The sequence below is a fragment of the Suricata suricatta genome, chromosome 17, assembly GCF_006229205.1.
Source record: "Suricata suricatta isolate VVHF042 chromosome 17, meerkat_22Aug2017_6uvM2_HiC, whole genome shotgun sequence".
In the NCBI taxonomy this organism is placed as follows: Eukaryota; Metazoa; Chordata; class Mammalia; order Carnivora; family Herpestidae; genus Suricata; species Suricata suricatta.
In genome coordinates this window covers 36,875,604-37,000,487 of record NC_043716.1, presented here as the reverse complement: position 1 = coordinate 37,000,487, position 124,884 = coordinate 36,875,604, and the positions used below count along the sequence as shown (strand labels likewise).

The 124,884-nt window shown below is 42.1% G+C and overlaps 4 protein-coding genes across 8 annotated transcripts in view; 2 read left to right on the top strand and 2 right to left on the bottom strand.

The window, feature by feature from the left end:
• The first annotated feature begins 3,535 nt into the window (after positions 1–3,535).
• Positions 3,536–92,270, top strand: IKZF3 (IKAROS family zinc finger 3). Of its 3 annotated transcripts, XM_029927546.1 has the most exons (8): positions 3,536–3,736; positions 27,085–27,138; positions 29,333–29,434; positions 64,722–64,982; positions 66,146–66,313; positions 68,820–68,936; positions 78,335–78,451; positions 89,502–92,270. In XM_029927546.1, exons 1-8 carry the CDS (start codon positions 3,730–3,732, stop codon positions 90,203–90,205), a joined length of 1,530 nt encoding a protein of 509 aa, XP_029783406.1. In that variant the 5' UTR covers positions 3,536–3,729; the 3' UTR covers positions 90,206–92,270. The 3 variants fall into 3 exon arrangements, with proteins under 3 accessions (XP_029783406.1, XP_029783407.1, XP_029783409.1); XM_029927547.1 differs by lacking the exons at positions 3,536–3,736; positions 27,085–27,138; positions 29,333–29,434 and adding an exon at positions 64,214–64,361; XM_029927549.1 differs by lacking the exons at positions 3,536–3,736; positions 27,085–27,138; positions 29,333–29,434; ... (1 more) ...; positions 66,146–66,313; positions 68,820–68,936 and adding an exon at positions 77,886–78,220.
• Positions 92,271–105,297: 13,027 nt separating this feature from the next.
• On the bottom strand, positions 105,298–113,724 carry GRB7 (growth factor receptor bound protein 7). Of its 2 annotated transcripts, none has more exons than XM_029927264.1 (15): positions 113,542–113,724; positions 109,422–109,578; positions 109,156–109,309; positions 108,814–108,970; positions 108,564–108,685; positions 108,394–108,471; positions 107,941–108,078; positions 107,495–107,605; positions 107,206–107,304; positions 106,884–106,964; positions 106,667–106,783; positions 106,426–106,480; positions 106,212–106,299; positions 106,015–106,108; positions 105,298–105,837 (listed from the first exon to the last, which is right to left on the bottom strand). In XM_029927264.1, the coding sequence occupies exons 2-15, from the start codon at positions 109,571–109,573 to the stop codon at positions 105,691–105,693; spliced, it is 1,593 nt and encodes a 530-aa protein (XP_029783124.1). In that variant the 5' UTR covers positions 109,574–109,578; positions 113,542–113,724; the 3' UTR covers positions 105,298–105,690. The 2 variants fall into 2 exon arrangements, with proteins under 2 accessions (XP_029783124.1, XP_029783123.1); XM_029927263.1 differs by lacking the exon at positions 113,542–113,724 and adding an exon at positions 113,279–113,368.
• Positions 113,725–118,847: 5,123 nt separating this feature from the next.
• On the top strand, positions 118,848–120,437 carry MIEN1 (migration and invasion enhancer 1). The gene is made up of 4 exons (XM_029927265.1): positions 118,848–119,185; positions 119,283–119,380; positions 119,812–119,888; positions 119,978–120,437. The coding sequence occupies exons 1-4, from the start codon at positions 119,097–119,099 to the stop codon at positions 120,059–120,061; spliced, it is 348 nt and encodes a 115-aa protein (XP_029783125.1). The 5' UTR covers positions 118,848–119,096; the 3' UTR covers positions 120,062–120,437.
• ERBB2 (erb-b2 receptor tyrosine kinase 2) overlaps positions 119,773–124,884 on the bottom strand; it is a 32,653-nt gene continuing 27,541 nt past the window's right edge. For both annotated transcript variants that reach the window (XM_029927262.1, XM_029927261.1), the window contains exons 20-27: positions 124,580–124,765; positions 124,299–124,454; positions 124,110–124,185; positions 123,653–123,799; positions 122,922–123,019; positions 122,537–122,725; positions 122,000–122,252; positions 119,773–121,866 (exon numbers count right to left, since the gene is read on the bottom strand). In XM_029927262.1, coding sequence (XP_029783122.1) covers positions 121,496–121,866; positions 122,000–122,252; positions 122,537–122,725; positions 122,922–123,019; positions 123,653–123,799; positions 124,110–124,185; positions 124,299–124,454; positions 124,580–124,765 — 1,476 coding nt within the window. In that variant the 3' untranslated portion in view covers positions 119,773–121,495. The remainder of the gene's footprint in view (positions 121,867–121,999; positions 122,253–122,536; positions 122,726–122,921; positions 123,020–123,652; positions 123,800–124,109; positions 124,186–124,298; positions 124,455–124,579; positions 124,766–124,884) is intronic.

The following is a 124,884-nucleotide window of genomic DNA, read 5'->3' as shown; positions in this document are numbered from 1 at the left end:
CCCCCCCCAGCACCGGAGGCGAGCGCCCCGCCCTCTCGCGTGCACGCGGCCGCCCTCGTGCGAGCGCCTCGAGCCTCACGCTTGGCGCTTGGCTTCATTTTTCCCGCGCTCTCCGTGACTTAATTCTGTGAACAGCTCCTGAAAAAATGAAAGAGTAAAGTTAAAGAAGTCAAGGTTGAGCGTTTCAGTGACTTACTTTTCTGGAGGCTGAAGAGATAGAGATACACAAGAGGAACGCTGTGGGTCCCCACTGGGACGCTGGGGTAAGGCGAGTGAGAGATGCCGTTACATTAGGACCCGAGGGATAGAGGCGTGGGAGAATGTCCACCCCCCAGGAAGCAAAGAGCTTGTGGAAATTTCCTGTGCCTTGCTTCTCCTGAGTTCTGCCTACAGTTGTGTGCACAATCTTCCAAACTCTTCCACCCAATTTTTACCTAATTGCATTTCCTACCCCCAAAACGAAGAACCCGAGGAACCACTAGGGCATCAACAAGGCGGCTCCAGCCCTTCCCACTCGAGAGGAACATTTAACCTTTATTTTCCACATCCCAGTATCAGAGGGTGTTGGGAGACCCCCATGCAAATTGATCTAGGGTTGTGAAGTAACTTTGCTTTCGAAAACGGGCCCATCTGAAAGGGCAAGATCCCCAACTCTGTTTTCCCTGTGGGGATGGATGACAGATGAGTCAAGATCACAGGGCTCCGAAAGAGACCATGGCGGTGTCTTTCATGGTTCCTTCTTGGCTACCAGTTTGGTGGCCTGTTTGTTGTCTATTTCTTAGCAGCGGGACACCCTCGAGGGTGGATTTGAGTAAGCTGGTGGGTAAAGAGACCAAGGTTCAGACAGGGTGCAGAATGATTATTTGGGGTGAGATCAAGAGTTTTCAGTTTTATTTCCTTTGAGCCAAGTCAGTACTTGGACTATCTCAGATAGTCCAGGAGCAACCTTTGTCAGTGATTTCGTTTTGAGTCACTGTTAATTATACTACATAGCTGAAGCCATGAAATGTGACTCAGTGAGTCAGATCCACCCATGTCAGTTACTGTGTCTAGATTCATGGTTTAATCTCCACTGTTCCCTTCTTAAGGTGGTAATAGTGGAGACAAATTTAAGCATTATGTTTAATTCCCTAGTAGTTTGACTTTCCAGTGTTAGTCAAAGTACCCTTGCTAGCTTCCCAGTGATTATAAGTAATCAGTCCTTATAAATCCTGTGTGATAAACCTTGAATACTGTGAGAAGAGACTAAACCAAGTGAGTTGTAGTTGTTTGTTGAAAGTACTTGTCCATTCTTCTAAAATAAGCTTTTAATTTTAGAACAGTTTTAGATTTATGGAAGAATTGGGAGGATAGCAGAATTCTCAGGTGCTCCCACCTCGTTTTCCTCCTATCGACATCTTACATTAGTATAGTACATTTCTTACAGTTAATGAACCAATGTTGATGCATTACTATTAAATAAAGCTTATACTTTATTTAGTTTCCTTAGTTTTTACTTAATGTCCTTTTTGTCTGCTCCAGAATCCCATACTACATTAAGTCATCATGTGTCCTTAGGTTCTTCTGGGCTGTGACAGTTTCTAAGACATTTCTTGCTTTTAATGAGACAATTTTGATGACATTGATCTGAACTTAACTGGTTACGTACTTTGCAGAATGTATGCCCCTCTACTGGAATTTGTCCAATGTTTCTCATTATTATTCTAAGGTTATAGATTTGGGGGTGGAAGACATAGAGATAAACTACCATTCCCATCATGTCATATCAAGGATACATACTACCAACATGTTTTTATCACTCTTGACGTTTTCTTGCTCACCTGGCTAAAGTAGTGTTTTGTCTTGTTTCTCTACTCAAAAGTTACTCTTTTTCCTCTCTTTCTTACTGTACTCTTTGGAAGGAAGTCACTACATGAAGCCCACACTTAAGGAGTGGGGATTTATGCTTCACCTTCTTGAGTATAGAGTAGCTAGGTAAATTATTTCATCCATCTACTTTTTATCTATTCCCTTAAGTACCATTCTCTGGATTCTGAAATACTCCGTTTTGAACTAACTATTGACAGAGTAGTAACATGTTCCACTGCTAAGTGTAATAAAAGTTTTTACATCCTTTTAATAACCAAATAACTATTCATCCTTAAACCATCCCTGTGAAATTTTACAGTTCCTCTTCTGCTACTTTTGATGTGCTATTTTTGCTTTTAGAAACTAACAAACAACAAATTTCCCCTTTCAATACTATAATTAGACTTGGTGTTTAGAGTCTTTCTCCAAAATTGACACTGTCCTCTAGAACTCCAAACCATACAAGCTACAGAGAAACCACCCTGGTGTCATGATGTTAAAAACAAAGCCAATGCAAGTTATTTACTCATTGAAGAAAAATTGCCCACCTCACATATGTGTGTGTGTATGTAGATACACATGCCTATATGTGTGTGTGTATGCCTCCTAGACCAAGGCGTATTTAAAATAAACTAAAATTCATAAAATTACAATATGTACATTTTCACTTGTAAATCTTCTGATATGGTCTGCTGATGCACAAACTCCCAAACTTAAGTCTGAAATATACACTAACAATATAATTTTCTAGCAAGGGTGGAAGTGGCCTTTTTGAGAATTATTCACACGTTGTCCAATTCAAAGCAATAGATATCTGTATAAGGATTAACCAAAACAATGTCCCATAGACTTCAATGTGAAAAAAAGTTCTGCTTTTGAAATATTGTTATATGGTCACTTCCCCTTTCCTTTTCCTATAGTCAAATTTGTGCTTTACCTCTATAAAGCAGGAGGGATGTTGGGGAAAGATGTTGACCGGTACATTTCTGTGCAGTAACATCTTTGAGTTAATTTTACTATCTTATCACTGCCTCCCCCTTTAGCTCTATTTTCTTGACTTACTTTTATGATACAATATATGTATGTGTGTGTGTGTGTATATATATATATATATATATATTTTTTTTTTTTTTTTTAAGCTGTCTTAGAGCCTCGTTGGAAGGAGGCAGAGTAATAGAAAATAAACACACATAGAGTGCATAGTATTTTGGGAGTGGTGGCAACATTTCTCAGACAGGAAGACAAAAGTGAGAGAATTTTTGCTTCGCGAAATGAAAAAGTAGAGTTGATACAAGTGCCCAAATCCTTTTGAACTTAGAATTTTGTGAAAACTTGGACCAAGAATTATCACGTAAAGAGAAAAGCTGAAGAAGAAAAACAAAATACTTCGAAGTGTGTTCTTTTTGATAGTATTCATGGCCATCATCCCCGAATCTAGACCAAAAGTTCCCGATTCTGTTAAACTTAACTCAAGCCTTTTGAACTTAAACTCAATCCAGAGCCCCTCTCTCCCTGTGTATTACGCTCCCATCCATTATCCTTCTTAGACACTTTGGGACAATTTATTGATGCGCCATTTCCATCCTATCTGGGTTCTCGGGTTTGACATTCAAAAAGGGGCTGGAGGTGCGGAACCTCGGGCGCTCGGCGGTGAACGCGCTTTAAAGCCGCCGCCAGCCAGCGCCGCTGTAACCCCGTGCACCGGCCGGTCGCCGGCTCCTGCCCCTTTCAATCTGCGCCGACGCGGCGGCGCGATCCCGGGGACTCCCCGCGCCGGGAATCTCCCGCCAGCTGCGCGCTGTGTCCCGGCGACGGCAGGAGCACGTGGAGCGGCCGGGTAGCCAGAGCGGCAGCTCCAGTCCAGCCCAGCCCGGCGGCGAGATGGAAGGTGAGCCTCCAGCCAGCTTCTTTTCTAAGGGGTCTTTGAAAAGCTCGACCGGTGCATGCAGCAGAGAGAGTACCTTCTGAATCTCGGCTTTGCTTCTATTTGTTTCTTTTGTCAAAAGTAAATATGAGGCATTTCAGAGGGCAAAGCGTGTCCGTTCTTATACATCTCTCATATTAACCCCCCACCCCCCCACCTAACTCTGGAAAGTGATAACTTCTCCGCAATTTTATGTCTTAGGGGTTGTCAGACATGAGGGCTCAACTCGAAGTCTGCAGAGGAAGAGTACTTATAGGGCGTCCCTGAAATGGCAGCAAACTTGGGTTGGAATAATTAATCCTTCTGGATGTTTTCTTTCTTCCATGGTCTCAGTGTCCATTGGATTCAGGCTAATCTGAGTGACTTATTTAGAATGAAAAGTGACAGTTTTCTTCTTCTAAGAGTAAATGCTGTCATATGGGAAAGGTAAATTTTAAACGGTTGGCACTTGTGGTTCCCTTGGAACTCGATCTTCTAATGATCCTTTATTCAAAGCAAAAATCAGGCTCAATTAAAAAGTTTCATTTGAATTAATATTGAAAGTCGTGGAACTATTCTCGTTTCTCAAAAATTTTCCAGTATATACTTCCTTGGGATAACTAAAATTTTACTTCTGTAAACTTTTCAATAAGGGTTTGTAAAACCCTGAAAATGGAAGATGCATTTCAATTTGGGGAAGGTGCTAATATTTGGAAAACTAGAATTTGTGAGAAATGTATTCATTCACTTAATAAATGAGATACTGACACCTAATTTAAATGTTAATTTGATAAATATTATGAATAACAGATTTTTTCACAATAATGAATCTTGATCTTTGGCAACTCTAGATCTAGGAAATAAGAAGTTATTTAAATTTAACTAAATACTTTGGGATACAAGATACATGTGGTAGAACTTTTTTTTCTCCCAGATATAATTGAGTACAATATTGTGGTCCTGAATTCTCAGTTTGTACCTGATTATGCTTACAATTTTTCTAACTTCTGTGGCCCATATAAATTTTTCTTCTTTAAGTAGAATGCCAAACAATAAGTCAATGAACAGTATGTGTTTAGTATGGATATGCCCATTTTAAGTAGCCATTATGAATAATGCTTGAAGCATTTTCTCTTACGAAAAACTATGCTTTTAAAATTTTAAATTATTAGGGTTTTAAAATAACTCTTAAAATTGCCACCATGAATATTTTAAAAAATGGTCTATGAAGTATAATTGTTAACATGTAAAGGCTTTGTTGGAAAAGAACAGGAATCTTAATCTCATGGCTTTATTATAAATGAATTGCTTAATTTATTTTTGTGAAGTTATAAATCAATAATTTACACTATTTTTTCTTATTCCAAATCATTTCACTTCTCCAGATTAATATACAGAATAGTATACATCCATGGAAACTGTTTCCCTGTAAATGTTAATACTCTTGAATTCATTTATTTAACGTGAAATAAGTACATTATTAAATACATAGCATAATTTGGGATAGTAATGCCCTGATCAAAGACTCTTAGATAAGCCTGAATAAAGGCTCTCTGAATAAGAAAGGAATGAAAACTTGTAAAAAATTTTGATTTTGAATGCACAAACTATGAATGGAAAGAGATGGAATACAGAATATAGACAGTGATCAACTGTAAGTTTCTATGTCTAGATTAAATTCCTAGGTCCATAGAGATAGATGGCATATAGTATGCTTAATGCAAAAACTGAAAAGAAAAGAAAAGATTAATGATGTGAATTTGGCTGTTCTAATATCAGTTCCTTGAGGTAGAGTATTTGATGCAGTAAAATATCTAGTTCATTATAGCCACCCAAGATTGACTAATCTGGCCCATGTGTTTGATATTTAAAATATTTTTATATTATCTTGACATTTTGGTCTCAATATAAAGAGATTTGACTTGGAATGTATACCTCTCATTTCTTGGCAGTATAAGAAAGTAGAATACTTTATGGAATACCTTTATTTTCTGCCCAATTTGGTGGCCAAATTAACACGCTAGAGTTGATTGTGAAATGTGAAGCCGTTTGAAGTCATTCCTTCAACATACAAAATCTTTTAAAATTCATTCATCAATAGATGTTTACTGAGACTTTCTATTATGAAGATGTCAGATGAAATAAGCTTTGAAGTTGAAATTTTGTCATGTAAAAATGAAAAGTTAATGCATATAATAAATCAGAAGCTATAACTTCTTTCTTTTCTCACAATCTGTGATCCTAATATTTTCTATCCAAAGACTCTTGATGTTGCTAAGTTTTGTTATTTGTGTTGTAATAACAGTATCTTCTTCTTTCTGTTATGGTTGAGAAATGAGGTGGTTCACAGAAATGAATTTCATAGGTATTGGCATGTTTCTCATTTGATATAAAACCTTTCTCTTTTAACAATATTGGATAGAGAGCTTTCTAAGTGTATTTATTACACCGCTCCCTGTCTTATAAACAAAGTACACAAGAGATTATTTTTTCTTGGTACCCCTGCGTCACTATTCTGACCATCAGATAACGTTCTATAGTATTTTTTATGGGGGGTTTGAATTGTGTAGAGCTGAATGCCCCTACCCTAAATATTCCAGGGTTATTGAGCAAATTTTGTCTCCTTCTTGATGTCAGCTTCTGCTTCTTATCACATGGCATTTGTGGAAGCCATTTTTCATTTCTAAGTCCCTTTCTATGCTTTAGATGGTTGAGTTTTACAGAGATATAGCCTCCAAATGGTGGAGTTTACTAGCTCACCATTATGAACATATGAAGGATGAAATGGTAAAGGTCAAAGGAACAAAAGTGACAGTAAGGTCACAGGATCCTGACAGAATATAATTTTAGAAAATTTCTGTTTGTGCTTCCTATGATCCAATATGCTATTTCACACTTCTACTAAGACTTTCAGCCCATTCTTTACTTGGTTATGCCTGCTGATCCTTGGCTTCACAGGTGCCCTCCTTCTAATGACTCTCTTTGATGCCTTCTGGTGGTCTCCTTACTGGTCCCTCACCTTCCTTCACCTAGGCTAAGGGCCTTTCCTTTCTGCCCACAATTCTGCCAATTGTATTTATGGATTTAAATGTTTCTAACCTCACAGGTCTTTAAGCTTATAGAGGGCAGAAAGTATGTTTTATTTTTGTGTGCTCAGTGTCAGAAATGGTTTCTGGTTCATAAAAGATCCTCAGAGTTTGTTGCATTCAATTAAGAAAACAGTGCTGAAAAGTAATTTTTGTTAGGTTTATATGACGCCTTTTATTTAATTAATTTCTATGAGTAGAAGATTGGTGCTAGCTGTTCTTTGATAGAACTCAGAAAAACTTTTAAAGTATTTAATTAAATGGTATAATAGAAAAAGCAAAGGGGCACCTGGGTGGCTCAGATGGTTACGTGTCCAACTTCAGCTCAGGTAATGATCTTGCAGTTTGTGAGTTCAAACCCAGCATCAGACTCTGTGCTGACAGCTTAGAGCCTGGAAACGGTTTCAGATTCTGTATCTCTCTCTCTTTCTTCCCTGCTCGTGTTCTGTCTTTCTCTGTCTCAAGAATAAATAAACGTTAGACAAATTAAAAAAAAAAAAGAAAAAGCAGAGAAAACAAAAATGGTGTTGTTTATCTTTTGGCTAAACTACCCCTAAAGCCAAGTCTTATCTATTAACTATACATCAGCAGATTTCAGGATTACATCTAAGTCTATTAAAATATGGATCAAATATGAGCAAAAATTTGCTTTCTCAATCAGTAAGACAGAGATGATACCGTAAAATTAGCATACAACCTTCCAGTAATACCTTTTTAATACATTATTATAAACTTGTCAATATATTAACTCACTTATTTAGGACTAAAATGTTAGTCATAGATCTTTTACCAGACATCCAATGTTAATTGGCTTCTGACTCAAGCTGTGGTTCTCTAGACCATATATGAGAAGAAATGAGTGATTAATACAGAAACTTGCCTGTAGTAGGTGCTCAGTAAGTGATGTTTTCATGCTAAGGGTTCATTAATTATTGTGAAAAGAGATCCTAAACATCACAAGGATATAGAGTGCATTCTGCTATCTAGCTCTTTAAAAATATAACTCTTCACTAGCTGGTATATTTATAATAATTGAAAACCATAAGGATAACTCTAAGACCTTTTGAATCACAAAAAAAGGCTGAAATAATGAAACAATAATTGTATTTCTATTATATGTGGATTATTTTAAATGTAAACTATGTATAACTTTAGTTATTATTACTACATAATCTATCAAAATACTTTAATTGCCAGTGATTATGGATGAGATGATTTTTCGGCCTTAATTGAAATCTGCTTTCTGCATCCAAAATTAAAGTTCTTAGAGTCCAAAGTGTTGTAGAGTAAATCAAAGTAATGTGGAATTGATACCAGATTATATTGGATATGTATTTCATCTAAGAGACATAAAAATGTGTTTAATAAAGGATATAAAACAGAATAAAATGTATTTATGTAACAATACTCTTCACTCGTCAAAAATTCAAAATCCACTTACCTCCTGAGTTTTTGTACCAATAGAATTGGCAGCATATTACAAATTGTATTAGTTAATGTATGTTCTTAGAGATGAAATTTTTGGTATATCAGATTATTTGTGGATTTATAGAAGAAACTTTTTTTAAAATAAGAGAAATTGAAAACATTTCAGTAGCATCACTAATGAAACAATACAAAGCTACATTTTTTACTTATAACTCCTAATTATCTAAAGATTACTTAACTAGATTTCTTACTTATTTTGGTTGTTAACATATCTGTAGCCCTTCCTAGACTGTCAGGTTCCAAGGCATCGGCATCTTTTTATCATCAGCCCATTCCTCAGCACATAGTACAACTGTCGTCACATTTATTGAATAAATTAATGAATGAGTTGCCTATGTGTTTGGTCATTTGATTATTTATTTGTTCAGCTTTTAAAGCAAAGAGAGTAAGGAAAATAGCGACATTGAAACTAGTTAACTATGCTTGTTAATTTGTCAGACGTGCTGTAAAAGATTTGGTAGAAGAGTCTGGAATATTGGCTAACTCTAACAATATGAATAGCACCATCTTTTTGTAATACAATATTGACTCTACTCTGGGCAAATAATATAGTGCTCTCTAACTTTTGGATTTGTTTAAGATTTTTGCAGCATTATTTATATCAGTGAAGCACTGCACTTTCCACAATAAACCATTTCTTAACAACATATGTTTTGATTCTTAAAGTTGACAATAATATATTTTACTTAATTTGAGTTCTTTAACACAGCACTATCAGTTTGCTTGCAAAGTGGTATCTATTTGAGAGACTACTAACTTATCAGAATATTTGGCACATCAGAAGAATTTCTTGTAATAGTAGTCATGTAGGCTGTGGATATGAAGGAAATATCATGCTCACAAACCTACAAACACTTTTTATAGATGTGGAATTACATCATAGTTAATATATAATAATAGCTCCAGTATGAAAATTGGAAGTAATTTTTATAATAGTTAACAACTAATCATTTTTGCTATTATCTATCTTTTATCTCTGTAATTAGGAAATCACTTTCTAATACTCATTAATAGTTGATTTTATGCTTGCATACAGTACCACGTATGTGCGTCAGAGGCTAACTTGATTTAAATTTTACTTGACATTCATGAGGATTATTTACCAAATTTTAATGTGTTGAAGATTATCAATGTATAAATTTATACTCTGACCTCAAAATAAAACTTTTTTTTACCAACTCTTTGAAACTCTTTGAAATATTAACATTTTATAAGTGTGACGAGTAAGATTATGGTTCTGCACTCTTGTTTTCCTTTCCTGTGCATATTTGCTCATATAAAATTATTTACATAAGAACATCATTAACTCTTCTATTCCCTGTGTTTAACTAAGAGCCTAAAAAGGCTCAGGTTAAGGTGCTTGGGATATGCTTTTGTTACAGTGTAGTAACCAACTGCTCAATAACAAGAACGTGTCGTGTGATACATCATGATTATATATTATAAAATTTTAAAATACTTATTGTAAGGTTGGGGGTACTTCTTGTCTTATTTTTATGTTCAGAGTTAAAGAATATGAAGAATTATTAGATAATTTGAGTGATTCAACTTTAAGACAAAGATAGTTTAAAAACTATTCTGAAATACAGGTGCCTGGATGGCTCAGTCACTTAATCATCTGACCCTTGATCTCAACTCTAGTCTTGATCTCAGGGTCATGAATTCAAGCCCTTTGCTGGGCTCTGTGTTGGGTGAGAAGCCTACTGAACAAACCAACAAACAAACTGTCCAGAAATAGGAAGGTGAAACACTTGGAAGTAGTAACAGTTTTCATATATATGCGTCTCCATTTTTTTCATATTTGCAAATAAGACAAAATATAGAATAATGTATATGTTGATGCTGATATAAAGCTGTAAGTTTTATCCATATCTATAGATTTTTAGTTTTGTTTATTAAAACATTCTATTCTCATTGTTTGACCTTTTAGTAATTATTACATATTTGAATTTATTGTAGTGTATTCTACTAAGATACTCCTTTATGTGTTTTATGTGTGGTAATCTCTGTATAATTTCATTTGAAAAATGAAGTGCCTCTTCAAAAATATAGTTTAAAAACTACTGGGATAGAAAACAGATGCTTTTTAACTAAGTAGTCTCAGGAAGCCAGTGTATCTAAGATTCAGCAAGTTCTGTATTATTGTGATTGTTAGAAATTAAACTCCCTTTCCCTTTGGCTTTACAGCTTCCTTTATTAAGGCTAAGTTTCCTAACCTCGTTTTGGTACTGTAGATGTTATATCGTACCATTCAAACCTTGAAAAACAACTGGCCCATTGGCCTGCATGAAATATTTGTCTAAAGCATTGTGTGTCAATGGATTCAAGGGGACCAAGTGAGAGAAATTATTCATAACTGGGATAAACCAGTGATTTGCTACCTCTCTTGGTTTGAAAATAATTTCAGCAGGACTAAAGACTTTATGGGCCATCTTAACCAGCACCCTTCTGCTTGCCACTATAAAAAAATTCAGTGGGTAAACGAATTAGGATGAGTCATTATTTTAACATTTTTTATGCATTATAGAAATAAGATTGTGAGCTTGTTTGGTAAACAATTCAATATAAGATAGACACTTGGTATTTGTGAATGTAATCTGCTATTTAGACTCTTTGCGAGTGATCCTGAAGGAATACAATATGTGGAAACTTGTAAATGTTATGGCTTTTGTAAAGGTTTAAATAGGATAATGTATATAAAAGTCTGCCTCAAATTTAAATTAGTAGGACTGAAAGACTAGAGTACACAAGTATATAGTTTCTATGTTATCCTAGCCAATAGCCTCAATGCACAAAAGAAATTTGGAGATTCTCAAAGGACTCCACAGTTTTCCATCGCAGACATCAATGACCTAATGTAGTCCCATTTGCCCCAAACCTAAGCAAACCTGGAGAATTTTTACAGGTAATCTAATTTAAGGATGGAGACATACTCTGTATAAAGGGACAAATAATGATTTTAAAAGTTGATATTAAGAATTAATGTAATGCTTTTAATCTTGTAGCTAGTACTCTATAAAATGATTATATGATGACTCCTTGAGATAGTCCATGGTCATGCTCACAGTTAAGTAAGAATTTGGATGGGACCCAAAAACAGGACAAAATTTGTTTTTATCAACAGAATACCCTTGTGTACAAAAATCTTATGTAGGACAGATGCAAGTGTGATATTCCATTTAAGAGGGGGAGAGGCAAGAGACTACTGCTAGGCCTACCTAGTTGCTGGCTCTTTCCTTCTCCTGAGACAGATGGGCACCTGTGGCAGCCCTCTGGAACCCTGGAGTTCCATAGAACACACTTTGAAAACTATCCATTCATGGGTCACCTGGGTGGCCCGGTGAGTTAAGCATCGGCTTTGGCTCAGGTCATGATCTCACGGTTCGTGGGTTCGACCCCCGTGTCAGGCTCTGTGCTGACAGCTAGCTCAGAGCCTGAAGCCTGCTTCAGATTCTGTGTCTTCCTCTCTCTCTCACCCTCGCTGCTTGCACTGCCTCTCTCTGTCTCTCAAAAATAAATAAAAGACATAAAATAATTTTTTTAAAAAAACCTATCCATTCCGACTGTTACATGATTGTTTTCCCTCCCCCTGCTGGTAACCCCGTATGCATCTAGACTTACATTCTTCAATCCATTTTGAGGATTGCTGCCAGAATGGTCCTCCTAAAATATCAAGTCACTCCCCTACTGAAAAACCATTTTAAGGATTTATTAGTAAGGCATTTAAGATAATCCACAATGTAACTTCAATATACGTTGCCAGAGATAACCTTGGTCCTCTAATGTTATTCCGGACTGCTTAGTATTCCCTGAACATGCATTACTTTTCCTAACTCCCCATTTTTATAATGCTATTCAAACCCAAAAAGTCCAAAAATTAACTCATTGTCTGTCTCTCCAACCCAAATCAACTTCTCCTGATTTCCCAACACCGTTAATAGCACCACAATCCCATTGAAATCCTCATTCATCCATTATGTTCCATCACAAATGTCGTTCCTTTTAGGAAGCCATCCTTCATTCCAGGTTGGAATTTATCCCTTTTTCTGAAACTTAGTAATGTTTTATGTCTAATGACTGCCAGAACCTAACTCCGTTTAATGTATAAACATGAAGTATTTTTGCCTGGTTTTAATACAGCTTAAATCGTCTAGCAGTGCAACTACTGTATAAATGAAGAGAAGATGATTCTTTGTTATGTTGAGAGCCAAGACTCTTTTGCCATTATTGATGCAACCTGTATCCTTCTGCATTTTGAGCTCTTACATTCATGGTGACTCGACAAATATATCTGACTACCATATTATTAGGTTTTCTGGAATGATTGTGCTGGTATATTTACATACTGAAAGGCAAATTATTTTGTTATTATATTTTAACCTTTATATGACAGATGGGGCTTTATTTAAAAACACTTACATGCATCGATAGGTTATATTTAGTTCATGATGATAAAAGAGGCATTATAAAATACCTTTTCTAAAAGGGAACACTTCTTTCAGAATCATTGACTGTGTGTGTCAGGGTGGTCTGACCTGGGGGTCTTGCACCAAGATCCTTCAAAGCCTTTTTAAAAAATGTTTGGGTCCCCGTGAAGCCCTACTATACTTAGGTTTACCAGGAGATTTGGGTAGGGATGGGGTTGGTGGACTTCATCTTTTATAAAATCAGGAGTGATGATAAAAGAAATAAAGCTTTGAAAACTTTGAGGCCTGCACCTGCTCATGGTCATTATTAACCAGCTTTGCTTGGAGTACACATCAGATGGAACGTCAGTCTGTCTGTAAATCTCAGTAAGTTAGTCCTGTGCTCTGTTAGATGGAAACATGAAGCATCGCTGTACATTTGTAGACGTGTTGTTTCCTTTGTGGCACGAGTAGATGTAACTGTGAGGTGCAAAAAATGAAAAAATAAATAAATAAATAAAAGGAAGACACTTGGCCTTGATAGATAATAGAACCTGTCTAAGTTTACTGTACTACAACAGAACAGCCACAACCTAAATAAGATACGTTTATGAAGATCATTTTGCATAGTACTAGACACAAAGTTGAGGTCTAGCAAATGTTTAGTTCATAAATCATTTACGCAGATCCTTTAGACCCTTGCTAATCTAATTCTAATCTGTGGACCAGTGTCAGCAACATCTGGCAATTGTTACAAATGCAGAATCTTAGGCCAAACCTGCTCAATTAAAATCTGCATTTTTAACAAGGTTTATAAGGAATTCTTGTGCACATGGAAATGTTATAAGCCTTGCTCACAGTTTGTAAAGTATCAGTGTAGCTTATCATCACTCTTATAGCAAATGTTTGATTAGTAGTGGATCATCTTTATATATGTACTTATAATATATATTTTATTTAAATGCTGATTTTATTTTTTATTTTTTAAAACTTTTTTTACTGTTTATTTTATTTTTGGGAGAGAGAGAGTGAGCAAGTGGAGGAGGGTCGAGAGAGGAAGACAGAAGATCTGAAGTGGGCTCTGTGCTGACAGCCTCGAGCCTGATGTGGCCACAAACTCATGAGCCATGAAGATCATGACATGAGCTGAAGTCAGATGCTTAACCAACTGAGCCACCCTGGCACCCCTTAAATGCTGATTTTAAAAGATAGTTGAACAATGAAAGCTTTATAACATTTATATTTTACTTATACATTTGTAACACAATCTAATTCAAAAATCAGAAACCTTCATTCTTTATTTAAAAAATATTTATTGAGGAGTGCCTGGTTGGCTCAGTCGGTTAAGCATCTGACTTCGGCTTAGGTCATGATCTCATGGTTTGTGGGTTTGAGCCCCACGCCAGGCTCTGTGCTGACAACTCGGAACCTGGAGCCTGGTTCAGATTTTGTGTCTCCCTTGCTCTCTGCCCCTCTCTGGCTTTCTTTCTCTTTCTCTTTTTTTTTTCTCTCTTTCTCAAAAAAATACATAAACATTAAAATTTTTTAAAATTTATTGAATGCCTATTATGTGCCACATATGCAAAATATTGGCAGTACAGTGGTAAACAAAACAGGCAATGCTTTTGCTGCAACTGGATTTACAGTCAGGTAAGGAAGACAGCTCTTCCCTCTCAATAAGTAAGTAACAAATGAAATAATTAAAGTACTAAGTTCTGTGAAGGAAGTAAAAAGAGTGCTAGTATGGAAATTAATGGTGAAGGACAGAGTTGATAAACCTCTCCTCTTTTTTGGTTAAAGGTAGAGATTTGGTCATCTTCACACATAGATAATATTTAATGCCATGAGAATGAATGGGATCACCTAAAGAGAGAATGTATTGTAAGAAGGGGGCTCAGAATTGGGCCCTGAGAAACATCTAATTTAAGTGGTCCAGTAGAGGAGGGAGAGCCAGCAAAAGAGAAAGAGCAGCCAGCAAGACAGGAGGAAAACCAGCAGAGTGTGGTGTAACGGAATTCAAGAGACGGGAGTGTTTCATGAAGGAGTAGGTGGTCAGCTACGTTGAATGTTGCGGAAAAATCAAGTGAAATGAGGACAAGAAGTGTGAGTTGGTTTTGGCAACATAAAACTTGCTAAGTGACCTTAACAAAAAGTGGTTTTTGTGGAGTGGTGGGGATGGATACAAAATTGAAGTGGTTAAAGGAGGGATGGGTACAGAGGAAGTAGAAACATTGATACAGACCATTTCCCCCAGAAGTTTAGCTAGGAGGTGAAGCAGAGAAATAAGTGGGCATATTGCTGGAGAGAAAGGTGCATCAAGAGATTTTGTTTGGTTTTGTTTTCCAAAGACTAATGATACTTAAACTATCTGAAGCTTAAGTGTATATATACACCTCAAGCACCAAAATTGAAACAGATCTTGAAATCTCAATTCTCAAGGAAGTTTGATTGGAGTATTAGCTATCACTGAGAATATCTTTATATATACATGACATATAATATGTAAATACATTTCCTCACCGTGAGAATTTTTGAGATATATGCTGCCCTTTTAGTGGTTGGTATAGATATAATCTGTACTCTGTAGAAGAATCATGAGAAACCCTTGAAATTCACTTTTTTTCAAAAGTGGGAAGATAGTACTATAATTGCATCGCTAAGGTTTGCAAGTTTAGATATTTGAAAATGTTTGAGTGTTCAATATATTTTTTTAATTAAGGGGTAAAAAGAATAAAAATTAAGGAATAATTTATGCAGTGAAATGCACATGTCTTATGTTATATCACTTGATTAATTTTTACCTATATACACACCTTCCTGATCAAGATATGGAACATTTGCATCACCCTAAACGTTCCCTTGCTCTCGCTTATAATTGGTACCTCCACTTTGCCCAATTAAAACACTATTCATACTTCTATCATCATAGTTCAGTTTTCCTGTTCTTGATTTCCATGTAAATGGAATCATACAGTATGTGCTTTTTTGGTGTCTGGCTTTTTTTGCTCAAGATACTTTTTGAAATCCACTCACATTGTCATATTTATTAGTCATTTATTTTCTTTTCTTATTAAAAGGTATGAATATACCACAACTTGTTCATTCTACTCTTTTTTTTTTAATGTTTTGTTTACTTATTTTTGAGAGACAGAGAGAGACAGCGTGAGCAGGGAAGGGTCAGAGAGGAGAGGGAGACACAATCCAAAGCAGGCTCTAGGCTCTGAGCTAGCTGTCAGCGCAGAGCCTGATGCAGGGCTCAAACCCACGAACTGTGAGATCATGACCTGAGCCGAAGTCAGCCGCCCAACCGACTGAGCCATCCAGGCGCCCCCATGCTCATTCTACTCTTAATGGACATTTGATTCTTTCTAGTGCTTGTCTATACTATGAACATTCATATGCATGTCTTTTGGTGGACATAAACACTTATTTCTCTTGGATATAAATCTAAGGCTAGCATTTCTGGGTCATAGATTAGGTGTATATTTAGCTTTGATACATACTGACAAATAATTTCTAAAGTGGTTGGACCAGTTTACCATCCCACTAGCAATATTGGAGAGTTCTAGTTGTTTCACATCTTTCCAACACTTGTTATTATCAGTTGATATTTTTAATTTAGCCATTCTGGTGGGTGTGTAGTGGTATTTCATTGCGTTTTAATTTGCATTTTTCTGATGAAAAATGATGTTGAATACCTTTTCGTATGTTTATTGGCTGTTTGAATATCCTCCTTCCTGAAGTTTTGTTAAGTCTTCAGTATTTTTTTTAAGTTGGGTTGTTTGTATTTTTTCTTATCGATTTTGTAGACATTTAAAAAATATTTTAGGGGCACCTGGGTGGCTCAGTCAGTTAGGCATCCAGCTCTTGATTTCAGCTTAAGTCATCATCTCATGGTTTGTGAGATCAAGCAAGCCCTGCGTCAGGCTCTATGCTGATAGCGCGGAGCCAGCTTGGGATTCTCTGTCTCCCTCTCTTTCTCCCCACCTTCCCTCTCAAAAATAAGTAAATAAAAATTAAAAAAATATTTTAGACAGGGCACCTGGGTGGGTTGGTTAAACATTCGACTGGCTCACGTCATGATCTTACTGCTTGTGAGTTTGAGCCCTGCATTGGGCTCCATGCTGACAGCTCAGAGCCCGCAGCCTGCTTCAGATTCTGTGTCTCCGTCTCTCTCTGACCCTCCCCTGCTTGTACTCTGTCTCTCTCTCTCAAAAATAAATAAACATTAAAAAATTTAATAGAAAACAAAATAGAAAAATATTTTAGAAACATGTACTTTGTCAGATGTGGATTGCAAATTTTTTCTCCCAGTTTGTAACTTGCTTATTTTCTTAATCTATTTGATCAATAGATTTCTTAACTTTAATTAAGACTCATATAATTTAAATTTTTGGTGGGGGGATTGAGTGCCTCTTACATCCTGTTTAGAAATTGTTGTCTACTCTAAGGCCATAAAAATATTCTCCTACATTTTTCTCTAGAAATTTGACTGTTTTAGCTTTCACATCTTGATTGATTGCCCACTTCAAATGAATGATTCTGGTTTTTCAATTTTTTATTTAAATTCTACTTAGTTGGTGTATAGTGTAATATTGGTTTCAGGAGTAGAATTTAGTGATTCATCACTTACATATAACACCCAGTGCTCATCATAACAAATGCCTTCCTTAATATTTATCGCCCATCTAGTCCATCCCCCATCTACCTCCCTTCTATCACTCTATCAACCCTTAGTTTGTTCTCTGTCATTAAGAGTCTCTTATGGTTTGCTTCTCTCTCTCTCTCTCTCTCTCTCTCTTTTTCCTTTCCCACATGTTCATCTGTTTTGTTGATTCTGTTTTTGACCTCAATTATTTTATAACGGAAACTAGACATTTTGCAATTAAAATGAAAATTGTACTTGGAGAATGTTGGATTCAATCACTTTAACACAAACATTAAATTTTTTTAATGTTTACTTATTTTGAGGAGAAAAAGAGAGAGAGAGACACACACAGAGCTTGATCAGGTAAGGGGCAGAGAGGGATGGAGACACAGAATCTGAAGCAGGCTGCAGGTTCTGAGCCGTCAGCGCAGAAACTGACATGGGGCTTGAACCCACAAGCTGTGAGATCATGACTTGAGCTGAAGTCAAACACTAAACTGATTGAGCCACCTACGTGCCCCTAAAACATTTTTTTTAAAGTGGCAATGGCATGAAATGTCCATTCTTCCTTTTCTCTATATATGTTCATTTGGTGGCATGTGATATCTGTGGCAAAATTAATATGTATTTGTATTTATTTTTCTACAACTTTAGAGTAATTGACCTTTCAAGGAAAATAACACCAGATATTGAATTTGTTGCTTTAGACCTATAACCAACAGTCTATAATTTCCTCATTAGACATTTTTAATCTGGGGGGGGAAGGATCTTTTATTTAAAAAGAATAAGGTAGGAAAAACTGGAATGGTGATGTGTGCTGTATTTGATCTGGTGTTCTTAAAAAAGTAATCTTGATATTTCTTGTCCTTTACCTTAGTCCAAGGTAGAAGGAAAGGAAGTATTTCATGACTAGAGGGATTACCCTCATTTTATATCTTCCTTTCCCCTCAATCATAGTCAACTGAGGTGTTTGAAATTATTGGGTCTGAAATCTTTTCTAGTTTTGGCCTTCTAAAACCTGTAATCTATATAGGAAATCACTTTAAAACATTATTTAAATTTTTTGAAGCAAAGGTAAAATTCAAGACATGAATCCTGCTTCTCTTCTTAATGTGTCACTGACATTGTATCCTTCAACAATTGCGTGACTTTACATTTTTTTGTCTTTCTTTGTGTCTTGAATTTTGTCTGGGAGAATAATAAATGCCATTGCACCTATTTGTCTTCCAGAAATGCTATGAGATAATAAGAAATCTTCATTTGCACTACTGGGCTAAGTGGTTGATGTCACATTTTTAAAGAACTACAAGCAAACAAAACCAGGTTCAGAAGAAAGCTCTCACCATGATTATGAATTGAGTGTTAGCATCTGAGTGATAACTTATCCTGTATGTTTCCAGAGAGCTGAACTTGGACCTGAAATGTACATTTCAGGAAATTTGAGTTCAGCTATATTTAAGGAGGAACTTTTTTAACCATTAAAGCTTTTCTGGAATGGCAAGAAATAACATTCTATATTATTGGAAGTGTGTAAGCAGAGGCTGTGCAACCCAAATGGGGAGATATAGGAGGAAATTCAGGTAGCCGGTGGCTGAAGAAGGAGAGGTAGGGTAGCTAAGATAGCCACTCCAATTCTTATGTTCTAATTTCATTAGGTTATAGGGATAACTTTTCATTAAACAGAGCTATTATTGGGGATCCTGGATGGCTCAGTCAGTTAGGCCTCCAACTCCTGATTTAAGCTAAGGTCATGATCTCACATGATCATGTTCTCTCTTTCTCTCTCTTCTTCTCAAAAATAAATAAATAAACTAAAAAAGCTATTCTTGTGGTGGTAAGATTCCAGGAATGATTATACCTGGTAGTATTAAGAGAACTGGAGAAAGACCTTTCAGAAATAGTAGCTCACACTTCTGTTGCCACATTTATAGTACTAAGTGTTAATGTTGCTATTGTAGAACACATTTTTGCAGTCAATGACTCAATTTCCCAAGCTTATAGTAAAAAAAGTAAAAGTGGACATTTTAGAGAAGAGAAAGTGTTGTTGTTTTTTTTTTAAGAGGAATTGGGATAGGGGAGTCAGTTTACCGTTATGAAGATAAAAAGGAGTGTCAACACTCAAAGACAGTTTTCTGGCAGCTGTCAGGGACCAGTGCTACAGGCAGCTGGCAAACTTGGTACAGGATTCTTTCTAAGATTTGACATTTTGCTCTCCTTAAGCACCTACACATTTTTCTCTCCTTAAGCACCTACACTTTCTATCAGGAAAACAGACCAGTGAATAAAAATCTGATCTCTGAAACTAAGAATAGAATTTTGTTAGCTGGTATTCCTCACTGAATGACAATTACTTAATAGTATCAAAATAAAGGCAAGTTTACAACCATTTGAGTTAAAAATATGGTTACAAATTCTGTTGCTGATGCAAATATTTGGTTTTGTTCATAGATAACTTACTTTAGAGCTAAGAAGTAAAAACCTTCACATGTGAACTTTGATGAAATCTCAATTAACCAGACTGCTGCCATTTCTAAGTTTAAATTTTATTTGTCATCTACCCTCTTTCATTTAGCAGTGCATAAAATGCTAGAATCTCTGAGAAAAATATTAGTACCTTTTTGCTTTGAATGTTTATTTATTTTTTAAGGAGAGAGCGAGCATGAGCAGGGGAGGAGCAGAGAGAAGGGGAGACACAGAATCCAAAATGGGCTCCAGGCTCTGAGCTGTCAGCACAGAGCCCAATGTGGGCTCCAACTCATAAACTGTGAGATCATGACCTGAGCCAAAGTCAGACGCTTAACTGACTGAGCCACCCAGGCACCCCCAAAAATCTTAGTATCGTAACAAAAATTCTAACTAGTAAAATTGTTTTAAACGTTTCATCTTTGCCAATGAAAAGAGAATCTGAAGGAATAAAAACAAATTGGAAATTGTCATCTCTCAGTAAACACATGACAAAGGCTTGTTTTCAATACTGGTAGAAAACAATTTAAGATTGCTAGTAAAGGTTTGAAACTCTGGAGTACTTGAAAGCTACAAAAAATAACCTTTAATATTCTAGCCAAATTCATTTGTCAGGTATCTCAGTAATAGAATAGATATAATTTTATAAGATTTGTTATTTAAGAGTAAAGGGAAAACACTAATGACTTAAAATATATCAGGACATTGGTTATTTATTTAGTTATGGGAATGGCAGGAGGACAAATGATATGAAAAAAGTGTTTGCTAGGGTTTTCTGCTAGATTATAATTTTGGCTTTTAAATGAGATAAGAAAAAATGTACATGTACACATACATGAAAGTATACTTTAAAATATTTTATTTGGATATTTGGCATCATGTGGTATTTTGTTTTTGTTTGTTTGTTTTTACCCTTCAACAAAGTCACATTAATATTTCAGTCAGTATGAAAGGTGCTGTCTAGATGTTTTATATCTTTGATTACTGTATTAATGGAAACCACAACTTTTTCCTGAAATTCTAGTTGTAGGAATTTTGGAAATATTGATAGAAGATTGTCATTGTTAAATTGTTTCCTAGTATAATATCTTTAATTTTTCTTGGTATTTAGTTTTTATATGTGGTTTGATTTTCTTCTTTTTTCCTGATCCAGACTCTTAATGTTTGTTTTAAAGAAATAGCTTTGCAGTGGTATCCCAAGCAACAGCAGGATAGTCTAAAATCTAGAGGAGTGCCATACAGTAGAACTTTCTGTGATGATGGAAATGTTCCTTATTTATGCTGTCCAATATAGTAACCACTAGCCACATGTTCTGTTGAGTACTTGAAACTGGTGAGAAACTAAATTTTTAATTTTAATTAATTTACATTTAAAGTTAAATCACCATATGTGGCTGGTGGCTACTATATTGGATGGTACAGTATTAGAATTAGTAATAAATCTAGAGCATGGTTTGGTAAACTTTTTCTGTAAATGACAAGTTAGTGACTTTTATAGACTTTGTGAGTCATATAGTCTCTGTTGCAATTGTTCAGCTATGTATTCCATTAGAGTACAGAAGCAGCCGTAGATGACACATAAATGAATGAATTTGGCTGTGTTCCAATAAAACTTTATTGTGGGGTACTGAAATTTGATTTCATATAATTTTCCAGGGGTATGAAACAGTATTCTGATTGTTTTATCCATTTAAAAAATGTAAAAACCATTCTTATTTCCCATGCCATACAAAGACGGGTGGTAAGGTATAGTTTGAAGAACTTTGATCTAGAGTGTCCATGATAGAGATGTAAATTCAATAAATTTTTATCGAGTGCTCATGAATGAGCACTATTTGTGGGCCTAAAGGTACAGCAAAATAGCAATAAAAAATACAGACAACATCCCTGTTGTCATGGAGCTTACATTCTGTTAGAGAGAGATATTTTTAAAAAATAACAAGTATATGTGTATATATGTCAGGTGGTGACAATGAAGAATTTTTATGATGAAAAATAAGGCAAGGTAAGAGAAAAGAAAGTGACAATGGAGGATGACATTTTATTTTTAAAATTTTTAATTAAGTTTAAAATTTTAAAGAGTTAACTGTGTTATATTAGTTTCCAGTGTATAATATAGTGATTCAACAATTCTATACATTGCTCAGTGTTCATCATGATAAGTAAACTCTTAATCTCCACCACCTGTTTCACCCATCGCTCCCACCCACAGAGGATGATGTTTTTATATAGGATAGTTAGGTAAAGCTTCTTTGGTGAGACTTTTGAGCACACATTTGAATGAAGAGAGGAAACTGGCCACATGGTGATCTGGGGGAAGAGCATTCTGGTCAGAAGGAAAGGTAAATGCAAAGGTCTTGAGGCAGGAGTATGATTTACCTATTCAAGTAACAGTAGAGATGTAGAAAATGAGACTAAAAATTAACACACTCCAGGATTCTTCCATCATCTGCACTATTTACTGTAAACATCAATACAAGAAACTATATTTCAAAAGCAATATAGGGACCCTTCTTTATAGAGCATTCTTTTGGAAAATATTGTAAAGCCATGTTGACTGCCAACATATTAAAAAGATGCCAGTAATTTAACATTACTGTAATTAGTAATTAAAAAATATATTTCAAACAGAACAAATTTGAAGTGTTTTTTGGACTGAAGTGTAAAGAAATTACAAAATGATCCATTAAAAACTGAAAAGTTTTGCTATACTTAGAAATATTTAACAAGTCTTCAGTGGGAAATTCTTTCACTATCTACTACCAGGCTTCATGATTTTCTAAGGATCTTTAATTTCAGGTGGAAAAAATGTACTTCAATCTCTTTTGTCCTGTGTTTTGAATGTATTTTAGTACCCAAGAAGAATATGCATGTAGCCTGATTTTAGATGGTTTTAATGTTTCCTTTAAGTTCTGAATGCTAAAGTAGTCAGAATCTCTTTTTTCTCTTAGAAACTGTACTCAGTTGTTTCTGGTGTTATTTACAGCACACAAAGGCTGCTTGAAAAAATATTGAGAACTATTTAAATGTCATTGTCAGGGGGTTTAAAAGGTTCAGGGAGCTGGGACCTTTTTCCTTTAGGTCACTAAATCAAAAGCCGTCTTGCTCTATAGTAACTAAAGAATATTTTCACATGAGGTTGTTTATGTGAAACCTTTGAACTAGTTTTCTTTCTTTTTTCCTGTTAAAAATCCCTTTAGTGTGCACGTTAAAAGTTTCACATTTAGCTTTTTTTTAACTTAAAAAATACTATCAAACTTACAGAAAAGTTGCAATACAGTACAAAACTAGTTTTTTTTTTCAGAAATGTTGAGAGTAAATTGCTGACACGATGTCCTATAATCCTTGAATACTTTAAGGTACTAAAGTATACTTCTCCTACATAATCAGAAAACAGCATCCAAATCAGGAAATTAACATTGATACATTACTACTGTTTAATCCTCAGACCCCATTCAGATTTGTCCAGTTGTTTCTACACTGTTATTTATTGCAGGAGTATTCAGCTCACAATCACATATTGTATTTAGTTGTCAAGTCTCTTCACTCTCCCTCAGTCTGAAATAGTTTCTTAGTTCCTCAGTCTTTTATGACTTGACACTTTTGAGGATTACAAGCCAGTTATTTTGTAAACTATCCCTCAATTAGAGTTCATTTTCTCATGGTTAGATTCATGTTACGTGTATTTGGCAGCAGTATCACAGAAGTGATGCTGTGTTCTTTTTATTATCAGATGGCACAGGATTTTCATTTGTCACATTACTGATGATGATCACTTTGTTCAGTTACTGTGATGTCTACCAAGTTGTTTACTATGTAGTTGATCTTTTCATCTTTGTAATAATAAGTATTTGGGAGAAACACTTTGAAACTATATAAATCCTCCATTCATCATCTGACTTTCATTTTATTTACTTACTAATGTCAATATGGACTCCTGAATTTGTTTTTTTCAATAAGATATAATCCAGTACCATCATTTTTATTTTGATACTTCCCTGTCTCAGATTTGGTCAGTGGAAACCCCTTCAAGATAATTTCTATATCCTTTATTATATAATCTTTATTCTGTAAGCGCTTCAGTGCTTTGTGACACAACAAAGTGTTCCAGACTCATCTTGTATTTTTCCCACCCTGAACCCTACAATCAGCCATTTCTCTGAGGAGCTTCATTCCATTAAACGGAGAATGATATTTAGAGATTAATATCTGAGATCGCCTGGGTGGCTCAGTCAGTTGAGCATTCAACTCTTGGTTTTGGCTCAGGTCATGATCTCACAGTTCATGAGATTGAGCCCCACATCAGGCTCTGCACACTGACAGTATGGAGCCTGCTTGAGATTCTCTCATATACATCTATATTTTATATTTATGTGTATAAAGTAGAGCCCATGCATTCACACCAGTACCTTCATTTCCAATACAGTACCACAGGTTTCCATATTTGTAACACCCTTTTCTGACAGAGAAAAACCTGGCTCTTATTACCTTATTATAGTCACTTATTTGATCAATCCTCCTTTATATAACCAATCATCCATTACCACTACCATCCCTTCCTCAGCACAGATGCTTTCCTTGCCTCATTTGGGTTCTTATATCATGTACCATAGCCACTGTGATATTGGACACTCTTTTCAACTGCTCAGGCTCTGACACCTGCACGTAAGACTGTCCCCAATAAGTGGATCCCCTCTTCACCCCTCTCAAGTTCTGAACTTTGCACTAGAGCACTCCTGTGCATAGAAGCTCTCCCCATTGTTCCCATGTAGGTGCCTTGCACACCTCACTTAGGCTCTGAGAACCATACCAGACCACCTCTATGCATAAATGTCCTATTCATTATGCTCAGGCTCTGATTCACGCTAGGGTATCCCTTATCTTGGATTCCCTCTGTATCCCTCTTGGACTCCAGCACTCCAAGTCAGGGAATTCTTCTGCCTGCATGCCCTCTTTAGCCTACTCATGGTCTGACTTCCATGTTGTCTGCCATGTAGAATCCCTCCTTACCTGATTTAGACTTCCCACCTATATAGTCATACTCTTCACACAGCCTGCCCTGGGCTGCTTCCATTCCTTACATGGACATTCCTCTTCCCCATCTTGGGTTTTGACACCCCATACTAGGCTGCCCCTTTGCTTACTTTTAATATATGTGTATATTCCCTGACTTTATGCTTTGGCACTATCATCTAATGAATAATATGTAAAAAGTTTAAAATTAGAATAGAATGTAAGGAGAGTAACTATTTTTCCAAACAAAAACTAAAATATGACTAGATAATAGTATAGAATATTTAGAAATTAGTACTATCCTGAACAGTTTTGTGTATATGAACATTATTAAAATAAGGCACAATGAAGATTTTCTAGCAATGGAGGAATACCTCCTATTGAACCATGCTTCCGACAGATAACAATGGTAGATTCTGAATAAAAAATGAAAAAAAACTATTACCTAAAGGCATTGGAAAATGACCAAACCGACCTGATTTTATGATTCTTTGTTTTAACTGTTTTATGAAACTTTGTTTTAAATTGACTAGGCACCAATTTTAGCCTGGGGGTGGCCAAAACTTGGGTAGATAATCCATCGTTAGACTGACTTAAAAAGTCATAGCAGCCACAGCGGCTGGGAGTTAAGGAGGGAAATCCTGGTATGAAAAAGGCAGAGAGAGCTTGATTTTTAATCTATAAATTCTCTGGCTAATCCAGATCTCTAGTAGATTCTTGAACCACACATATATGGGTCATGCTCTGAGCAGCCCATCTGAGGCTAAAATATTGAACAGAAACTTATGCCTCTCCAAGATCAATTTGTACCAATTTCTCTGAAATTGGTGAAAGTTCTCAGTTCTGGAAAAACCCTCAATCCCGGGCATGCTGGTATATTTGGTTGCCCTCAGTGCTGCTCACAAAATTCAAGTTTGAACCTATGTAAGTTAACTACATGCTTTAAAAAGTAAAATAAAGAACAACAACAACAACAAAACCTCCTATACTCTTTGGAGGAACATAACAGAATCCAGAAATTCTGTAGCATATCATTCATAATGTCCAGGGTACAATCCAAAATTAAGTCATATGAAGAAGCAGGAAAATGTAACCCATACTCAAGATAAAAGGAAATCAATGGTAACTGACTCCAAGATGACATAGATATTGGAACTGGAAGGCAAGAATCTTAAATAGCTATGCTAATTATGATCAAAGATGTAAAAGAAATATGCTTGTAATGAATTAGCAAATAGGAAATCTTGGCAGAGAAACTGATAAAAGAATGAAATGGAAATCTTAGAACTAAAAATTATAATATCTGAAATAGAAAACTCATTGGACAGGCTTAACAATAAATCACAATGACAGAAGTAAGTACACTTGAAAGTATCAAATCTGAATAACAGAGAAAATAAACCATTGGGGCTTGGGGGAGAACAGAGCCTCAGGGAATGTGGGAAAATATTAAACAGTCTAACATGTATACAATTGAAGTCCTAGAAGGAAACGAGCAAGAGGATGGCAAAGAAAAACTATTTGAAGAAATAATAGCTGAACATTAGTGAAAAACATAATTTTACAGAAGCTCAGTGATCCCAAGTGGGATAAATTCAAATAAAATCATACCTCGGTATGATAGTCAAACTGTGAAAAACCAAAAGTAGAGAAAACCTTGAAAGCATTCAGAGAAAAAGAATAATTGTATATAGGAAAACAATAATACAAATATCACTGACTTCTCCTCAGAAACAATAGAGCCTAGAAGGCATCAGAATGCCATCTTTAAAGTGCTGGAAGAAAACTATCAACCCAGAATTCTGTATCAAGTAAAAATGTCCTTTAAAATTGAAGGCAAAATAAAGATATTTCCAAATAAATGAAAACTAAGAAAAATTGACACTTACATAGTTGCATTACTAGAAATGCTAAGGGAAGCTCTTTTGACTGAAGAAAGGTAATACCAGATGGAACCTCAAGTCTTCAGAAAAAAAAGAAAAGTACTAGAAATGTTAAGTATAAAGTTCTAATTTTTTTCCTCTTACTTTCTTTAAAATGCAATTGCTATGTAAATAATTTCTTTTTCTTCTCCTTGAGGTACGTTTTAGGGAGGGTAGAGGGAAAGAGCAGTTCTGCTCTGAAGAGGAAATCTGCTAACGCTTCCAAAATGATATCCTTATTAAATTTAGAATGCTCAAATCTGAAAAAAAATTAAGTAACTAATAATTGTAATCTTTTTCTTTTCAGATATAAAACCAAATGTGGAACTGAAAGGCACTCAGGAACAGTCTGTGCCCACAGGTAACGTCAGGTCTTTCCTTTCTAGAAATATACCTTTACTGAAATTACCAAAGAGAGGTGAATATTCTGATTATAGTAAAAATGCTGTAGAAATGTGTTGGAAAAAAATGTATTTTTCTCTTTCTGATACAAAAATAACTCATCCATTTAGATTATATAAATTATTTGGCAGCATAGAGCCAAACCTAATGTTGATCACTGTTTGGTTTTTTTCCTTTAATTATTTTTAACTGACTAGTTTAAATAAAGACAGTTTTTATTGACCATTGTAGTAGCTTATGTTTCATCAGCTTGTGCTTTTCACTCTAGATAGTGGTAAACAAACTGTTTTTTTGAATGACAAGATAGTAAATATTTTAGACTTTGTGGGCAATATAAAATCTATGTCACATATTCCTCTTTGTTTTTTACAACGTTTTAAAAATGTAAAAACCATTCCTACTTCGTGGACCCATATAAAAACAAGCCATAGCTTGTGACTCTCAGGCCATAGTTTGCTGACTCCTGCTCCGGAATAAACAAGAGACATTTAAAAATAATCTATTTCCAAAAAAATAACTTCTATGTAGGTTGATTAAGTCACTTTGTTTGGATCATAATTTGTGCTATATTACAACAGTAATTACTGGAGTACCTTTTGTTATTACCAGTTATAACCTTATATTTTAATTGAACCTGGACCTCATGTTAGTTGTTCAGGTGTGCACTTTATGTTAGTCATTTTAAGCTTAAGAAAAGTGAACTATTTAGAACAGTGACTTTGTGTTCAGAATACGTTACAAGAGGCAGAAGTTAGGAACTTAATGCGTTTATAAATCAAAACATGAGTCCATGATAACCATATTTTCAGCATCTCTTAGTCATGGATTTTATGAAATATGTTTCTGTTTTACTCCTGTATTCCAGCACAAGTCCTGCTCCATCTGTTGAGTCACGGATGCAGGTGGAAGAAATACCACTGCAGAGTTTCTATCACTTCTCCTACTTCACCTAGCATAAATGCCACAGGATTCAATGTCTTTGACTATTTGTTGTATGTAGTAGGTACCCAGTAAATATTTTATTAAACATTAGAAAGGAGTTTGATAGAGGAGCACCTGGGTAGCTCAGCTTAGTTAAACGTCCGACTTTGGCTCAGGTTGTGATCTCACAGTTTGTGGGTTCAAGCCCCATGTTGGGTTCTGTGCTGATGGCTCAGAGTCTGGAGCCTGCTTTGGATTCTGTGTCTCCCTCTCTCTTTGCCTCTACCCCGCTCATGCTCTGTCTCTCTCTCTTTCTCTCAAAATAATAAACATTTTAAAAAAGGAGTTTGATAGAAAGTGAATGTTTTTAGTTTATTTCTTTTGTTAACATCTTTTTAAGATACTGTTCTTGTACATGAAATAATACCAGTTACATTGTTCCTTTTTTTCTAATGTCTAATATTATCAGTATTTACTGTACAAAAGTATATTTCTGTTAAACTTGATTTTTAACAAGTTTGTTGTTTATTTAGGCATGCTTTTATTATGTCTGCTCTCTTTCACTTATGAACTCTGGTAATACTTTGTATTTCCCTTACTCTCTTGTCTGAGTCTACATCATAGACTTGTATTATCTCTTGTATGAGTCTTGCATTATAGTTATGATATAGTCTTATCTATATCTGCCAATTATAAGCTCCTTGAGGACAGGAATCATTACCTATTCATATCTCTAGGCTTGTCAGCATTTAGTAAATGCTCAAAGAAGTAAAGGAACTCAAGAGCCAATATGTTTTCCACAGAATCACATTTATAATGTGAATAGAAAGGGAAAATAGGATTTGATATACAGTTGCTTACGGGTTTCCTCTTAGGAAAGCATCCTCCCAAATCAGATTATGCAAGTATTTTTGAGCTCAGTATTTTTCATCACTACATAAATACTTCTTGGTCATAAATAGCAATAGCATCCTACTAAGTACTGTGTGACATACCAAAAAAGAGAGAATTTCTATCAGGAAAGAACATGAATGCATTTCAGCTCAGGTGCACCCTGGGTACATTTCTAAACCTCAAGAGTTATTACATATATTTCACTTGGTGTATATATGAAAGGGTTACTGTCTGTCATTGAGAAATTGTGCTGAAATGGGAGTCTACTTAATGCGTGTTTATTTTAAAAAAAAACTTTAAAATTGGACTACGTAGTTAAAATTCTTTTTATCTCCTAGAGGGTCCAGTAATTTTGAACGACTATGATTTAACGAAACCTCATGAAACAGAAAATGTGGACAATGTGGAAGGTCCAACCAATGAAGATGAAGATATAGGAGGTAAGCCATTGTGTACAGACTAAAAATGATTGAGGATAAATATGTAGAAGAAATCAGGAACTCTCCAAGGAAAACTTGTAATCGTGGGTTGAGTTGAGCGTAATTAAGTTTTGTTCATTTTACAAATATTCATATTTAATAATTTGCTAAAGGACATAAGCAAACTTTGAGAATTTAAGGTGCTTATTCAGTGTTCAAGTTATACTAACTTCATTTTTTAAATGTTTGACTCTTTTCTATTGTAAAAATAATACATGCTCATTATAGGAATTGTGGAGTATTTCCCAACATCAACAACCAATTCTCCAATTCTTCAGACAATAACTGGGTGTCCCACAATTCAATTCAATTCTCATACTAACTCCTGGAATTAGCAGAGGACCCACAGGCTAAAGGCTCAGTCCCACAAGATTGTCCTCACTTTAGACACCAGATGAAACTACCGGGTCTCCACGTTACCTACACTTCTGTCCAGCTTGGCTGCAAATGCAGGGCTTTCCACCCCCACTCCCCTCAAGTTTGATAAGTTGCTACAGTGACTCAGAGAATTTAGGAAAGCACTTTACTATTACTAGTTTGTTATGAAAGATACAATTCAAGAACAGCCAGATGGAAGAGATGCATAAGCAAAGTATGTTTAAGAGTTTTTATAGAGGTCAGTATTCAGAACCCACCCAGTGTCTCCCCATCACTTTGTCTTTCTGATGACCAACCCATCCTGACTAGTGCTTTACCCTAAATCACCTCATTAGCATGAACTTGGGTATGATTGAAAAAAAATTATTATAAATAACAAAAGATACTCCTATCACTGAGGAAATTCCAAGGTTTGGGGGACTCTTGGGCCAGGAAACTGGGACAAAAACCAAATTTATCTTTGTATTTTACCATAGCTACCCACTGGTCTTTGACCACAAATTTCTTATATCACAAGGATCATAGGGACAACTTGGTGGCTCAGTCCGTTAAGCATCCAATTTCGACTCAGGTCATGATCTCACAGTTTGTGAGTTCAAGCCCCATGCTGGGCTCTGTGCTGACAGCTCAGAACGCAGAGTCTGCTTCAGATTCTGTGTCTCCCTCTCTCCCTGCCCCTCCCCACTCACTCTCTGTCTCTCTCAAAAATAAATAAAACATTAAAAAATTTTTTAAAAGAATCATAAAAGTCAAGATACTGGCACATTACTACAGTCCATTCAGTCATTAATAATTATTATAGTCCATCATCATATCATTTGAAAATGTCTCTCAGGGTGAGGTCACTCAGGTTTACAGGCTTCCATTTGATTTTGTCAGGTTCCAAAAACAGGAGTGGTCTCAGCAATATATGGCTTCACCTTTTCAGCATCTGGTATAATTGAATGGACAGACAATCTTTATTAGTCTCTTGTTCTGAGCCTTTCTTGAGATTTTAATATAATACTGGATTTCCTTTCATTACATAATCCATTGATTCATTTCTTTACCCTTAGCTACTATTCCTTCTTCTCTTTATCTAACTGAACTTTTCCACTTTGGGAAGGAACATGAGGTTTAGCTGCACTGCTGATCTAGATTGCAGATGACAATACTAATGTAGCAAGTGCCTCCTCCTCAATCCACTCCTGTTCATATAATGTAGAGTTACTTAGGTACAAAACTAGCAGGCTATTTTTGCCACTAGCAGTATAGCTGCATTCACCATTTACCTCAGTTTTGCCAAATGGAGGGAAGACAAAACCTACCTATCAGGCCATAAGGAATTCTGACATAAAGGTTTAAAACTGTAGCTACTTGGGCTGTGTGGGTGACTCAGCTGGTTAAGCGTCCAACTTTGGCTCAGGTCATGATCTTGCAATTCATGAGTTCAAGCCCCACATCAGGCTCTGTGCTGACAGCTCAGAGGCTGGAGCCTGCTTCAGATTCTGTGTCTATCCTCTCTCTCTGCCCCTCCTCTGCTCGTGCTCTCTCTCTCTCTCTCTCTCAAAAATAAATAAATGTTAAAATTAAACAAACAAACAACAAACCGGTAGCTACAGTTTCTTGGATAGGAATCATCTTTGTTTCTGGCATTTGTTGGAGCCCTGGTCCTGTGACTACTGCATCAGGTAGGGAAGAGAAAGTTGAGGTGATACGGGGAAGAAAAAAAGTATGGTCATGAAACCAGTGTCTTCTCCCCTTGGGAAGAATTATAGTCATACCAGTATTTTCTCCCCATGGAAAACATTGCATAGTTACACTAGCATCCTCCCTGATCTCTCTTCCCCAGATCCACCAGAAAAGCAGGAATCTATCAACAGGGACATTCCCTTAATCCTGCTCACACTAAGTATGAGCACACATTCTTGAAGACTGTAAACCAGCCCTTCATGCCTACACATACCCTTGTTTTCAAATAACCAGTGTTTCAGTTGCCTGTTCCAATTCTTTATGAAACTGTTCTTCTGAGGACAGTATCTCTTTGCCCATTATTTGACATTATGGGCTGTAAAGTATGTTCTTGTCCTGAAGAAATGTGATTTGGTGGTCCAGATTGGTGTAGTATCTTCTGATCTGGGTTGTAGGGCTTTTTTGTTTGTTTGGTTGGTTTTTGTTTTGTTTTGTTTTTTAGTACCCTGTCCATCAGCATCTACCACCAGGCAAGCAACACACAGTCCAGAGTCAATGTCTATTCTGTCAACACGCATTTGTAGCCCCCCTGGGGCTACTGGCATTGATTCAGTGTAATCCACTGGCCAGCTATGCATAGGGCCTTACCTCCGAGGAATCTTCCCCATAGCCATAGGCAGCTTCATTTTGGGAAATAGAACAGTTATTATTGGCATTTTCAGTCTCAAAGAGTGCAAAAGGAGTATGTCCAAATTCACCCCTCTTGCTGTGGTCCCCAAATATCTACACCTTTCATGGACACCGGGTGGCCACTTCAAGTACACTGTGATTCCACTTGGTTCCAATCACCTTCTAAGCCTGGTAGGGGATTCTTCTGATGGACATCAACATATCCTACCTACTTCAATGCACATCTCAGATTCTCATAGGATTTCCTATATGGGCATCCCTTTAAAAGACCAATTTTCAGGGTACCTGGCTGGCTTAGTCAGTAGAGTATGCAACTCTTGATCTCAGAGTTCAAGCCCCACCCTGGGTGTAGAGATTACTTAATTAAATATTCCTTATAAATATAAATAAATAGGGGGCATCTGGGTGGCTCAGTTGTCTGAGCCTCCGACTTAGGCTCAGGTCATGATCTCACAGTTTGTGGGTTCAAGCCCTGCATCAGGCTCTATGCTGACAGCTCGGAGCCTGGAGCTGGCTTCTGATTCTGTGTGTCGCTCTCTCTCTGCCCCTCCCCTGCTCATGACCTGTCTCTCTCTGTCTCTCAAAAATAAATAAATGTTAAAAAAAATTTTTTTTAATAACCAATTTTTCTTCTGTCTATCCATATGGCCTGGACACTGGCCACCACTCTTGAGTCAGGTAAAAACCAAAATGTAGAGGTTTTTGTCATTGTTCAATTCTTCAGTCACTGCTAGGAAAATAGCATGTAATTCATCCCACTGATCTGATTTGTTTTACATCTTCAATCAGAATGGTGGTCTTCCAAACAGGATATTATTCATTTACCTTGGAATTGCTATCCAGCAATTCATTGTTGGTCAGTCAATAGCTGTTTATTGGGCACTTCCAAGTAATGCTAGAGTCTGGCAGCCTCATACAGTTCCAAAGCTAGTCCTAGGAGAAAAGAAGCTCTCTGCTTGTCAGTACCTCCTGCTTGCATTCCTTAGGTAGCATAATCCTGTTTAAACCATTTCCATTTTATTATGGAACTGTCCTGGGCACTGCCCTTCCAGAAGCATTAGAGCATTTCTGTGACATCACCTAAGACATCATGGGTATTCCAGATGTTAAGATGGTTTTTTCCTGCAGTCATAGAGGCAGTTTCTTTCTTTTTTTTTTGATGGTTTTTTTTTCCATAATATTTTATTGTCAAATTGTTTTCCATACAACACCCAGTGCTCTTCCCCACAAGCGCCCTCCACCATCACCACTACCTGTCTTCCCCCCTCCCCCCTCCCTTATAGGAGCAGTTTCAATTGCCTCTGCTAATTGCCTCTCAAATGGAATTCTTGATTTCATCATCCTACAGTCATTGCTGGGAAGCACTTGCAGACTTTTGCTGTAAAGTCCAGTCTATGCTCCATATAGACCCATCACACAGAATCTGTCCCCACCAGAGCTGCAGCTTCTCTTCTGCACTGTGGACTTGGGCGAGCTTATCCCTTCCCATTTAGAATGTCCAATTAATAGGACAGATTTACATGCCTTCTGTTTTATGGAAACAGTTCCCTAGTCAGACACAGTGTCCATGCCCATAATACATTCATGTAAAAGAGATGCAGCTGCTTCAAACATGCCAGCTTTCCTCCAGACTTTCCACCTTAATCCTTCAACCCTTCCATACTTAACTGTAGCCTTCACTAGGACTTTATTAACAGGTTTTGGTTTTATAAAGTAAAGTAAAGGATATGTTCCCCAGTCAGACATAATATCCATTTTCATAATACTTTCAGGTAAGAGAGACACACAACTTCTTTAAATGCAGCCTATTTCCAGGGTGCCTGGGTGGCTCAGTCGTTAAGCATCTGATTCTTGATTTTGGCTCAGGTCGTGATCTCACAGTTTATGAGATAAAGCCTTACATGGGTTGGTACTGAGATCCGCGCTGATAGCCAGAGCCTGCTTGGGACTTTCTCTCTCTCTCCCTCTCTCCCTTCTCTCTCTGCCCTTGCCCCCACTTGAATGCTCGCTCGCTCTCTCTCAGAATAAATAAATAAACCTAAAAAATAAACATGCCAATTTCCACCAAACCTCCCCTTTAATCCTATCAACCCTTACATTTTTATATTCTCTCAGTCAAATTGAAGTCCCCTGTAGGGCTTCACATAACAAGCCACAGTGAATAAGGCTCCCATGTCAGGGAGTCCCCAAAACTTTTCTTCTCCACCTCCTAACCATTTTACACCTTCACATGGTGAAGATTTTAGGTCCCTAATGAGAGGTTGAGCCCATTCCTTTTGTTATGACAAAAACTAATCTATCTGACTATTGCCCTAGCTGATTTCAAATCAGATTTCTATTTGTAATCTTTGCCTTCTGGCTTTGTAAGTTCCTCTATGTTGAAGGGAATAGAGTGGACTTGTTTGGGGCCCTTTAATGGAGGCATTCCCTTTGGTCCACCCAACTTTGCACAGTGCTGTCTTAAGACCTTTGTTTCAACTCCATCAATATGTTTCCTTTATCCTGTTTCTCAATAACAATCTTAAGATTTTCACCCTACTGAGAGGAGTTCTTTGACTCTCCCCTTTATTTTTCTTTTGTGTTTTAGCCTTACCAATATTTCCTTTATTCTTCTTATTTCTTAATAACCATTTACAATTTTCCACCTTGTTGGAACACGTCCCTTGACTCTCCCTTCTGCTTTTTCTCATTTTCTAGTTAGTTAACCTAATGTTTTTATTAGCATCTGTAAAACCCAAGAGGGGAAGCTAAGGCAGCAGATTCACTCAGGTTTCTTGGACTGTTGTTTGATTTTGCAGCAGTAAGGTTACATGGGTCCCTGTGCAAAAGGGACCCCCTATTCTAACTGTGTTTTCTTAGATTCTGTATTTGTCTCTTTGGCATTCATTCATCACAGTACTAGTTTTATTAACTGTATTGTCTTATTTTCTGTATTTTGGATGCTTTAATATTTGGGGTCCTTACAGACCTGAGGAAAGACTGCTTTTCCCAGGGATAGCATAATTCTTACAGATAGCAGAAGGGTTAACCACGATCATGCTTTTCATATACAAATAAACAGTCTGTACCTCCCAACCATTTCCTCACCTACCTCTCATACACCAATCTAATATTTTCTATGCCCCAAATCTTCTTACAACCAAGTATATCAGATAACTAGAGACCATTTTATGTCCCCAAATCTTCCAGAACTATTCAAACCAGCCAATCCTAAACTATTTACTCTGCCTGCCTTGCCTTTTCTCAGAAACTCTAATAAAAATGCTAGCTTACCCCCTTCCTCTCCCTATGGAGAGTGAGGGACACAAATCATGAAAGACTATTGAATACTGAAAACGAACCATGGACTGAAGGGGGAGGGGGAGGGAGGGAAGGGGATGATGGTCATGGTTGGGGGCACTTGTGGGGGAGAAGCACTGGGTGTATTATGGAAACCAGTTGAAAATAAACTATTAAAAAAATCTAGCTTAGGATTTCCTTCACTGCTTTTTTCTGCCCCCTGACTTACACTGGTGCTTTCCCCTGTGACCCTGTATGGCATGTGGCAGTACCCCCTCTATGAGTCCTGTGAGTATAATAAACTTCTTCCTTCAAATCTTTGTTCTCATCTTCTCCAGTGGCTTTACCAGCTTCACCATACCATATCCAATATGAATTTACTGAGAATAGCCTCTTAATCCACAGCATTTACCATGACCAGGGTAACAGCCATAGTCAGTGAATAAATATGTCTCTTATCATAAAACCAATCCCATATGGCTTACATACAAAGTATATCAGCTGTTTCATTTCAGTGTTCCACTCGGCATTTATAAATGCAGGCAGATAGTCCTCTGTATGCCTGGATCATGTATAGCCATCTGTGATTGTTCCATAGGGAGCTGTGGGTTGTGTATCAACTCAAACGTGTGCTTCTTCTCTGTAGAATTCAAAACCAAATATACTTGCTCTAAATTAATCACTCTTACTATCCATCTTAGTAATAATTCTTCAAGAAGCTGATGATACTGATTCACAAAATGAGACAACGCCTTCATACTATACCCCCTAGTTTCAGTAGTTTCTTAGTTTTGCCCTCCCTCAGTGTGAACTCTCTTTTTGGTGACCAAAGGTCTTAGAGGTACGCTCTGTTGTTAACTTAAAATTTTACCTTTGGGGGAATCTTTTAGCCTAATATCTGAAGCTTAAACCAACCAAAGTCTGAGCTTGGTCTAGCATCAAGGTTTGAGCCAAGATTCTCATTTCATTTTAGTTAATTCAGATAACAGTAACCAATTTCACCTTTTCCCTGTTATTCTACATTTCCTTATGAATCCACTGAATCAACTCCCCAGGAGTTGGATCCATTTCTGAAGACTTTCGGTAATTTTACCTTTAGTAAGTGATCACAACATAGTTGCTTCTCTATAACATGGGTGATCACATGGCCAGGAATCTGAAGTACCTCATTCCTTGCTCTTTCTTCTTTTATCTTCTCAAAGCACGTGCTTCCATAAGCCTAGACTGTGCTAGCAAATCCCACTCCTGACACCAATTCTGGGATTTCTTTTTCCCAACACCAACAACCAATTCTCCAGACACCAGTTGGGCATCCAAAAATTCAATTATCGAAATAACTCTTGGAGCATATAACCCACAGGCTAAGGCTCAGTCCCACAGAACCCACACGCTAAGAGTTCAGTCCCACAAGATTGCCCCTCACTATAGATACCAGTTGGAACTACCAGGTTTCCACATTACCTGCACTTCTGTCCAGCTTGGCTACAAATGCAAGATTTTTCCACCTACTTTAGGTTTGATAAGTTGCTAGAATGACTCACAGAATTTAGGAGAACATTTTACGTACTATTTCTAGTTTATTATAAAGACTCAGCTCAGGAACAGCCAAATGGAAGAGATGCATAGAGAAAACTATGGAGTTGGAGAGGGGCAGGCATAGAGCTTCCATGTCCTCTATGGGTATACCACCCTCCCATCATCTTGATGTGTACACACCAACCCAGAAACTCTCTGAATCTCATTGTTCAAGAGTGTTTATACACTTAATCTCCAGTCCCTACTCCCCTTTCCAGAGCTTGGTGGTTGTGATGGAAACCCTTAAGCCTTAATTACTTGGTCTTCCTGGTGACTGTCCCATCCTGAGGTTAACTAAGGGCCCCATCCTAATATCTTTAGTATAAACTCATGTATAATTGAAAGGAGGTTGTTATGAATAACAAAAGACACTCCTATCACATAGGAAATTCCAAGGGCTTTAGGAACTCTGTGAGGAACTGGGGACAAAGACTAAATATATTTTTATATTTTACCACAGTTTGCAAAGTTCATAGAAAGAAAAAAAGAAAAATTCACCTCTATCCTTGCCACCCAAATATAGTTTGTACCAGCGCTATGAATAACTTCTAGGCTTTTTGTGAATACTGAGCACTATATTTATATTACCATTGCACACATTTTATGCCAATATTTATGTTGATAAATCTGACCACGGTTACTTTATGAGTGTCACTCAGATCTCATCTCTCATCTCTCATCATTTCTTTAGAGAGATTTTCCCTGACAACCCAGTCACGATTTTAACACACTACCCTATTTTAATTCTCTGCATGGCACTTACCATGGATGATTTTGGAGTTTTATTCATTTCTTTATTATTTTTCTCCCTCCACCTTTTATGAGCCAGGATCTTGGCTGTCTTTTTCACTGCTAGGTATTTGTAGCACCTAGAATAGTATGTGGCTCATAGTAGGGTGTACAAAAAATATTTGTCAAATTTGACAAATAACCTAATAAGTGCAATAACCTAATGAGAGCATTAGGTTAAATATATGTGTGTATCTATGTATTTTGTAAAGGAAAAAAGAAAAAAAAGAAAATCCTTTTTTGAGATCTTTTGTCTTAGATTCTTAAGGGAACAAGAGATACAGTTCTGTGTCTAAAACTTCTGAGATTCAAATCACAGCTTCAACTAACATTCCAGCTCTGCCTTGCTATACATTAATTTGTACCAGTTCTTAACCACAGAGACTAAAAAATGCTGCCTGGCACAGGATGTGGTCATTTGTGCTGAGGAAAGGCATACAATGTTCTACCAGCTTTATGCAACCTCTTGAAGATGCCATCCATGGAGTCACACTCAGAATGAGGCAAACAATAACTGTGCCCTTGGCTCACATTTTTCTGAATTAGTGTTTCTGAGTTCTGATATAGGTGATGCCATTTAAGTTTATGTTTGAACTTTTGGTCTGGAAATTTATAATTTATGTCAGAATTTGCCCTGGATTCAGAAGTAGCCTGGGAGTTTTGTTTTCAGGTGATCAGAAAAAAAAAACACCCAACAGATTAAATACTCAAACATAAACAAAACACCAAACATTTCCTTTCAACAAAAGGAATTTAAAACAAATTTTGTAGAAACTCATGTGGTACAGCACTTCTCTGGGAATCCATATAGTAGATTAGTCCTCTGCATTTTGACCCTGCTCCAGAAGTGCTTCCAAGGAGAAAAGAGAGAGATTTATTCTCTGTGGTCCACTCACTCAGTTGGGGCCATCTTTGACTGCTGCAGCTTCCGGTACCAATTCTATCGCCTTACCTCCAATTCCATGTCAGTGATGAGTGGGATATCAGTGTATGTTTCTCAGTTGTTAGGGGTCTGGGAGTGTCATAACAGTTCTTGGTAGAGACTAAAAGATATAATCAATCATTCTTGATAATTTGGGAAAAAGAAGAAATGGCTCTTTACTCTAAACCCGATTTAAAAAAAATGAACAGGCTAACTTAGCTTTGAAAGATCAACCCATTATTTCATTATTAAACTCCAAACTGATTATTATACTGTTAATGCTAGGATTTAATCTGAATCGTATACCTTTGGAAAAGGTTGTTACAAGGTCTCTGCTTTTTAAAAAGATAAAATGTGATCAGTAGGTACAAACTGTACATGATAAATTGTAAAATAATAGAACTGAAAAGTAGCATTGCCTGATAGAAGATATGCCTATTGCAGAATAAGGTACTTCTGTCAGATGTAGCATAGAGAAACCTTAAGACTAGTTAGGATTATACTTTTAAAGGTAGAATTAATTTTTTAAAGAAAATTTAGGGGGCACCTGGGTGGCTGACTTCAGCTCAGGTCATGATCTCACAGTTCGTGGGTTTGAGCCCTGCATCGGGCTCTGTGCTGAACGCTTGCTCAGACAGGGTCTGGAGCCTGCTTTGGATTCTGTGTCTCCTTCTTTCTCTGCCCCTCCTCTGTTTATGCTCTGTCTCTCTAAAATAAATAAAGGTTAAAAAAAATTAGCTATGATGTAATGATTATAAGCATATTTAAAAGCATGCTTTAGAGGATTCTATTTTATTTAAGTTTAATGGGAACATGTTTTCTAATGTTCTCTAAAAAGTTTTAGAAACTAAGATCTGTCTTGGAATGTTTTAAATTAAAAATAAATCTAATCATGTCTGATTTATATGTTAAAGAAAGTGAAATGTCATGTGCATCTAAGGTTTCAGCTCTTAGAAAACTGTTTTATAAAAAATTAGAAATGCTAACTTTATTTTTCTCTTATGCAAAAACAGACTAATTTTTCTAGGGGGGAAAGGGTTTACCCAATTGGAATTATTGTGTGATAAACAAAGTAAATTATTTGGAAAAAAACTTTAAAAGATATTAACATTAACATTTCCTACCCTCCAGATATTTTGATAATTTTTTAGTTTTTGTTTTGTTTTGTTTTTTAAGTACTCTGTATGCCCAGCATGGGGCTTGAACCAACAACCCAGAAATGATTTTTTATTTTTTATTTTTTTACTATATATTCCTAGAATCCTAGTGCAAAAGTTAACAATTTTTTTCTGTAAAGGGCCAGATAGTAAGTATCTTGGGTTTTGTGGCCAAATGATCTCTGTTGCAGCTTTTCAACTCTGCCGTTGTAGTGTAAAACAGCTATAGAAGATACATAAATGAATGCGCATGGCCATATACCAGTAACTTTATTTACAAAAACAGGCTGTGAGTCAGATTTGGCCTGCAGACCGTAGCTTACTGACTCCTGGTCTAATGTATACATTTATTGTATGATGAGTTAAGAAAGCTTTTGCTCCTTGAAAGGAACAATGTTCATGTAAATATTTCAAAAGGACGTTACAGGGAAGTCTAATACTATTATTTTCTAAATTAGAAAAATACATAGGCATCTCGATAGCTCAGTCAGTTAAGCATCTGACTCTTTTTTTTAAAATCTCATTTTTCCCTTTTTTTAAAGTTTATTTATTTTTGAGAGAAAGAGAGAGACAGAGAGACAGAGCATGAGTAGGGGAGGTGCAGAGAGAGAAGGGGACACAGAATCTGAAGCAGGCTCCAGGCTCTGAGCTGTCAGCATGGATCCTGATGTGGGGCTCAAACTCACGAACCATGAGATCATGACCTCAGCTGAAGTCAGTTGCTTAAAGGACTGAGCCACCCAGGTGCCCCAAGCATCTGATTCTTGATCTCACTCAGCTCAGGTCATGATCTCAAGGTTTGTGAGTTTGAACCCTGTGTTGAGCTCTGTGTGAGTGTGTGGCACGCTCTCTCCCTCTCAAAATAAATAAATAAACTTAAAAAAAAAAAGAGGGGAGGAGCCTAGGTGGCTTGGTTAGTTAAGTATCTGACTTTGGCTCAGGTCATGATCTCTTGGCTTATGAGTTCGAGCCTCACGTCGAGCTCTGTGCTGACAGCTTGGAGGCTGGAGCTCGCTTCAGATTCTGTGTCTCCCTCTCTCTCTCTGCCCCTCCTCTGCTCACATTCTGTCTCTCTTTGTCTCAAAAATAAACATTAACAAATTAAAATGAAAATTAACAAGTACATAGATGGAACTAGAGTGTATTATGTTAACTAAGATTAGCCAGAGAAAGACAAATATCATATGACTTCACTCATATGAGGAATTTAAGATACAAAACAGGTGAACATAAGGGAAGAGAAGCAAAAATAATATTAAAACAAGGAGGGGGACAAAACATAAGAAACACTTAAATGCAGGGAACAAACTGAGGGTTGCTGGAAGGGTTGTGGGTTGGGGGGATGGGCTAAATGGGTACAGGGCATTAGGGAAGACACTTGGGATGAGCACTGGGCGTTATACATAGGGGATGAATCACTGGATTCTGCTCCTGAAATCATTATAGCTCTGTATGCTGACTAACTTGGATGTAAATTAAAATAAATTAATAATTAATTAATTAAATTTTAATTTTAATTTTAATTTTAAAAAATAAGAAAAAAAGAGGGGCACCAGGGTGACTTAGTTGGTTAAGCCTCCCACTTTGGCTCAGGTCATGATCTTTCGGTTCGTTTGTTCGAGCCCTGCGTTGTACTCTGTGCTGACAGCATGGAGTCTGGAGCCTGTTTTGGATTCTATCTTTCTCTTTCTCTGTCCCACCCCTGTCTTATAAAAATGTTTTTAATTTTTAAAAAATTAAAAAAAGAAAAGAAAAATATATATCACTAATAGGTTCGTTTATCCCACACATGTATAGTGATTATAGCTCTGTACATAAATTAATTGGTCACAAATAAAATATGTGGATTCATTGCTGTGTTACCACTTAGTTGGTTCCTCCTTTCTTCTTGAACATTTAAATCTAATAGACTAATGCACTGGAGATATTTACATCAATTCAAGTTAATTTCCTCCATGAGCCTCCTTGTACTATCCCAGCTCCCTCAAGTGTAGTCTCAGGGCTGAGTTTTTGGGAGTGTGTTTAATTAGTACTTGTTTAAGCACCTAACTATACTGTATCTGGAATTGTTTGTGCCTGACAAACTTTCACCCCATTCTGTTATGAACTTTTGAAAAAAAGAGCCCTCGTGGCCTACATTTATACCTTTGTAAAAGTATCTTTGTAAAAAGTGGACTGAAAAACACAAGACCTGAAGATGTTCAGAGTTATTTTTCAAGCCTGGTCATTGACTCCTATGAGCAATTATTATTTCTCTTCTTCTCAGTGGTGACCAGAATGATCTTGAGCAGTAGGAAATAACCAAGGATTCCCAAGTCTTTATTTTTGCTGAGCATTTGTTGAGTGCAGGGGTATCATAAGCACTTCACTGAATACAAAGGACATTGGGACGTTCCTGTTGGGCCTAAGATGTCATTGAGAAACCATAAAGTCAAAAGCAGAAGTTAAAGAAATACTTATAACATGTCAAAAAAAAAAAAAGGAGAATATCCCTATTTCTTGTGCTCCCTGAGGAACATAATGGAATAGAAGCCTCTGGACACCAGGGCTAGTGGTCAGGTGTGTTTCATGTGTACCCAGGGATATACCAGGTAGAGATGAGACACAGTTGATGGAATGTCATCCCCAAAAGGCCCTGTAAAAAAATTAAGGCAGTCGAGTACAGAATGACTGAGGTAGAACCTCACAGCTTTTTGTTTCAGTCTTCCTTCTAAAATTGGATCCCCATTTTGTCATTTCCCATTTTGAATATGGAAGGAAAGATTCTGTCATGAGCAAGTAAGTTTTGAGGTCATGATTTGACATGCATGTGGCTTTACTTTTCCTCTTTGGATAATTAGTAAAAATTCTCTGCATTCAACACACTACTGGTCCTTGATTTGCAGCAGCCCCTCACAACCACCATCTCTTTCTGCCTACATGAGCACTTTGTTCGGGAGCTGCAGTGGGGCCCAAAATTACACAGCGTACCTCAGTATCCTATCCATCAGTACCACTGTTTGTCCTGCCTAAATTGCACATTTACCCTTTGAATCAGTTACGTGGGGCTTCTTTAACAAACTCCCACAAACTGGGGGCCTTAAAGCAACAGTAATTTATTCTCACATTTCTGGAACCCAGAAGTCTCAAATCAGGGTGTCAGCACAGCCATGCTCCCTCTGAAGGATCTTCCTTTGCTTCTCTCTAGCTTCTGCCAGCTCTCAGCAACCCTTGGTGTTCGTTGGCTCATGGTAGTGTGACTCCAACCTCTGCCTCCTACACATGGCCTTCCCCCTGTATACATCTCTGTATGTCTTCTATTCTTATACAGACACCAGTCATTGGATTATCCAGTGTGACCTCATCTTAACATTTACAAAGGTCATTCTTAGGTTTCTGGCAAACATGAATTTTGGGGAGACACTTCAATGCACTACATCCTTTCTGTCTGTAATCTTTACAACTATTAAATACCCTGAAATAAAATAGATGAAATGGATTGCTTTTTAATTATTTGTACACTGGTGATCAATCAGTATTTATATAATTATTTCTGTAAGAGATAGGATTGTACCTGCTTCCACAAGAAAAGTTGAATTTGATAATTTTTGATAGGCCTTAAATTTTCTCTATTGTGATATCTTGTGTGATGAAAGATAAAAAATTTAATTAGAAAGTCTGCTGAAAGAGGTGCCTGAGTGGCTCAGTTGGTTGAGCTCAGGTCATGATCCCATGGTTCAGGGATTTGAGCCCTGCATTGGGCTCTGCACTGACATTGTGAAGCCTGCTTGGGATTCTCTCTCTCTCCTCTCTCTCTCTCTCTCTCTCTCTCTCTCTCTCTCTCTCTCTCTGCCCCCTTCCCAAACACTCACTCTTTCTCAAAGTAAATAAACTTTAAAAAATTAAAAAAAGAAAGTCCGCTGAAAAAAATTCTTCCCACTTTAGGACCTTAGGAGATACAGCAGCTGTCTTCAGCAGCTCCCCATATCAGAGCCTCAGTCTCTTTTGAGGTGTACAACATTTTTGTGCTCATGAGAAATACAAACTACTTTGATGCTTCTGAAAGGGGGGGAAAAAACCCAAGCCACATTTGTGGTTTATGGATGCTAATTACTGCTACATTTAGATGTGTGAAGGAGGGGTCTATGGCTGGAGCGAGCTGGGAGAGACCAAGTCAGCCTCGCCTAGGTGCTCACTGAGGTTCCAGTGGTACTGCTCAGCACACGCAAATATATGCTTCAAAAGGAAGTGCCGTTTTTATCAAAATATTACATCTCTCAAGCCCAGATCAAGACCTGTCACTCATGGGATGCAGGGGTTATCTTACAAAATCAGCAGTGCTTTGCTGCAGAAGTTCACTCACAGGGGATTTCTGTAAGTGCTCACAAACGGGCAGAGGCTTTACTGCTTCTACTGTGTCAAACGGGTAAGTTCTGCTGGTGACAGAACACCTCTCCTTGAATCTTTTTAACAAAAAACATCACTGGCCAAGCTGTGTAGCACAGTGAACTAAAAGGAGCTTAGTAGGAAAATATTTGGCATCTGCAAAAAAGGAATGGGCAGTTGTAATGGTTGACAGAAAAATGCATCTGTTCACTGTCCTTAGTGGGTCCTCAAAGACTCTTTCTCCCTTCCTTTTGTATTTCTTTAACTGTGGAGCAGGAGTGCATGTACCTCCTTAGAGTAGAAACAAGATGCGTGTGAAATAAAACAGATTCCAGTCCAGTTGGTTATCTGTATTCGTGAAACACCCATGTGTGGCTGATAAGTAACTCTCATAGGATCTGATCTTGCCAAGCAAGTTCAGCTGCTCAAACTAAATTTGGCACCAGGCATAGCGACCTGGGCCATTGTGTACCCTGGTGCACTTTAGTAACCACATGAAGGCACCCTGCTGAGGAATAAGTGAGGAATCCCAGTAGTGTGCCAGAGTTAGCTCATAATCCCTTATTAAACTTTCAGGAATTTTGTCAGCCAGTTGACTTCACATTGGTAGCTTGAATTGGGCCATGGTATTTATACCACTGACATCAGCAAATGCTACAAATAAGCCCTTCCCCCACTCTGCATTGGTTTTTAAGCACTTACCAGCACATCACTAGACTGGGAACTGAATGAAATCCTGTTCTGGCTCGCCAGGTCATCATCTTTCATAATCTGTCAGAGGGCCTTTTTTTCTTTTTCTTTTTTTTTTATTTTATAACTTGCCTGAAGGAAAATAGTATTGGAGATGAGAAGAGTATATGAGACTTTTCCACAACAGTTTATCTTTACAGTATGGGAATCACATGATTATAAAGTAAATGAAATAATAGGAGGTACTGTTACAAAAAGCACAAAGCAATGACAGTGAAGTTTAGACTAGACACAACTGACCATCTGTTAAACCTAAAATGTCCCACATAATCATGAGTCGGTTACTTCCTTCTGAATCCCATAATAAGAATTTTAGCTTGCTTCTGTCGGTGAAGGGAGGAGGAGTAGACCGCGGAGGCAGTTACCAGTCTTGTTCTATCCAATTTTATACATACTGCGTTGTGTCAGGTCTTACTGTGCTTTACTGTCTTCCAAGGAGTTGCTAACATGGCGAGGGCAGAGTCTTTTTTAGTGTTATTCTTCTTTTAGGCCAGAGTTTGGGGTATGTAGTAAATGCTCATTATTTATCCATTTTTCTTTCTGCCTTTCCATCCAACTATCCATTTATCCATTCATCCCCTGCCTTGTTCCAAGTGCTCACTAAAAACTGTCAGTCAGTTAAGTAAAGTGAAGAAGAGCATGTGAATATATTTTGGCAATGAGTCTTTTTTTTTTTTTAGTTTTATGTCTTTTTTTTAAAAAATAGTTTATTGTTAAATTGGTTTCCATATAACACCCACAAGTGCCCTCCTCCATTACCACCACCTCCCTTCCCCCTCTCCCTTCAACCCTCAGTATTCAATAGTGTCTCGGGTTTTGCATCCCTCTTTCTCCCTAACTCTCTTTCCCCCTTCCCCTCCCCATGGTCTTCCATTAGGTTTCTCCTGTTTTCCTGTTAGACCTATGAGTGCAAACATATGGTATCTGTCCTTCTCCGCCTGACTTGGGCAATGGGTCTTTTTTAGCTGTGTTCTTCAAACTGGGATATGGGAAGACTTTTCAAGGATGACATGGGGGTGGGTAATTTTGAGAGAATCAGCTTCAATATGTTCTCTTTCCTAAATCTGCCATGCCCTATAAGGCTGCTGTAGTTGAGGTTCTTCTTCCCTGTCTCCCCTTTTACAGTGATCCCTCTCCACTTTGTTAAAGAAGATTTGCCCATCCCAAATCTTACTCTTTGCCCTAAGATGCAAATACTTCCAGGATGCCAAATAAGGAGTCAATTAGGTAACTTATTTTTTAAGATGATTTTTTAATGTTTATTTTTGAGGGGGGTGCAGAGAGAGAGAAGGGGACAGAGGATCTGAAGCAGGCGCTGCGCTTACAACAGTGAGCCCAATGTGGGTCTTGAACTCACAAACTGCGCCAAAGTCAGATACTTAACCAACTGAGTCACCCAGGTGATAAATTGATAATTTCTTTAACCAAACTTCTATAAAATGCACTCCCCTCCATCCATATAATTAAAAGATACACTTCCGGGACACCTGGGAGGCTCAGTCGGTTAAATGTTCAACTTCAGCTCAGGTCATGATCTCACAGTTCGTGGGCTCGAGCCCCACGTCGGGCTCTGTGCTGACAGCCTGGAGCCTGTTTCAGATTCTGTCTCCCTCTCTCTCTGACCCTCCCTTGTTCACATTCTGTCTCTTCTGTCTCAAGAATAAATAAACATTAAAAAAATTTTTTAAAGATACATTTCCAACAAATTTTAGTTTTTATATTTAATAATTATGGATTAAGGCTTGTATTATACCTATTATGTTTTAATCAATGTATGGTAATAATTATAATAACTCAATCCAGAAGAAAATTTTTTAACACAGCACTGCATGGTAACAAAAATTTTTTATTTATATATATATATTGTAGTAGAGACATATGATAGGATAAGCAATAGAGATTCAAACATAAATGAATGATACATAAAGATGAAGTTCTATGGGGAAAATGAAATGGAAATAGAAATTCAGGGAGAAAATTTCTGATTTTTTAAAAAGCTTATTTATGAATTTTTAATCTTATGATGGAGTAAATTAAATCACTAATATTTACATTCCATTGGATACATCTGGAAAAGTGCAATAAGAGTTTAAACCATTATTATTTGCTATAAATAAAATGTGTGTTTATAAAATGTTTAAATTATGAGGGGAGCCTAGGTGGCTCAGTTGGTTAAGCGTCTGACTCTTGATTTCAGCTCAGGTCATGATCTCAAGGTCATGAGATTAAGCCCCATATCAGGCTCTGTGCTGAGTGTGGAGCCTGCTTGGGATTCACTCTCCCTCGCTTTCTGTCTCTCCGACTCTCTCGTGTGCATGCCCCCTTTCTCTCTTTCCCAAAATAAATAAACATCAAATAAATAAGTAAATAAATAAATAGATAGAAATGAAAAATTATAGATGCCAACTTAATTTCCACTTAATGCCCACTGAGTACAGGGGGAAAACATATAACTTTTCAAAATTCTTTTGAGAGTACTTAAGCTAATATTTTGAAAGTCAACTGCTGTCATATAAATTATATACAGTATACTGTATATAGAGGAGCCTTCAGTTTAAGCATGAGCCTATTTAAAAGCCTGATACAAAGATTCTCAATACAAAATCTCAAGGTTTGGGAAACCTCTCAAAACCATGTGAAATTATGAGTTTATGGGCATGTGTGCCTTTTATCTGGTTCAAGAGTACAGTTATCATAGAAGTCCACAATTCAAAAGATTAAAAAGCCCTGACCAAATTGTATGAGGTCTTAAGCCTTCTTAACTTTGCTGTTTTTATAATAGATTCATTTGTAATGGTCTATAGAATGCCTTCTAACATAAATAATTTGGAGTCAGCTCTGTGTGTGTGTGTGTGTATATGTATATGTATCAAATAACATATACTAATAAAAAAGCATTAAATTGGCATAATTCTCCTTGGGGCACCTGAGTGGCTCAGTCAGTTGAGCGTCTGACTTTGACTCGGGTCATGATCTTGAGGTTCCTGAGTTCAAGCCCCGCATCAGTCTCTCTGCTGTCAGCAGGAAGCCCACTTCACATCCTCTGTCCTCCTCTCTCTCTGCCCTCCCCCATTTGCTTTCTCTCTCAAAAATAGACATTAAAATATTTTTTAAAAGAAATAGGCATAGGCATAATCCTCCATTTTTTTCCCCCACAGACCTGAAATCTATTGTAGGGCAATCTTTTAATTTTATTCTGATTCAAAGATATTTCCTTTTTCTTAATTTTAATAAAGAAAGTTACAGATGCTTCATCCATAGAAAAATGCCAGGTGGAAAATTTGAAAACAGTTTTTAAAAAGAATAGATAGATATCATTTGCCCCTGACAATTCAATTGTGTGGTATCTAATTTAGCATCGAGTACTCAGTGGTCTATTAATAGGTTGATATAGTATTCAGGCTTAGAATTAGGAAGATTACATTTGGAAGTGACTGACAGCACAGCAGTTTGAAAGCTTTGGATTTTAAAGTGTCACCCACACGGCAGATGAATGAAGATGTCAGAGCCAAGCCTAAAGGAGGACCCTGGTAATCCAGCCCTTAGTGTATAACCTTCAAACACCAATAAATAAGATTATCCGGATTTAACATGTGACCTTTCTCATTCTGACTGGTAGGTCCAGATGTTTTCTCATTTAGCTGCCTAGTTGAAATCTGCTTTTTAACTGACTGCAATTGGATCTAGATTAGAGGTTGTAGAAATGACAGTCTTGAAAACTCTATTCTGCAGGGGGTGATGCTGTCTAAACAGTAACATATGGAGACTGATGGTTTAATAATTAAAAATAATTTGTGACCTTACCCTTAATAGATTTGTTAATTATGTCAACTGAATAAGTAAAAATGGGATTGTGGTAGATATTTCACTATATTAGTCAGTCTGGTGGCATTAAAAACATTGACAAGATTTGTTAAAACCAGGGTTTCTTGCACCTGTGTCTACAGAAGCAGAAATCCCAGTGATGCCTTTGTTACCCTTTGTTATCCCTCAAGGAAGTTCATGGCAGCCCTAGAGAAAATAGGAAAGGCTCTTTATTAGCTTCTCTAAGTTTATGGCTATACTTCTCATGCACCAAAACTTGAACACACTCACTGTACCTTTATTACCTCTTTTCATTGCTTGGAGCCCAGAACTATTTCTGGCATTTTGTTGTGAACGGTTCGTTACAATCATCTTGGTTTTCTGGTTCTAGTCCTTTAGGTTGTACTGGTTCTGTCTTTCAGACTATATAGAAAAGATATTTCTTCATTTTCTTCTTTTCTTATGGGAAAACTAAACTCTCACATCACTGAGTAATGGAGAGCTTCTCCATGGGCTTTTATACCACTGCTGACTTGAAGGTCAGGGATAGTCCTCATTAATTAATCAATAATCATAGCCTAGTAAGACACACTAAATTATTAACAGAATAGTAAGTGAGACATGAAAGCAAAAAAGACATAAAGGCACATAATGTGACAAGGAAGTAATATAATTAGAAAATCTGGATCTTTATGGATTTTAGCACAATTTAGCATTCTCTGAAGTTAATAATAAAATATTATCATTCTGAAGTTGGTAATAATTAAGTATGGGAAATGTCCTATGAGGCCAACTCTTAAAGTTACTTAAGTTTTCTTTCCTACTGCTAAGTAACAGATGCACTTGGTGTTTTTTTAACACAATACTTGTTAATTTCTTTCAAAAGGGCATTACATTAGTTACACAGGAACAAAAGGAGTTAAAGATAATCTCATGAGGATTTGTCATGTTGGATTAATCGTAGGTCAAAAGCTACACTTGTCACAATGCTTCCTGTAATAGTTGGTAAATAAGTAGCTACACTCTACCCTCTTGAGACAGAGTCAGTATCAGTGTAGCTAGATATTAGTTGTTGGTGTTTTTTTTTTAATTCTTATAGAGTTTTTTAATAGCTTTTTTAAATATTTATTTTTGAGAGAGAGAAAGTGCAAGCGGGGGAGGGACAAAGAGAGAGGGATACAGAGAATCCAAAGAAGGCTCTGACCTGTCAGAGCAGAGCCTGACACGGGGTTTACTTAAACTCACGAACCATGAGATCATGACCTGAATGTTTAACAGAATGAGCCACCCAGGAGCCCAGCTTTTAATTTACATACCTTTAAGTATTCAAATCAATGATTATTAGTAAATTTACGGAGTTGTGCAACTAGCACCATGTTTTGGAACATTTCTAGCATCCTAAAAAAATCCCTCATACCTGTTCACAGTGAATCCCCAATCCCAGCCCCAGAAAGCACTAATATGATTTCTGTCTCTATATAGATTTACCATTTCTAGACATCTCGTATAAAAGGAACAAAACAATATGTAGTCTTTTGCTTCTGGCTTCTTTCACTTAGCATAATGTGTTTTTTTTAATCTTTGTTTATTTTGAAAGAGATAAAGAGAGAGGGAGAGGCAGAAAGAGGGAGAGAGAATCCCAAGCAGGCTTCACGCTGTCAGTGCAGAGCCAATGCAGGGCTCAACTCACAAACACTGAGACATTGACCTGAGCTGAATGTGTTTCTTTCTTTCTTCCTTTCTTTCTTCCTTTCTTTCTTTCTTTCTTTCTTTCTTTCTTTCTTTCTTTCTTTCTTTCTTTCTTTCTTTCTTTCTTTCTTTCTCTTTCTTTCTTTCCTTTCTTTCTTTCTTTCTTTGTTTTTCTTTCTTTCTTTCTTTCTTTCTTTCCTTTCTTTCTTTCTTTCTTTCTTTCTTCCTTTCTTTCTTTCTTTCTCTTTCTTTTAACTTCATCCATGTTATTTCATGTTTCAGTACTTTGTTTCTCTTTGTTTCTGAATAATATTCTGTTTTATTGATGAAATACATTTTGTTTATTAACTCACCAATTGGTAGACCTTCTGTTTTCATTTTTCTTTTGGCTCTTGTGAATAATCCTGCTACAAATGTTTGCATACAAGTCTTTGTGCAGACATATGTTTTCATTTCTTTTGGGTAGATACCTAGGATTCAAATTGCTGGGTTGTATGGTAAATTTATGTTTAATTTTATAAGAAACATCTATATTAATTATTGATTGCTAAGTAACAAATTACCCCAAACCTTAGCAGCCTAAAGCAATACAAATTTATTATCTCAAAAATACAGGCACAGCTTATTTGGATTTTCAACTTCTCAAAGCTGAAATCAAGGTATTGACCCAGAGTGGTTTCATCTGGAGGCTTGGCTAAGGAAGGATCAAATTCCAAACTCATTCGTGTGATTGTCAGGGCTCAATTCCTTGAGGGGTGTTGGACTGGCCCTCATTTCCTCACTGTAGTTTGGCTAGAAATAGCCTTCAGCTCTTCGCCATATGGACTCTTTAGCTTACTTCATCAGAGAAACACATGAGAAGCACCAGAGGGAGAGTGAGGACAAGATGGAAATCATAAATTTTTATAATCTAACAACAGAAGTGATTTCCCATTGCTTTTGCCATGTTCTTTTAATTAGAACCAGATCACCTAGGTCCAGTCCACATTCAAGGGGAGGAGATTATAAAAGGATATGAATACTAGGAGTCAGGGGTTATTTGGAACCATTTCAGAAGGCTATCTATTACACAGCCAAAATTTTTTTCCAAATGACTGTACCATTTTACATTCCCACCAGCAGGAGACTATGGTTCCATTTTCTCCACATCCTTACCAACACTCATTGTCTGTCTTTTTGATGACAGCCATTCCAGTGGGTATGAAGTGGCATTTCATTGTGGTTTTAATTTGCATGCCTCTAATTACTAATGATGTTGAACATCATTTCATTTACTGATTGTTCATTTGTATAATTTCTTTGGTAAAATGTCAATTCAAATGTTTTTCACATTTTTAATTGAATTATTTGGCTTACTGTTGAATTATAAGATGTTTTCATTTATGAATCATGCTTTTGGGGGGCATCTGGGTGGCTCAGTCAGTTATGCGTCCAACTTCAGCTCAGGTCGTGATCTCACAATTTGTGGGTTTGAGCCCTATATCTGTGCTGAAAGCTCAGAGCCTGGAGCCTGCTTCAGATAATGTGTCTCCCTCTCTCTGCCCCTGCCTCACTCCCACTCTGTCTCTCGAAAATAAATAAATGTTAAAAAAATTTTTTTAAATGAATCATGCCTTTGGTATCATATCTAAGAAATCTTTGCCTAACTCAAGGTCACAAATATATTATGTGTCAGCTACTATGCTAGGCCTTTATATACATTATTTTGCCTAATGTAATTACAGTAACAGCCCTGTTAGGTATAGATAATATCATCTTTGTACAAGTGAGGAAATTTACAGAAATCAAGCAGCTTACTGAGATCACACAGGTAGAGTACATCTTGAACCTAGATTTTGTCTACTCCAAAGCTTTTGCTCTTTCATCAGAACTTAAAAAAAAAAGGAAGAAATTCAAATACATTTTTAGTGGGCAAAATGAGAGTGAAATACCATATTGTTTTTCCCTTATAATTATCAGTACTCATTCTTGTGCTATTTGAATACTGTTAATGAAAGCCTCTCTTTTCATGATCACTGGAAGTTGTCTTTTGAAATATAAAAAGACTTGTACTCCAGTTTACAGGCTAGATTCCACCCTAGTTTTATTCTGCCAGACGTTATACCCTCCACTGTTTCTGGTGGAGCAAGGGTGAATCTTTGCTTGCAGTCTTTCTTGAAGTGTGTTACTGGGCAGCTGCTTAGCAGTGGTTATACTTTACCCCCAGGGACAAGCATGTTCCAGTGACAAGATAGCTTATTCCCTTAAGTCCTTTTAGCGTTGTACATTCACCTAGGACAAGTCAATGCTGAGTTGTTCCTGATTTCTCAGTGCTCTAATTCCATTATTTGAAAACCAGAAAGAGAGAATGGAGGAAACAGAGAGGAAGAAAATATGTAGAAGATAGTAAATTTTATTTTATATGTATTTTGTTTTAATCAATATAATGTTACAAAGAGCAAGAATCTTCTAATTCTTAATCTTTATATTTATTTTCTTCTTTTTCAAGAATGCTTTAAACTCTTTGGGTATGGTTGGTATACCTTAAGTTAGAAATACAGTTTTGTTGTTTTCCTATGCTGTGGCCTAACATGCTAACCTTAGGCAAAAATACAGTCTGCGCAAATTTAAAAAAAACATCTCCAACCTTAATTTTGTACATGAAGCAAAGAACAGAATAATTGTTCACCCCTTCCTTCCTTCTTGCCTTCTTTCCTTACTTCCTTCTGTTCCTTTGGCAAGCACTTGCTAAACTAAACTGTGCCTGGCAAGAGCTACATGTTAAGTTTGTGAGTGGTATAACATACAGACATTGACATCAAGCAGGGACTCGTAAACAGGGGGAGCAGATTTGGAAGGGAAGTCAAAACGAGAGAAATAATGAGCTAGGTTACAACTCGTTGAGTGTGGAACAAGTAGAAGAAATCTAAAAAGTAATTGGAAGTACCTGTTGGGCTGAGCAGGGAGAACTAGTCTGGAAATAGAGATGTGGGAGTCATCATTTGCAGTGAAAAAACAAAAGTTTGAAGAAACAGTCCCCAGAAGACCATTGACACCTAGGAGACTGAGAAAAAGGAGTAGACAGAAGAAACAAATAAGTGAGGTAGGAATAGATCAGGCAGGAATAGAGCTCAGAGAAGACGTTTAAGAAACAGGGACTGGTGGGTGCCTGGGTGGCTCAGCAGATTAAGTGTCCAACTCTTGATTTCAGCTCAGGTCATGATCTCACAGTTTGTGAGTTTGAACCCAGCATCAGGTTCCATGCTGACCGTACAGAGCCTGCTTGGGATTCAATCTCTCTCTCCCTCTGCTCCTCCCCCACTGGCACATTCACTTTCTCTTCCTCTCAAAATAAATAAGTAAACTTAAAACGAAAGAAAGAAAGAAAGAAAGAAAGAAAGAAAGAAAGAAAGAAAGAAAGAAAGAAAGAAAGAAAGAAGGAAAGGAAAGAAAGAAAGAAAAAGAAAGAAAGAAAGAAAGAAGAATAGAAAGAAAGGAAGAAAGAAAAGAAAAGAAAAGGAAGAAAGAAAAGAGAAAGAAAGAAAGAAAGAAAAAGAAAGAAAGAAAGGGTAGAAAGAAAGGAAGAAAGAAAGAAAAAGAAAAGGAAGAAAGAAAAGAAAGAGAAAGAAAGAAAGAAAGAAAGAGAAAGAAAGAGAAAGAAAGAAAGAAAGAAAGAAAGAAAGAAAGAAAGAAAGAAAGAAAGAAAGAAAGAAAGAAAGAAAGAAAGAAAAAGAAAAAGCAGGGACTGGTCATCCTATAAGGATGGCATCCTGTTCCAAAGTGAGGGAATTGGGGAGACAAAAGGCTGACCATCATGAGCAAAGAAGTCAGCTGGAGAACTGATTATCTATCACTATGGGACTTGGGCTCTTTTCTGATGTATCATGAGGAGAAATTCTGCTTACCACGTCTCAGCTTCAGAATGTTGTACACAAGTTTGGGAGTGGCACAGCAAAGCGACTTATTCCTTCTTCCCTGCCTGTACACCACCTTTTTCTTCTTCTTTTTTAAGTTTATTTATTTATTTTGAGAGAGGCAAGCAGGGGAGGGGCAGAGAGAGAGAACGAGGGAGAATCCCAAGCAGTCCCATGTGGTCCTAGCACAGAACCTCATATGGAGCTCAAACTCATGAACCTCGAGATCATGACCTGAGGTGAAATCAAGAGATGGATGCTTAACTGACTGAGCCGCTCACATGCCCCCTTTCTTCTGAAATTGGTTCAGGCTGCCCAGGGAGTTTATTCATCCGTTCATTTATTCATTCAATACCTAGAGTAAGTGAGCCCTCTGAAAATTTCTGGAGACACAAATATTATTAAAACCTGGCCCCTGCCTTGAAGATAATCCTAATCTATATGGGAAATAAACATGTTAACTGCCATATAACACAACACATACGAACTTCTGTAGTGGATGTGGAGGCATTTTCATTCCTTCCCTTACCTGTGATCCTAAGTTTGGTGTTGTATCAGTATATTTTAAACTAATTTAACTGTATTTGGTTCATAATTTTTTAATTTTTCTAAATATTATATTTTAATATGCTTTAAATTTTTAATTGCACTCTCAAAAAATAGAGTGAATATTCTATACAAAGGAATTATAAATGAAAGGAAAGATTTTTCTTCTGGATTTATAAATGAAATGTCTACAGGTAAATAATTTTTGATACGTTTGGACAACATCTTAAACCTCAACCTCTTTATTTTTTTATTTTTTAAATATAGTTTTTAAGCTTATTTATTTATCTTGAGAGAGAGAGTGAGAAAGAGAAAGCAAGCGCATGAGCAGGAAAGGGACGAGAGCAAGGGAGAGAGAATCCCAAGTAGGCTCCCGAACTGTGAGATCATGACCTGAGCTGAATTAAATCAAGAGTTGGGTGCTTAACTGACTGAGCCACCCAGGTGCTCCAAACCTCAACCTCTTCAGATGTATTTTTATTCATTATTTTTCAGTAGTTACTTCTCAGAAATAGAAATATAAAATAATATAATACATATGTTAAATGATCAACAGAAAAAGTTCATAGTTATAATGGACAGAAATGAAAAAGCCACTATGTTTTTATACTCCTTTATAGTTTAGAAGGAGATTTCACACACCATGTTCTTCAATCTTCACAACTGTAGATGAAGATATCTGAAGAGTAAATTTAGCCCACTGAGGAGCTGGCACCTCACCTACCACTGATGGGCAGTATATTCCTGTTGTTAAAGTAATAGATCTCCTCTTGTTCTAATGGGGGAGCAAAGCATCACCCTGAAATGATTAAACAAATTATTTTTATTATTATGGCAATGAATGAGCTATTCGAGACTCAGATAATAAGATTAATGTCATTGGTAAAGTGGAACATGGTTCCTTTGCAGCTGAAACTTTCTTCATGTTTTCATGCTAAATTCTTGAATATGAAGTGACATGATTTAGCAATTACCAGTTTAGATTTGTTTTAATGTTTATTTATTTATTTTTGAGAGGGAAGGAGAGAGACAGAGAGAGAGAATGAGCGGGGGGAGACAGAGAGAGAATTCCAAGTAGGCTTCATGCTTAGCGCAGAGCCTGACTCAGGGCTCTATCTCACATCCATGAGATCATGACCTGAGCTGAAATCAAGAGTCAGACACTAAGTGTCCCTACTGTTTAGATTTTTTTAAGTCTGATAAGAATATGTTTTAATGAAAACTTTAACCAAACGAAATATTATCCAAACTGCGTATCTCTTAGTTTGCTGCTATTAAGATATATTTCATCTCTTAGCCATCTGATTCACCTTTTCCAGTTTTTCCTAATTTTAAAATAGGTGTTTTAAAAATTAATAGATGTCTATCATTTTAAATTTTAAAAGAAGAGAAAAAGGAAAACATAGTAGATTCTACAAATCAATGACCAAAAGTTTTGCTTTCATTGAAGCTTTATAATTTTACTGGTTAGCAAATACTAGAACTTTGTATTCTTCCGTTGGCAAAATAGCATTAGTTTTCCTCCCTCCTCACTTTACAAAAGAAATGTAAATTAGAAAATGAAAATGACCCATGATTTCAGTATTCTTGTTCCTGATACAAAGAGGCCATTGTTGGGAAAGGAGTAGAGATATTAATTTTATAAGGAAAACTGTTTAGTTGATCTATTCCTGCTGTATTGGATGAGAGCAACAAATTCTGTAGACTAAATACCTACAATACATATATCTCCCATTTTGCTCTTTAGTGCTTCAAGCTTCTAAATCCTATTAACAGCTGTCAAAACCTGGTAAACTATTTAGATGCTTTCACAATTTGTTTAATTGGATAGTTAGAAAATGGCATGCTAGAAAAGCCCACCCCCCCTTTCTTTTAGCCTGGCTGAACATCTGTAGCATTAGGGCCTCATTATCTCTGAATTGGCATAGCAAATCAGTGGCATCATTAAAATGCCACATTAAGATGATTAAGCTTCTTTGTTATCCAGTTGACTTTTGCATGTGCTGAGGATTTCATGGTTATGACCCCTAATCCTTGTAAAACACTTAAACAACATCACCCTTTTGTGTCTTCCCTGTCTAACAGCCTCTGTCTTATTTTGCCCCTTCTCACAATATCTCTGGCAAACTTAAGGCTATTACTCCAAACTTTGTCCTTCTTTGAGGTGGATTCTGAGATCTCATAATTCAGAGTGGAAATTCAGAACCCCCATTTTGCACTGGGAAATTCCTACTACTGTGCTATCCAAGACACCCAAGTTGCCTGTTCCATTTGCCATCTTTGATAGGTTCTTCTCTCCAACTGAGCATTTTATGTGCCTGCAAAAACAAACTGAGGCACAGTTGGCTGAGACTGCTATTACCCCTGAAGGATTTAGATGTTGGATCCTTTCCAAGACCCATTGTTTTTGCAGTGTCTCAGGTGAAACCAAAAATGTCTACTCTGGAGTGCAAGCCTTTCATGTGATAACCATCACCCCAGGAAATGAAACCATGTGCATCAGCCCCAGTGAGCCAAGCCTTTGTTCTCTTCAGCCTACAAAATTCTCTCTGGGGTGTGTGTGTGTGTGTTAGTGTATGTCATCTTCCTAAGAGGCCTCCAGAACATAGACAAAGATGGGAGCAATTGTCCCCCAGAGTAGCTCCTTTAGGAAGAAGTTCAGTTTAATCTAATTTTCTATGGGTTAGATTCAATTTAGACATATTTTTCCCCCTCTGGGAATGTTTAGCAATTGCCTTTATCAGCAATTTGTGGTCTGGTACGTTCTTTTCTCCACAAGTTCACTTATAAAAATTACTCAGGAAGCCTTTAACATTTTTTATTATGAAATATATCATACACACAAAAAGGCAAATATAATTACATGTATTGTTTAAAGAATAACTACAAAACAAGCATCCATGGACCCACCACCTGGATTAAGAAATAAAATATTCCTAGTGCCTGTGAAGATTCTTGATAGTATTTTAAGTGGCAATTTAAGTTGTGTGTCTAAGAAACCTGATATACAAGATAGGAAACTGGAATTGACAAAAGTAAGATATGAAATTATTCACATTACAAAAGGTTTATTCACTTTACAAAACCTTTAGGATATTGTTGGATAGTTCTTCACTGTATTCAAGTATTTCTTGCTAGATCTTTAAGATTTTCTGCTTTTAGGGTCCCTGAATGTCTCAGTTGGTTAAGCGTCCAACTTTGGCTCAGGTCATGATCTCGCAGTTCATAGGTTCAAGCCCCACGTCTGGCTCTGTGCTGAGAGCTTAGAGCCTGGAGCCTGCTTCGGATTCTTTCTCTCTCGCGCACGCGCACTCCCTTTCTCTCTCTCTCTCTCTCTCTGTTTCTCAAAAATAAACCTTAAAAAACTTTTTTAAAGATTTTTCTGCTTTTATTAACAGTTCACATGTTGCCAGTTACTGACAACTGAAAATCAAAGAAAACTGAAGAGAAACATCTCCAGACATATAATGTAAATCAGTAGAGCAATAGTATTGGTTTTACATGCAACATTTTATGAACATATCACCTATATTAAGGTGAATCTGTAGAGGCTAGTGATGTCATGCTAAATATAAGGGAGAGGGAGGGGGGTAGATGAGAAAGCACAGAAACAAGATAATTTTTTTCTACTTTAGAGTATCAAGGAAGACTTCATGGAAGAAATAGCATTTAAATAGCATCTGGAAGTTTGAATCGAATGTTGATATCAGGGAAGGGCATGTTAGGTATGGAAAAGACTAGAGAAGAGGCTTAGAAAACTACCATTAGTCAGATGCTGCTGTGCTTCTCAAACTTTAATGTGCATAGGAATCCTTGAGGATCTTGTTAAAATACAAATTTTGGGGGCGCCTGGGTGGCTCATTTGGTCAAGCTTCTGGCTTTGGCTCAGGCCATGATCTCACGGTTCCTTGGTTTGAGCCCCACGTCGGGCTCTGTGCTGACAGTTCAGAGCCTGGAGCCTGCTTCTGATTCTGTCTCCCTCTCTCTGTGACCCTCCCCTGCTCAAGCTGTCTCTCTCTGTCTCTCAAAAATAAGTTTAAATCATTAAAAAAATTTTTTTTAATACAAATGTTGATACAGTTGGTCTGGGGTGAGACTTGAGAGCCTGCATTTCTAACAAGCTTCCTAGGGATGCTGAACTGCTGATCCAAGGACCTCATTTTGAGTAGCAAAGCTCTAGTCTAGAGAAACTGTTGATTCAAGAGGACTAGTGAGAAATAAGATGATCTGAAAGGTTCAGGGCATGTTCTGGACATGTCCTTGATAGTCTTGCTAAGGAATTTAGACTTTGTTCTAGAAGTACAATGAAATCATTGAAAATATCTTAAAAAAAAGAGTTTTAGTGCTACAGGATGATTAATCTGGAAATAAGATATAGTATAAAATAGAGGTCACATACACTGTGGGCCAGTTAGGAGGCTGTTGCAGTGGTATATTCATGTACTAACTATTTATTATATATGTACTGTATGAAGAGTACTGTGTCAAACTGTAGAGTGGCAGTTCTCCAACTGCACTGTAGACAAGATTTACTACCCCAAGAACATAAGGGCACCTGGATGATTCAGTCAGTTAAGTGTCAGACTCCATTTCAGCTCAGGTCATGATCTCACAGTTGTGGGATTAACCCTGCATTGGGCTCTGAGATGAGCATGGAGCCTGCTTAAGATATTCTCTCTCTCTCTCTCTCTCTCCCTCTGCCCCTCTCCCCTTCTTGTGGGTTCTCTCTCTCTCTTCCTCTGCCCGTCTCCCCTTCTTGTGAGTTCTCTCTCTCTCTCTCTCTCTCACACACACACACACACACAAATGATAATAATGATGATGATAATATTTACTGGGGCACCTGGGTGGCTTAGTCAGTTGAATGTCATACTCTTGATTTCTGTTCAGGTCATGATCTCACAATTTGTGAGATTGAGCCCCATGTTGGGCTGCACATGCGCTCGCTCGCTCTCTCTCTCTCCCTCCCTCCCTCCCTCTCAAAATAAAAAACAAATAAACTTAAAAAGAAGATTTACCTAAGAGCATATTTTTAATGCATATTTCCAGTCTCCACATCCAAATTAGTAGACCCCCAAAATTTCTATGTTAAAACCACACAGCCTTGTATCAACAGATACAAGTTAAGCAGTGTCACAGGGGATACTGAGTTAAAAAAACAAACTTGAGTAACTTCTGACCTTGGATATCTTATATGACCATATGGGAGATGAGGTGAATTTATAAATAAATCAGAGAAAGAAGGAACAGATTATTTTGCAGCTGGGGGTGGGGGTGGGGATCAGTGTGTGTGTAGGGGCAGAGGTGGCATACTAGTTTTGGCTTTAAAGGATCTGTAGGATTTTGACCCACCTGTGACAACACAGGGAAAGATCTTGTATGTAATCAGTGGAAATAATAAAAGTAAGAATACTTAGAAGTTGTTTAGTTTGGTTAAAGATATCCGATTATTCAAAATCAACACAACAATGACAGGTTGGAGCCAGATACTGGAAGGCCTTTTAAATTCATTCTGAGTTTGGATTTTATTTTGTTGGCAGTAGCATATTGAAGGATTTTGACATGGCCATGATATGACCAGAGCCATAGTCGAGGAAGAACAGTGTGGTGGTAGTGTATAGGATGAACTGGAAGGAAGAGAGAAAGGAGCCAAAGAGAACGAAGTGGGGGGCATTAAGGGCCTGAGATTGAGGACACTGGAAATGAAAAATAGTGGGGAGGAGAGACAGAGTGGAGAGAGGGTACAAAAATACAACCACTGGGTGATTAAATGTGGGGCACAAACAAGAGGAAAGAAAGACGTCTGTAAGGAATCTAGGCTGAGTAACTGAGAAGATACCTTGGAGGCCTTAGAGATTAGAGGACTGAAAAGGGGAGAAAGATTACACCAGAGATATACATATTTGGGAATTAATCACATAAAATGCTTGTTGAAGCCTGAATAATAGATGAAATTGCCACAGGGGAGAGGATGTAGAGGGAAGAAAAACAACATCACGGGCAGTATTTAGGAGGCAGAAGGAGGGGAAAGAGCTAGGAGGAAAAAAACACACACACACACACACACACACAACCAGAAAGGGAAGGAAAGAAGTTACAGTTTCACTGAACAAATAGTATTGAAGAAGAAGGAATGGTGGTCAGTAGTGTCAAGGGCTACAGAGAAGCTGGGGAGAACGGCACACAAAAGGCCAGTGGATTTAGGAATCAGGAGATTATTGATGATCTCCAGGGAGCAGGTTCTGTGAATTATGGAAGCAGAAACCCAGTTAGAGGGAATTTTACATCAATTTTGAGGATATAGAGGCAGAAAGCATAGCATGCTTTTGTAGTAAATTTGTCTAAAACAGAGTGTTGAGAGACAATGAGTTCAGGTATGATGGGATGAGAGGCTAAGCTAAATTGCAGCGGGAATGGAAAAGAGGAGTTAGTACCCAGAGAGTCTGAGGACGTAGAATCTAGACGTCTGGCAGACTGAACTGATGTGGAGACCGAAAGGAAATGGAGTCCATTTCTAAGACGTGGAAACTGCAAGAAGGAAGATGCCATTTGGAAATATAACAAAGTCATAAATTAGAAGCAAGCTTGAGTTCAAAGATGACAAGTTTGGGGCGCCTGAGTGGCTCAGTCAGTTAAGAGTCCGACTTCAGCTCAGGTCATGATCTCACGGTTCATGGGTTCAAGCCCCGCGTCAGGCTTTGTGCTGAATGCTTGCTCAGAGCCTGGAGCCTGCTTCAGATTCTGTGTCTGCTTTTCTCTCTGACCCTCCTCACTCATGCTCTGTCTTACTCTATCTCTAAAAAAATAAATAAATAAATAAAATTTTTTTAATGACAAGTTTGATTTTAGACATGGTTTTAATATTTTCAAAGGATACTAAGTAGCAGAATGCTCCCCTTTCTTCTGCTGCAATAAATCTTCCTCCGGAGAAATGGAATGAATCTCTTCATTAGAGCAGACAAATGTCTGTGCTGGTCGTATTGATGAACTGGAGGCTGGGTTCTAAACCCAATAATCTCTCAGATATGCCATTCATATCTTAGATACTAATGTTTTCTAATGTTCAATTCTGTGTATCTTTACATGGTAAACCATGATGAATTGTTGATCCCAGTAACCATGCAGAGAGGCCATTCAGGTCTTTCATCTAAAAGTACTAGGACTCCTGCAGCGCCTGGGTGGTTTGAGTGTCTGACTCTTGATTTTGGCTCAGGTCATGATCTCACAATTTATGAGATTGGGCCCCACATCAGGCTCTGCACTGATAGTGTGGAGCCTGCTCAGGATTCTCTCTCTCACCCTCTCTCTCTCTCTCTCTCTCTCTGCTCCTCCCATTTGTTTTCTATCTCAAAAAAAAAAAATTAAAAGAAAATAAAAGTAGTAAGAATCCCAAGGCAAACCAACAATTGTACCAGGAACTCATGGTCCATTAAGTCCAAGGAACTTCCCTAATACTCTGTCCATGTGTCTCTTAAGCTTTCCTTTAGGGCTCTGCATCTCAAATACCATCTTCCTTGTTCTATAGCTAACTACTAAGGGACCAAAACCAAGATTTTCTCTTGAGCCAGGTTGGTGTGGTATTGAGTTCTAGATCAAGCCCATTAAAGCCAAAGTCCTGAGGGAAGTAGTGACTCTCTTTTGTCCTGCATTTTCAGAAAGACCCAACACATTTATCTTCCTGGTTTTTAATTGTCACTGACCATAGAATGGCCTGAGCCTGCTCATATTAACATTTTATAACCAAAATGAAAAGGATCTTTTTCTGCAGGCCCTTATCTGCTGTTTTTGGTTTTTAGTAGCTGAAGTTTTCCGTTGAGGTTCTTTTAAACGCCTACATGCAAACTGAAGAGCACTCAAGCTTTGGTGGGATATCACCCGCAGCTGGAGTGATGGAGGAAGGGAGGAGGGTACAGGCCTCAGGTGCATCCTTCTCTTAAAAAATTTTTTTAAAAACAAAACCACTTAAGCAAACCAATTCCATCTGAAAACAGGTGAGACCTATCCAGAGAAAGAGAGGAATGAACCTCTTTCCATGCAGGAAATGGTATGGATTCATGTATGACAATGTATAGAATGTATAGATTTATAGAATGGGCAAATTTGAAACATGCTGGATTGATCCTACAGCCTTGCGTCTCTTCTAATCAGAGTGAAAGGCTATGAACCATGAACTGTGGTGAGAAGCAGAGGAACAGTGTTGCAGCAATGCCTCCTCGGTTGGTGGTTAGGCCCTGTCTTGCTCTATTAAGCAAACACAGTTAATATAGATAAAAGGTAACCTTGATAGAAGTGAAAATTGAAACTCGAGTTGAAGGTAGCAAGCCAGGCACAGCTGCAGTTGTACTTCCTCCTGTGTGGCAACAGGAGCTGCACTCACTGGTGGTTTTTTTTTGGAAGGGATGCAGTTTTTTTAAAATATCTTTTCTTCAGAGTGTTTTGGTTTTTAATGTCTACACCATTGATGAGAGTGTGGAATATGTTAGTGAGAAACCACTTATACTTTTCTCCATCTAGTGTGTGAGGTCAGATCCAAGTTCAGCATTCTAATCACATCCCTGCTATTAACTGGCTGCATAACCTTGGACAAACCACTGAAAAGATCTCTGGTGCCAGACTTCCTTATCTGCAGAACAAAAGGGGGTTGGATTAGGTGATCCCTAAATTCCCTTCCAGCTCTAAAATTCCATTGACTTATGACTCCTCTTGAGGAAGCATAACTTCCAATTTCTAAGAACAAATTTTGGGGAAAGTAAGCAGCTTATTTTATATATGAAAAGTCTCTTGCAAATGTTTATTATGATTATATCAGGCAAATATTTAGGTGTTATTAGTGTCACTACATAAATTTGCCTCTTCACTTCTTATGCTCTTCAACTCAAAAATGTGGCAACTCTTTTTAAGAGACTGCCTGGTTAGCCAACTCTTTTGGGCCAGTCTGTCCTCTCCTCTCCAGTTCTATACAGTTCCGGGATCTTGAGTTTCATCCTCCCTAAAATGGGTACAGGTGACTTTCCCCTTGCTTATATTGAGCTCCGTTTACCTGCGTCAATGAAAGTGACTCCTTAGAAGATTATGTTAAAGAACTACTTCTCCTTTTATCTTTCTCAACAGTATTTCACTAATACTGCCAGCTTCCTCTATATTCAGTGTTGTTTCTTTATCAGTTCCAAGAGAAACAGAGATAAGACTCATTTTAGCAGTGCGTATACATGGAAGGGGAAGAGGCAAAGCATGGCTTAAAATCAGAAAAACCATAATAACTATTCAACTCTTACTCTTAGTAGCTTAAACTGAATGTATTTGAAGGATTGAAACAGTATTTTCTTCTTGAAACCAAAGAGCTCCATCACCTTGCCTTTTAACTGCAGCCACCAAAAAAGGTACTAAATCTGAGAACCTTTCTTCTCTCCCAGTACTGAAAAAGAGTTGCTCAAAATGTTTTTTTCATGGCCGCTTTGAGCAGTGACAGCTAAATCTATTCTCTCTCATTTTCTGGATGGTGCAAAACACTGACATGTGTGTGTGTGTGTGTGTGTGTGTGTGTGTGTGTGTTTTCCCCTGACTGTGGTTCTGAATTCAGATGAGTGATGATCCTAATGGTGCTTTCTTGTTTTGTAGATGTACAGTATTATGTTAGCTTCATTTGGTATTTGATTATCAGTTTTGGGTCTCTCTCTCTGAGCTGCTTTGATAGCTCCTAACACAATCATTGTTCATTCGTTGCATTTTCCTCCCTGCAGATGATTCCATGAAAGTGAAAGATGAATACAGTGAAAGGGATGAGAATATTTTAAAGCCAGAGCCCATGGGAAATGCAGAGGAGCCTGAAATTCCATACAGCTACTCAAGAGAATATAATGAATATGAAAACATTAAGTTGGAAAGACACGTTGTCTCGTATGATAGTAGCAGGCCAACCAGTGGCAAGATGAACTGCGATGTATGTGGACTCTCCTGCATTAGCTTCAACGTCTTAATGGTTCACAAGCGGAGCCATACCGGTAAATAAGTCTCCTTCATCCATTCTTCTGAAAACTGTCCTAATGCAGCCATGTGAGAAATGAAATGGTGGAATTTGGGACGACTTTTGATTACTTTCATTGATTTTTGGTATAATACTTATGTACCTCCCCCTCTCTACATTTTCATTTGCTCAGTGATTTTTTTTATTTCTGCTTTACTATGCATTTGGCAAACATTGCATATACCATGAATAGAAACACAAGCACAGTGTTCTAGGTCAGCCAAATATTTTTCTTCAGTTAATAAGTAGGAGTTGAGGGGCACCTGGGTGGCTCAGTTGGTTAAGCCTCCGACTTCGGCTCAGGTCAGATCTCACGTTCGTGGGTTCGAGCCCCGTGTCAGGCTCTGTGCTGACAGCTAGCTCAGAGCCTGGAGCCTGTTTCCGGGTCTGTGTCTCCTCTCTCTGACTCTCCCCCTCTCATGCTCTGTTTCTCTCTGTATCAAAAATAAATAAAACATTAAAAAAATTTTAAAAAAATAAGTAGGAGTTGAATTTTGTGATATGCTTCTTAAGTATCTCTTGTACATTCTTGCATAACTTTTTAAAACGCAGACCTCCTTATTATATTGGGTTCAGATTTGATAGATGAAGGGATATAGTTTTTATTACCAGTTTAAAAATTTTACTTCAGACAAATAAACAGCCAGTCTATAGAAATACATACAAACAAAAACAAAACAGTCACATTGAGCCCAGTAGATTCCATCTGACATCTGCTATGAAACTTAAAAAAAAAGAGGCATTTATGGCCCTCAGTACCTGATTAGGGTTTGAGTCTGTGAGTCTTTTTTTTTCAGATTGAGATTATATTCAAATAGAACACTAAGTAATGTTACAAATTTACATTTAGAAAGTACTTCTAGAGCTACTCCTCCTCTCCCTGCCCCACCCCATCCCCTTTTAATCCAAGATAAGATGATACCTAAAATAGTTTTACTAGATGAATGCTTTTCCTCTTCTACAGAGAAGATTCTAGAAGTAACTTATATGCTTGCCTTGAAATATAGCTCCCAGGTGATACCAATATGATATGAACAGATACTCTCTAAAAGATGAGCTTTTGCCATAGGCCTCTAATCTGTGCATATGCTTTGCCACTTGCTGGTTGATCAGAAGTCTCCTTTTTGTCCTTTTTTAAAGGTGAACGCCCATTCCAGTGTAATCAGTGTGGGGCATCTTTTACTCAGAAAGGTAACCTCCTCCGCCACATTAAACTGCACACAGGGGAAAAACCTTTTAAGTGTCACCTCTGCAACTACGCATGCCAGAGAAGAGACGCACTCACAGGTCACCTTAGGACACATTCTGGTAAGTAAGAGCAATGAGCATTCCGTATCTAGCAAATGTGTGTTCCTCAGTGCCCATTGAGGAAACTAGAAAGAGTTAAGTGTGGAGGTTTTAATCTGTCATTCCTGTTCTGAAGGGTTACAACAGCAGAGACCTCTAGGGCTAATTACACTTCCATTAAGGCATTAATTGCTCTCCGTCTGGCTCAATGGAGACGATCATCTCCTCACCATCCTTGTTCCCTTAGAGAACAACACAGTCAGACAGGAAGAGCCTGCCCTATAAAAATGCCTTTCAAAATCTTGTGAAAAAATTATAGTCATTGGTATTTTCTTATGGTAAACTTTATTAAGAGATTGTTTTCCTAAGAAACACATGCACCTACTTTTCATTCAGAAGTCTGGACAACCAAACAATGTACAGTTTGCAAACTGAGTGTAATTAGTTGTCAGATGGTTTCTTTTGGCCATTCTGGGCTAAAAAGTTTTAAATTGGGATATAACTGACAATATGACATTGTATTAGTTTTAGGTTTACATGGGGTAAATGTCTTAAACCTGAATTTCTTCTTGATGAGCCTATGTAGTTTTAATCTCTAGAAGATGAGCAGCATTAAAAAAAAAACAACTATGTTCTATCTTGATGTTTTCACAATTTATTTTAACCAAGCAAGATAATAAAATTTTTTCAACATTTAGAATTTCCCTCCTAGAAAAATAAAACTGAGTTTATTTTCAAATTTGGGACCTCATGTTCTTGATGTTATCTGGCAAACTTTTAATTGAAAAAAAAAAAGAGGTTTGTTTTTATGTCAATCCACGTACTGCTTTGACTAAAACCCAGCCCCAAACCCACAGCTGGTCACAATTCAGAGACTAAGGATTAAACAAGTCAGCCCCAGCAAAACTCACCATGAAAGATCATAAGTGGCAAAAGAAAGGTTTCATTTACAGCTTATCATTCAAAGTAATGAATTAAGGATGAGTTTAATCCAAAAAATTAGAATAGTCGTGTTTGTTTCTTTTTTCAAGTAAGATCCAAACATAGTGGTCTATCTATTTTTTAGATAGATTCTAGAGGACCCCAATTTATGCAGAACACTTAACATTTTTAGCCTTAACAAACCTGTATTCATTTTAATTTGAGATCCCAGAGGGATCTTTTAGTGCTTTAAGTCACAAAGACTGTTTTAAACAGAGCAAGAGGAGTAGAAAATAAGAATCTCAATTCCTAAAACTGACAAATTCTCAAGGTACATTTTATCAACAAATCAGATGGGCCAGCCCTGCACACAGAGGTGAAACTATTACTTACATATTTGAAGCAATAAACCACTTAGAGGAAATGGGAGGACAAAGGTGGCCTGAATTGTATGGATGAACTTTTGAGGAAATTTTGCTTTATCTCAGAATTAAGATGAAATCATTTTTGTAACTCATTCTTATTTCTATTATTCAAAAATATCCTCAGTTAGCTCAGTTTTTATTGATACCAGACTTTACTCTAGCCAATGGGCAAGGATAAGCTAAATTTATCCAAATATGTCGATGCTCTGAAAAGGCCATCAGTTATTGCCTGAATGGATAACTGCCAGCATTCTTTACTTGCAACCAGATGGATGTCACAAAATAAGGGATCTCTCTCTGTTTCATTTTTAAGCCACACCAACCTCCTTAAAGAATAAAAAGGCCCTTTATTTTTTCCTAAAGAAACAAGATTGGATCTGGACCCAAAACACTATGCTCAACTATAGTCATTAAATCCAAATTCTTTCATTTGTGAAAGGAAGCTATCCTTTCAAAGAAAACTCTAATGTAAAAATCCATTGTAGATGGAAATAAACCTATTTCAGTTTATTAAATTTAAAAGTAATATAGGGGGAGCCTGGGTGGCTCAGTCGGTAGGCCTCTGACTTCAGCTCAGGTCAGATCTCACGCTCGTGGGTTCGAGCCCCGCGTCGGGCTCTGTGCTGACAGCTAGCTCAGAGCCTGGAGCCTGCTTCCAGTTCTGTGTCTCCTTCTCTCTCTGCCCCTCCCCCTCTCATGCTCTGTCTTTCTCTGTATCAAAAATAAATAAAACATTTAAAAAATATTTTAAAGATAGACATTATTGTTCTCATTTAAAAAAAAATAAATAGGGGCGCCTGGGTGGCTCAGTTGGTTAAGCCTCCAACTTCGTCTCAGGTCAGATTTCACGTTTGTGGGTTTGAGCCCCGCATCAGGCTCTGTGCTGACAGCTAGCTCAGAGCCTGGAGCCTGCTTCCAGTTCTGTGTCTCCTTCTCTCTCTGCCCCTCCCCTCTCATACTCTGTCTCTCTCTGTATCAAAAAATAAATAAAAACATTAAAAAAATGTTTATAAAAAAAATAAATAAATGAAAATAAAAGTAATATAGATGCAAAAATATCCAAATACCCTGGCTTCTCTCAGCAGTCTCATTCCTAAAGGATAGTTTGCACAGAACCCCAAGATCCCGTTTATTCTGTAACCCCTGAGGGTCACTGAGTCCCCCTTGTGCTCTCCTTATAGTTGAGAAACCCTATAAATGTGAGTTTTGTGGAAGGAGCTACAAGCAGAGAAGTTCCCTTGAGGAGCACAAGGAGCGCTGCCGTACATTTCTTCAGAGCACGGACCTGGGTGAGAGCGGTGAGTTCATGCAACACTTGTTCTCTACACATCTAGTGAGCATCTGCTCTTCTAGGTGGTGGGATATAGTAGTAAGTAAAACAAACAAACAAACAAACAAACAAACAAACAAAAATCTGCCCTCACAGTTTATATTTTAATGGGGAAAGGCAGACCATAAGCAAAGTAAATAATTAACATATACAGTATATTAGAAGGTAGTTTTAAGTATTATTAAGAAAAATGAAGCAAGGAGGTGTCTAGGTGGCTCAGTTGGTTAGGTATCCAACTCTCAACTTCAGCTCAGGTTGTGGTCTCATGGTTTGTGGGATTGAGCTCCACAGCACAGAGCCTGTTTGGGATTCTCTCTCTTCCCCTTCTCTCTGTCCCTCTTCCACTCTGCCACTCAAAATAAATAAACTTTAAAAAAGAAAGGAAAGGAAAGGAAGAAAGAAGAGAAGAGAAGAGAAAAGAGAAGAGAAAAGTGAAGTTGCTACTGGGGGCAAGTGGTGAGTCAGGGAGGTGATATTTTAACAGGTTTAAAAGGATAAGAAGAAAGCCCTGCAGATAATGAGGAAACAGCAAGTGCAAAGGCCCTGGGGCTTGAGTTTGACAAAGTATAAATAGTCCTGTGTCTCTGGAGCAGGGTGGGTAATGCAACATGAGGCCAGAAAGAGAAATGGGAAACCAGATTTTATCAAGCCTTGTGGGCTACTATAAAGGCTGGCTTTTACTCTGAATGAAATTGAAGATCTTCAAAACATTTTGAACTGAAAGGTGACATTTTTCTCGTTTAAAAAAAATCACTCTACTTGGTATTGAGAGTAGATTGTATTTGCAGCAAAATTGAGAATTGTTTGAGAGTCCAGTTAGGAAGTCATTGCAATAATTCATGCAGGAGAAAATTGTGTCTTAGTAGTGATGAGGTGGTGAGAAATGTTCTAATTCTTATATATTTTAAAGGTGGAGCCAACAAGATTTCCTAAAAGATTGATGTGGGATGTGATGAAGAATGGAGTTGCATGGGGCACCTTGGTGGCCCAGTTGGTTAAGGGTCCAAGTTCAGTTCAGGTCATGATCTTACGGTTTATGGGTTCAAGCCCCAGGTCAGGCTCTGTGCTGACAGCCCAGAGACTGGAGACTGCCCCTACATCACTCATGTTCTGTCTCTCTCTCTCTCAAAAATAAATAAACATTAAAAAACTGCAGTTACCATTAACTGAAAGAGCAGTTGAGAGTAGAGTGGGTTCAGGTGTGGCTAGGGCAGAGTCACTTAAAACTACAAGGATTTTCTTTGTGCAAGTCCCCAAAATCATATACTTATCTACTCATATGATTTATTGTGATGCTTATCTTTGCCTTTGGGAGTTTCATATTTTATTCAGTGTTTTGAATTATATGCCTAGGAGCAATTGGTTGAAACACTAGCTGTCTTTTCATATATCAATTATGGTTTTATTTCCTTTTCATTCTTCAGTTGAAACAGCATAAAACTTCTTTGTGTCACATCTCTGCAGTTATCCTTTGTCCCATTCAGTTGACCATCATCCTGGCTCTGCAGCTTGGGTTGTCTGACATTTTCATTTGATTACTTGAACCAGTTGCATATTCAGAGTATCAAACCCTGAGGGGATTTGGTGTTTGGCAGCAGTAGGTGCAATTGAGTGGTTTGAAGTTTCTAAAGCAGAAAGATTGCAAAAGTATGACAGAAATAATGGAAAATGGAGTGGAAATCATAAGTAGCTTAGCTGTACCTATTTTGAGTGAGAGGAAACTTTTGTTTTAGATAAAGCCTATTTTATGGTGTTAGGAGCTGGCCAACTGAATTCCGTTGGTTTGCACTGCTTCTGCTTTTTATCCTGATGGCATCTTTGGTTTTATCAAGGAGTTGGATTTCCTCCTTATTTCTAAAGAGAAATGTTTGCAACAGACAGTGCTCTTAACTGTGAGACATTCCCAGGTTATCAACATCAATTATATTCTAAATAAAATTATTTTATTTAAAGCTAGAACGTTAAAGAGAGCATCTAGTCCTACCATCTCATTTTAGACATGAGGAAATTAAAACTTGTCAAAAATTCAGTGACTTGCTTAAAAATCACTAGAACTTTTCTTGTTCCCAGGATAAAATATATCTTTTATTTTCAAAAATTCATTGCAATATAATCCATTTGCCATAAAAGTCACCTTTTAAAGTGTACAATTCAGGGGTGCCTGGGTGGCTCAGTCATTTAAGCATCTGACTTCAGCTCAGGTCATGATCTCACAGCTTGTGAGTTTGAGCCTCATGTCGGGCACTGTGCTGACAGCTCAGAGCCTGGAGCCTGCTTTGGATTCTGTCTCTGTCTCTCTGCCCTCCTCCCCCCACCTTCTCTCTTAAATATAAATAAATATTAAAAAATTAAAGCATACAATTTAGTAGTTTTTAACATATTCACAAAGTTATACAACCATCACCACTAATTCCATAACCCTTTCCTCACTCTCAAAAGAAACCTTATACCCATTAGGAGTCATTCCCTCCTCCACCTCTCTTTAGCCCCTGCCAGCCACTGATCTACTTTCTGTCTCTATGGGTTTGCCTATTCTGAACATTTCCCATAATTAGAATCATACACTACATGGCCCTTTATGTCTGGCTTCTTTCACTTAGCATAATGTTTTCAGGGCTCATCCATGTTGTAGCATGTATCAGCACTTCATTCCTTCTTATGGCCAAATAATATTCCACAATATGGATTTATTGCATTTAAACAATCTATTCGTCAGTTAATAGACATTTGGTTTTTTTCCCACTTTGGGGAAATATGGCTTGATTAGCTATTTTTGAAGGTTTTATATTATCTGGTTAGTGAAATAAATATGGTAATACACATATAAGTACATACATATATGTATATATGTATGCCTGATTCTCTTGGAAGTAGGGGAAAAATCAGTACACTATCCCCTATGAGTAATAAGTTCAAAATTATTGATTTTAAAGTAAGATTACCATCTTATTTCCCATCTCCATAACTGTTTTTAGGAATTTCAAATTAGGAAAGTATCAAAAAAATATTTTAGTTATCTTCAGTGGTTTAAGGTGATTCAGGAAATGTTAAATACAGAGGTTGAGTTAATTTGCATTTCATAGGGTGGTTTTATGGATGCATGCAACAAACTTTAAGTCTCAGCGAAAACAATAAAGGGTTAACTAACTCAGCAAGTTTTTTTCTGTTTGTTTGTTTAAAACATATATGTTGTCATGGTGGTTTCATGTTATAAAATGTTTAAAGTCAGTTTAATCAAGTATACTAAATACTGCATGTCAGTCAATATATTATTCTCTTTTATATTTCAAATAGTTTCCATGATCTTTCCTGAATTCCAAGATGTAAATATTTTTTTAAAAACCTTATTTTGTAAGTGTATTTATATTTTTTAGTAATCTCTACACCCAACATGGGGCTCAAACCCACAACCCTAAGACCAAGGGTCATGGGCTCTTCTGAGTGAGCAGCCAGGTGCCCCCAAAACATAAAGAATGTTTATCCACACAAGCCAGTCCTTTTTTTTGGGGTGGGGGGGTGTTGAGAGAGAGAATGCAAGCAGGGAAGAGAGAGAGAAAGAATCTTTAAAAAAATTTTTTTTTAATGTTTATTTATTTTTGAGAGAGAGAAAGACAGAGCATGAGCAGGGGAGGCACAGAGAGAAGGAGACACAGACTCTGAAGCAGGCTCCAGGCTCTGAGCTGTGAGCACAGAGCCTGATGTGGGGCTCAAACTCATGGAATGCAAGATCATGACCTGAGCCAAAGTTGGATGCTTAACCGACCAAGCCACCCAGGTACCCTGAAAGGAGAGAGAGAGAGAGAAAGAGAGAGAGAGAGAGAGAGAGAGCACATGAATCTTAAGCAGGCTCCATGCTGGGCATCCCATGACCATGAGATCATGACCTGAGCTGAAATCAAGAGTTGGATGCTTAACCACTGAGCCACCCGGTGCCATACCAAACCTTTAATTATTGCCACTGCTCCCTATATGGTTTTCATTTCTGTTTCCTTCTTAAAATTGGGAGTCCCAGTCTGGATATCATGTTTCATTCTTAACCTAACCAACATAGTATCACCAGTGGTACATCTTAACCCTTCATCCCTAGCTTTTAAAGTAATGATAATAGTAATATGCTACTTTGGATATAGCATTTATTCATCAAGTACTTATCTTTTTAAGTTTATTTATTTATTTTGAGAGCAAGAGAGAGAGAGAAAGAGAGTGTGAGTGGGGGAGGAGCAGAGAGAGAGAGAGAAAATCTGAGGTTGCTCCACACTGTCAGCACAGAGCCCAACAGGGGGCTTGATCTCATGAATCGTGAGATCATGACCTGAGCCAAAATCAAGAGTTGGATGCTTAACCAATTGAGTCTTCCAGGCATCCCCATCAAGTGCTTATTATAAATTGAAGTGCAGCCTAGTGTAAGACCCAAGCTTTGAGACAGACCTGCTCCCATCAGTAAGCAGATCTTTATGGAAACAGAACAGATAAAAAGACCTTGGACTGGAGACCAGTTTGCAAAAGAATGTCGTGTTGGGTAATAGGACTTTGGCCTCACTAATCATTTTTTAAAATTATTATTCAGATAGCATTTGTTGGATTCTCTCTGTGCCAGAGCCGTGGCAGAGCTGTTTGTAAAAATGAGTGAAAATTTAGCCCCTGTCCTTAGAGAAATCACAATCCAACAAGGCAATGGTCATTTGATCTATTAATATAATACAAAGATCTAATAGAGGCACATATGATACTGCTACTTCAGGCCAAGTTTTTACACCAGACCTCATGAGTGACATCATCAAGATAATCCAATTCTGCTGTCTTAATGGAATGTATATGAAAAAAAAATAGAGAAGAGCATGGATTTCATTTTCTCATTAGCTTGATTCTTATTCCAGAAAGGGACTAACAGCTGGTATAGAGATTCATTTAGCCTCATTTCACACAAATTATGAGTACTTGGAACGGGACATATTTTTGTATGACAATGAGTTCTAGCAATAACAAGATTTTTAAAGTAATTGAATAATTATATTTATTTATGAATAGGAGTCACAACCTTTTATCTTCACTCTCATTGTTTCAGCTGAGCCAATACAAGCATGAGAGTTTTAGAATAAACTTACATTTTTGCCAAGTAGCAGACCAAAGAAAAGTTTAAATGTTTAAAAGTTGATTTTCCTAACCGATTTTTCTTCGTAAAAAGTGATACTATCTCACAGGTAGTATTCATTATACTTGCTCAAAAAGGCAACAATTTTATGTAGCTTTTTTTGTTAGAACCTGCCTCAGTCTTTGATAGCAATCTTTTTTTAGACATTTCTTGTTACACAATAACACCTCTTTGTTCCACTGTCCATTAGCTACTTACTGACCACACCAGAGAAGAGACAGGAAGCAATGCCTCTTATTTGAGCTCCATTTAAGACTTTAAGATCAAATGAAAGATTTTGAACAAACACAAAAACACAGCCAAATGCACAGTTAAATCTGCATTCACTTTGAGATAGAAATTGCATCATGGAAATAGTTAACTGAAAGTCAGACAATTAGGACTTGTGTGGAGATTAAAGGTAGAAACCTGTTCCGTAATTATGACTTCATATTAGTTTTATTATTTATTTTCTCAACATGTCTTTAAAATCATTTTGCTAATGAAAATTGGTACATCCACTATGTAGTAGGCAAGTGACATGAAGGGTTGATCCAGAATTACAGCCCTACCCCTATGCGCACTCATGAACCAAGTGTGTAAATTGCTTTGCCACCATCCTATATTCCCTGCACCCACCCACCCCCTTGCAACATTAAACTGCCAAACACCACCCAGGAACGGATTTCCTATTTCATCATTTAAACCCATTATCTTGTCCCCTTACTATCTTGCCAAACTGGTTTCCCTCCACTTACATTTTTGAGACATGATGTGGCAAGATAACAAGTCTAGACTATATAAATAGACAGTTGGGTCTTCAAGTTGAAGCTGAGGACCAAAAGCCAGGGGTCCTCTTTGTTTGCTTTTCAGAGTACTACCTAAACTCCTTGTAATCCCAGAGACACCCTGTAACCGCAGAACATTTCTTTGTGTATTAGAGAGCGGCCATTCTGAGGTATTGCAGAGCACGTGTCCGATAACTACAAGGCAAAAGGCCAGCAGTTTGGGAAGAAAGAGTGCAGCGCGTTCATTTGAAGTGTTAATCTTTGCCTAGTTTGCCGATTTGAGAACTGTTAACTCAGTAAAGATGAACATAATCTCTAGAGCATGTTCACATGTCCAGTGGCGGTTGGGATCTTGGAGTTGCTATTTTGAATGAACAAGCCAGGGAGAGGGTTTTGTGGGGATGGAAGCCCTCTAGAATCCTTGAGAAGATTTCTTTCACTCTAACCAGAGTTGTGGGAATGGGAAAGTCTCCACCCATGTCCCCAATTATCTGTCCATCCACACACTTCAGAATGTCATCTTTTTAAATGTCAGGCATTTGGCCACTGGTTTACAGAGTAAGATTTATCTAGAAATGACTGTCAAGAGGAGCTTGGTGAGTAACCAGGAATAAAAGATGATGTTATCTCAGAAGGTTGCCATTTAGTGATATGCCCTCATTACGTTATTTAGGTCATGTATCCCCACTCTAACATCCTCCCGAAATATAGAGGATATTTAGCATGTGTCCTTAGAAAGCTGCTTGTGGTAATTGATAGTGATTAGGTAAAATGTAGACAGTGACTGCTGAGAGCTGAATGGGAACACGAGGCTGGCTACATAATGCTTACCATGAATCCTAGGGCTGAAGGCACAGATCTCTGGGGAATGACTGGTCCATTAGAGGACTGACTGAAGACACCAATAGAAACAGGGGTAAAATGGGGATGGAGTTAAAAATTCCCACAGGACTGTTTTTCATTCCCCTTTCATTATAAATCTTTCTGATAATAATACAGCGTTGGGGGTGGGGTAGGGGCTGGTGTGGATTTAATCCTCCCAAAGTTGCTCAAACCAGAATGAATGTTCCCAGTCAAAGCACCCTTAGCTGCTCCTAAGAAAAAGCCTCATTATAACAGCCTCAGGAACTGATTTCAAATCCCAGGCCTTTTTCTTTCATCTCTTTGCTCTTGGGGCTCTGGGTAGTGCCACATCTGGTGGTGGTTTGTGTGAAAGGAAATAATATATATAATAGTTTCCTGTTTGGTCATTTAAACCTATTCCTGTGCTGGACAGAATTTGACCCACTTCACTTAGTGGCAAAGTGTCCTGTCGCTGAACTGCCCACTATTTATAACAGCCAGCCAGCCAAAGTGACAATGTTTTACCACCAGCCCCAAAGCGGCCCAGGCCCTTACTCTGACCCTTATTGTTTTCATTGACAAGAATAATGCTGTTAATAGCTTAAACCAGAGACTGGGACTTATTTCTTTGGAGCATATAATTACATTTGATAGGAAACTCACAAAGTCTAGTAAATATGGTCATCATCCTCTTCTCTTAATCCTTTTTGAAGCCAGATTCCATTTTATTCCTGGATTTTAAAAACCTTGAGCTTATAATTTATTGTGTAATGACTGGCAACCAAAAACAAAGACATACTAGTAACACAATGAAACACATTTGGTATTTTGAATTCTCTTTTTCTAATTTGGCTTTAGTTTACTTGCCTTGGCCATAATTGGCAGTATGCCCTGGAAGATTTTCTCTTTTGTTTACTTGCAGAGGTGGCCAATTTCCTTCTCTCTGAGCATGCCAGTTTGTGGTACTGAATGTCTGAAAGATCATGGATTTTGTGACATTATTTCTGTATATTAGAATCTCTTCACACAGCAAACCACAGAATGAGCACTGACCATCCCTAAATCTGTGCATGTATTTGATAAGAAAAAAATCCATTCTGCAACCATCACTTGCTTTTTACTCTAGTCTCTTAAACTAGTTTCAATTTCTTCTTCCTTAGAGACATTAGAAATGTATGGATACATCATTTTAGTTCACATCTCCTGAAATGCTTATGATAAAACAGAGAAAAGTGTTTGTAGTAACACAATATGATTGTGGAGGACAGGAGTGAGCAAACTGTGACCCTTGGATCAAATGTAGCCAGCAGACTGTGTACACAGGTTTTTACATTTTTAAAGGGTGGTGGGTTGGAGGGAAAATCAAAGAATATGGAACAAAGACTATATGTGTCCCACAAAGTTGAAAATATTTGCTATCTGGCCCTTTACAGAAAAGTGTTCTGATCTATAGCTCGAGCTAGCATCATTTGCTAAAGTTTAAAGCCTTACATCTAGATCTGCTGGTATCTCTTTGAACTTTAGACATGGACTTTTATGAAACACTACCTGCTGTACCTGGGCAAATTATACTATCCTTATTCCAACTTACTATTTAATTGATTAGATATTAGTACTATCTATATATTCTAATGGTTTTCAGTTCTGGCTGCATTTTAAAATCATCTGAAGAGCTTCAAAAATACTGTTGCCAGGGTGCCTGCACCAGATACCCCTGATTTTAGGATCTGAAGGGGAAGCTGGGCATAGGTGTTTCCTACATTCTTTTCAGCTGATTCTAGTGTTCAGGGAGGTCTGAGAACCACAGGCCTACACCATTTAGGGGTCTATTCATGGATTAACAACTAGACCATATTCTTAGGCAGTTTTTATTTACATTGTTCATTAGAAATATAATAAAGATGCATTATACAAATTGCTCTTTAATTTCAAGACAGAAGTATTGCTCAGGGAAATTCTGAGACAATTTTGAAATGTGAGGAGCATATGAAACAGATAATGCAGAGCCCAGAGAAATAGAATTTAAAAGATAGGAACTGAAAGGAACATGCTGGAAAAAAAGAAAAGAAAAGAAAAAAAACACTCAGAATTTCAATACACAAATCACTGAGTAGATTTCTTGCTGTCTGGGTAAGTGTATCTATTTTCAAAAGTGCTATTAACATAAACAGAACAGTAAATCTGGGGCACCATGCTTTTTTTTTAAAGTTGTTTAGAAGAATTATATCAGTCTGCAGGTGTCACACGCAGTTACTCAGAATCAGAAAGAAGGCTGATCGGGGGTTAGAAGATCTCCATCTATCTATCTTTTTGCAACCAACCACGTCCAGGCTGTTTATTTAATACTTCCTCTTGCTAATGAAGATACTGGTTGGGGATGGGTCGGGCTTTCCCATCTCGGCATAAGACTGCAAGATTTGAACGTGCCCCAGTGCTGGCTTCACTGACCACAGCAGGTACCCCAGGCAAGAATCTGAGCAGTAATAACAGGTAACAACAGAGTGTGCATCAGGCGTCTGATACTTTTCCTTCCAGTTGATTTCCTTTTCTCCTCATTTACCTCTGTGTTCTTTTCCCTCTTCTTTTTACATTTTTCCAAACCAGCAAGTGCAGAGGCAAGACACATCAAAGCAGAGATGGGAAGTGAAAGAGCTCTCGTTCTGGACAGATTAGCAAGCAATGTGGCAAAACGAAAAAGCTCAATGCCTCAGAAATTCATCGGTAAGAATTTTTTTCCTGCTGTTGTTAGCAGATAGTTTAAACGAGATAACATAGGATGCTTATATATTACACAGGCCCTTCCTAGCTTAATCTCTGTTAAAATAAGGTAATTGGTTTTCCATTGTACACTTTTATTCTTCATGCTTCATTTTGATAACTAGGGCAAATAGAATAAGATGTTTTAACTGAATAATCTTAACTCCTGAAGATGGAAGTATTTGATATCCAATTTCCTAAATGGAGTTGGTATTAAAAATGCTGTTCCTTCCTCTTTATTCTGAATGACATATGTTGCATGACAGTGTTTGTGCAATTGACACCAGTAAGATGTTTGAGATAGCATTTCTATAACCTTTTGTAATTATATTTTACAAGTTAGTTCTGTAATTGTGCCCAAAATTTTTTCCGTGCTCTAAAACTTATTGCCATTCTTTCTTGAATTTGATTGAGGACTAGCTTTAAGAGAATGTGGTTGGGAAAACATAGATTTAAATAACAAGGGTGGATTCAATCATTTGTCTTACAGGAGTTAATTTTTATGCCATTGGTTTTCACATTGTCAAACAATGCAGCAGAATGAGATGGCTAAGAAGTAATTATGTTCATTAATGTGTTAGGACTGCTGAACAGCAGAGATGTTTTGCCCAACTCTCCCAGATGTTTACATAAATATGACCATGGTATTTAAAATAGAACTGTATTTGTGAAGAGGGCAGCTGAATTGAATGTATCAGTTTTGCTATAAATTGAAATTCAGTGATACTGAACAAAAATAGTTGTCACACAAAAATAGACCTCCCTCAACACCAGTAAAATTTTAGAAAACTGTCATTCTGTTTTTCCAAAGCTACTTGCTGCTATTGATTTCTCACTACAGTCCTTATTCTTTCCAATAGCTTTTATAGATATTACGTACCTGCCTGGTTTTTAAATCTGGTTAAATTTTATTATGGTCTAGGTCACTTTTTATAGGCAGATATTTTATGTGAATTATAGAGATTTATTGAAAGAACTAATGTATTTCAATATTACCTAGCTTTGTATGTACACTTATTTAGGTACTTATGCCTTATTTATTTTATTTTGATTGCTGAAAAGTTTTTGTATCCTTTTAATCATTTTAAGAATTGTGTCAGACTGGGGCGCCTGGGTGGCTCAGTTGGTTAAGCGTCCAACTTCGGCTCAGGTCATGATCTCACGGTTCGTGGGTTCGAGCCCCACACCCGGCTCTGTGCTGACAGCTAGCTCAGAGCCTGGAGCCTGTCTTTGGATTCTGTGTCTCCTTCTCTCTCTGACCCTACCCTGATTGTGCTGTCTCTCTCTGTCTCTCAAAAATTAAAAAGAAGAGGATTGTGTCAGACTAAAGTTGGTGCATTTTGGTTTAGAGAGACACACACACCCAACCCCCATTACCATTGTCCGCCTCCCTGATGAGAAATGTCAGGGGGCATTGTAATGACTTTCATGTGGAGTTTAGGAGCAGTGGATCAGTTGTGATTCCAAGAAGCAGTCTTAAGATGTTGCTCATATATCTTTTGAGCTTGACTCCTGTGAAGAAGTTCTGCCTGGAGTCAGAACAAAAGGAAAATATAGTTTGTTATTCTATGAGTGTAATTTACCTTATAATTTATTTTGGGGAAAGTTTTAACTCTAGAAATGGCTGTACTTGATGTGGAGAGGGACATGGAGAGAAATGGGGAAGAAAAAAATGTAAAGTGATGCAATTTCAATCCAATTATAGTCAATGCGTTTTTGTCTAAGAGAACTAAAATATGAGAGAAGGTGCTTAGTCCTTGTAGCTGCCCTACACCAAAAGTTGAGCCAAGACCCTACTTAATATTATAAGAAATATAATAAAAATTGTTTTGGGCATTTTCATGGGTTTAAGAAAACACATTTCCTATGTCTAGTTCCATGCCACTCGGCTTGTTACATCAGGGATCTGTTCCATTTGTTACCCTCGTGACCAGAGGATTTCCACTCCTTCATTTCCAAACTTCTTGAGAGATTCTTATGGGTGCTGATTTCTCTCATCTTCGGAACTATCATGTTCTTTCTATGCTGGAATCAGGAAACCCAGTAGAGTTAGCTCTTGATTTGAGCTGAGGTAGGAACTTCAAGGCCATGAATAACTGGGGGAAATTTTGTTTGGTAAATTGTGGTATGTAGCACAGCAGGAAGAACATTGGATTTGAAGCCAAATGACCCAGGTTCCGATTCTAGCTCAGTCATTTCTTAACTGTGTGTGTTTAGACAAATCATATAACCTTTCTGGGCCTCTGTTTATTCATCTGTGAAATGAGGAGACTGAATAGGTGATGAAGTGATCAGGAAGGTCCCTCCCAGCTCTATCATTCTACAAGTCAGTGAGATGAATTAGCAAAGGCTGCAGTTATGAATACCACTTTGTGTTTATAAGCCCATATGTATAGCTTCAGATAACTGTTCTCTCAAGACTGTACAGACAAGGTGTTTATGTTATGAACCATATCAGATATTTTAGTTCTTGTTGTTTTTTTAGGAAGGTGTGGCTAAATCTGAGAATCTATCAAACAGCTGCATTTGGCCAATATTCATATATTTTACTGAGGACATTACTACTTGTTATTTGCTCTTTCCTCCATTCATTCATCAGGAAATGGGGATAGCACTCCTGCCATATCCATGATGTTCTTGTTTCTAAGCCCTGTTCTAATCTGCTAGCATCAGCTTATATCCTGAACCTTCCCTTTAGAGATTTTTTTTAATGTTTATTTATTTTTGAGAGAGAGTGTGAGTAGAGGAGGGCAGAGAGACACAGAATACAAAGTAGGCCCTAGGCTCTGAGCCATCAGCACAGAGCCCAACACGGGGCTCAAACCCATGAACTGTGAGATTATGACCTGAGCTGAAGTTGACGCTCAACTGACTGAGCCATCCAGATGCCCCGAGATTGTTTTTCAATAAAGGGTTTCCTTTATTTATTGAATCATTTAATGGAATCAACCTTTTTGATTGATATCGGGGAAAGAAAAGGAACATTTGACACCTCAGTGTATGGGATAAAGAACTACAGAACATACAGGGTTAATGCTTTTTCTCCTCTTCTGTCCTGTCTCCTGTATTTCCTCTCCAAGGCACCATTTTCTGAAAAGATTCAGCTGCCAGGGAAATGGCAAAGGGTAAAGTGTGAAGGAAGAATGAGTCACTCCCTTTAATCCTTGTTGACAGTTGCACAGCATTCAGACCAACCTTTGCTTCCCTGACCTCTTGAACTATGAGAGTTAAGGTGAAATTATACCATCAGGGCAGCCTGTTACTTTCCCAGTAGGCTAGAGATAATCACCAATAGGTAGCATCTTTCATCCATTAGAGATGAACTGAGGGAGAGAGACAGATTGGGTTAAGTCCAAGTGCATTTAGAAACACAAAGGAGGTGCCTGAGTGGCTCAGTCAGGTAAGCGTCCAACTTTGGCTCAGGTCATGATCTATTTGTGAGTTCGAGCCCCACATTGGGCTCTGTGCTGACAGCCCAGAACCTGGAGCCCACTTCAGATTATGTGTCTCCCTCTTTCTGCCCCTCCTCTGCTTGTGCTGTATCTTTCTCTCTCTCTCTCTCTCTCTCTCTCTCTCTCTCTCTCTCTCTCTCTCTGTGTCTCTCTCAAAAATAAATAACATTAAATTAAAAAAAAAAGAAACACAAAGCATGCCTATATTGAAGCATAAAAGTAAAATTAAATTGCCCACATAGGAGAAAAATAAAATAATTTCTTTTCTAATTCTCTAAGATGTTTTGTTTCACTTTCTGCAAGATAAGACATAAATCAACACACATTCATTAGAAATCAGCATCTTTACATCATCAAAATAATTCTTAATTGCTCTTTTCGAAGGACACGAAGGCCTCACTTCTAGCACCTAACCCTTTTAAGAGTTGTCCTTTCTCTGCATCTTATCCTCCTGTTATAAACTTGTTTGAATAGACTTCTAACTAGGCCATCTTCAAATACTTGGCTCAAAATAGAGGCCAGATTTCTCTGGAGGGAGGAGGAAAATGACTATATTTCTGCATATTTCTTTTCCTGATTTTCATTCTTTCTCCAAAAACAGATGTGTTATTCCCACCAAAGTGGTTACCATAGCATCTCCTTATTATTTTTAATTTTATGTATTACTTTATTAAAGGAAGTTTTCATGTTGAAAAGAACATGAAAACAGATCTCACTCAGCCGCGGTAAACATTCTGGTGAGGTTTTGACACTTCAACAAACACCATCGATTCTCCCTGTGAAGTAACTAATGAGAAATTGTCTGCTTTGGTTAACAGAGCGACAGGAAGCAGTTTGAATACTCGTATCTAACAGCAAAAAGTATCTTCTCCCACCCCTTCCCAAAGGCTGAAATCTATAATCCTATAAACATTACAAAATCATAGCATTTTAGAGCTTGAAGGGATATCAGGAATGCCCAGCGAGTTCTGTCACCAGGGAAGGAGAAAGAATTGGAGAGATGGAGAGATGCAGCCAGTAGGTAACAGAGCAGGTCAGGGCCGAGGCCTAAAACGTGCTGCAGCCCAAGGCCTTCCTTCCCTGGGAGGTCACCCTGAGCAGCGCTTGTCATGTGTGCTACACCAAGGCTTTGGACAGGGAGGAGGGTAGCCACTGAAAGCTGGTGGAAGAAAAAACCCCTGAAGAAAAGCAACCATTCTCCCTTGGGGGTGTCTTTTCTTGAGAAAAGAAATCTCCTGGTGACTCCTTTAGGACCAATGACATCCAAATAGCACCCCTCACAGAGGACAAGGCTTCTCCAGCAACAAAACATAGTATCCACCTCAGTTTTCCTCACTGCCACCCCCACCACTCTCTCTCTGTTTCTCCCCTTCTTGCCTGTTCTGTGGCTCCCCGCCGCTTTCCTCCTCCTGGAAGATATGTTAGTCACTTCAGTCTCTTCTCATTTAGATTGAGATCAGAGCCATCATCTCATTAGATATTCCACTTACCCTACTTAACTGCCCCCTATCCTTTTCTGGGCAAGTGCTTGCAGTAAGAGTAAGCAATAATATGCATGGGATATGTATGAAGGCAGCGGCAAATACATTTCAATGACTTGAAGAAGCTTCAAAAGAAAACCTGAATATTTCACATCACCCCCCATGATGACTATAATAGTGGAAATGTGTTCTTTTTCTAAAGTTCAAATCATTCCCCCATCTTCAAAAAAACCTTTCAGTGGTTTCCCAATGGAATAAAATCTGAACCGCCCAGGTGTTCCGAGCCTTGCACAATCTGTCTCCAAGTTACCTTTTCTCATTTTATCATTTCAGCCAAGTAATCTTTTAATTCAGCCACAATGAACTACTCCCACTTCTGTGTAATACTTTCCCTCTTGCGTGTAATGGTTTTGTCCATGCTGTCTTTCTGGAATACCCTCACTCACACCTGCCCTTAGAAGTACACATGGTCTGGAGTGCCTGGGTGGCTCTGTTGGTTAAGCATCTGACTTCAGCTTGGGTCATGATCTTGCAGTTTGTGGGTTTGAACCCTGTATCAGGCTCTGTGCTGACCTCTCAGAGCCTGAAGCCTGCTTCAGATTCTGTGTCTCCCTCTCTCTCTGCCCCTCCCCTCTCATGCTCTGCCTCTATCTCCCTCTCTCAAAAATAAAAATAAACATTAAAAACAAAGTAGGTGCCTGGGTGTTTCAGTCAGTTAAGTTTCTGATTTCGGCTCAGGTCATGATCTCTCAATTCTTGAGTTCAAGCCCCTCATCGGGCTCTCTCTTGTCAGCAGTGAGTCTGCTTAGGATTTTCCCCCTTCTCCTCCCCGACTCTTGTGCTCTCACTTGTGTGGTACTCTCTCTCTCAAAATAAATAAATAAACAAACTTTTTTTTTAAAAAGTACACATGGTCTACATTCACATAGTCTCCTGAGTTCTCTCTCTATTCTGTTCTCCCCCTGCACTCAAGGCAAGGTCAACAGTCAATGTTTGGTGATATATAGAACTGTCTCCACCACGATCACTGCCACCACCTCAGATAACAAGGAGACTTTAACATACAGGGACACCTGGGTGGCTCAGTCAGTTAAGCATCCAACTTCTGCTCAGGTCATGATATCACAGTGAATTGGAGCCCAGCATCAGGCTCTGCTGACAGCTCAGAGCTTGGAGCCTGCTTCAGATTCTGTGTCTCCCTCTCTCTCTGGCCCTCCTCTGCTTGTACTCTCTCTCTCTCTCTCTCAGAAATAAATAAACATTTTTAAAAGTTTTTAATTAAAAAATAATAGATTAATATTTGTCCCACATCACGTGGCATATTTGAGAAACCATCTGTATTTTTCTCTTTACTCTCTTGACTACTGTATGCTTTGTATTAGAGGTACTGATTTGTAATGAAATTGCATAAATGCTGAATCTCCTATTGGACTGCAATTATGTTTATATTCCTCAAAGCACCTAACATCGTGTGAGGCTAATAATAATAATAATAATAATAATAAATGATCTACCACTTATTGAGTGTTTACATATGTCAGGCATTCTGTTACACACTTACATCATTAGGATTGCATCCTAGTTCTCCATTTACCGACTAACCGACCTTGGCAAGTTAACCTGTATGTAGGTAAGGTTCTTCATCTGACTGAGAGATGCTAATTCACCTTAGGCAAATGAAACAATATACAAAAAGTACCTAGAACAGCACTGGATATATAGTAAGGGCTTAGTAAATAGTAGCTATTCCTTTTAGTATTATATATAAGTCACCGTGCTTGGTGGTATGAAGTATAAGACGCAGAAGTAAACAGATTAGGGTGGTGGATCTTGCCTCGCCCCGAAGGCAGAGATCTAAATCCCTGTGCTCAGCTAAGGTCCCTCTTAGCTCTAGGCTATGATTCTGTACTTTCAAGTTGGCACTTAGACCAACAAGCATACGCCCTCACCACATTGCAGCAATTCAGGTCAGGCAGTTGCTCAGTTTAGAGTTACCAAAGCTTAGATGGTAGGGATTGAGGGATTGACACCTTCAAAAGGAAACACGGGTAAGTAATGGCCCAACCAGAAAGCCTTGGTTCCTAAACTCAGAACTTGTTGCTGCTACTTGTACTTTCATCAGAAGGAAACCTCTAATTCAGCCTGAAGCTGCTATCATTAATCATTCAAAGGTGTGGTACGATTTTGACTACAAGCTGGACTAGAGGTTCCGTGCAGGTTTGGGAGAAGTTACACTCTTGTGGTTTGACTAACCTTTTTTATGAGTATGTTACTAAAGAAACGTGAGCTGTTGGCTTTTCAATTACTGTAGCTTACCCCTTCTGAGTTTCATACACATTGAGTCATCGTGTCTACAGGTGACTGATAATCATCTGCACTACTCAAGTTACCGTAACTCAGAGATGAGGGGACCTGATGATTGCAGTTGCGTGCACGTGAAGATCTGAGGCTCTCCCGTCTTCACAGTGAACAATGGTCTGCGTTAACCACAGAACTCAGTCACATATTTCCCCTCATCCAAGGGTTTATTTCCCTCTTACTGTTTTGCCTCTTACAACTTTAGCACTCAGCTGTTTTCTGACAGGTGCTGCAGGTGGTATAGACTCTGAAACTGTAGGCCTTGTTCAGTAAAGCGAACTCTCAGGAGAAAGGATAAAAGGAGAGTTTATGATGTGCCTGCCCCACCCCGGAAACTTTCTGGAACCTCTCGTTAGGTGAAAAGATAAAAAGATTCTCACGGACCCCTGGTATCTGGGGAGTTCAGTAGACCCAGCCACACTGGAAAATCATCGATGACCTTGAAAAGGCCAGGAAACCAAAGTTCATCATTTCTGTGTTACGTTCAGAAGATTGAATATTTGTGACCTTAGCTGGCTTTCATGCTTTCCACATCATTCTTTCAAACAGCTTTGATCAAAGATATATTCAATCTGGAAGTTGAAAATAAGAACCTTGATGACCTTGGCAAACATTTACTTTTCTGTTGCTTTTTATTGAGTGGCCAAGTCAGGGTGTTTTTCTTTGCATATTTTTTTTTCTCTCAGGTATTTGTCTAGAAACTATCAGGTTGGCCTTAAGGTAGTGACAAATCCATCTGATTCCATTAGATCTCCTAGCTGCTCTTTCTGGCTCCCATTTCTCACTGTTCTGGTCTATCTTACACTTTGCTGTTCATTAATATCCTGAAAATAAAATTTTGACACAGCTTCCCTTGCTCAACGGCATGTAGCAGTTTGCTCTTTGTTCAAATCCAAATCCAAATGCAGAATGCCCATCATTTGGTTTCACCATGTGTTATCTTTTTTCAGTATCTCTCCAAATGTGGAATGAAAAATGCCAGGAGGCCCCTGGGGCAAGAAAATTATTTGGTTTTTTAGTTCCCTCTCAATCTTCCTAATTATACCAAAGGAAAAAGGTTTAGACTTATTTTGATGTTAGTTTTCATTAACACTAATCTCACACTTGGCAATCTCTGTTTTTAACAAAAGAGGGGGTCTTTGTTTCCTAGTCACCATATCTGATCAAAACTTAAATAAAAGGCTCTATTTCATTGTCTTTATTTTTCATCATTACCTTCTATTTGTGGTAAGGGATTCTAGTTTCCCATTTATGTTAGTGATATAAAGTTTACTTAAGAAGCAAACTCGTGGGGTGCCTGAGTGGCTCCACCGGTTAAGTGTAAGACAGGCTTAGGTCATGATCTCATGGTTCATGTTTTTGAATCCTGCATTGGGCTCTTTGCTGACAGCTCAGAGCCTGGAGCCTGCTTCAGATTCTGTGTCTCTGTCTCTCTGTTCCTCGCCTGCTTCTCTCTCTCTCTCAAAAAGTAAACAAACATTGAAAAGAAAAAGAAAGCTCAGGGCAGCTGGGTGACTCAGTCAGTTAGGCATCCACTTCTTGATTTCAGCTCAGATCATGATCTCAGGTTTGTGAGATCAAGCCCCACATCAAGCTCCACACTGCTAGAGCAGAGCCTGCTTGGGATTCTCTCTCTCCCTCACTCCCTCTCTCTCCCTCCCCTGCTGGCACACGAGCACATGTACTTTCTCTCCCCTTCAAAATAAATAAACATTTTTTAAAGAAAATTCGTTTTAGCAAAAAAAAAGAGAGCGAGAGAAAGAAAAGGTGAGCTGATTCCAACAAAACAAAAACTCCTAACATTTACCAAGTGGTTTCTACATACTAGGCATTTTTCTAAGCATTTCCCAATGATACAATTATTATCCCAATTATACACAAGGATATGGAGCCATAGACACGTTAAGTAGCTCGCCCAAGGTCACACAAAGGGTAACCAATGAGCCAACATCAGATCCAGTCCCACCTGGCCTATTGCCCATGCACTCAACCACCACACTGCCCTGAGGTGTCAGTATTGCAGAATGTGAGAGAATAAGTGAAGTTTGAGAAATGCTCTATTTCATTCTTCCTGATAGAGCTACAGCCAGACTCTTGTACTTACTCTTCCCTGCTTGTGTCCTGTGTAGTCCCACTTCTCTGCCTTCTGTCATGCTTCTCCCTCAATTAGGATGTTTCATCAACCTCTCTGAAAAGCTACGTCATACCAGTTCATCAAGACCCTTCTCAAAATCTGGGTTTTCTGAGAATGCTTTCCCTGCCTCAGGTACTCTTGAAACATCTTGCACTTAAATGTTTTGCACTTAAATACACAATTTCTACCAAACTGCCTTACCCTTTCCTTATAATTCTTTTTACAGAAGACATGTTACTGCCCTACTTAACTGCCTCAAATGTGACATTTAGAATAAAATCAAAGACCTCCATAGAGCAGCGCTGTCCTTTCACAACTCCTAACATTTCTTTTTCTCCAATCCCATGCATACAAGTCTTGTTTCTCTCCCATGGGTTTGGAGACAGCTCAAGAACAGAAACCGGTTCTTCCAATTCTTTTGTTTTCTGGAATTCTTTCATTATTGGACCCTTTACTGTATGGCAGGGACAAGCTTTGGAACCATAACATGCCTAGGGAATGTTACGGAAGAGAGGATCTGGTTCAGCAAATCTCCCCAGAATCTAGTATCTGCAGAATAAAAAATACCTTAGCCTCACTTTCAGTGCTTGACACAGCCTCTCCGTTCTCTCTTCCCTCTACCAGCCGCTCACCGCTGAGACACATCTGCCATCACTGCAGACCCCGCTCCTGCCTTCCCTGTGGCCAGAGAGCCTCTGTTTTCTAACACACCACACCCACACCCCAAAGGTGGCTAAACTCTGTTTTCAGAATTTCTCAGCAGTTTGACAGGAGCAGTAGGACAGGGTGACCACAAATACATTTTTCAGTTAAATGTGAGATAGGTCCTAATGATCACCTGTGTATCAATGATACATATTTTTCCAAGCAAAAGAATAACATACTTTATGAAAGGAACAAAGACCGTGATCTTTCATCACAAAAGATGAAACTTCCTTTTTTTTCTAAAACTTTCTACATTTGAAGTTCACTTACTTAAATCTCAGTCTGGTGATGATTTGTTTGGGGAGTGGTAAGTTGGAGGTTTGGGGGCTACTTTTTCTGCCCCCATAGCTATTTAAAAAGCTGAAGAGGCCAATTGCTGAGCGTCCCCACCATTTACAGCACTTCCGTTCCCCTGGCTCCCTAGTATGACAAGCAGAAAATTACAAGCAAAATAAGGGTTTGGGAATTGATTGGGTGGTAAGAGTGTGGAAACAGCAGAGAGGCCGTGCTCCTGCACAACCATAGCTCCCCAGCCTCCTGTGAACCCTGCCCCCCCCCGCCCCCGTCCTCCTGCTCCTTTTCCTCTTCTGTTATTCAGTGCTCCCTCTGATGTGAGCAGTGGAAACAGCTCATGATGTAGCCTCAACAACGTTTCTGACACTCCCTTTTGTCTGCTGGCTTAATTTATTTGGACTGTCCAAATATGTGCTGTCAGCCACTGTCCTTTGAGACTTCAACACCCCGTGGAGCCATTCTCCCTGGGCTGGGTGTTCTTGAGCAGGTAGCGCGTCCTTCCTCCCTTTTCAGGGACTCTGGAAAATCATTTTACAAACTCCCTGCCTATGTGTTCTTTATCTTATAATTCTTTCTTTCGCTTGTTCTAGGTGAGAAGCGCCACTGCTTTGACGTCGGTTATAATCCTGGCTATATGTACGAGAAAGAGAGTGAGATGATACAGACCCGGATGATGGACCAAGCCATCAATAACGCCATCAGCTATCTAGGTGCGGAAGCCCTGCGCCCCTTAGTCCAGACACCAGCTGCTCCCACCTCCGAGATGGTTCCAGTTATCAGCAGCATGTATCCCATAGCCCTCACCCGTGCCGAGATGCCAAATGGTGCCCCCCAGGACCTGGAAAAGAAGAATGTCCACCTGCCAGAGAAGAGCCTGCCTTCCGAAAGAGGCCTCTCCCCCAACAATAGTGGCCATGACTCCACGGACACCGATAGCAACCATGAAGAACGACAGAATCACATCTACCAGCAAAATCACATGGTCCCTCCCCGGATCCGCAATGGGATGCCACTTCTGAAGGAAGTCCCCCGCTCTTATGAACTCCTCAAGCCCCCACCCATCTGTCCAAGAGACTCCATCAAAGTGATCAACAAAGAAGGGGAGGTGATGGATGTGTTTCGGTGTGACCACTGTCGAGTCCTCTTCCTGGATTATGTGATGTTCACTATTCACATGGGTTGCCACGGCTTTCGTGACCCTTTTGAGTGTAACATGTGTGGATATCGAAGCCATGATCGGTATGAGTTCTCATCTCACATAGCCAGAGGAGAGCACAGAGCCATGCTGAAGTGAGCATCTGGTCCCCAAGATGATTTACGCCTGAGCATTTAGCATCATTTGTAAAAATCGACACTCCACATAACAAATTATTCCCCAAACTCATTTCCAAACTCCTTTCCATACCATTTTTAGTATCCAAATGGTCATGTTCACATGGGCAACAGGAAAATGCTGTCTTCACCCAGAAATTGTTTGCAGATCTATCATGTTATCATTTTTGTGAAAGCTTTGTTTTTTCATCAGGGACTTGAATTTTTATGATATTTAAAAGCCAGTGAAGTATTTGGTCATTATCTTTTGCAGCAATGGAACAAGCAGTCCTTGGGGTTTGTTGCCAGTCAAGAGAGTCCCCCAGTTGTGCTGCAAGAGACATTCTTTCTAAGATACATAGAGAAATCAGCCATATGCAGAAAAGCCCTTTGGTCAGATGCCCAGGTCCACAAAGCAGAAGAGCTCACCAGCTAACCTGGCTCGGAAGCCATGCCCTTCTGTACTTAACATAAGCTGAAAGTCTAGGATATAATCTCCTCATCCCAAATTATACTCTAATGGTAAGGAAAAGAACAGCCATAAAATAAGTATCTGCTACCAATAACTAAAGACTCAAGTCTCTAGGCAACAGACCCATTTCTTAGCACACAAGGAGGAAAAAAAAAATCAAGTCATCCAACGATACTTCTGTTTCTACCCTTTGACCTTCCCATCATCAATTGAACATTGCTTTGGGTTGAACCAGTCATGTAAAGGGGAAATCCTACACCAGAAGAACTGATGGCTTTAAACATAGACCATCACTGAAACTCCAGGAAGTTGTCCGCTTTGAACAATGGCATCCATTTCCTGTGATCAAGACTGGCAGACCTGGGCTCTAAGGGGAAATGGTTTAGAAGTACCATGGGGCAGGGAGAGGGGTGGGTAACGACCTGAAAGTTCTTGGTCTCCTTCACGGAGCATTAGTATACAGACACTCACCAAGGATTCCTTTTTTTGACAAAAAACCACCAAAGAATCAAAAAAGAGTGACAATCTCCTCCTCCCCATAGGAGAGGAATCAGGCACAGACATCATGCATGTTGTTTGGTCTGTGATGAACTTTCTGACGGGGTGAGGAGCGGGCAGCTCTGCTGACAGATTCTTCTCTATCAAGCAGGGTGGGTTTCTCGCTCCATTTTAAGTGGAGCTGCTGTATGCCCCGAAAACTCCTGAAAGATCTTGATTCTGCAGATATATCGTCGGCTTTATCATCTATTATGGGAGATATGCTATCAGGGGAAAGTGCAGGGATAATTGTAAAATTCGTACTGCAACAGGGGTCACAAAATCTGTGTGCGAATTCCATATTGGCTGCTAATTAGCTGTATGACTTTGGGCAAATCACTTAACTCTTAAAACTAAGTTTCTTCAACCATACAGTAAGAGTTGGGTTTAGACATTCTCTAAGGTCCCTTTCAGCTTTAAACGTATGTGATTATGCTGCAACCACAGTTACTTTTTAGACCTCTTAATGTATGACTATTAAGCAAAAGAGTATGTATATGAATGTCTGTTTCACATTGCTTTGGTGTGAAAATGGTAGTGCTGTTAAATTTTTCCTTTAACCATTGAATAGTTGTGAATGTGAAGAAGATGGTGGGGAGGAACAAAAAACAGGAAGGTATTTTGATCTTGCCCCAAAGCATATACCCAAAGTGGCACCTGCAGCTGCTTGCCAAAGCCTCTCTCTCTCTCTCTCTCTCTCTCTCTCTCTCTCTCTCTCTCCTTCTTAAGAACTGGTGTTAGTTAAAAATAAATTCTGCTTCCAGGGACAACTTCATGGAAGCTAGTTACAAATTAAGAGTCAGCTTTGTGCACCTTTCCACCAGAGCCAAGAATCTTCAATTCCTGGTAGATTAGTGTTTTATATATCTGCCTTGATATTTCGAAAGGGCTTAGGCATTAGACTCCAACTCAACTAATTTACGTGCTACCAGTAATTAAAATGTTCCACCTCAGACTGCACAAATGGCTTATCCTTCTTTGTAGCATGGCATCTGTCTCAGGGGGAAAAAAAAAAAGACTGTCAAATTCCATGTAACAGTCCCAACATGTTTGAGATTTCAGCTAAGAGACTAGAACGTATTTCAGTGCGTAATCTTCAGCACATCACTGTATTTCTGTAATCCTAGACTTGGAGCTACACCAGGTTGCTTACACCCATTGTGGCCAAGGAGCTACTTATTACACCCTTGAAATGCCACACATCCTATTGACTCTTCAGGGGACAAAAGAAAGAGAATATGGAAGCAAGAATTAGTAGGAGAGAAAGCTAGGGAAAGCAAGCATTTCCACCAGATTAGTGGTGGAGAAGCCAACTCTTGCACCTTAAGATAGTGAAAGACGCCCATCCCACTAACCTGGGGACTTTTTTGAAACTATGACCCTCATTTTCCCTGTGACCAATAGATTTTCTGAATGATTTCTATTCTTCTGAGGTCAGTCTTCTGAGTGGGGTGACCACTCAGAATTGCTACTTTCACTGTAGCATTCTGGGCCTAGATTGGGGTACACCGAGTCCAGAGAAGGTGTATATGTGTCTTAAAGTCGGACCAGGTAATATGTAGTGGTGGTTGTTACCACACAGGTGAATGTTTCCTTCCGTAGGCACTCCTTATACCAATTAATGTCCCTGCCCACCGCTTGCTGGTGGTGGGAGGAGAGGGTGAAGGAGAATCTCGGCAAGACTGCTTAGTGAGAAAGGCAGAGTCAGGATTCACATCCGACCTTGTTGGACAGTGTGGTCCTACAGCAGCCTCAGACAGCACATTTCCTTTCTCAGCCAGAGTCCCTTTGAACATGAGCCTTGTGGGACTTTGCTTACCTTCACTTCCCACCACACACGCAGGAGGCCATGATCTGAGGAACAACCAGCCCCATGGAAAGGTCCCTTGCAGCCAAGGTGACAGAATTGGGGTGAAGCAGAAAGGGAAGAGAACTGGCTCTCCAGATGTTCCTTATCACCACTTGGATTGTTGCACAGGTACTTCCTAACGACGTAGAACTAAACAGAAGTATCTCCCCCATTACCCTCCACCACCACCAGGGACAGAAAGACATTAATAAATCTGTCAGTCTTGGGATGCCTGGGTGGCTCAGTCGGTTGAGGATCCAACTCTTGGTGTCGGCTCAGGTCATGATCTAGCAGTTTGAGAGTTCAAGCCCTGCGTCAGGCTCCACTCTGACAGCCTGCTTGGGATGTCTCTCTCCCTCTCTCTCTGCCTCTCCCCTGCTCATTCTCTCTGTCTCTTTTGAAATAAATAAAAAATAAACTTTAAAAAATATTTTTAGTAACTAAATCTACCAGTCTTTAGATTCTTTAAGTCATTCTCCCTAAAAGATATTTGCCTTGACACAAATAAGCTGATCTTATGCCTTGTTACCCATTCTGAGCTGTTCCTGACTCAGCTTCTGACTTTGTCAGTGACAAAATTTCTCACCTTTCAAATTCAGCACTTAACATTTGCTAGGCCCATACTCATAATGGTGGCCCAGATATAAAATGACCTCAGATTTCTTTTGCAAAGAAAAAAGTTTGAAAACACAAAATTTTGCTTAGTTGAAACACTGTGTTATGAACAAATCTCACACCGACATGAAGTTTTTCCAAGTACTCTCTGTATCACTATTCTTATCCTCCTCCTCTGCTTTTTCCCCTCTGATAAATGTGAGGTTTAGCATGTTTTAAGGGAAAAAGCAGTACTGCTGATAAATATCCCAGAACTGGCGGTAAGACTGTAATGGAAATGTTAAATGCTTAGAGTCCTAACTTTAAAATGTCACCCACAAAGAACAGGTCTGTAAGTCTCCAATGGAGATTTGGAAACCTCAGGCCACTCAAGATTTGAATCCTCAGAGATAGCCAATCTCTTTCACAAGGACTTGAAATTGAGATTTATGAGCTCAAGAAGAGAAAAGAAAAGGGAGTGATGAAAATTTTGTCCCAGAAAATAGCATCAGGTTGTGCAGAAGAGATATACAGTGATACTTCTTGTCCTTTAAAGAACTGGGAGCTAATTTTTTCGGTTCAGACAGAGGACAGTTCTGAGAACTCTACAGGCAGAGTTCAGAAAGACAGAATGGATTTGGGACTTGAGTGCCTGTAAAGAAGATAATTTTGTCCTGAAACCAAAGGTTAGAACTGGGCCACCGTAGGAAAAGGATTCTGTTCTCGAAAGGACTGACTGGTTCTGTGAATGATCAGTGAACCCAGGGCTGGATACTGCTGCCTCCAAGGACCGTGGACTCGGAAGAGCCTGGAAGAGAAGTGTAAGCTTGAGACTTACATGGGCTCAGAATACAAAACCGCAGCTCCGTTCACCCCGCTGTAGATCGCGTGTGCCCCACCACGCCGTCAACATGATAAGCAGGTCTCTGCACTTTGAAAAAGCTGAATGCCACTTTCCTCCGAATATACACGAGTGGACTGCCAACTATGGATATTGAATGAGCTGTTATTTGAAAATGGAATGTCAATGTTTTGATTAAAAAATGTAAAGACAGGATATCTACCTCCCAAGGATGTTATGAAGCTTTATGTAATTTGTGTATGGGGTGATGCTACTGTTTTTTTGGGGGGGGGGATTATGTTGAATGGTTATAAATTGTCCACTATGTGTTCTGTATGTGGATTTAAAGACATAGAGATATTCCAAGATCATACTAGGACCACCGTTCAGTAATTCAGTGGCCAGTGGAGACATATGATCTCCAGCAAAGTCTCCTTCATGCTCTTTTAATCCATAAGAGTAAAGAATATGCTGAACATTAAAACCAATATGAGTTAACCACATGCTGCAGACAATTCATGGCACTGCAGCCAGGAAAGTAGAATGCCTCTGCTCCCTCCCTGTCTCAGGACCTCTGCACTGTTAACTCCCCAGGTGACTCAGTCTCCTCAAATGGTCCTCACCGTCCATCTCCCTACCGACCCTGCTCTAGAAAGCCTGGAGAGCCGTCCCATAATGTAACGCCCCTTCTCCCAAGCCTGTGCCACACATCTGTGGGGCCTAGCTTCAGAATCTGAAGCTGCTTTTCTTCTTCCTCTCATAAAAAGACTGAGAACAAACATTTTAAACTGTTAAGAAAATGGAGCAGCATTAAAAATGATCCCATTGTCAGTGACTCACTCATACAAGGACTTTTCCAGGTTAGCAGACAAAACCCTTGTTGGTGGGACTGCTTCTGTGGGTTCACAGAAACCAGATTACTGTGGGTTGCAAAGAATTAGCAGGTCATTTGAAAAGCAGACATCCCTTCACCCAGACTGTGGTTTTGCATGCTCAGGTTCTCAGTCTGTGAGCTTTGGTGAGGGATCATTTTGGCTACTGGAAAAACCATAGGTTATTTTTAATTTCTAGTTGCCAAAGCCACCACATGTGTGGTCTGTGGATGACCCTTGTCTGCAGAATGACAGGGGAAGAAGGAAACCCGGTTTGGGGGTTCAAGGGGGCTCCGAGTGGCCTTCCCCCCAGGAGGAAGGGAGGAAGCCCTTGCCGAGTGGTTTTGACACGGCCTGTGCTCACAGCATTCTCTCGGGGTTTCTCAGAAATGCCCTCCCTGCCCAGCAGTGACCTTCCCTCCTAACTCCTCTCAGGTTTTACCCAGAGTCCAACTCTTTCAGAGCACTGTAAGGTGCCCTACTCTTCTGTAACAACTGTTGAAAGAAAGTCAGCTTCTGAAATGTAGCAATGCTAATCGTGCCAGAACCATAACGAGTGCATCGTCACATAAAAAAAAAAAAAAGGCCCTGCTAATAGTTTTCAAGGTTTCTTTATCATGTTTGATTTTTACACTGAAAAATAAAAAAAAAAATACTGGTGTGTTTAAAATTAGTCATTGTGCATGCCTATCATTTATAGTTGTCAGAAAATGGAAGGGCTTAAATCTGCCTCTGGGACTATTTTCTTAATTTAGTGCCTGTGGCTATTTCTTAAGTCCAAGTACCAAGGTAAATGAAATTATCACTGAAATAAGACATCTATTCTGATGCCTTCCTGAACCTGTCATTGGCATCCTGTTGCTGGCCCCCATGCCCCTATACTGGGGTTCTGGTTCCACTGGCCCTTAGTTCACTAAGGGGATGGAGGAGGTTGGGGCCTGGATTTGGCTGACTCAGCACTGCAGGGTCTCCCAGTGCCAAGACACAGCTCTGCCCTTGTTCCCAGCAGGGGTTCTTTCTAGAAGATAGGCAGGCCTAGCTTTTTCACTGCTAGGGTCTCAGAAACATCCACCTTGGGAAATTCAAGTACAGTTACTAGACTCAGCCACACTTACATTTTCAAGGTTTTATTTTTTAAGTCTTATTTATTATTTTGAGAGAGAGAGAGCAGGGGAGGGCAGAGAGAGAGAGAGAGAGAGAGAGAGAGAGAATCCCAAGCAGGCTCCACACTGTCAGCACAGAGCCCGACTCAGGGCTTGAACCCATGAACCGTGAGATCATGACCTGAGCCAAAATCAAGAGTCCAAGGCTTAACTGACTAAGCCAAGATTTTATTTTTAAGTAATCCCTACACCCAACATGAGCCTCAAACTTACAACCCCAAGATCAAGAGTCTCATGCTCCCCCGAGTCAGCCAGGCACCCCAGCTGCATTTAAAAATAGTCTTAAGATATTTGGAGGCTCATATCTAAGGTGCTGGGGAGAAAGTCCTAGGAGAATGGCACAGAGATTATTCAGCTTTCTCACAGTCTTGGTATCTTCTGGTCTTTCTTAGAAAAGACTGGGAGGTGATCTGGCATTCTGCTCAGCCTCTTCCAAAACACCTTCCCTTTCCCCTCCTCTGTGAGAGAGGCAGAAAGAAGCCTTTTCTGAAGTTTAGGGTCAGCAAAGGTGGGGCCAGGTTGCTGGCAGCTTCCTCTGGCTCTACAGTCGGCACCATCTCCTTCCCTGCAGCACCAAACTGTTTGGAAGGTTTCCAGCAGGTTTTGCAGTCTCAGCACTAAGGGAAGGGAGAAAGGAATTGTGTCGCAGCCTGCCTTTGTATTATTACATTAAATACTTTGAAAAGTGGTCTCTGGGTCGCTGAGTAGTATGTGGCCTCCTCCTCCCCACTGCCTCCCCAAAGCAGGAGCAGCTCAGAGAGAAAGGGAGACCAGGAGACCCCTTCCCACTTGCCAGTGAGCAGTGGAGAGCACTGTGCAGCTGGCTGGGGCTGGGCTTGGGGCTGGATGGGCTTCCAGCCTAAGGACAGTTTCCTTTCCTAATTCTTGGAGCTAATATGACACTTTAGAGGGTGGTAGGCCTAGCAGAGGAGGCCACCCCACACCTGCACCTGCCTCCTTCCCCTCCCCCATCACTCAGCACAACCAGGCCATTCACACCGCCTGGCGCCTGCGGTGCCCAAACTTCCACCTGCAGGCAACTGTCATCCAAGGGCAGACAAGGGGACAAGGACCTGTGTCTCTCCCCTTGCCTCTCATTCCCTAGCACCCAGAGTTCGAGGAAGAATGGAGATGAGATCTCTGGGAAGGCCAGGAATGATGAGGAATGGTGAAGGAGCACACTGGGCCCAGGACACAAGTTCTGGCTGCAGAACATTCCCGGTCAGACAGTCGTTTGCATAAAAGCCAAAAGCCACTGCACCTGGGGTGGGAGGCCCTCTGGGGAGGTACTCCCTGGCTTGGGGGAGAGGGGGAAGGAAGGTGTCATGGAAAGTCCCTGAAGGACACGGGGTGTTGAATTTGCTGCGGTTTTGTTTTTAACTCTGTCTTGACCTGTGAAGTAGGTAGCTGCCTCCCTTCCCCCCAAATAACAGACCTTCCCCCAGAATAACATGAACATACCCAAGGAAAGAGCACTGCAGTGGAAAGTATGGAGGTTAGAGGGCCTGTGGGTGATGTAGACTGCCCCCCTTCCCCAGGACCGGTGGGGCAGGAAGCCCCAGAGCAGTCTTTTCCCATCACCTCACCTCCCCCCCACCCAGGCCCCCTGGCTCAGAAGAGCTGCCTAGTCAAATAAACCACAGCCCTGGGGGCGGCTGGTGGGAACTAGGGGGGCAGGCGCCACCTCTTCCCCAGCCTTGTCCTTCCACCTGGTCAATCCCCATCCCACCCCCACTGGAATTAGTCTCAGCACCTCTACCTCCCTGTCATCACAGAGCCTACCCACCTCCCTAGGCTCCTGGGTAAGGAGGTGCAGGGGAAACAGGGTCAGTGAGTAGAGCAAGGCTCTGAAATGTCAGTAAAGCAAATGGCAGCCTGGTGCAGACTCCAGCTGAGTAATCGGACTCCTGGGTTCCAACTCCGGCTCTGCCACTCTCTAAGTGACCCTGGGCACTTTGCTTTCCCTCTCTGGGCCTTCATTTTTCCCTGAAACTGGATCTCTGAAGTTCCTTCAGCTGAGACTAAGTCTGGCCTCAAGTCCATTGCTCTGGCCAGGCCCTTCCTCTAACTCCAGAAACAAGGGGAGAGAAAGGGGGTCCTGTGCCCTCTTCCTTCTCTCCCCACCACACTCAGGCACTCAACAGGGAGGTTCGGCGCTGGAGCAAGGGTTACGGCGGCCTATGATTTTTCGAAGTGATCACTTTCTAAACCATTTAATGAAATTCCAATCCTGGCCCACAGGAGTGTGGGCGACGAGGAGATGACAGTGGAATTGTAGCCTCTGAATATGGGCACTGAGGCTGGATCTGAACTCCCGGTCCCGTCCTCTCTGAGGTTCTCTTAATTCTTTGTGGACGCCACACCAGATTCCCGGGCTGGGGGTGCCCAGGCGAGGAAAGCGAAGGCCAGGCGGAGGGGGAAGGGGTGCTGTGCGGTGCGAGGTGGGAGCTAAGGGGGGTGTGAGGGGAGGGGCAGCTGCACTTCTGAGAAACAGCTCGGGCGTCTCAGCAGCCGGCAGCCTAACCCCCTGCCTGCGGCTTCACAGCTCGCTCCTCCTGCCGCCCACGCCGCTCGGGGCCTCTCCGGGGGTCGGCAGCCCCCGCGGAGGAGGCGACTGCTGGGGAGGAGCGGCAGCTCCGGGGACAGCGGAGTGGAACCCTGGCGGGGGGTGGCGGGGTGGGGAGGGAGGGGTGGAAAATGCAGGGAGGCATGGGCGCGTGACAGCCCGGGAGTAAAAAGCCATCCCTCCCCCGGGGTCCCGAGCACACGCGCGCCTGTGTGCCCCCCTCCACCCCCCACCCCAGATGCTCTCCCATCACACTGGGTTAGGATCCAGAAGTGAAACTGCTCGGGGTCACAGCCCAGCGCCGCCGCTGCGCCCCGCCCCGCCCTTCCGGGCACTGCAGCCGGGCAGGATCTCCCAGCTCTCGGGCGACTGCCGCGGAGGAAACTGGGGGAGGGGCAGGGGAAGTGCCCCGCGGGGCAGTCTGCAGAGCGCGGCCTTCTCTCCCGGGGGTGCCCGCGTGTAACCACGAGTGGGAACCTCCACAGGCGCCGACCTTAACAGCGCGAGGAGAGGCAGCGCCTGCACTCCCCGCCACGGCCTCTGGGTGTCACTGCCTACGCGCGGCTGAGCCGCGTCGGCGCCGTCGGGAGGCGGGGGCGCGGGTCCCAGGGAACAGGAGAGCTCGGCCCGCCGGGCCCCGGAGGTGCAGCCTGGCCTTGGCCGCCGAGGCCCCGCGAGGCTTGGCTGCGACGCTCGGACCTCCCTCCACGCCTGGCTTCCTGAGGCCCCCACGCAGCTCACCAGCTCGCAGTGAAGAACAAAGTAACCCCGTGCCCCGAGACGGATGGTCCCATTGCTGTGGCGCCACGCGAGCCTCCTTCAGGGGGCCCGGGGACCGAGGCGCGCCCCCTGGCGAAAAGGGCCGGCCTGCCCCCGCGCCTGCAGCTCCCCGGCAGCTCGATGCCCTCCAGCCAGGCAACCGCGCGCAGGCCGCGTCGTTGAGGGGCGGGAGGACGGGGAGAAGGGAGGCAAATGGCATGCGGCGGGTCCAGATCACCTTCCGCCAGTGTTGCGGAGCCAGAGAGACTGCTGAATCCTCACTCTGACTCCTGGTTCGTCCAACTCAGGCCTCGCCTTACCCGTGCAGCGGCCCCTCCTCACCCCCCAGCTCATCCCTTAGAAGTATGGGACCTGGTGGCTCATCTTGGAAGTAGAGAACCAAAAGGTGGGAACCTGTATCGGGACCGATGGGTGTTAAGAGGGCTGGGAGAGGGGCGCCTGGGTGGCTCAGTCGGTTGGGCCTCCGACTTCAGCTCAGGTCAGATCTCACGTTGGTGGGTTCGAGCCCCGCGTCGGGCTCTGTGCTGACAGCTAGCTCAGAGCCTGGAGCCTGTTTCCGGTTCTGTGTCTCCCTCTCTCTCTCTGCCCCTCCCCCTCTCATGCTCTGTCTCTCTCTGTATCAAAAATAAATAAAAACATTAAAAAAATTAAAAAAAAAAAGAGGGCTGGGAGAAATGAGATGCCCTGGAATCTTTTGGAAAATCGAGGCAGTTGTCTGCTAGGAATACCCACTGCTGTCACGTCCTGGATCTAACTCAAGGCCTCAAGGCGTGGGGTGCACAGGTAGATGCAGAGGAATACGTCCTTGGGGGCAGTTCTGTGGAGGTGCAGGCGGCCTCCTAATCTCCCTCAGTCTCCCCTAAACCACTCCCAAGAAAAACTCAATCCGAGTAAAAACAAACTGCCTTCTATGAAAACGCAGCTTCAACTAAACAACTTTGCACAGCAAAGAAAACCCTGCCTCTTCCTTGGAGCAGATGCAGCCCTGCAAAAGGGCTCTAGAGGCCATCACAGGTCAACCCACATGAGACAGCCCAGATAGTACCCCCACTTCCTCACACGCCTTCTTGTATGGAGATCATGGAGAACCCTCAGTCCCCAGGATCTCCCACTCTGTGGCTCTAGACTCCAGCCTGCAACATCCAACTTCCCCCAAGATCCCAGTGTCTTTTCACTCCTCTCTCAACTCCATAGCCCTGCTAGAAGCTCAGAATCCTCTGTCCTCACTCCCCAGCCCCAAAGCTAAGGTTCTGCCAACAGCGCAGGACAGGAAAGCAGACTCTGCCACAGACCCTACCTCTGTGCAAGTTGAATCAACCAACCCCTGACCTCTCTGCTAGACCAGGTCAGTCACACAGTAATGGGAGCCTTTTTTTCCAAATACTGCATGAAGCCAGATTCCCAGATATAAAGGCAATCAGTACTCTCCCCAACCCCACCCCAACCTGCCCCCTAATTCCTGCTGGAACCCTTGGATTGCAGGAAGCCAGTAGAAAACTGCTTATGTAGACAGCTTGGAAAGAAAGGATCCTTCTGAATGGCCTTGGTCTCCCCTGCCTGTCTCCTTTTATTCTTCCCTCCCTCCCTCCTCAGGGTGCCTGGCACTGGGCAGAAGGAAGGAGCCAGGCAGGGTCACTGACCGAATGTTGAACCCTCTGCTGGCACCAGGAGGCCCTCCACCCATGAACTTGGAGGCTGTGTAGATTTCATTGAACAGGATGTCTGGGGAGCAGGGAGAGGATAAATTGTCCAGAACGTTGTCCAGATGTCCCACCTAGGGCAATCTAGGAGAGGTGGACTTCCCTAGAATCATGCCCACCTGTTCCCAAAATCCAGAAAGTTGGCAGCAGCCCTCCTTGCCCTCCACACTTGACCAGGCAGGGAGGTCAACCCTGAGGCCACACCCTCCTCCGGACCCACGGTGCTGCCAAGGACAGCTATACCCTGGCACCAGACTCACACCAGCCATACTAGCTGGTGCCTATGATGTATTACAGGCCACTTAGAGCCAGCCCCCTGCATGTGAGCTCCCCATTACCCTCTCTCAATGCCTGGGTCCTCCTCGGCATAGGGAGATTACAGGGAATTTCCTTTTCTTTTCCAAAGTCTTTTCCTAATTTCTGAAATGTTCTTTCATAAGCACATATACTTTTTATAATCAAACCCAATGACTTGATATTGAAAAGACAGTGTCTGAGGTGCCAGCTCTCTACCTTCTCCACAGTGTCCCTGCCTCCCGCCCAGTCGTCCTCATAACCGAAAGCTTTCACTAACTGCACTGCAGCTACCCTTGGAAGTCCCTTGTGCTGTCTGGCCTGTGTGGCTCATGCTTCAGCCTCTTTTGGCAGGAGAAGAGCATTCCTCCCACATCTTCAGAGCTGGGGAACCTTGCCCTGGGTCCCTCCGCAAGCTGATCTTGAGGGACCCTTGTCCCCAACACTCTCAGCTGCTGCCTTTCCTTTAAGAAGCCAGAGATCTCAGCCACCCAGTAAGGATGTTCAGCTGCTGATTTCCAGTATCCAGCTCAGGGTCAAGCCAGCTGCCACCTTGAAAGGTCCCCTATGGCCCAGGTCCTTCCTAGTGGCCAGCCCCGAGAACAGAGGGGACAGAGAACAAAGGGCAGAGAAGGGCTATGTTTTGCTTCCTGCAAGCTGGGCTGAGTCTGACCTCAGTCTTTAACTATAGGTAGGACTTCAGGTGAGTCGCTCTCTTTGAGCCTCAGTTTCCCATTCATAAAATGAGAATGTCCCAAATACTCTGATTAGCTGATTGACATAGAAGGGCATTGTCTGCTGCCTGCCTGGTGCCTCAGACTATGAGGAGTCACTGAGTCCTGTTTTTATATAGCCTAAATCCCTAGACACATGACTTATTCTGGTCCCTTTACTCCCATCCCAGCATGGACCCCTAGCATCCACACCTTAGAAGTGGCCCTGGGCATCCCTGGCCAGTCACACAGTCAGTCAGCTCAGGACCGGGAAGAAGCCAGTGATGGGATGGTTCTGGATGGTTCTGCCGCATGGCAGGTGGCAGGCAGCAGGTGGCCTTGGTTCCTGCTAAAAAGAAACAAAACCTGCACCCTCACATGCCTCCACTGCAGTAATTTCTTCAGGGGAGATCTCCAGAAGATTCCAGGCTGGAGGGTGGGTGAGGACTTTCTACCACCTCTGTCTGACAGACCTGGCTCCCCAGCCTGGGATTAGCCAAGGTTGGGGTTGTCTTGGTTACAAGTGGCTGCAGGGGCTGCCAAGCCTGGCCCAAGGGCTGGCTGTGGTGGTTGGCTGGTCCTTCTCAAGGTCACTTCAGGACAACTCGCTAACCAGAGACCAGGGCTGCGGAGAAGGGAAGGGCTCCTCAGGAGAGCACCCTTCCACCCCTCACCCCCCACAGGCCATTTAGGAATTCCACCTGGAAGTCAGCCAGGCAAGCGTAGCAGAACAGCCCAGACCTGTATTCAGACCTGAGTTGAGATCCTGGCTCTCTCACTGTGATTTGGGGCAGGTCTCCTCACTGAGCCGTCGGTTTCCTCACCAGCAAAACAGGACCCCACCACCTTGTGCCCAATCTCAAAGATCTGAGGAGAGGTTCTCCATTTAAAAAAATTCACCAGGTTTGGTGCCTGGATGGCTCAGTCGGTTAAGTGTCTGACTTCTGGTTTCACCTCAGGTCATGATCTCACAGTTTGTGGGTTCTAGCCCTGCACTGGGGGCTTAGGATTCTCTCTTTCAAAATAAATAATAAAATAAAACTTTAAGAAATTACTGTAGAATTTTCAAGCTTACATAAATTTAGAGAATTTAATGAATCCCCACGTATCCATCATCCAGATTCAACAATTATCAACTCATGACCAACTGATGACTACTCACACCCTCTCCCCTAACGTTGGGTTTATTTTAAAAACAAAGCTAAGACATCATTTTACCTGTAAATACTTCAGAATGACTCGCTCAAAGATGAAGACTTACACACACACACACCACCGTTTCACCCCCTTGAAAAGTTAACCATATCTCCCTAATATCATCAAAAATCTCCTCAGAGCTCAAATTTCCCCCAATTGCTCATAAATGTTTTTACACTTAACTAGTTTGGATTTGAATCAAATAAGGTCAATACATAACATCTAGTTGACATATGTCTTCATTTCTTGAGAGCTAGAGATTCCCCATCTTTTCTTGTAATTTTGCTATTGTTGAAGAAACTGGGTTATCTGTTCTGTAGTATGCTCGTCTTGTTTCAGGTATTTGTATCCCCCATGTGTCATTTCACATGTCCCTCTGTCCCCTGTATTTCTGATAAACTAGAAGCTGGATCCAAAGGATGAGACTGCGGTTTTATTTTTTGGCAAAAAAAAATAATGTCTAGTCAGAGTTTACGTGTCTGAAGAGAGGGTCACTTTGTAATTTAAAAATCAAATGACTGATTCAGGTGTTGCCAGCTTGACAGTTATAAAGCACTCCTGTCACATTAAGAGCTAAAACTATAAAATTCCCTCTTAGACAAAACGCTTTAGACAAAAACAGACCGGCATGGGCAGTGGGGAGAGGCCAGAGCCTGCATGATCCATCCAGACTTGTATTTTGGAAAGATCACTCTGGATGTTGGAGGCTAGGTTGGAGAGGGAAGCCAGACTCAAAGGGCTGAGTGGTGTAGGGTACCCATTATACAGCTTTCTGGAGGGAACAGAAATATGAGGACAGGAAGCAAGAGGGAGAGGGGTTGACCATGGGGGGCATGGGGACTTGGGAGAGGTGGCTGGCCACGCGTCCAAGTGGGGGTTGTAGACACATAACCGTCGGGACTCATCCCAGCAGTTGGCCCAGGACTTGCAGAGGATACATGGAATGAGACTCCACGCCAGCTCCCAGGCCTGTTCGAGTTACCCCTGTAGCTTTAGGCCCTGTCAGAACTCACCTGAATGACAGTCCCTTGTACATTCATTTATTAAACAAGAAGTTACTAGGCACCTACGATGGGCCGGGCTCCATGCTGGGACACTGGAGATTCTCACATGACCAAGACCACCCTGCCCTCAAGAAACCTCCAGGCTGGGGGTGCCTGGGTGGCTCAGTCGGTCGAGCATCAGACTTCAGCTCAGGTCATAGTCACGCAGTTTATGAGTTCAAGCCCCACATGGAACCCTCTTCGGATCCTCATTCCCCCTCCCTCTGCCCCTCCCCCGCATGCATGCACTCTCTCTTTCAAAAATAAATATTTAAAAATAAGGAAAGAAAGGAAGGCAGGAAGGAAGGAAGAAAAAAAAAAGAAGAAGAAAACATCCAGGCTGGAGGGTACTGGCCTGGATGTGTCTGACACATTTGCCAAGGCCCGGTGCCCTCCTCTCCCACTCCCCTTCTCTGCCCCAGCTAGCCACGGCTTACCAGACAGAACTCATAAGTGTATCAAAAAATAATCTTTATTGTCACTAGTATAAAACAGAGCAGATCAACTGGCCTCTGAGTCTGTACAAAGTGTGGGGCATAAGACCACCTGGGCTGCCCCATCTCTCCCAAAACGCCTTGCCCCAGGGCAGTGTCCAGGAGTTCTGTGAAGGGGAGGGCCACCCCAAGAGCCTTCTCTTGAGGAGACAGGCTGGGGGTGGAGTGGGTGAGGCGCGCTTTCTGCCTGAGGGAAGCAAAGGGGCAGAGGAGAAAGCTCTCCAGAGTAGGGGAGCCATCCAATCATTCATGAGCCTGTCCCCACCTTCTGCACCCTCCAAGTCCACCCTATGAGCAGAGGGGACAGTGGCCAGCCTGGACCAGGCCAAGACACATGCCTGTTTCTGTAGCCGTCAGAAGGCCACGCGAGTACAGCAGTGGCGTAGCAAGCACGGCAGGATGCCACGGTTCAGCTGGTGGAACTCCACGAGCTGCAGCAGGTCCGTGAAGCGAGTCTGGCCATCATCCATGCTGAAGTACAGGCGGCCCTCCTCCTCACTCTGGGGGGGCGGCGGCCATAGAGGGTGGGGTGGAAGGTCAGGGAGCGGCTCCCTCCTGGTCAAGGCCAAGGTCCCCAGGGCTTGCGCAGGGACAAAGGAGAGAGCAGGAGCCCCCAGACGCGCTACGGGCCAGGGAGCTTCTCAAGGGGGCTTGGCAAGGAGGTGGGGATTACTCACCGGGAGGATGAGATAATGTTTGACCTTCTGCAGGTGGCACAGAGAGAGGACAAAGCCCTGTGGGTTCCGCTGACTCTCTCGAACAAGGAACAGGCTACCAGGAGACGGGGCAACGTTACCCCAGGACACAGCTGCCGCCTTGACGTGGGGCCCCTGCTATCCCTGGGTCTGTTGGCCTGCTCAGCCCTGCCCCTTACCCGTCCACCAGGCCCTGCTGCCCGATGAGCCGCTGGCTCTCCTCTCGGGAGATGCGTCCATGGAACCAGGGTTGGGTGCGGTGGATGGCTGGAGTTGGGGGAGGGAGGCAGGCAGTCACTCTGGGCAGGAGACCCCATACTGACCTCCCGCACTGGGAATGCTCAGAGAAGCCATGGCAGCCCCCACCCCTGGGGTCGCAGGGCTCTCACCCACCTGCACTGAGGCTTGTGCCTGAGCCTGGGGTGGGCAGGCTGAGACGGTGGTTCTTCTGCAGAGCAGGGGGGGACATGGCGTCAGAGTGTGACTGAGGTGTCACCCAGTACCTCGAGAACACAGAGACCCTTTCTGCACCTGGGGGCCTGCCTTAACCCCCGCACTCTTCCTCCCACACCATGGAAACCCACATGGAGAGAAGGTGCCCAGTATAAACATGCAGATGGGTATAGCCCCTCACCCTCCAGGCTTGGGCCTCCTCCAGGGCTGCACTCAGAGCTTCCCGGGGGTTCTCGATGACACGCCCAGCATGGCCAGAGAAGTCCATGGCCACCAGGGTGTTATCAGAGACACTCCTCTGTAGATGGGATAGGAGGGAGAGGGGTCAGAACAGGGCCCATGGGTCCCCAGGACGGGACTTGAGCGCCCACCCCCCTAACGCCCCTGTGCAGACTCACCAAAGGGGGGGAACCCACACAGGACGGACGCAGGTGGCGAGACTGCGCCTGCTGAAAATTCTTATACAGCTGCACCCCATACTGTGGGTTGGAGAGAGAAAGAGAACCGAGGTCAAGCAGGTGCTGGCGGCTGGGTCCTGAAACCTCCCCTCCACCAGAACTCCCCAAGAGCAAGACTGAATCTCGGCCCTGGATGAGGAGCTTTCTGAAGCCAGAGCGAGGACCAGACACACTGAGAGATCAATGCTATGATGCCCCCTCATTCCTGGGGGCAGAGTTACAACTCCTCACTCATGCCCCCATGCCACTCCCAGGGTCTCACCTTGAAGAGGCGGAAAGCTGCTAACCAGCAGGTGCGACTCTGCTCATCCTCGCTGCAGAAGACCCGAAGCCCCTTGTGGCCATTCCGGAGCTTGTTTGGCTGTAGAGAGAGAAAACCAGGTGGTCCCTTATCTGCCATTAGGACCAGATGTCTGTCTCTGTAGGGCATGGCACGGGGCAGGGGGCAGGGGGAGGAGTCTGGGTGTCCCAGATGGGAGCTCAGAAACCCTAGGTAGGATCCCAGGGCCTGAGCAGCTCCTGTTCCCTCCCAGGGCAGGCCAGGTCTTTACCTTGATACAGAAGCCAAAGTCCGTGGGCATCCCATAGAGCTTGCGGCCCTGGGTCACCACGTACACATTCGACTCATTCACATCTGCTACATACTGCAGGTGCCTTGGATCCTGTGCAGCATGGGTAGGTAGGACTTGTTAACAGGCAGACCCTATCCCCCTATTATTGTCCGTGTAAGCCAGCTGGGGAGATTTCAGGACCAGAGAGGAGCAGATAAGTGCCTCAGGTCACACAGCAAACAGAAGCAGAGCCTGGACTAGAACTCAGTTTCACCTGCCTTTCCCACCACTACTTCCTGGGGTAGGTAAGCTAGGGAGGAAAGAGGAGCAGCTGAGGGTCTCAGGGTCCAGGGGAAGAAAGGTCCAGGAGTTCCAACAGGGAAGGGACAACCCCTAGAAGGACCAGGAATGGGATAGCCTAGGGGGTGGGGCTGTCAAGATCTCACCTTAGAGGTGCCCTTTGTGGAGTAATAGAGGCCAGACCGGCGCAGGAAGCAGAAGAAGCGCTTCCAAAGCTTCCGTCCTGACCCCCGGAGCTGCAGGAAGCCCTGGATCTCCGGGAAACTGCCTGCATTCAGGAAGTTCTGAGTCCAGAAGAGAGCAGGAAGCGTGTGAGACGCCAAGAGGGAGACAGGGAGATACACACACACACTCACACACACACACACACGCACGCACGCACACACAAAGGCCTTCATGAGAGAAGATGCTTCACATACATTTACTATTTACTGTCTCATTTACCAGATGAAGAAACTGACTCTCAGCCAGGAAAAGTGACTTCTCCGGTCGCTTAGGACTGTGCTAAGCCCTCCACCACATAGAGGGAAGGCACAATGCTTAAGGGCCAAAAAGCAATAGGCGATCCTGGGGCATCATGAATGGAGGTATCCCTTTACCTGGATGAGGTCTTCATGGGATATGCCTGTGTGTGCATCCAGACAGCTGGAGACCATCTTTTCTGGGAACAGGGAGTGCTGGGGGGAAAGGAGTCAGGAGGCAGGGATTGAGGACCCAAGTTGGGGATCAAGGTATTCCCAGTGCCCAGACCCCCTTCACCCACACTCACTGGGGAGCTCTTGAACAGTTCATACTTGGCGAAGTTCTTCCGGAAGACAAAGCGACTGTCTCCACCAATGGGCCAGGCAGCCTGCACTTCCACCACTGACTCGTGGTCCTCCAAGGCCCGCTCTGAGAGCAAGGGCAAAAAGCAGGGGTCAGGGGAGACCAGCCAGGCCTCCCAGATGAGCCACCTGCCCAGCCCAACGTGTGAAGCATTTGCCTCCCTGTCCGGATAGCCCCCCTTCACTCCAACTCACCCAGTGCCAGATGGGGATGGCACTCCACCAGCCCCCAGTTTTCATCGCTCAAGGCGTGAGCTCGCTGCACCAGCATTTCACACACGTAGCGAGCCGTAGCACCGGCGGCCACCTCCACGGACCGGCAAGCCCCATCTTCACTGTATACCTTTACTACCTGTACCCCGGGAATTGCAGATGACTTGAGGAAGGACAAAGGGTGGTGACTTCCCTTCTGCTGCCTGCTCTACCTGTAGGCATTCCTCATAAACCCCCCCCCACCTCCATGGAAGCAGTACCATATCCACCCTCATACCCACAGCATCCCCATATCCTTCCCTTCTCTCTCCCAAGACAACTCACATGGGGGCGGCTGGCATCTCGAGGGAGCAGCCCCCTTGCACTGGAGGGCCCCCCAAGAATGGGGGTCTGTGAAGGAGGACTACAGAGCTCAGGGAAGGGGTTGGGGATGGAGGGTAGAGAGCTTGTCCGCAGCTCCTCCTCTCGAAGAAGATTCCTGTGGCCCAAGGTAGGGAACAGAGAAGAAGTTGACTGCAAGCTTCTGCCTTACCTGGCACTGACCGCCCCACCACCACCAGCCCCTCCTCAGCTCCATCACCCCATTGTACCTGCTGGTCGGAATGGGCAGAGGCTGGGACCGCTTGACCTCCCCAGGTAGAGGGGCATCGGGAGGCGGAGGAGTCCCAGGAGGGGTCCCAGGGGTCAGGTACAGGTCTTCCGGGGAGCTGCTGAGATGAGGTGGAGACAGACCGAGCTCCATAACATCTGAGGGAGAAGAGGGAGCTAAAAGTGGCTGATCTTGACCTTTTATCCCGGGGAGAGGGGCCAAGAGGACCCAGACCTCCTGACTTCACACAGCTGCCAAGGCGCCCCTTCGAGCTTACACAGCGCCTTATTGCTTTCCCTCTAACGAGAGTTTCCCTGGAACCTCTGGGGGAAGGGTAGAGTGAGCCCATTTACAAAAAGGAACTTCAAGTCCCTGAGAAGAAAGCATTCTTGCCCCTGTCACAGGTGAATCAGGGAGTGGAGCCTGGTGTTTGGACTCCAAGTCCAGTGCCTTTCTGCTAGCCCCAGGCTGCCCAGCGCAAGAGCTAAGAGGGTCTCACTCCACCACCGTGGAGCAACAGACTGCATGACCCACAGACTGTTGAAGGCTCAGACGTGCAGTCTCTGAGCATGCTCTGAGCACAGGGCACTCAACTCCTCTGGGCTCTGCCCCAGGTTTTTCCAGTGCTTTGTTGCCAAACCTGGTTGCCAGAGCCTGTTGTGGCAACGCCTGCCCAAGTGCTGAGTGATGCACAGAAGGGGAGAAGGAGGTGGGCCAGGACAGGAACCAGGAGGCAGGCTCAGCTGGAGTGAGAAGGGCAGGACTAGCCTGGGGGCCCTGGCCCCAGCAGGCCCCAAACCTTGCGTGCCCTCCCCAGATTCCTTCCCCTGCCCAACTTTCTTGAAGCCCCAATCCCAGAGCTACCTCCTCTGAGCAGCCTTCCTGGATTTTCCACCTTCACACGGAAGGTCTCCCTCTCTGCATTGTGCAGGGGCCTCAGAGCCAAATACGTGCACCTGTCTTATTCACTCACTGGTCTGAAGATGGCCAGCACTGCTAGGCAAGGCCAGGGTCTTACCCATGTCTTATCACCCACAGGCGCTGCACAGATACCTGAGACAAGTAAGGACAGGAGAGCTGGGGCAAAAATGCCTACCGGGGGAAAGACCCCTCTGGCTGGGTAAGGACCTGGGAGCATCTGAGACCTAGGCCAGCACTGTTAGGCTGTAGGCTGCCGGGGGCACCTGGCATTGACCTTCCAGGAAGTGGCAGGCCCTGGACTCTTAAGTGAGGGGATTTGGGGGGCAGGTGAGTCAGGGTGGGGCGGGACAGCACTGCCCGGAGCTCTCTATTCAACCTTGACTCACCTGCACAACTTCCTGGCTTAAGAGAAACACAAACAACCCTGCCTCTGCCCACCTCCCTCCACTCCTGCCCCCAGCCTACCAGCCTGGGAGGGATGGGGGAGGCACAGGGCAGGGACAGGGTGGGGGAGAAAGAAGCTGTGGGGCCTGCAGCTCCTCTGACATCATTTTCTCCTCCCCACCCTTGGCCCACCTCCAGTCCAGGTGGGACTTTCAGTCAGCCCCCAATCTGCTGGCCACCACCCTGCCCAGGAGCCCCCTTGGCCAAGGAGAGAAGAAAGGCCCGGCCTGGATTCAAAGGCCCATCTGGAGTGGAGCTGCCATCCAATGATGCCCTCACTCATCCAAAGAAACCAGCAAGTGCTCCCTATCCTGTCTGGGGCCTACCAGGCTTTTATTCGGATGCTGCTGCCCACCCCTGGAACCCAGGACTCAGTGGCCCAGAGGACTCATCTACATCAACCCTGAAGGACAGGGGTCCTCCTGACACACTCTTCGGGGTGTCCTGGCTGGAAGGATACTACAGGAGCAGAGGTAGAAAGTCAAGGCACCCAAGAGGACAGACACAGACAGGCGGAAAAGGAAAGGCTGGAGGGAGAGACAGGGAGGGGGCTCAGGGTCCTGCATGGAAGGGTGAAACACACCCGCCAGTGATCATCAACAGACACCAGAACATCAACAACAAAACAGTGTCCCCACTCCCATCCCATTTATCCTCCGGCAACCAGCCCTGGTGACTTCACTCCAGGGAGAGGGAGACTGGGGGAGGGGGAAAGGGGCAGCTAAGACAGACAGGATATCAGAGACCAAAAGTAGGATCGTCCTCCACCCCAGAGGGAAGAGGAACCAGGACAGTGTTTGGACAGGGAAAAGGGAGTAGATTTGAATCAGAATCAGGTTAGAGTCTGGCCTCCGAGGGCTGCAAGGCCGACTGAAGATGGGGTTTGGCCTTTCCATCCCTTCACCCTGCCCCCAGACCCTTCTAAGGCAGGAGGAGTGGGGCAGTTAGGACCAAATCAATGAAATGGGAGAATGGGGGTCCTAGTTGTGGGGCCCCAGCAGCCTCCCTCCAAAGAAACCTGGACTTTCAAAGTGGGGCTCTGAGAAAGCTTCTGTTGAAAAAACAGACCCCCGGAATCTATCGGTCCCCTCAACAGCAACTCCACGCCGAAGCTTCCCCTACGGCCTCTCCCGCCCCACGGCTCCCGCCCCACCCTCCTTCCCGCCGTCCCGGCCTCCTGCCTCCGTGTTTACTTCCTGAATCTCGCCCCACCTGGCTGGCCCCAAGGGCGGGTGGCAGGGCAAGAAAACAAGGCCACCTCCGTTGCTAACCAGGAGAGGGGGAGGGGCTGGCAGGGCCGAGGCCTGGGCTGGGGACCAGCAGGTGGCGAGAAGGCCCCCGTCTGGCCCAGCACTCCATGGCCCGCCCCCATCGGGATTTATTGTAAGAGGGGGTAAGGCTCAACCTTCGGGGGAGTTCTGGGGGTGCAGGGCCCAAGTGAGGAGGCGGGAATCCCCTAGGTGACCCAGAGTTGCGGGGAGGGCCCAGGACGCTGAGGCCCCGCCCACTCCCCTCGCTCGAAAAAATGACCAATGGGAAAAGGGGGGTAAGCTCTCTTAAAGTTTAATTTGGGAAGAATGCTGGAGTGTCTGTGGAGTTAATCATTACATGCTGCTTGCCTTCGCAGAGGGCTCCCCCAGCAGAATCAGGGGGAGAAGGGAGACCAGAGTCCAGGGCAGGCCGACCAAGAGGGGCAGTGGGGTTGGGAGTTCTTCCAACGGCAGACAGGTGCATTCTCCATCTCCATAGTGCCAGGAAGACCCAGATTCAGGTCTTTCTCCAAACATTACCCCCTCCCCCCAAACACACACTTTCCCTAGGCCCCACTGCTCTGCTGATCCCCCGAATCCAGCCTTCCAGCCTTTGAACCTCCCTTCCGAAGGCTGGAAGGACCCTCAGGCCTGCCCCGCCCCCACCTTCCCTTCCGAGGGCAGGACCCTGTGTTTCGAGCAGGCAAACAATAGGAGATGGAGTTCTAGAAATTTAAGGGATCCCTCTCCTCTCCTGCCCTCCAAATGGAAGAGTACCCCTTCCCCAGGGGAGAGGGCAATCTTTGGCAGAGCCTTGGGGAAACCTCAAACGCGGAACCTCAGGCCGAGCAAGGAATGATTCGAGGCAGCCCTCGGTATTCGGCCCCCCTCCCGGCTCTCTTTCAGGGGAGATGGGGAGGGGCTAGTTTCAGCAGGAAAGCTGCGTGTCTGGGAGGAAAGGATCAGAGATCTTCCTTTCTCATCCCCATCAGCTGCTTTATCCGGGGGGGGGGGGCAGAGGAGGCAGGGTACAGGGAGAGAAGGTAGGAATAAGGAAGACAGGAAATGAGAATGGGGAAAGACTGAGGGCAGATGGTGAGGAAGGGGCGGGATATGGGAGACTGGAGAAAAAGAGAAAGTGGGGCCGCCAGAGTAACGCAGAAGGAGGCAAATCTTTCCAAATTGCCCCCGGACCTGCTGCGCCTCCCCACCCTCAAGATGAAGGGAGCGTTTGGGTCCTTACCTGGACCCTGGCGTTGGAACTCTTGGCTGGGGCCAGCGGTTTAGGGAGGGAGACGCCGGGCCCTTAACTACCTGTCCCCCTCCTGCCCCCGCCCTTGGCCTGACATCACTGAGGGGGAGAGGGGAGGGGGAGCCAGGCGGCCGACCGTCCGCCCACCAGGGCGGCCTGCCAGCGGCTGGCCCTGAGACCGGCACAGCCTGGGGCCCTGGGGCCGCTGGGGGTGGGGGCAAGTTATCGTCTGGGACCGATCCTGGTAACCTTACCTAGAGAAGCCCCAGCAGGAGTAGCAGGACACGGGGTCCGAAGTCCAGTTCTGTCTAGGGACCCCAGATACCTGGACTTGATTTCAAATCCTCTCCCTCTTCTCTACAGGTGGTAGGAGGGAGTCCCGACTTTGGACGTAGAAGTGAGGATTGGGGGAGGGACAGCCCTGTGTGTCCAGGCTCCTGGACGAAGGAAACTAAAATTATTCTGGGCAGGTGGGGGCGGGGCCGGGGGGGGGGAGAGGCATGGGAGGAGGAACCACAGGAGGAGGGGCGGGGACTCCCTGACACTCTACTCAGGCTGGAATTGTTTTTGCCCTTCTTAGTCTGGCGGCAGGTGCCAGGGGAGAGGCGAGGAAGACAGTCGAACTGAACAGCCTTGAGGACGAAGATCTGGAGTCCTCGTGACCTGGGTGGGAGGGCCTGGGGGCTGGAAGGTAAGGGGAAACCGCCGGCGCACCCTTCCCCAGGCTCCTCACCAAATCGGGTCTGCTCATTGGCCAAGCTAGGGGGCCTGTCTGTGGCTCTGAGTCCCACCTGATGGGGCAAAGAGCACCCAGCGAAAGAGGGAAGCCAGCCAGAGGGGTATCCAGCAACAAGGCCTGCCCCTTGACCTCCAGCCACAGTCTGGCCACCCAGCCTGCACCCTGGCCCTCAGAGGCACCCAGGGTATGTTCTCCCTTCTTGGAAAAGCCCAGGGTCTCAGCTTCTTCTGAAACTGAAGGGGTTAGGCAGGGTCTCATGGTGGGAGGAGTGACCTGGGGGAAGCTCTGGCCCGGTGCCAGGGGACCCCGGCCCTCCAGCTTAAAGCCATCACTTTAGCTCCTTCAGCATTAGGCACACACAAGGGTCAGGGAGAGGGCCTGCATCAAAGGCAGTGGCCACCTCCCAACCAGGAGTTGGTGACAGTTGGGTAAACAGTCTATAGAGTGATAAGAGGTCTGCCCTGGAGGACCATCAAGGAGTGGCTCTAGCCTCAACTTTCTCCAAACTGGGTTTTCCTTGGAAAAACCAGTATGAGTGGACCAAGCAAAGAAGAGGGGGAGGGGACAAGGTCACCTGGGCCATGGAGCAGCTTGTGCAAAGCACAGTAGACAATTTACCCAATCATTCCTTCATTCATCCAGTTACTGTTTGTTAAGTACCTATGAAATGCCAACTGAAAGCTTAGTACTGGGGAGAAAGTGGGGACCAAAAAAAAAAAAAAAAAAAACCAGATCCTGCCCTTATCCTCTTGCATCCCAATTGGGGAGACTCATGTTAAGCAAAGAATCACACATGGGTGTCTGGGTGGCTCCAGCCAGTTGAGCACAGGTCATGATCCCACAGTTCATGAGATCAAGCCCCCTATCGGGCACACTGCTATCAGCATAGAGCCCACTTTGGATCCTCTGTCTCCCCACTCTCTCTTCCCCTCCCCCACTCATTCTTTCCTTCTCTCTCTCTCTCAAAAATAAATAAACATTAGGGAAAAAACCCACATAAAAATAAGTGGCACCTGGGTAGCCCAGTCAGTTAAGTAAGTGTCCAACTCTTGATTTTAACTCAGGTCTCAATCTCACAGTTGGTGAGATTGAGCCAGGCATCAGGTGCTCCGCTGACAGCTAGGAGGCTTCTTGGGATTCCCTCTCTTCCTCTCTCTCTACCCCTCACCTGCTCTCTCTCTCTCTCACTCTCTCTCTGAAAGTAAATAAACTAAAAAAAATCACACAAAAATAAGAAATGACAGGTGACAAATATGGTGGGAAAATGACTCACCTAGGGAGTTGAGGAAGGCTTCTCTGTGGAGGTGACAATTGATCAGAGGGGAAGCTGTCTGGAGCAGAGAGAAGATTGAGATTGGTGGGGGTGGGGGGCACCTGGGTGGCTCAGTTGGTTGAGCATCCGACTTAGGCTCAGGTCATGATCTCACGGTTCGTGGGTTCGAGCCCCGCATCGGGCCCTGTGCTGACAGCTCGCTCAGAGTCTGGAACCTGTCTTCGGTTTCTGTGTCTCCCTCTCTCTCTGACTCTCCCCTGCTCTCTCTCTCTCTCAAAAAAAAAAAAACATTAAAAAAAAAAAGAGAGAGATTGGTGGGTGGGAATGGTGGAGCGGCACCTTTCATGACGGGGAAACAAGTGCCAAAGCCCTTAGCAGGAGGGGACACAGCATACAGAGGCAGAGTGGGACTGAGGACAAGGAAGGAGAGGAGGCCACACAGGTGAGCTTGAGCAGGTGTGGATATAGGCAAGCTCTTTGGACTGAGCTGTGTTGCTCCAAGTGTGGCCTGTGACCACCGGCCTCCACATCTCCCTAGGCTTGTATAAAAAAACAGATCCCTGGGTCCCTCCCCACCTACTGAATCTCAGTCTCTAGGGCCAAGACCCAGGAATGTGTGGTATTGACAAGCCCTCAGGTGGTTAAACCAGGTTTAAGAGCCATCCATCCTGTCTGTCCAGACAGGCAGGAACCATAGGCTGAGGCCAGACCCTGCAGTGTCTCTCTGGGCTTGAACAGAGCCACAGAGAAGTGGGCAGATTTATATTTTGGAAAGACACTCCGGATGTTGAAGGATGGGTTGGAGAGGGATGCCAGACTCAGAAGGCCGAGTGCTGTAGGATTCCAGGCTTTCTGGAGGCGGTACAACCATAAGGACAGAAAGCAGACTTGGGGTTGGGGATGAGGGACAGGGGTTGACAGCAAAAGAGCACCGAGACCTGTGAGGAGGTATTAGAGCTGTTCTGTACCTTGGTTGTGGTGGTGGATATACAACTGTATATTAGGGCTCACAGAAAGGTACACTCAAGAAGGCAACTTTTACTCTGTATGTTATATATGAGTTTTTTTTAATGTTTTTTATTTATTTTTGAGAGACAGAGAGAGAGTATGAGCAGGGGAGGGTCAGAGAGAGAGGAAGACACAGAATCCGAAGCAGGCTTCAGGCTCTGAGCTAGCTGTCAGCACAGAGCCCAACGCGGGGCTCAAACCCACGAACCGTGAGATCATGACCTGAGCCGAAGCCAGCTGCTTAACCGACTGAGCCAACCAGGCGCCCCTATATGAGCTTTTTAAAATAAAAAAATAACAACAAAGAAAGAATAGGTTTATAGATTAATGGAATAGAATCAAAAATCCAAATACAAACCCTTACATTTCTGGTCAAATGATTTTTGACAAAGGTGCAAAGATAATTCAGGGGGGAAAGATTAGTCTTTTCAATAGATAGTTCTAGGACAATCAACTATCCACATGCCAAAAGATGAATTTAGATCCTTACCTCACACAAGCTACAAAAATTAACTCAAAATAGATTCTAGACCTAACCATAAGAACTAAAATAAAACCTGTGAAGAAACCATGGGGGAAAAATCTTCGTGACCTTGAGTTAGGCAGAGATCTTAGATACAACAGCAAAAGCACAAGTGACAAATGAAAAAAAATCAGTAAATTATATGTCATCAAAATGAAATTCTTCTTGTGCTTCAAAAGACACCATTTAAAATTTAAAAAATAAACCTCACAAAGCAAAACAAAAGACCTGTTAAAGATTGGGAGAGAATATTTGCAAATCATATATCTGCTTAGGGACTTTGTATCCAGAATATATAAAGAACGCTTACAAACCAATAACAAAGAAATAAACAACCCAATTAAAAATAGGCAAAAGATTTGAAGAGATGTGTTTCCAAATAAGATAGATGAATGGCTAATAAATATATGAAAAGGTGCTCAACATCATTAGTCATTAGAGAAATGCAAATTAAAACCACAATGAGATACCACCCCACGCCCACCAGGATGGCTATAATCAGAGACAGATAATAAGTGTTGACAGGGATATGGGTACACAAATCCTCATATAGCTGATGGGAATGTAAAATGGCACAGGCACTTTGGAATAACAGTATGGCAGTTTCCCAAAAAGTTAAACATACCATGCAAACCAGCAATTCTACTCGTAAAGAAATGAAAATACACATACCTACAATGACACTTACTTGGGTCTTCATAACATCATTATTCAAAATAGCTAAGTAGCTAAAAACTGGGAACTAGAATTCAAATGGCCATCAACTGGTATTGAATAGATAAACAGAAGGTGGTATATCTCTACAATGGGATACTGCTCACCAACAAAAAGAAGCAAACTACTGGTACGTGATATAGCACGGATGAACCTCAAAATCTTTACACTGAACAGGGACGCCTGGGTGGCTAAGTCTGTCCAGAGACCAACTCTTGGTTTAGGTTCAGGTCATGAGCTCTCAGGGTTCACGGGTTCGAGCCCCATGTTGGGGGTTCTCCCAAGCCTGCTTGGGATTCTCTATTTCTCTCTGCCTCTCCACCCCCTCTCAAAAATAAATAAACATTAAAAAAACTTTATACTGAATGAAAAAAAGCCAGAAGCAAAAAAAAACACATATTATATCATTCCATTTATATGAAATATCCAGAAAAGACAAGTATATAGACAGAAAGCAGATCAATGGATGCTTAGAGTTGGAGCCAGGCACTGGACTGACTGCATACATGCAGGAGTGACCTTTCTAGTTGATGGCAAGGTTCTGTAACTGGATTGTAGTGATGGTGGCACAATTCTATAAATCACTGAATTTGTTTTTAAAATGCAAGGTTTGGGGCACCTGGGTGGCTCAGTCAGCATCCGACTTTGGCTCAGGTCATGATCTAATGGTCAGTGAGTTCAAGATCTGCATTAGGCTCTGTATTGACAGCTCAGAGCCTGGAGCCTGCTTCGGATTCTGTGTCTCCCTCTCTCTGACCCTCCCCTGCTCGTGCTGTCTCTCTCTGTCTCTCAAAAATAAATAAATAAACGAGGAAATATTTAAAATAAATAAATAAATGCATAGTTTGAAGAGATGCTGACGGAGGTAACTTGTTAGGATACTCCGGTGGGACTCCAGGGAGGAAAAAGGCAGCGAGACAGCCTCCAGTTTTGGAGTTGGAAAATGGGAATAATGCCAGCCCTGTAGTGAGGCTGGGATGAGACAAGGAGGTGCAGAAAAGCACAGGCGTGTTGGGAACATGGAGCTTGAGAAATGGGTTCCCAGATGCAGGGGAGAGGCCGGCACTGCCCCAGATTTTGCTTACACTTTTGGAGCTTAAGAATCAGAAGTGCTTGAGTGTTTAACCATGAGGTGATTTAAAACGCCATCAGTATGTTTGCAAGAAATGGCAACTATTCCATACATCAGCCAACCCCAGGCCCTGAGTCCGCTTGCCCCATCACTTTCGCTTCCTTTGGTAACCTGGAAGGCGTTTTGCAGGCCATGAGATCTCGTTAGATTATATAAGACCGTGACGTCCAGCAGCCACGAGGTGCGGTGCAAGCCTGGAGCTGTGAGAAGGTGGTCTGGACGGGTCCACCGAGCCCAGAGCCCTCAAACCGAGGATACGGTCAAACTGCAGCAGCAACCGCAGCCTGCAGGGGGCGCCCGGACGTAGCGCGCGGCCCGCCCCGCCCAGCGGCCCGGCCCCGTCACGTGCCCGTGGCGTCGCGTCACACCCGGAAGCAGCGGCTGGAGCGGAGTCGGGAGCAAGGAGCGGAGTCGGGAGCAATGAGCGGGGAGCCGGGGCCGACGTGTGAAGCGCCCCCTCCCGGGGAGATTGAACCGGGTAGTGGGGTCCGCATCGTAGTGGAGTATTGGTGAGTGTCTCCAGCCTGTGGGGTGTCTGGGACGGACGGGGGTGGGTCCATGGGAGGCCCCTCTCCTGAAAACCCAACCTAAGCATCTTGTCCCTAGTGAACCCTGCGGATTTGAGGCGACCTACCTGGAGCTGGCGAGTGCCGTGAAGGAGCAGTATCCTGGCATTGAAATTGAGTCGCGTCTGGGGGGCACAGGTGAGGCTCCCAGAACACCTGCTGAGTCAGTGTTCCAAATCTCAATTCTACCACTTTCTAGTTCTGGAATTGGCTGTTTTATATAGTGTTCAGCAGTGTCTGGCACATAGTAAAATGTTCAACTCAAGTCCCCTCTCAAAGGTGAGGGGGTCACAGATGATGCCTGTAGGGGAAAACGGGGGAGACGGCAGAAGTGTGGGGTTGGAGGGGAGGCACTCCTTCCATGAGTTTATGAAGGCTGAGTTCAAAGGAAGGACACACAGGTGACGCCTCCCTCAGGTTCCTTTGGCTTGAGCCAGGGTTGGGAAATGGCTTAAAGAACAAGTCTCTGGTGGGGCCGGGGAGGACATGAAGGAGCCTGTGGAAAGTCTAAGAAGTGTGGAGAGTCTCTCTAGACTTGTCTGTTCATTCATTTATTTATTTTATCCCAGGGGCCTTTGAGATTGAAATCAACGGACAGCTGGTGTTCTCCAAGCTGGAGAATGGAGGCTTCCCTTACGAGAAAGATGTGAGTATTTACAACGTTGGGAGACCCTAGTTCACCCTGCTCCTGCAATGCATTGTCCCATTCATTTCACGTGTCTGCCCTCCCTCTAGCTCATTGAGGCCATCCGAAGAGCCAGTAACGGAGAACCCCTAGAGAAGATCACGAACAGCCGTCCTCCCTGTGTCATCCTGTAACCACGCGTGATTCTGGGTTCCTGCTCTGTTCTGAGACCCAAGCCTTGGCCTCGACCCCTTTGGTCCTGCTGAGGGCTCCCCACTCCCCTCATTTAGCTCCTGGTAAGCTAGGAGACTCTGGCCTCTGCTTTGTCCCTTTGGGTACCAGGAGGGAATAGAATCTGCTGTGGTCTTTGGAGTGGGAGAGAGACTGTCTTTGTGGGCCTTTCCATAGCCACCTTCTACCCCCTTGCTAAGATCAGTGCACAAGAAAAGTCTGCCCCCCACCCCCTGCAGCTTAGCCATACTGGCCAAATAAATGCCACCACAGTTATAACTTATCTTCCACTAGCCCTGAGCAATGTCAACTATTGGCAATAAAGTGGCACTACAAACACCTGTGCCAAACTAGTGTGTTTTTGTTGACTGGAGGTGGGGGGATGCTAGCAGAGGCTGGCCCAGCCTTTATACCACCAGGGTGGCTATGCCGGGTGGGCGGGCTTTCTCTGGATAGCTCCTTCCGTTTCATCTCTTCTGTCATAGCCAAGGCAAGGAAAATGAGCCACACAGTGGGCACTGCCTCCTCTTACCTCTGTCCTTTCCCCCACTCTCCCTGTCCAGAAGGAATAACCACATTCTGGTGGATGGTCTTAGGAATTCATCTTTTTCTAAGCAAGAAGATTGTCAAAGGGCTCTGGAACCTGGAGAAGAGCCTCCTCATTCAAGCTTTCTTAAGATTTCTAGCCACTCCTTCCAGGAAAAGATGACTTGAGTGTAAGGAGGTGAACTTAAGGGTTGGCATAGAGCCACCCCAGACATAGGCTGGTGCCCAGCTATTTTCCAAAATATATTTGCAAATGGAGAAAGTGGGCGTGGAGAAAGGACATCCTTCCCCCAACTCCAGGGACCCACCCCTCTCCACAATACCCACTCTCCCCAAGTCCTTAATTCATTAAAAAAAAAAAAGAAAAGTAAAAACAAAACAAAAAAGCATAAGGACTGGATCTGTACAAGGACTGGATCTGGGTGGCATCGCCGCTCCCCTGCTCCTGGGCGCAGAGCTAGGTCTCAGTCTCTGAAGGGGTTGCTCTGATCCCTAGACACTCCCTGGAGCCGCCTCCTCTTACAGGTCCAGCTTGCCATTCTGTGTCAAAGATCTGGAATAGGAGAGCCAAGCTGGGCCGTTCCCTTGAGAGAGGAGACTGGCCATGGCATCCATGGGACCCTAGAGTTGTCTGGGGCAGGGCTCCAAAGTCAGTCACGACTCCCCAGTGCTGCCCCCTCTTCCAGCTAGGCTGGGCCCCTCTTGGCCACCTTGGCCACCTGGGAATTAGAGGAGGAAGGAAGGTTCCTGGCGTGGCAAGATTCCCTGCTTCATCCCAATGGAGGCCAGAAGTCAGGCTTTTCCCACTCCCTGAGGGTTCAGCAGGGCCTCGGAAGATTTGGCCTTTTGGCTCACACTGGCACGTCCAGGCCCAGGTACTCGGGGTTCTCCGCCGTAGGGGTCCCTTCAAAGGTGCTGGGTGGAGAGCCCTGCTCGGATGTGTCCTGGTCCCAGTAATATAGGTTGTCAAAGGCTGGGCTGAAGGCTGGAGGAGGGTGGGGCTGAGGGGCATCCCTGCCTCGGGGTGCCAAGTACTCAGGGTTCTCCACAGCACCCCCAAAGGCAAAAACGTCTTTGACAACCCCATTCTTGCCAGGGGAGAGAGTCTTGGGGGACAGAGTCTTGGGCCTTTCCAGAGTGGCACCAGCAGGTCGAGAAGGAAGCAGAGGGCCTTCGAGGGGTGATGGAGGCTTTGGCCAAACCTCTGGCTGGTTCACGTATTCTGGAAACGGCGAGGAGGGGGCTGGTTAGAGGAAGGAACTCGTGTGTCCCAGCTACTACAGTGCCCCACAGTGAGCCCTGGGCTGAGCAGCCCCACTCCCCCTCCCCTCCCAGCTGGGACCTGGGTTCCATACCAGGCTGGGGACTGCAGGTCAGGGGGACAACGTAGCCATCAGTCTCAGGGGGGAGCGGTACTGTGGGGTCCTCACTGTACCGCTGTAGAGGGCTGGGGTCCTGTGGGGAGAGGCCTTGAAGCCCCTTGGCTGCCCCCATTCCCAAGTCGCCATCAAACACATCAGAGCCAGCCCCTTCTGAGGGGGCCAGTGGAGACTTGGGGGGCTCTTCCTCGGAGGGCTCCAGCCCCAGCGTCAGCTCACCACCACCACTCTGGAGACGAGAGAAAGTTGTAATGTAATTCATGGGATGGGTGTGGGATAGAGACTCCGTGGGAGGTGACAGGGTCACAGGAGATAAATTGGTCACCATTGGGATTTGACATAGTCACCATGGAGAGGAAGGGGTTAAGGGTTGGAAGGCAGTAGGAGTCCTCAGGGATAATGGGGTCTCCATGAGAGGTGACTGTTGGGGTGGAAAGGGACACAAGAAAAGGACCCTAGTCCACAGGGGAGGTAACTACACCCACCCACCACAGTGTGACCGAGGGCACGGACCCTGGTGGATGAGCTGCGGTGTCTGCGGTGGGCTGTACCCCCAGTGCCTGGGGCAGGGTCTGGGCAGAAGAATCCCTGCTGGGGTACCAGGTACTCCTCAGCATCCACCAGGTCTCCCATGTCGTCATCCTCCAGCAGCGAACGGTAGAAGGTGCTGTCCAAGGGACTGGCCGGGCCCAAGTCCTCATTCTGGGGTGGAAGGAAACAGTCACAGCCTCTCCCCAGCCCAGCGCACTGCCTCCCGAGGAAGGCTCCGGGCGGACAGGAATCAGGCAAGAGCTGGGCTTGGAAGCCTGGGATCCTTTCCCTTCCCATCCTCTCCCTTCCCACCCTCTGTGGGAGAGGACTCAGACACAGACAGGGATGGGGTAGAAAGACCCAGTACCTGGATGACCACAAAGCGCTGGGGGTCCCTGGCCATGCGGGAGAATTCAGCCACCAACTCCCGGAAACGTGGCCGACATTCAGAGTCTATCATCCAACCTGGGGGCGGGAGGGAGCTCCACATCTCAGTTCTGGCTGCAGCCTGTGTGCGGCCCCACCCCCTCTCCAATCTGGTCTAGACAACCCCAGTTATGAAGTCCAAAGTCCTCAGGTGGTAGAGAAGAGGTATCAGACTCAGATCCTGAGTTAGACCCTTTGAGACTCTCTACTAGTTTTCCCTTTTTATTTTGCATATAAGTCTCTTCCTAGCTGGTCTTCTAGAGCTCCTCTGGCCTGGTACTGTAAAAGGGAAGTGAGGGGCGCCTGGGTGGCTCAGTCGGTTAAGCCCCGGCTCAGGTCAGATCTCACGTTCGTGGGTTCAAGCCCCGCATCAGGCTCTGTGCTAACAGCTCAGAGCCTGGAGCCTGCTTCTGGTTCTGTGTCTCCTTCTCCCTCTGCCCCTCCCCCTCTCATGCTCTGTCACTCTCTGTATCAAAAATAAATAAAACATTAAAAAAAATTAAAAAAAAAAAAGGGAAGTGAGACCCTTCTGAGGCTCCTTCAACCATACTAGGGACCCTGGGCCCACATACATCCTGCTCTTGGCCCCTCCCATGCCCCTTGAAGGTCCCCCCCCTCCACCCAGCATTTTCCATCCCTCCTCCAGGTAGCCAGCATAGCTCAGCCACGCACATTTGACCATGATCATGTAGACATCAATGGTGCAGATGGGGGGCTGGGGCAGCCGTTCCCCCTTCTCCAGCAGGTCAGGAATCTCCCGGGCTGGGATCCCATCATAAGGTTTGGCCCCAAAAGTCATCAGTTCCCATACAGTCACACCTGGGGCAAAGACAAGTTAACAGGTTGGGGGACAAGAGGGAGCTTTAGTGCACTGAGCTCCAGAGGGCTCTCCCCAACAGCCTGGTACCATGGAAGAAGGGAGGAGTGTGATGCCACAGGGCAGGAGATGCCCAGTCTTTCCTTAGTCCCAGGAAGTGCATAGACCCTGGCAGCCCATTCCTTCCCTCCCACACTAATGCTAAGGTATCTCCATTAATTCTTCTGTCCCTGCTCCCCTCCTCCCAACAACATGCCCCCCAGGGCCATGGCTTCTCGGGCACCCCTCCTCCCGACCTTCCCTGCCACACACCGTAGCTCCACACGTCACTCTGGTGGGTGAACCGCCGGCGGAGAATGGACTCCAGCGCCATCCATTTGATGGGCACCTGAGAGAGAAAGAAGGCCTCAAAATAGGTGTGGTGGGGAGGTGGCTGTTCTTAGACTCCTCCCAGGGTCCAGACCCCACTCCACCTTGCCTCCCGCCGCTCCCTCCCCTAACCTTGCCCCCATCGGCGTGGTACTCTGTCTCGTCAATGTCCAGCAGCCGAGCCAGCCCAAAATCTGTAATCTTGACGTGGTTGGGACTCTTGACCAGCACGTTACGGGCAGCCAGGTCCCTGTGCACGAGCCGAACATCCTCCAAGTAGCTCATCCCCTGGGATCAGAGGCATCCATGTGCACCATGCTCTGGCCATATTCTCCCGGGAAACCTCCCCATCCTAGCTCTGTGTGGAGACAGAGGCTTGCCCCCAAGGACACCCGCACCCCCTAAGTGCGTACCTTGGCAATCTGCACACACCAGTTCAGCAGGTCCTGGGAGCCCAGGCGCCCACGGTGTTCTCGGACATGGTCTAAGAGGCAGCCATAGGGCATAAGCTGTGTCACCAGCTGGACCGTGGATGTCAGACAGATGCCCAAAAGGCGGGACACATATGGGGAGCCCACGCCAGCCATCACATACGCTTCCTGGGGGTGGTGGGGAGGCAAGAGTGCTCCCTGAGAAGTTGTGGCAGACCACCAACCTGCCACCACCACACACCCCTCTTGAGGGCCAGGGCGTGACAGGGGACCTTCACCCAATCCAT

Coding starts and splice junctions, on each gene's coding strand:
- GRB7 (XM_029927264.1), bottom strand. CDS start 109,573: ATGGAGCTCGGTCTGTCTCCACCTCATCTCAGCAGCTCCCCGGAAGAC. Junction 108,079..108,393: donor CCCATGAAGACCTCATCCAG/GTAAAGGGATAC, acceptor TTCTGGACTCAG/AACTTCCTGAATGCAGGCAG. Junction 106,965..107,205: donor CAGCTTTCCGCCTCTTCAAG/GTGAGACCCTGG, acceptor TCCAACCCACAG/TATGGGGTGCAGCTGTATAA.
- MIEN1 (XM_029927265.1), top strand. CDS start 119,097: ATGAGCGGGGAGCCGGGGCCGACGTGTGAAGCGCCCCCTCCCGGGGAG. Junction 119,186..119,282: donor CGCATCGTAGTGGAGTATTG/GTGAGTGTCTCC, acceptor TCTTGTCCCTAG/TGAACCCTGCGGATTTGAGG. Junction 119,381..119,811: donor GTCGCGTCTGGGGGGCACAG/GTGAGGCTCCCA, acceptor ATTTTATCCCAG/GGGCCTTTGAGATTGAAATC.
- IKZF3 (XM_029927546.1), top strand. Junction 27,139..29,332: donor GGAACAGTCTGTGCCCACAG/GTAACGTCAGGT, acceptor TTTATCTCCTAG/AGGGTCCAGTAATTTTGAAC. Junction 66,314..68,819: donor TCACCTTAGGACACATTCTG/GTAAGTAAGAGC, acceptor CTCTCCTTATAG/TTGAGAAACCCTATAAATGT.